This window comes from Spea bombifrons, chromosome 5 (assembly GCF_027358695.1).
Source record: "Spea bombifrons isolate aSpeBom1 chromosome 5, aSpeBom1.2.pri, whole genome shotgun sequence".
Lineage (NCBI taxonomy): Eukaryota > Metazoa > Chordata > Amphibia > Anura > Pelobatidae > Spea > Spea bombifrons.
This window is the reverse complement of record NC_071091.1, coordinates 104219029-104363207: the sequence shown is the minus strand read 5'-3', so window position 1 is coordinate 104363207 and position 144179 is coordinate 104219029. Positions and strand designations below refer to the sequence as shown.

Here is a 144179-nt window from a genome sequence, read left to right as displayed (position 1 = left end):
TCCTGTTACTGCTGATTAATCAGACCTTTCCCAGAAATAATTCTTTAATTATGTAGAATTTGGGGTAATTTATAAATCTTGAATGGAAAAGCTTAATGGTCACGTGATAAAAATATGTAACATATTTCAATCCAAGCATAACGTTCCTTAACAGATTTTTCAAGCATTTGTGAAATCTATATTTATTTTAATGCTGCGCAGGTTGAGGTCGGTAATCGGAATGGGGATCGGAGCTGGAGCCTACATCCTTACAAGATTTGCCGTAAGTATCATTTTTTAACCATTTCAAAAAGTAGTATTGTGTTCTGCCTCTTTCATGCACGTTTAAATTCCTTTACTGTATTGACCTGTACCACTTCAGCTGGGAGGCTGTTCCACTCATCTGCCACCTTTGAAGTACTTCCTTAAATTACATCTAATCCTCTGACCCTCTAATTTTAAACGATGTCTTCTCAACGGAACACAGAAATGTTATTTCAAAAAAGAATTTGTTTTATTTCAGCTAAATCACCCCAGCATGGTAGAGGGCTTGGTGTTGATCAACATTAACCCTTGTGCAGAAGGCTGGATGGATTGGGCAGCCACCAAGGTAAATTCCTATGATGTCATGAGAAAAACAATCTGGGATAATATTTTTTTTTTTTAACCAACACAACCGTTCAAAAGTTTGGGGTCAGTCAGCTTTTTGATGGAAAACGACATTTCTGGCTGTAACATAATCAGAAAAGGGTGCTGTCATGTTGGGGGGGGGTAGTTAATGAATACATAAATAATTTATATAATAACAATAATTATCAAGTTATTAGTTGCCCAACTTTTTAATGGGGATCTTTCAAAAAGTGTGTAGGAATTTGAGGCTAGATTGGATTATCGAGTGAGGACGTTATTGCGCCTCACTATTTCCAGATCCTTAATTCTAATTCATTGTAAGAAACCATTTAATGCTGAATTAGGTTCGTAGATAAGGCTCTGCACCTTTCAAACGTTTATCATTTACCTATTTTATATGTTTTATTTATTTATTTTAATATCTTTTGTAAAGATTTCTGGATGGACGAATGCCTTACCTGATATGATTATTTCCCATCTGTTTGGAAAGGTACGTTTTTATTATTTTTATTTTTATGATATATAGCTTATAACATTTCATATCCCTCTACAATGAGATTCTTACTTATTTAAGAGATCTCTGTAAATTACTCACTCACACCTTGTAGAGAACACAATTCATATTATTAGACGTGCCCCTAATATCAGTGTGTTAACCCTTTTAGTGTCTGGGGGTTATATTACTGTATACAGCGCTGGGGGGGTTATATTACTGTATACAGGGCTGGGGGTTATTACTGTATACATCGCTGAGGGGTTATATTACTGTATACAGTGCTGGGGAGTTATATTACTATATACAGCGATGGGAGGTTATATTACTGTATACAGCGCTGGGGGTTATATTACTGTATACAGCGCTGGGGGTTATATTACTGTATACAGCGCTGGGCGTTATATTACTGTATACAGCGCTGGGGGTTATATTACTATATACAGCCCTGGGGGTTATATTACTGTATACAGCACTGGGGGTTATATTACTGTATACAGCGCTGGGGGTTATATTACTGTATACAGCGCTGGGGGTTATATTACTGTATACAGCGCTGGGGGTTATATTACTGTATACAGCGCTGGGGGTTATATTACTGTATACAGCGCTGGGGGTTATATTACTGTATACAGCGCTGGGGGTTATATTACTGTATACGGCGCTGGGGGTTATATTACTGTATACAGCGCTGGGGGTTATATTACCGTATACATTGCTGGGGGGTATATTACTGTATACAGCGCTGGGGGGTTATATTACTGTATACAGCGCTGGGGGGTTATATTACTGTATACAGCGCTGGGGGTTATATTACTGTATACAGCGCTGGGGGGGTTATTACTGTATACAGCGCTGGGGGTTACTACTGTATACAGCGCTGGGGGGTTATATTACTGTATACAGTGCTGGGGGGGTTATATTACTGTATACAGCGCTGGGGGTTATATTACTGTATACAGTGCTGGGAGTATATTACTGTATACAGTGCTGGAGGTTATTACTGTATACAGCGCTGGGGGTTATATTACTGTATACAGCGCGGGGGTTATATTACTGTATACAGCGCTGGGGGTTATATTACTGTATACAGCGCTGGGGGTTATATTACTGTATACAGCGCTGGGGGTTATATTACTGTATACAGTGCTGGGGGGTTATATTACTGTATACAGCGCTGGGGGTTATTTTACTGTATACAGCGCTGGGGGTTATATTACTGTATACAGTGCTGGGGGGTTATATTACTGTATACAGCGCTGGGGGTTGTACTCAAGACCATTTTTTCCATGGCACTTTTCCTCTTCATGTGATGGGATTAGTTATTATCTATATCAGGGGAAAAGTTCACTTGCAGCTTTCAGATATGGAGTGAAAATGATTTTGATTTCTCCTGTAGTAAAACAGATTGCGTATCGACCTACTTTCTGAAATAACAGCTCTGGACCCGAGATATAATCATATAAACCCCAAACCCTCTCTCATGTATTCTCTAATATAGGAGGAGATCCACAATAACCACGAACTCGTGGAGACCTACAGGCAGCACATTATCAACGACATTAACCAGAACAACCTACAGCTCTTTGTCAAATCCTACACCAGGTAATACTAACCGTATTTTAATCTCTGTTTTTTTTTTTAAAAAAACATCATCTTGTCAAAAAAAATAATTATTTGAACCGCGCCTCCCCTGTTATTGTATAGAAATTATTAGGGGGGCGACCCTCTCAATGTCCCATCGTTTTTCATTTACGGATCTTTTTAGCTATAATTATCCATTATTTAATTATTTTTGGGGGGGTTTTAGTTAAAAAAAATTTTTAAATATCGTGAACGTGCTAAAAACACATAAACTTAGGAATTTGGTTTGCTATTTACAGCCGCAGAGATCTAGAGATCGAACGTCCCGTTCCTGGAACAAATGTGGTCACTCTGAAGTAAGTAAAATATTCGGGAATCGAACGTTAAGTCAGCAGAGACTTATTATTCCAACAACACCGGTGTATATGTGTGTATATATATATATATATATATATATATTTATAGATTGATGCTTATATTAAACATGGGGGGAGTATGGAATAAAGCAGACTTATCACCATAGCAACCAGTGGTATATTGGGTACGTTCCATTGGTTACTATGGTGATAGGACCACTTTTTCAAACATTGCTCAGAAAGTCCAAGGAATTTGACGATTAGACGCTGGCTTTGTATTTTTTCACACAGATAAAGTTTGAATGGCTTCTCATATTGATGTAAAAATAAAAAAAAAAATTCATTAATTAAAATGCTGATTATTTTAAACATAACTATACATAAGTATTTTCGGCTCATTAATGCCGGATATTTATTAGTAATGTTACTGATAAAATGTTAATATGTAACGTGCGTGTTGCAGGTGTCCCGCGCTGCTGGTTGTCGGCGATAGCTCGCCTGCTGTTGATGCCGTGGTATGTTTTATTTTTGGCGGATGTTGACAAACTGATGATTTTGTTTTAGATATAAATAACTTATTGGACGGCGCTTAGTTTTGTGTAAAATCATAAAATAATGTTTAATAAAAGATACAAATAAAAAAAACACAAAACCACTTTACACAATATATATTCTGTGTATAAATATATATATAGTAATACAAAAGTAACACTATATATATATATATATATATATATATATATATTTATGTGTTTCCTTTAGACCTATCTATTTTTTTTTGGGGGGGGGGGCTTTTCTTCCAGGACATGCAGCTCTATATGCTGGTCTTGTAGCCTAATTCTAATTAACCCTTCTTCTGGTTGGCAAATTGCACTGATTGGTGGTTCTATTTTAAATTGAATTTATGTTAGAGACAATGGTTGTAGAAATATTCTATCTATAGATTTATATGTGTTTTATGTATGTTTTATTTCATTTTGTTCTGATGTAATAAAGGATGAGTGCAGGGGCTATTTTATTTTTCTATGCAGAGACAAATGCCCCGCTGGCAGTACAGGAACCAGCCACTAGGGGGAGAAGTGGTCACACACATCATAGGTCCATTCACTAAACCTGTTATGTCAGAAACACCTAAAAAGGCCTGGGGCCTTGTGGTTTCAGTGACTTGACTTGACTATACGGAATGAAGTTCCAACACTAATAAGCTTTTACTGCAGCTAGAGCTTGGTTGGCCCTGGATAATGTATAGTTAAATCAGTGAGACTTCTCAAGTCTCCCCACCTATTGAGCTACACATTATACAGGGCCAGCTTATACCTTCTTGCTAGCAAACTCCTGCCAGCGTTGGCCCTTCTGAATGGTCAACTCTCGTGCAAACCCTTTAGTAAATAAAGCGCCAAATGAAGAAATTTTCTTCTTTTTTCACTAATCTACTAAATAAAAAATGATTTTCGTGCCATTTTAAGAGACCTACTTCATCACTCCCCGACACAGGATCTTTATAATTAAAATACAGTTTTTTCCCCTCAATCTTTTACATCCTTTTTCGCCGATATTGTGTGAAGCCACAACCCTCTAACACTTTAATTACAGAGCGTCCATCTTTGGGTTAACAGCACAAAAATGCCATTAAATTGCGAATAATAAGCTTTCTTTTGCATTTTAGGTGGAATGTAACTCAAAACTGGACCCAACCAAGACTACATTGCTAAAGGTAATTGCTGGCTTTTTGTTTCCACTGGATGACATCACTTTAACTAACCAAATACATCATTTTTCAGACTTCAGGCTGGGGCAGGATTAACTTTCTGGTTGCCCTTACTGCTCTAAAACACAATTTTTTTCATAATATGAAAAAGGCTTTCTCGACAGAGCTTAGGTAGACAATCGAACGAAGACCTTGTTAAAATTTCTGAGATTCCATCTAAATATTTAATATCCGTAAGATATCGTCTTAAGATAATTTGTGTTTATTCATTGTAATAGAACAAAAGCATGTTTTCATAAATGGCCAAAGAAAAACATATTTATAGATTGACCGTAAACAGCTTTGTATTAATTGGATTTAATAGATTTTAAATATAAATGTTAAATTTGCACTGCAGTTCAAAAGTTTGGGGTCCCTTAGAAATGTCCTTGTTTTTGAAAGAAAAGCAGATTTTGTCCATTAAAGTAACATGTAATGGATCAGCAATCCAGCGCAGACGGGGTTAATGCTGTACATGACTATTGTAGCTGGAAACGGCTGATTTCTTCATAGGCGTACAGAGGCCCTTTATCACTCCCATCACTCCTGTGTTCTGATGGCACGTTGTGTTCGCTGATCCAAGTTTAAGGTTAAAAGGCTAATTGATGGTTAGAAAACCCTTTTGTAATTATGTGACAGACAGAAATGTCCTGGTTTTACATGGAAACAGCTGAGTGGCCCCAAACTTTTGAACGTTAGCGTTTATTTCTCTAAATATAAACGCTGTAAATACATCGAGGACGAGCATTCATTTGAAGTCTGGGCAAATAATACGTTTGTGTAACATCAGCAGATATGTGGAACATTGAGTTTTGTAATTTCTTGACAGATGTCAGACTGCGGAGGGTTTCCTCAAGTCGTACAGGTAAGAGAACATTGTGTCTTTCCTTCGCTTGTGTTACCATAGCAACACTAGAGAAACTACAGATCACCCAACAGCTAGGCCTAGATCGTGGCCTCTTGACGTTCCCAAATCCAGTTCTTTGCGGTGGGGAGCTCTTGATGTTCATTGAGTCGCCCCGCAGGAGAGTCGCTGCCGAGTTTCCTTTATTGAATCCCGGTGGAGTTGAGTGGGTTTGGGAGATCCCTTTATTCTCTTAGCAGCTTTACATTTTTAAAATGAGCTTCATTTTGATGGGGAAAAGGGTTTTGGGTGGACTTAATAACTACAACATTTAAATATATGAATTTTTTTATTGCAGCCTGCAAAACTTGCAGAAGCCTTCAAATACTTTGTCCAGGGCATGGGCTACAGTAAGTACAAATACAGTTTCCTTGCTCTAGAGAGTGTAATGATCATTTTAATGATAATTCTAATTATTACTGTTAATATTGTAATTATTATAATTTAATTATACAGTATAAGAAATCTGTTCAGAGTCTGCCCTGCATGCAGGATTTTTTTATATACATAGCTGTAACTTTCAGGTTTTACATGGAGTCTCTGGGTGAAGCACTGCTTCCCTGGACATCCTGGTCACTTCTCTCTTTGTGAGATTTAGCCACACCCACTTCCCACCCACTTCCACTTGATGCTTACACTGGTACTAGCCCTGCCCCTCATGAAGCCACTCCCCAGAGGAGCGAGAGAGCTCTGGGTAGCCTGTCCTGGGAGGTTCCCTATAATGCTGATATAACTTGTCAAAGAGCTGCATTGTGTTGTACATAATTCTGTGTAATTCACCCCGTTTCACATGGAGTTGTTTGTGTTTGTCTTAGTGCCCGCAGCCAGCATGACCAGACTGATGAGGTCCCGCACAGGCTCCGGTGCCAGCGTTTCCTCCCTTGATGGCAACAGAAGCAGATCCCACACAAACGAGGGATCCAGGAGCCGCTCCCACACTGGAGATGGATCCCGAAGCAGGTCTCAGACGGGAGACGGGAATCGCAGCCGTTCCCATACAGACACCAAAATGGACGTAAACAACGCAGACCACAACACTGCAAAATCCATGGAGGTTTCCTGCTAAAGCGGGGTTACGTCAAACGGATGAGAACACGCCTGCCAACTGCACAGATCGGGGTGGAAAAAAGTTTTTTTTAAAATAAAAATAAACTTTAACCCCTTCACTGCCAGGGGCCCTCTGTCAGCAAATGGGTTAAACATGATCTACAACTCTAAGCACTGGTGATATTTGTGGACCAAAGATAGCTAAGAGCAAACTTTAACCCTTTGCCCGCCAACGTGGTTTAACCCTTAACACATGATTAGCTGCTATTTGTGCTTTACACTCCAATGTACCACTAAGATATAAGGCCCAGCTATTAACCTAAGACTAGAAATGATATAGGATATTTGAAGCCCGTTTGTATACTATCATTCCTTAAACCCGCAATATATTTTCTGCAATATCTTCACTGCTTGGGGTATTTTTTTTTTCCTTATTGTAAATATCCAACCATTAAAAAAAAAAAAAAAAAAAAAAAAAAGATAAAAAAAGGGGAAGGAAAAAGCTGGAACAGTGTAAATATATAATTGAGAAAATATTTATAAATGTTTTGTGCATTTAAAAAAAAAATCTATTTTAATAGATTATATCTAGAATAAACCGGCGAGGAGCGGCATTTTTTGTACGTACAATTATATTTCAGATTTTATTAAACTCTTATCGGGAAACTAAAAACATTACTGATGATTCCAAAATAATTTCTTTAATGTTCCTTTTAATACCAATTTATATATGTATGAATTTAATTAAACAGGAAAGCAATCTGAGGCTTTTTTTCTAAAAATAAATAAATAAAAAAAATCAAATCTTAATTCTGAAAATATTAATTGGAAACCGTATACACCATATTCTTGATTTTAATTTTTCCAAAGAAATAAAAGTTTAAAAAAATTGTTTTAGATTCTCGGTGCTCACATTTATTTCATTTTATTTTTTGGCTGTGTATCGCCGCAGATATTAAAAATTATATTTTTAAAATTCAAATTTAAAAAATCATTTAAATCTTTTATGGGATAAACGTATATCCATCCATAGTAATGTCTTGCTTATGACTTTTTGCTGTTTTAACATGTTGTTTTCATTTTAATAAATTCATAATTTCCTTTTTTCACTGTATATGTCTTGATTTCAACAAATCTAAGCCCATTTTGCTTTATTATTATGTATACGTTTTCCAGTATTCTAATTGCATTTTCAAGTATTTTGGGCAGAAAAACTGTGATTTAAGGTGTTGAAGGAGCTCACTGTACATGTCAGAATGGGGTAATTGTATTTATTAAAAAATAAATAAACATTTAACTTTGCACTGTGGGTCTTCAAGTTTTTTTTCGGTGTTCCTTATAGCAAACCTTGGCAGAGAGTGAATTGGAGATGGGATAAGGGCATTCGAAATAAAACACTACCGTTTACTGAAAAATAGTTGTAAAGTGCGCTTTCGCAACATTTTTAAAAACAAACATTCTTCAATCAGTGGACAGAACTTAATTTCGCAATCTATAACTTTACAGCCACATTCCATTTTCACAATTTTTGACCTAAAATGGCCCTTAATAAATTACCCATATTGTTGGAAATAAGCAGATTTCTTAATTAAAAAACATTATAAAGTAGGGTCATGTCACCACAGTTGTTTTAAAAAAATAAACTTTATTATAATTTGAAGATTCTGGAAACGAGTGAAGACGGCTGCTCCCGTTACACACAAATAAAATGAGATTCTTACATCCATATAATCTTCTTTTTTAACCTGAAAGTTCCATAATGTGCTAAACCATGAAACGGAAGAAGTTGGAAATGTGAAATCTGATTTAATACCAACTGGTAAATAACTGCTCTTTAAATTAAGATAAAATAATGTAAAAAATCTGGTTTCATTTATTCTCCAAAGAAAAAATTAAGCGATATCTGGAACAATATACAAACATCATGAATTATCTTCTTTAAAGGATTGGATTCAGGAGCCGTATGTCTATCCCATGCATGTTTAACCTCTACCACTTCTGCTGGGAGGCTGTTCCGCTAATCTACCACCCTAACTTTTCCTTCAAATGGCCTGCTATCTGATATTTTAAGAAATACTATAAAATGTGTACTAAATTTAGCACCTGTTTCAACAACTTCACAATAGAACATAGCACCAAGGAGAACGTCATTTGTAGCCGGTGACGTTCACTGGGTATTTTGCATTATGATATTAAAATATGTTTCTGTTTTTTATCTCCTTCAGTTGACAATCTCAGTATAGTCGTGGTAATTCTCCAGATCTGCAAAAATGTCATTTGGCTTCCTGCAGCTAAGGTTACAAAAACAAGCATTGATCCACATGACGTTCCAAGAGAATCCAGTTCTGTCGGGGCATTCGAACCTGACTTGAATGGTCTTCGATTTGTAGGGTGTACAGCATCGGCCATCAGTGCAGACCCCACAGTACTTGGGTCTGTAAGAATTCTTGCTGACACAACCAGAAATGGTGAAGTTCTTTTGTTCTTCTTCTCTGTAGACCCCCAGACACTTCTTACCAGGCTACAAAAAAAAAAAAAGAAAAGCGACTAACATTTGCAGACTACTTCATAGAATCTATAGTATGAATACATGACTATCCCTGGTCCCGATTTCATTCTCCAGTTTCTGGGACACTTTACCCCCTGATTCACATGGGGAAGAAGTTAGGAGACAGCGGTAGCATCCATGTGCAGGTGGCTGCTCGGAAAGTGGCCATATCTGGGGTTGGCTTTCTGCCTCTCTCTGCCCCTTTGCCACACATCCCAAAACAGATGTACTGACTTGGACACCTGGAGGGGCTACACATTCATAAGTAGGGTACTCAGTAGAACTCCCATTCTACTCAATGGTTCTTGAGATCAATGGGAAAAGTGGTAGCCAATTGCATGTATTCTGTCTAAATGGTCATGTTTTAAAAGCATACTTGTGATTGGCTGTTGATTTGGAACCTCAGCTCTCTTTGACTTCAATTAGTGTGCTACTGAGCATGTGCAGAAGCCCGCTTCCTGCGTACACTTCCTGGTTTTAGTAGAGGCGGCTGGGGGAGGAGCTGAATGAGACAGATGTCACATTTTATAACGCCAAAAACGAAAAAATGAATGCACAAATTTGCATTCAGTAAAGTAAACTGGCATCAATATAAAAGGGACTCCAATGTGTGCTAAAAATTCATTGTGCTACAGATCATTTTATTAATGATTAAACAGATGCATATGTAAGAAAATCAAAGGCCATCTTACCCTTATATGTTTGGTAATGTCCACTTCGCAAGGTCTCATGTTACACAGGCGACGTTCCTTGACCAGCTTGCACTTGTCATTGTCGTTGGAGATCCGGGTAGATATTCCCATTCCGCATGTTTTGGAGCATGTGCTCCATGGGGTGGTTTGGATGATGCAATTGTTGTGCCATGACTCGCTTTCACCACCATAGGCTAAAACAGTAAAAGAATGACATGAGTAATGGCTAAATATCACTTAGGATAATCTTAGGTTGGGGGGAATCCGAATTCTATATTGCAAATATGTTCTTACTTTTTATATTAGGAAACGTTATGTAAATTAAAAAAAACAGAATATGATATTAGTTAAATCAAAATTAAATGATTGTGTAAATTAAGCATGGACATTCATTCGCTCATTCATTCACTCATTAAGCCAATAGCAGGGAAAGAAAGCCAAGGACTGAGGTGCACGAGTGTCATTGTCACATTTGTGGTTAGAATCAATTCCCGCCATTTTGTTTCTGTCAAGGCTTCCTAAGACTTGTTTCTGATTGATACATCCGTAAAAATGGATGATCGTTTAGGACGCCTTTGTGCGCAAACCAGCGCTGGAACTAATGTGCAAGCGAGCTGGCAAGCAAGAGATATGTTCGTCTGAAATCATCTCTTGCAAGCCAAGGACTTGGGGGAGCAGGAAAAGAAAGCAAATGTATGTGGAATAAGAGCATTTTTAAATGAATACAACTGGATTAGTCAGCTGTACATAACAAATGAAGGGTGAACAGCTGTTTGTGTAATTTTGGCATAAAATAATTTTAGTTCTTCCAAAAAAAACTTTCCTGTAAACTCTTAACATTGAAATTAGACACCAAGAGCTGGCGCTAAACAAAAAAAAAAACACTGCAGGGAGGGACCATGAGGCCTACAGCCAGCTAGTCCATGTGGCATTATTGTGTTTTTATAGAAGGTTTATAATGGTTGAATCAAGGACATTCTAAGAACTCGGAATCCCTTGCGTATAGTGAGGTAAAATGGCAAACCTTCAACCAGCTTACCCTGATAATTATTATGACATGGTGACATTATACTGTTCAATGTCAGAAACAACATAGAAAAAATATGTTTTAATGCATGGTTAACATAAAAATGACTTGATACTGAGCTGGAATGTTAATGTATGTTTGTGAAAGAAAGTATATTTATATGTTGGAGCCCTACGGGTTTGGCCCGGAACCTACAGTGTCACTTTACTCTTTCTGTGGTCAGGGGAGCAGCGTTTGGTCATGTCCATTCCCTCTTCTATTGACTGACCACTTAAGGCTGCCTAGTATTATCTCCTCCCCTATGTATTCTAGCCCCACCCCATTCATGAAGCCACTCCCTCAGAAGTAGGACAACTCCAGGGAAGCCTACAATGGGGAAGTTCCCAAGTATGAGTATAACCTACGAACAGATTGACCAACATCTCAACACAAACCTGGAGAAGCCACGTGTCGGGGGGATGGCTTCCTGAATCTTCTTGAATCATCGCATATCCATTGTTCACAGCATTTCCCAGCCATTTTAACACGTTTCGGGTTTTGACACCAAACTAGAGGTGGTCTTGAGTTTAAGCAGAGAGGGACGCATCCAACATCCCCGTTCAGACAAGTGCAGTTAAATTTGCAGTTGGGTTGAAAGCTCTGCCCGTTGACGTATCGAACTCCATTGAGGACACATCCGACCCCGGTCATTTCTGGCAAATTATAAACGGGAGAGAGAGATGAGAAAACAGGCGCAATCATGTTCAGGAATTTGCTTGTTATAACATTAATAATGAGGTTTTTTTTTCTCTTTTAAAACAATCATTAATCAGCCAACAATAGCACAGCCAAAGGTTATCACAACGATCATTCCACAGACGGGAGGCAAAGTAGGAAACACAAATCATGTTTTTGAAGCTGGGTCAAGCCGCCTTCAAAAACATTGGCTGACTTCAAACGTTACTAATCAAACTAATCAATATAACTAGTATAATACAGATAATATATTAAAAAGGCTGACATTACATCCAACAGAAACCCATTTCAGAAAGACATGAGCAGCCATACATTTCAAGAGGACCTCCAGTAAGGAGAACAAAATGCACGCACGCTCTGAATACCAGAGACATGTAACAGAGAACTTGTAATGCACAACTTGTAATGCACAACTGGCAATTAAAGGCCCAGAAGGCCTTACAAATCTTTGTAACTTTTGCCTTCTTGTCTCACTTAGTGTGTCAAATGATATATAAAACAATTTAACTGATATAGAGATGCCGTTATACATATGAACTTCCAGTAATAGAGAAATATTCTTATTACTTTTAATTTAAAGTAATATTCCCACCAGATGTTTTGAAAGTTTCCATAGACTTGCCTATTTTCTCAAAACCAAAGGATTCTGGGTAGGCGCATGCAAATAAGGTCAACAATAATCAGCTTTTGCATCTATATCTACTTTGTACATGGATCCCTTGAAAGTAATTGTATGCGCCTACCCAGAATCCCTTGTGGTTGTGGCAGCACCATGAGATTTTTGAGGGAAATCCATCACAGTTACTCACCATAACTTATGTAATGGTATTTCTCGTGCTACCCCAAGCCTCAACTAATAAGCCCTTATCACAACCTCATGTTGATGAGGACACTATTAAGGAGGAAGTTTAGAGAGGTTGTGTTGTGTTGTGTTGTGTTGTTGTGGCAGTGTGTTGTTGTGGCTGTTTCTTGCTCCTGGATCCTGGAATGTGCTGATTGCTATGTTCAGCTCTTCTGTATACTTTCTGGCTGGGCACCTGTGGTAAATCTGGACAAAGGAACTCTTCAGCCAGGCTGCATCTTTCTGGCTGGGACGATGAAAGGCCAGCAGGTTGAAGAGACCCATTGCACACAGCTTTCTGACTTGGATGAATAGGAAAGAAAGCTGGGGTCCTGAGCCTTCTTGCACCTCTTACCTGGGTTTTGTGTAAAGGCTGTCTTGTACAGCGGGGAATTACTTTTAACCCCTTAACGACAATCCCCGTACATGTACGGGGTTGCCGTGCAACGGGTTAACGACAATGCCCGTACATGTACGGGCTGCCGTTAAATAGCTGCATCGCCGCGATCGAGGCATGTCAGTAACACTACCCCCCTACCCCGATCACCTTGTGATTGCTCCGAAGAGCAACCACAAGTGCCATCCTGTAAATGACGTTGCCGTCATTCACAGGATGGCATCAACAATAGAAATGAGTTCATAGAGGGTCTATCCAGACCCTCTTGTGAACTCTCGAGCTCCTCCTGCAGGTTGAATGCAGGTACTGCATCCAACCATGCAAGGTCAATGGAGCCCAGCTCACTAATGAGTGATTAGTAAAAAAAAAATTTAAAAAAATTTTTAAAAAAAAAATTAAAAAAATGTTTAAAAAAAAATAAAAATAATATGGTAACATATAAAAATCCCCACTGTCACCAAAAAAAAAAAAAATTAATAAGCAAGTCCTAAAATTCTTTATCTTTACAAAAATTCCAGCATGGAAAGAGTTAAAATATTGGCATTATAAATGCCCATAGGGTGTCTCGTATTAAAAAATGCATGAGTGGATGGGATAAATTGAATTGGCCGGGTTCAAAGGTGTCCCAAATATGGGACATGGGGGCAGTAGGATCAGATGTCTAAATGGCCAAAAAATACACACCTCACAAAGGCGGCCTTTTACCTCCCAAATAACCCAACAAACCCATGCATGTGGGGTATCACTGCGCTCAGGAGATGTTACTGAACACATATTGGGGTGTTGTTTGACACGGACATGCATGTGGGGTATCACTGCGCTCAGGAGATGTTACTGAACACATATTGGGGTGTTGTTTGACACGGACATATACCAGGAGCGATAAATTTATACCTGAAGTACAACGTGTGTGAAAAAAATACAAAAAAATGTACTACCATAAAGTTTCACAAAGGCTGGTGGTAAAATTAGTGCATGGAAAGGGTTAAATTACCAGCATGTGAAATACCTTGGGGTGTCTAGTTTTTAAAAATATATGACTTGATGTGGTAAATTGCATTGGCCGGCTTCAAAGATACCCAAAATGGCACATGGGGGGAAGAATTACCAGATTTGGAAAAAAAAGGTTTTGAAATAGCAAAACGCTACCTGTACTTATTGCCCCATAACGTGCAGAAAAAAGCAAAAAAACATAAAAACATTGGGTATTTCTAAACTCAGGACAAATAGTAGAATCTATTTAGCAGGTTTTTTCATTCGTTTTTGCAGATGAGTAAAAGTTTTTTGTTTAAAAAGTGAGAAAAAGTAATTTTTTAACAAAAAATCCCCATATTTTATCATTTTTTTTTTATAGTAAATTAGATGATATGATAAAATTAATGGTATCTAAAGAAAGCCCTGTTTGTCCTGAAAAAAACAATATATAATATGTGTGGGAGCACGAAATGAGAAAGAAGAAAATCACAGCTAAACAGTAACACTGAAAAACGTTAAAATAGCCATTGTCCCACAATATACTACGAGTAAAAACCCCTATTGTCCTTAAGGGGTTAAGGAATCCATGTATAACGTGGATATAGAGGCAAAGGGTGATCATTATTGACCTTATTTGCATGCACCTACCCAGAATCCCTTGTGGTTGTGGCAGCACCATGAGATTTCTGAGGGAAAAACAAGCCTTCTGTCTTGTCTGGTGTCTGTAGATGAATGTTTAACCCCCAAATGACAAAGCCTGTACATGTATGGGCTCAAAATGCATTGTTTTCAATGGGTTTAGGGGCCGCCATTGTCCTTAAGGGGTTAATAATGATTCTTTTAACCTTTAACAAAACACTTTTTTATAAATAGACTCAGCTGTCTTAGTAATAGGCAGTAAAGGGGAGACCCAATCCATGCTGTTCTAAGCTCAAAGAAAACTGTTGACTGTTTTAATACGATTGGTGTATATTTTTTAAACATTTTATCTACGAGTTGCCTTGTTTTCATCATTTGTTTTATTGCTTCATTGCAATTTTTGAATTAAGAAATAAATATGCAGGCCCACATACATTTCTTTGTATAGCATGTTCCCACCAAGCAATAAGGAGTTAAAGGAGAGCAGAGTAGATTTACTCCGGGTACCAACCGACCCTTTGCAAACTCTAGAAATCCTTTTTGCATTACTTGGGGCTGTAGGTTTCACCATAGGGTGAACAATTTACTGAAATGGTAGTGGATCCATGGAATAGCCTTCCAGCAGAAGTGGTAGATGTTAATACAGTGAAGGCGTTTAAGCAAACATGGGATAGGCATAAGGCTAAGCTAGATATGAGATAAGGTCAGGGACTAAGGAAAGCATTCAGAGGTTGGGTAGATTAGATGGTCCGAATTGTTCTTATCGGTCGCCAGTTTCTATGTTTGTAACACTTATCAGAGTTGTATAAACCATGCATTCAAATATTCCATTAAACATTAACCGGTAATTATTTATTCGTTACACAATTATATAAGGAACCCATTAATAATAATAAAGTAGTATATTTATTTTACTTACGTCCACATACACCCACTTCGTACCTAGGACTGTCCCTGCTGTAGTCACAGTACAGTCCTTTGTGAGGATCACACGTGTCAGCTTCAGTGCAATTCTCTCCCAGCTGTTTAGCGCATGCTCTGCAGCAATCGCATCCGTCTGTCACCAGGCTGACTCCTGCTGGACAAACAGGGGCGACCTGGGGACAGTCACACGGCCATTTACAATACTGCACCCGTACGTATTCTTCCGTGGCCGCCGTGGGAGGTGGTATTGTAGTCGTGTTTTGCGAAAGTATCTAAAAAGTGTCAAGAGAAAAAAAAAAAATTAACAGACTTAATAAATAAATAATAAAATACATTAGGGATAGTTCTGGGGTTCTTAGAAGTTTTGCTCCAGAATGAATTCTCACTTCCCACCAAGGGAAGTAGACAGGGACCCCGGAAGCATGCAAAAATTACATCAAAAGAACACAGCTCTTCTTCCTAAAATCCCTACTTGAGCTTAGAATTAATGAAACCAATGGTTAGAGGCATGTGTTATAGTATTGTTTTGGTAAATACTAGAGAAATGTAAAATCCTGAACCCGTCTATCACAATGCATTCTATGCTGGATGTTATGCATATATAAACTCCTGCGCAACAGCGACACCAAGTGGCTGTGGGATACATTGCATCCTTTATTGAGTTTATTTCTTCTGCTAACTTTAACGAACACTTTTTCATAAACAGACTCAGCTGTTTTAATAATAGGTAGTAAAGAGGAAACATTTCACATGGCCAAAACAAAGGATGTAGGGATGTAATTATCAGTGATGTATTCATGGGGCCATTTCCCTAGGCTTGACGCATGGCAGTGCCCCCAGCAGTCCCCTAGACGTACTATGCTATAGATGACCTTCTTGTCTTCTGTCCGTCTACTTTGTGCAGATCGTCAAGATACAATATCGTATCTGCATTCTCAGCAGCTTATTGGGCACTGCAGTCCAGTAGGGAGGCCAATCGCCCAATAGGCAATTACATGGGGACCCCTTATACTGTATATACATATATACATATACAGTATATACACAGTATATATAGTGGCCCTGGTGCAAAAGTCAATTTTTCCCTCATTTTTTATGGGCACTTGATGATTAGTTCCTAGTAAAGTGGCCGAGACCTGGCAGCCTAGGGCCAAAATACCCCACTGGTATTTAGAAGTGTGGCTTTACCTTTTTATGTGACTGTGCCCTATCATTAACTATTTATGTAATTAATGAAATAGGTTAGAAGATTAGTGTTGTCTATGTATACACTTTTGCTCCCACTATATACATTATTAGGGCTGGAGATCATGTGGGCCCGAAAGAGAGACACGTGGGAGTTAAGGTGCAGAAAACCTCCCAGGCTTGGTTTTCCTCACTAACATGTCTGGTAGCTGATAATAATGGGGTATGGACCCCTAAGTATAAAAAAAACTCATTAATATCGTCCCCGTTACTAACTGCTAGGGAGACAAAGCAGGATAAATACCATAGAGAAGAAATCTCACAATATAGAGGTGTCCTGAGTGCAGGCGCCATCTTGAATCTGACTGAAGTCTTGGTAAAGCCTCCCTTCCTAAATAAAAACCTTCCCTCTTGGGCCATTGAGATGTTGGTATAAGTTGAAGACCTCCTTGAGCATAAAACCCCCCTCAAGACCCTGGGATTATCTCCTGGCAGTAAAATAAGTAAGAGGAAATAAAGCCATCAGGGGGCTATATGTATAAAAGCTGAATTGCAGAATTCTAAAATCTGAGCAGTCGCCAAGGAAACCAAGAGAACGATCCTGTTTATAATTATATGTATATTGTGAGGAAGTTTTACTTTATTTGCGGGGTTCTGAGACACCGGCGAATGTACACTGCGCATGTACAGTAGCGCTGCCTCCCAAGCCCCTCCAGCATCCCAATTTGCCGGGGGTTAAAGTTGGGAAGTATGCCTACGCATAACCTTCATTAAGACCCAGGGTTTTCAGGAAGGATCTTAAGATATATATATTTTTGGCACTGAAAAAAATGTTGAAGTTCTGCCAACCTTAAAATGAAGTGTTGAATGCGTGTTAAGTCTGCGGCTTTTTAGTTTTATGCTCGGGGATCCAAACAATATAAAATATTGCGTCTGTTTGGGGGCCGTCAATCACGGAGCACACTGTCAGGTTTCATTCTACAGGAACGTTAAGCCAGAGGGCCTTAAAGGACCAGTACACTAAATTATTCTACGTTTGGCGTTCATCCTAGGGTAATACACATCTTCCCATCCCCCTTCTGTCAACGCCAAGATCTACATGATTTGAAAATGGATCCCTAGCCCTCCGGGGCAGAACCCCCCTGGACCAATCGGGGGGGGGGGTTTAGAGAAAACACGAATTGCACCTTCTAGTAAGTTAAACAAATACCCTGAAAGTTTTATCACTAAACAAAAAAAAACAACTTTTTTTTCAGTTTCTATGGCAACCTATCAGTGGCTTTCTTTGTATCACATGTCAATTTTATGGTTCCCGGGCAAAATTAGAACATTTTTACACAATTATAAAATAAAGAATTGGAAACAACGTTGCAGATCTTGATTAATAGATAGCAGCAGCATAAACAAATAGGGCTCTGTTGAGCCTTTGGAATGGCTTGGCATTATGGGAGTTGAAGCCCTCCAAAAAGAGCCCTCCTATGACCTAAGTAGTGAACTTACAAGGTGAGAAATTCTAAGCGTATCCATATGGAAGGAATGCATGATATAAAATAAATGTCAGCTTCAGGCTGTGAGAAGAGAAGGAGAACAATCTTTTTTTTTTTTTTTTTTTTTTGCTGAAATGTACATTCCGTATATATGACATCATTAGGATTTTTTTTTTTTTTGCATGATACATATTCCTGATGTCTGGGATTTTCAAAACGTTAAAGCCAAGGGTTATCCGTGAGTACAGTGCAGTCCAGAGAGTCCCAGCATCATCACCATGACTGATCCGCCGATCTCCAGACAAACTGCCAAACGGCAAACTAACTGGGATCGTGTCAAACTACGGAGCGGAGCAAAAAATGTCAAGATGTTTGGAGCCGGAACAAAGTAACCCCAGAAAGAACAACCAGAGCTTTGGAGTTACTCGGCTTCAGGAACTCTTTCTTTGCTACAACAAATTCTAACTGCACTTTCATAATTTGCCTTTTTTTCATTCAATAGGGGAATAGATTAGAACAGCGGTAATCAGACTACGGAACGTGGACTCCAGGTAGACATCAGGAGGTGTGAAGAAGAGAAAGTGCTGTTGTATGACATCATATCCAAGCGCTCTGCATTTTGTGGTAGCTTGCGTTTAAAGGGGGTCACTGCCTTAGGTCCGACCCAAGGAAGCCCCCCGCAGCAGCCCTGCGACCTACCATACAGTCTCCTCCACTATGTGTCTGCCTTGTCCAATAGTTTAAATGGGCCTCCTAATGGCATACTTCCCAACATATTGGGGTATGGACATACCTGGGAACTTGTGGGCTCAGGCCACCCGGAGCCTACCCTTGCAGGACGTGGGCAGGACTACCCACTGATGTCTGTGAGCAGTCCCGCTGATGTTGGTGGGCAGTCCCGCTACCATCAGTGTGTGGTCCCACCAGCAGACATTGCAGGAGACACCTCTATTGAAGGAGGAAAGGGTGACTTGGGAGTTGTGTGTTCTCCGGGCCAAACCTGGAGAGTGTGGATGCACTTGGGAGGAGGCAGGACCTCAGACCCACCACACATGAGCCACCTCAGCATTACAGTCCTAAAGGGTAATCGCATGGGAACAGCAACAGAGGTCTCTGCTGCAACAGCACATGCCACCATTCATTATACAGCTTCCTGGGCGCCGATCAGAGGGGATCAGAGGCCGCCACGTGGGACAGTGCCTGAAAACAGGGATTTCCCCCACAAATGTGATCTCACAGTAAATCCATGTCTGTCTTCTGTGAAGCTGAAGCAAGCTGGCTCCATAATTCCATAATAATGTAAGCAAGTTTTACTTTACTGAGAGGGAGGGTGGTAGATAAAAAGAATAGACTCCCAGCAGAAGTGGTAGAGGGTAATACAGCGAGGGTATTAAACATGCATGGGATAGGCATATGGCTCCTGAATCTAAGACGAGACCAATGAGGTTTGAGTCTTTACAGCAGGAAAAACAGGCCACATGGGGCCGATCTGCCATCAGAATCAGTGTTTCTATAACAGTTTCCCCCATAGTTAACTCGGTTGCTCCTGAGCTCGGGGTTTGGGGTACAGAGTGACGACCCTTCTGGATCCTCTCATGTTTCCCGTAGACCTGGTTAAGGGAAACAGTAACTCTGATGTGAATCGAGGATAACTCTGGATCCGGTGAATCCACCCCACTCTGGTTACTTGGCGTTTTCTAATAATACTGTGTGTTCTCTCTCTGATGTGTTTGCCGTCTGTCTCTGCATTCGAGTCTCGCGGCCTCACCAGCTTCTAGCCTCGTGGATTCTCATATAACGATTCGTTTCCCTTGGTTTCTAAATATTGTGCTGGAATTCTTCCATTTTAGAAGTATTGGAGTCAGCTGGCCCGGGTATATGGAACTGTGTGTCATACATGCACCGTATGTAATATGTCACGTGTTGTATGGCCATACCTGTGGACCTTCTAAATGCGCTGACCCTGAGAATCCTGAAATATTAACCCTTTAATAGCCCATCGTGAAGATTCTGTGTAGTCACTCGCCAAATGTGTCACCCAAATGGCTCTAATACCGGTCCTCATGGAAACCTCCACTTGTCATTATTTAATGATACATTTAATCGAGTCACCTGCATTCAAGCAGGGATATCAACCATTAGATACTGGGAGCAAAAGCACCAGTTGAGAGTTTTAGATATCATCACAACACGGGAGAACAGGAATTAGCTCCAGACCCTGAGAATCTGCCCCTTCACCCTGAGATTGGATCAAAAACCCTAAGAGTTGGCAGGTATGCGCATGGGACAGTCCTGATTTTTGGGTAAATCAGTTCCACAGTATGGAAGCCCCCCTTACTTGTCCAGTTTTTTCTGGGATATGATGTCATACACCTAGTCTTTTGGAGTTTTCACATAAGAGTAGCCCAAACAGCAGTAATATTCCTTTATCTCTGGCTGCGCGGTCGTTTGGAATATTTCCCCCTTTACAGCAAACACTGTCTAAATAATCCCCGAATTTCTGCAGCCCGACCGGACAGATTAAGGACGGACCGTCATACCAAGTAAAACAAGTGTAACTCAATTCCGTGGAAACCATCTGTTATTTGTGTTACTATTAGTATTCAGTAGTGGAGTATCATACCTGCCAAATGTCCCGCATTAGGAGAGACCCTCCTTCTTTGGCATGCAAATCTATCTGTCCCTCTTTTCTCCCCTGATGTTCCCCTCTTCTAGGAGCTCAGTATGTTTGCTGGGTATGAGGGTATCACAGGGTTCCTCAATCCCTAAAAGCTGCAGTAATTTGAGTTTCAACAGCAGAAATATGTTTTTAAATGAAATAATAATAAATAAAATATTATTAAATACAATTATTCTATTATTTTTCTTCTAAATGTTTAACTCACTTATATAAATACACAGTAAGTCACAAAGCCATATAAAACGTTCTCATAAAGCCCTGCACCTGGCCACGCCTCTAACCACACCCACAAAATAAGTTTCCTTTTTTGGTTACTTGCAGTGTTGGGAGGTGTGTTCTATTAGGCAAATTTTCCTTCAGTTCCCATGAACCCCCGGTAAAGATTACACTGGCCTCCTTCTGTCGGCCCGAGCAGGAAGATGGAACCCGTTTCATGTATTGTTTTATCAAACTGCATAAGAACCTCTAGTGATAGTGATGCATATCTCCCAACTCTCCTGTTTTCCACAGGACAGTCCTGATTTTTAAGCATGCTCGTCAAGGGTTAATTACAGGTGATAGGATTGCTATTTAATTTTTTTCCTTACAATACAAGCTTCATGGAGCTGGCTTTGCCCCTTGGACTGTGACACTGGCACTTATGACATAGGCATACCTGGAGCCCTCTCTTTTTGGTATGCGGGTAGGCGGTCCCACTGACATCGTGGGCGGTCCCCTCATGTCAGCGGGCGGTGTAAAGATTCAGACCTTCCTCAGTCCTTGTTTTATATTAATCCCATGCATGCTTACATTTCCTTACTGTATTGACCTCTACCATTTCTGCTGGAAGCCTGTTCCACATACCCATCACCCTTTCAATAAAAACATATTTAAAAAAAAAAAAACAACCCGAGCTTCTGAACCTCCAGCCTTAATCTATGGCCTCCTGTCCTAGCGCTTCTCCTTCTATGAAGTATACTTCCCTCCTGTGTCTGGTGCCGTTGAGTGCCAAAAGTGAGGATCTGTGATTCATTCTGCATTTATCAACAGAGCTTTCTCTTGTTAGCTTTTTCTTTTCTCAGCAAAATATCTTGGCTCCAAATTCCAGTTTAGCTGGACATGTTTTTATGTCTTAGTCATTGTCTATCCATCCTCTCATGCAAAGAAAAAAAATATTGTGTTTAGTTGACTGCATTTCTGATCTGACTATGATTTTATTACTTTAGCCAGACGTCCCAATTTGTCTTTTAATTGATAACATAAGCTCTTCCTTCCAGGTTCACATGGAGGAGCTGGTAAAAAGAGCATGGTAGGTAGTTCAGCTTTACTGTAGGACTGCAACTGGCCACTAGGTGGTGCTGCAGAGCTCATCTTTTTGTGACTTTAATATACTGTGAAACACAGAGACCAGGGAGGAAGGAGGGATTTGGGGATGAAAGCGGGACTGCTTTTCCTAAAGAGGGATACTTTGGTGGTATGTCATATTTTTATTGTGTGTTTATTCAAATAGCATATTACACTAGTGAAAGAGGTAAAAATATTATTAGATTCATATCATATAAATTCAATTATATACAGTATAGTCACTGCATAGAATACTACGTAATCTATTAAATGATTCCTAAAATATTTTGACATCAGACATGTAATAATGCAAAAGGCAAACATAGGTGGTGATTGGAAAAGTAACATAAACAAAAAGGGCCTAAAAGGGCAGTAGGGGAAAAATAAAAATGTATACCCTGTTCAGACTACATGTTGCACACAGCTCCAATATGGCCTTCCTCTGATGTAGCGATGCTTTATGATGACATATCCCAGCGGTCAGCTTTTGATAAGCTGTTTGGGGCAAAAGAAGGCAAAGTGAAGTTGTTTGGGACAAAGACGGCACAGACAAGCTGTTTGGGGGCAAAGATTGAACTGATAAGTTGTTTGGGGTCAAAAGTGGAACTCACAAGCTGTTTGGGTGCAAAGCTGGCACTGTGAGACGTGTTGCTTGGTGAAGTTGGGGGTCCAGGGGCAACTTTCGCACTAGACCCTGTGGTTTCTAGTTATGCGCCTGCACTGGAATAAAGTGCTGGTTATTGTTGAGAAGGGCTGTTTTCCCTCATATGGATTGCATGACTATAGTTATTATTAATTACTTATTAAGATACAACCAGGCTCCTTATGTAGGGGGTAATCCAGCCTTTTGTTGCATGGCTCCATTTCAGAACATCCGCAAACTGTTCTAAACTCAGATCTTCTTCGTCCAAAGATGAGCAAAAAAATCTCATTCTGAGCATCAAAAGATTACTGGAAGCCAAACACAAGATGTGTTAAAACTCTAAATACCTGCTTTTAACAGTCAATGAGGCATTGAGGAAAAAAGCGCATGGTGCCAAGGTGTGCCAGCCTGTCCATGTGTGCTTAGTGATGGAAGAAACAGCATCGCAGCCAGAGCGTTCCCTCTGTGAGCTCCAGACCCTGCATTTTTATGCTCCTTAGTCCTGTCACTTTCCTCCAATCCTACTTGTATCAGTTTAGTGCAATAAATAACTTTGTGTAGCGTTACTACCGATATGGGCAGGTGCCGATAGCCAGGTCCGGGTCCGTTCATTACGAGGGCAGGAGCGCAAACCCTGTCCATCTCTGAAGCAGCCAGGCTATGGAAGGAAAGTGCGCTAACTTTAATCAATGGGAGCGCATTCCGTGCATGCACATGGGGGTCTCATTAAACCCTCCCTTGATGTTCGACAAACTGGCGCTTTAAAAGTCACTGGCAAGTTGTATGAAGCTGAAAGTTAATTTGTTTTTTACATTTTGGTACAGATGATTCCTTTACTAGCTAACTGTCGTATAATGGATTGCAAGCTTTTGCGGTACAACTCTATAGCTATTTGTTTTTTTAGGGAAGGTGAGATCTGGATCCCAAGGTGGCACAATTAGCGTTATCTAAGCAATGTTCAGTTCTCTTCCTTGTTCTTATCCAATTCTTGCAAAGCCAAGAATCAAGAATAATTAGCAGCAACTCGATTACTAAATGGGGTTCCTGAGAACAAGAACTTTAGATGACTGCTCCCATGGCACACAAGTAACACTGAGCTGTTTTCATGGAAAACAAGGAAATCAATCAGCCTTTTAAACTTAAACTTGGATCAGCAAACACAACGTGCCATTGGAACACAGGAGTGATGGGAGTGATAAAGGGCCATTGGAACACAGGAGTGATGGGAGTGATAAAGGGCCGTTGGAACACAAGAGTGATGGGAGTGATAAAGGGCCTCTGTACGCCTATGAAGAGATTCCATTTAAAATCAGCCGTTTCCAGCTACAATAGTCATTTATAACGTTAACCCCGTCTGTGCTGGATTTCTGATCCATTTTGTGTTATTTTAATGGACAAAATCTGCTTTTGTTTCAAAAAGAAGAACATTTCTAAAGGACTCCAAACTTTTGAGCAGTAAATAGCTTATCTTACGCTGTACAAAGCCGCAACATGTAGGATGTGGGAAAAGTGACAGCTCCAATAGAACACCAGCATAACATCCATTCACTAAATACGTGCCAAATACCTGCAGACCTTATCTAATAAAATATTTAGTCAATCAAGAGGACGTGTAAAGTTATCAGTGTTTTCCACAGCCCTCGGCGTGATCTGTTTCGAGTCCAGACTAAAGTTGGAGGAATGTGGACTCCAAGCCGTACCCTTAAGGAAACAGCAATATGGAAATGTCAAATATTCACTTTTAACCTCAATATGTGGAAGCAGAATGTGGTGATACTAAACCAGGTCCCTCCAAAACAATGCATTATTCATTGAATATATGACTGCTAGGATCCTCCTTTATGCCAAAATGACTTGATTATATCAGTAAAGGACCTCTCAAGCGTCCCAGTTCTCGTTGGACAGTCCTGATCTTCAGGCACTGTCCTGCGTAAATGTCAAGTCAACGAAGATCTTTTCCCTTAAAGCAAAGACCTCCATGGCAGCCCCAGGTGGCCACCTCTTGACGTTATGAGGCTAAGCACCTCATGGTGTCTCTGTGGGTAAGGTAGGAGGGTGAGCACGTCCCTGGTGCTGCCCTTCCTCTTCTCTAGCCACATCACCAACACGCGATTTGGAAATCTAAAATGTTGGACGCTATCCTTCGGGGGGGTTCTGAGTATATGGGTGCCCATGTATAGCAGTTACAAATACATAACACATAAATCTGCCCCATAGCCCAAAAATAAAAGAAAAGGCTGATTAGTGGCACATTCTTCAAATGGGATTTAGTTTGTGTCATTTGTAAAAATAGGTGTGATTGTCCCTTTAAGCGAAGGGATTAATAATGCTGACGGGGGGGGTGTAGCCCCCCCCCCCCCGTTTAGTTGATGTAAAGGAATTAGTGTGACACGGTATATTGTTTACATATAAATGCCCCGCTCTCGGGTTTCCACTGATGGATGTTTACAAAGCCCCGCGGACACATCATGAAAGACAGTCCGGAAAGTGGCATTAAAGTGCTTCGCCTATGAACTCAGGAGGAATTTTATTTGTCGTTGATACTTGACGTTGGGTTCGAGCACCACCTCTATGCCAATGTTCCAGTTTACATCTTTGTCATCTAACCTCTTGTCCTCTCTTCTAACATGCCACAACTTTGAGCTTCTCAACATCTCTGAGTTTCTGGTTGTTTCCCCCTTATTCACTATCCACCATTCCTGACACCTCAACCACTTTGAAGAACTTCACAATCTACACTTGACTGCACTCTTCCCTTCATCCCTCATATCCAGGTGTCCACCAAGTCCAGCCGTCTTCACCTGCGGAATATGTCTCAAGTTCATCCTCAAAGGATTATTATTAAAATACAAATCCATTCCCTTTTGATATCTCCTCTGAATTTTTGCCGCTCCCTCTCTCCCACATTCTCGGCTCCAATCCATTCTGAGCACCTCTATAATTTTCTTACCCCATTGCTCCTCATCTGCTGCCCTATTACAGTCCATCCATACCCTCCAGAATAAAAATTACAATTCCTCCCCTACGTATCTGCTCTTATCTCCAAATACTCTCCGGTCTCCTCACCACTTCTTCCGACTCATGAATTCCAAGATGCTCTTCCTGTTCTCTGTAGTTTCAACGTTCTCCTACTTTTTCTGACTTTAGGTATTCACTAAAAGCTACTCTATTCAGAGAATCATTCACCCTACCCTCCTAATACCCACAACCTGCATCGTAAAAGAAATAACATAACCCAGAGTGCGAAGTCTAAAAATGGTTAATTTTAATGTCATTGTTAATTTTTTTATTCTCTTAAAGTATTTTCTTTAGATTTTTGCTCAACTCTTGACTTTTAGAATGAAATCTATAGAACCGGACTTCAGTTTAGTATTATTTATGCCCTGTATACTGATAAGCCTTTAGCTAATTACTAGTTTTCTCTTGTCTGCCAGGGAAGGCCTAAGGGCCACTGACTGCGGAAGAAGAGTTTTGCTCTAGAAATTCTAGAGTTGCAGGAACATTCCAGATCTCTGGCTCAAGCAGTTGGAACGACCTTGGTGTTTTCTGCTTTCGTGCTTAAAGTTCTATATTGTTTCTTCATTGATTATTGTGAGAAAACCAAAAAAATCCTTTCCCAAAAGATAAGGACACATCTCGCCCATTTAGCCAAAAGAGCATTTGTGAGGTCAGGCACTGATGTTGGATGAGAAGACCTGGTTCGCAATCTCCGTTCCAGTTCTTCCCAAAGGTGTTCGATGGGGTTGAGGTCAGGGCTCTGGGCGGCCGGTCAAGTTCTTCCACCCCAAATGTATCCAACTGTGTCTTTATGGATCTTGTTTTGTGCTCTGATGCAAAGGCATGCCGGGATAGAAAGGTCTTCCCAAAAAGTTGGAAGTATACAACTATCTAAAGCATCTTGGTATGATGTAACATTGACATAACCCTTCACTGGAACTAAGGGGCCCAGACCCTAAACAACAGCCCAGGATTTTACGTTTTTTAGCCTTTCCGGCTGATTTTTGGTTAATTCACTTTACTCTATAAGAGCTTCCCTGTGTTCCGCGTCTATATGTATACTTTGGGGTTTTCAGTATTATAGGTGTTATCATCGTCAGGCCATGATAGTTAGCTTTACTAAGACGATCGACTGAAGTCTATTCATTGCTTGTTTGACCCAAGTGGTGGGACATCTCCTACCGCTTACTGGGGTCACAGAACTGCGCCTTTATGTGGAAGAGTCCATGGACTCAAATTCCCTTTATAATAATGTATGCATGTCTACAGATAGTAAAAACTGTGTTCTAAAATTAATATACATCAAAAAATTGACTATATAAGATACTGCCCTTATTTATCAGGGTTGGAAAGAGTCATAGTCCTATATCCATTAGTTTATTATTTTTAGACTATTGATATATATATATATATATATTTACTCACAGAGACTTGACTTTGAATAAAATGAAATTGTCAATTTAAAGACCTGGAGTGCTGACCATCTTTTGAAAGTGTTATATATATATATATATATATATATGCACACACACACATATATGTATATAAAAAAATAATACATATATATGTATATATTATATATATATATATATATAAATATATATATATATTATTTTGTATATATATTTTCCAAAAACTACATTCACTATGGATGACACATCACCACCAGGCGGTTCTTTTAATTTTAACGTGAGTTCAAATTCCATTCTCCAGATTCCATACACAAGCAGCTCAGGGGGAGACGGGGATTGCCAGCAGCTATTATTATTTTAGCTCATCTTGACATATTGTTTTTGGCTGTCAATCCTGCGCTTGCCCCTTTTTTCCCTTATGATAGACGATAGCAATCATTTGAGAATAATGACTGTTTAACTACTTAACCTAAAGTACCTTTTTACTGCGGAGCCATGGCAACTGCCATTCCCGTTTTTTTATGTATTTTCCTAGAAAGTATTATTCTGTTTATTAACAGGAATCCAGAGCTCACAGCATCTTACCAGAGTTTGGTATCTTTTCCAGATTTTCTGTCCAAACCTGTTTAAGCATTTTAGTTTCTGAGTCTGTAGCCCAGTGTGTCTAAAAAGTCTAAAACACTTAACAGTATACAATATATATATATATATATATATATATATATATATATATATATATATATATATATATATATATATATATATATATAGTGTGTGTGTGTACTGTTTTGTTTTAAATATACAGTGCCGTGCAAATGTTTTAGGCAGGTGTGAAAGATGCTGTAAAGCAAGAATGCTTTCAAAAATGTATTTTTTTCAATTAACAAAATGCAAAATCAATATTTGGTGACCGCCCTTTGCCTTCAAAACAGCATCAATTCTTCTAGGTTCACTCGTGCACAGATTTTAAAGGAACTTGGCATCTTGGAGAACTAACCACAGCTCGACTATGGATTCAGGAGCCTGAGTTGCTCCTCTCTCCATGTAATACCAGACAGACTTGATGATGTAGACATCAGGGCTCTGTGGGGGCCAAACCATCACTTCCAGGACTCCTTGTTCTTCCTTATGCTGAAGATAGTTCTTAATGGCTTTGGCTGTATGTTTGGGGCAGTTATCATGCTGCAGAACACATTTGGGGCCAATCAGATGCCTTCCTGATGGTATTTTGTGATGGATAAGTATCTACCTGTACTTCCTAGCATTGAGGAGACCATAAATTCTGACTAAATCCCCCAACTCCAGTTGCAGAAATGATCCACCATGCTTCACTGTAGCCTGCAGTCCTTCTTGTTCCTCTCTCCAGCCTTTTGCTACACCCAAATATTTCAAATTGCAACTCGCCAGCCCAGAGCACCTGCTGCCATTTTTCTGCACCCCAGTCCTGGTGTTTTTGTGAATAGTTGAGGCACTTGGACTTGTTTCCACATTGGAGATATGGCTTTTCGGCTGCGAGTCTTCCATGTAGACCACTTCTAACCAGACTTTCGGACAGTAGATGGGTGTACCAGGGTCCCACTGTTTTCTGCCAATACTGAGCTGATGGCACTACTGGACTGATTGTGAAGAGACAAAAGCATGTGTCGGGGCTGGGGGTGCCGGGTCTGGTGCAGGGACAGGTCCAGGATCAGGACCCTGTGTGGGCTAGGCAGGTGTAGATGCACCTGGATGCAGATGGTTGTCTTGCAGCTTTAGGCTTCTTCCTAGGCACCATCAACAGGCAAGGAGCAGGCAACTGGCAGTGGAAAGGAGTGAGGAAACTGGCAGATGGCAGCGGAGTCTGGGGAGATGAGGTCAGGCAAGCCAAGGTCATACACAGTAAGCAACAACAGCACGGTACCAAATTATAACTCAAAGAATAATCACAGTCCAAGCCAAAAATCAAAATCCAGATAACAACAACCAGGCGATCACGAACAGAGTCCAACCAGCCAGGAGTCATAACCAGAAAATGCAGAGCACAATCAAGCAAGATCCTCAACAATGCTCCACAAATGGAGCCTGGGATAAACTGTGGTTATAAAGGCCCATAATTACCTGACTGGCCACAGGTGTGACAGGAACCTGACGCACACACACTCCACAGGGGCATGGGGAGGCCATAGAGCTTGCTGGTGGCAAGACATGATGTGTCTTTCATATGTTGCATTGAGTTTCCTTGGCCGACTTCTGCATCAAAAGAGCTTGGACAGAACATCTGAGAACTCATGTCTGCCTGGGAGAGACCTTGCTGCTGCGGTATAACTACCTCGTGTCTTGTTGCTGTGCTCAGTCTTTGTGAAACATGTCTATTTTTGAAACCATTCTTATTTTACAGCATTTTTTCACACCTGCCTAAAATGTTTGCACGGCATTGTATGTAAAGTATTTGCACAATTTAGGTTGTAGAGTCCTTTAGATACTGCACCGATGCCCGTTGGGCCAGTAGCCAATAGAGCTGGACACTAGACCATACTGTGGATCCAAATCGAGTCTTGCCGCGGTCAGTGGCCGCCTGCCGGCCTGAATTCAGCTATAACAATACCAGACAAATTAACAATGACTCTTGCTTCATCACCGGACACGTCACACATTCTTACGCAAAGCTTCCAAAGGGTTAAAAATGTTCCTTTGCGTTTTTTTATACCCTTTTGACCCCTGTTGCCCCCTGTTGTCTAGTGTTAGACTGTGATCACACACTGAAAGGTCACTGCATAAAACGCCCCTGAGGCAGGTCAGCCTAGTGGCAGATTATACCATGGTGCCTTTACCTTTAATATATTACCCTCAGAGGAATTTACCTTCCTGGATCCTTTCCACGGACCTTTAAGAGGCCAAAGGTGACCTCTTTAATCTGATAAGGAGGACATTTTTTTAACTACCAAGTAAACCTGCTGTGGATCAAACGATCCAATCAAGAAGCGCACATAATAAGCATACCTGAGATCTCTCAGGATTTGCCCCGAGCCTCAGGGATTTTCTCCCAATCTCAGGGTAAAAGGGGCAGATTTTCAGCGTTACACAGTCTGGAGCCGAGTCCTTCCAATATACTTTTGCTACCAGTTTGTTATGGTGGATTATCCCTGCTTGAATGCAGGTGAATCAATTGAATGTATCATTAAATAATGGCAAGCAAAGGTTTCCTTGATGACTGGTATTAAGAGCCATTTGGGTGCCACATTTCTTGAGTCACTACATAGAATCCTCTCGATGGGCCATTAAGGGTTTAATATTTCAAGAGTCTCTGGTGGCTCATTTAGTTTAATACCCCTTTTTTCTCTATCAGAAGAGAGAGAGAGATGACCCCTTCCGACTCCCATCATACACAGCGAGCCTCTTGGTAGACTGGTGTCTGAGGTTGGATCGGCATGATAGGAATGGTAGTTCACAACAGCATTTATGAGGATTCTGACCATCTGTCTTAGTGGGTTTTGCTGGCTGTGAGTGATGAGATCTGGATTTCAGAACGGCTTTGACACCATATTTTCACGATTGAGGGATAGACAACTTTTGTCTAAGAAGTTGGATGCCTGGGTGTGATGAGAGTTGGAATGCACAACACACAACACTCGAGGGGGGGGCAGAGTTTGGCTTGGCCCTGTATATTAGGTACTTTATTGGTGAAATACCAGTAATAGCAACAAAAAAAGCTGTACTTGTGGCGGGAGATAACATCATTTGCCTTAAGGTCACACATTCCTTTTACCTGCATTTTAACCCTTTGCTTACCGACTAGCTAGCAACAGAATAATAGACTACGTAGAAATAACGACACAGCGATCTGGAACAGAGAGCAGGTTTTAAACTAAAAAAAATCTCTTTTCCTCACCCAACCTACGGCGAGCAGATCTATTCACTAAAGTCTGAGTCGCCTTATAGAGGAAACTTGTCTATTAAGTAAAAATTGAGGTGTGGTGAAGTTGGCAGCCGAATTACTCCATGAAAGCCAAATCAGTGGAGTGAGCTGAGTCACAGCTAAAAGTCCCGTTTTGGTGAATAGACCCATGAGAGTGATAGGAGTTGACAACAAAATACCAAACACCGGTATGCTGCCCCTTCAGACCAAATGGTCCTCAGAAGATTAAACCAGCAATGTATTCAGGAATAGGCCTCAGCGTAGGGCGGCAGGTCCAGGCGGGGCGACCCCGCTGCAAAACCACGGGGGCAGAAAAACCTTCAAGGTCCCCTCGTTGTGTTACTCAACGGACTGGTTACAAAAGAGATATCCGAGCTCCACCCGGGAACTTTCTTGCTATGGCTACCTGGAGACTACCCTTGCCCCGTTAACATCAGTGGGCGGTCCCAATGATGGGGGCGTGCCTGCCGACATCAGTGGGCGCTCCTATTGACATCTCGCAAAACACACCCATTTAAAGGGGAAATGGGCGGGGAGTGAGGCGAGTCAAGACCCCGCTCCTGTGACCCAGGGAACCGGAGAGTTCCCAGGTAGGAGGATATGATGTCATATACCAAGTGGTAGGCAGGGGCATTGAAGGGGGCAGTTAGGGGCCTAGGGCAACGGTCAAGGTAAATACACCTCTGGTTTAAACTGTAACTAGCATTAAAATACACATAAAACGTTCCAAGAACACTCTGCCGCCCGGCTTGTAATGTGAGAAAAATATAAAAGCAGCCGGCGGGAAACTCTACAAAAACCTTTCCAAAAACTGCAATAAAACCGCATGATGTCACCGAGCAGAATAAACGACAGACGTGCAGCGGGCAATACTTTCCCCACTTGTTTCCAAGCTGAAAAACTTTTTTTATCACTTTCCAGAAATCACCGGGGGGGAAAAAATGCCAGCACAGCAATACACCGTGATGTCTACAGGGACTCTGCTTGGAAATCCAAGACAAGTGGCGGGTATGGTTCACATAATACTGAAAAGTACATAAAGCCAACTTGTCAAGATCGGTTTCCAATCATTTGTTTTGCTTCCTGGCAGAGCGCTCCCCGACACATGGCTTTTATTACATCATTATACAGTTATAACTCTTACTATGAGGACAAACACTAAGAAATATTTTGATACACAAATAGAATGGTGGCTTGAAGCAGCCAATCAGTGGCCAGAAAGTGCTGCCATTGAACTCATAGGGGGCGCTTTCTGTGCATGCAGGGCTCACTGAGCCAGAACTGGATCTGATTGGCTGTAAGTATATCATGTAGCTGCATCTGATTGGCTGTGAATGTGAATCTCCTGCGCGGAAAATAGCTGGGGAGCGGGCAAAAGGGCAAGTGTATATGGGGAGATTCTGCAGATACCCCCCCATGCATGTCCAAAGGGGGAACCGGGTAAATTTCCAGGGACCTCTCGGCTATCATATGTATTAAAGAACACATAATGGCCGAGGCTTCTTGCTACTATATACAAAAAAACTTCAAAAAACTATTATTCTAGACCATTTTGATGCATAAAGACGAATAAACTTATCTGCAGACCTGGAGGCCGCCATTGCTGTCAGTCATGGGATATTTTGGGTGACTTTCCCGGCTCAAACACCACACTCAGCTGATGCTTTATGGCAATGCTAATGGAGTCTGTTACTCCATAGACTATCATTAGTCAGAGAGAACATCTGTGTGATTAACACTGAGCCATTCTTTTATTCCGCACAGACAGATTGTGGGAGATTCCCTTTAATGTCTCTGGAGAGGAAAAGTCGTTTTAAATATCTAGAAAGATGTTTAAAGAATAGGGAAAGTGTTCCGGAAATAAATTAAAATGCCCTGAAAAAGAGACCTCTGTTTCTGTTATAATATCTGCTGATGAGTCTTAAGTGGTCTTGGAAGCTTGCACTCTAATACAAATGTACTTATCCAACGTAGGTATTACTGTAATATACTTTCATGGATAAACTATGTGCCAGGGATAAAGAGCTTCTGGCAATTCAGATGGTGGAAATGTCAGCTACCCAGCTGGCCTCCAGTGATGGGAGTTGGAGTCCACAGTATCTGTAGTATTCTTTGCCTCTTAATTCAGTTGGTAAGGGAAAGCACACTGTCAGCTGAAGGATACGCGGCGGTTAATAAGGAGGCTGCAAGTTACTGCAAAAGATAAACGCTGCACATTGTGACTGCAGACTAACAATGCCGGCTGTCTGCTCCACGGCTTCCCTGCAGACCGCGCCACGTGTGTACAGGGACAGTGCTTTGTAAATATAAAGCTGACTTCTAGTGTACACTGTCACAATCAGAGCTGGGTACACTGTCAGAATTAGTGCTGGGTACACTGTCACAATCAGTGCTGGATACACTGTCACAATCAGAGCTGGGTACACTGTCACAATCAGCGCTGGATAAGCTGTCACAATCAGTGCTGGGTACACTGTCACAATCAGTGCTGGGTACACTGTCACAATCATTGCTGGGTACACTGTCGCAATCAGAGCTGGGTACACTGTCACAATCAGTGCCAGGTACATTGTCACAATAAGTGCTGGGTACACCGTCACAATCATTGCTGGGTACACTGTCACAATCAGAGCTGGGTACACTGTCACAATCAGTGCCGGGTACATTGTCACAATCAGTGCTGGGTACACCGTCAGAATTAGTGCTGGGTACACTGTCAGCCTCAGAGCTGGGTACATTGTCAGAATCAGATCAGGGTACTTTGAGTAAATCAGAGCTGTATGTACTGCCAGCCTCAGTGCTGGGTACACTGTCACAATTATTCTTTTCCGATGCACAGAAAGTAATGACAGCGAAAAACTAATTTTTATTTCAGGGGGAAAAAACCATTCTTAATTTCCCCTTCAAAATAACTCTTTTTATTAGTCTTTTTTTATTAGTCTTTCCATTGATTACCGTCTTTGGCTCATTTATCACCGGCCGCGCCGTTTAACCCTTTCCCGTCCCGGCGAGCCATTGAACGAAAGGTCCTTGAACTCACCTGGCAAACGCTGCTTGCTGCTAGAATCCAGGGTATGAGCCACCTCATCACTGATCGCCCGCATTAAATGCATTGATTGAAGCCACACGCAGATCACTATTAGTGCAAAAGTCACCCCGGCGCAGGAATCGGAAGGTGTCCCTGAAGCGATACATGCGTGGAGTCAGATAAGAGCTTTTGTCTCACTCCTTAGCTCCTTTTTTCCTTAAAGACAGACCTGACGTCAGCTTTAAGGACAAACCCTACATTTTCCCATTTCAGACGCTCTCCCTGCCTCCTATTCTTTTCTCTCCACCTCCTGCCGTTCCTTCAGAGGCTTCGCCGTCTGAAGCTCCTTAAATACACATCATCGGTGTATAGTTTCCACCCGTCTTAACCCTCTGGGCAACTGAGACGCAAAAAGCGGGAGAATATCACACCCTTCCGTCACTCGAATGGTTAAATTCTATTTTATGATGTAGCTCTCGGCAGGTTAAGGATGGACGGTGACTTTGCAGGCGAAAAGAGTGCAAAAGGTTCTTTTCAATACCCCTTATTTCATAGGAGGAGGGATAAGTTCAGGTTATCACGTTATACTGCGCTGCAGAATATGATGGTGCCATATATAATATTATATATTATATTATATATTATATTATAATTATGTAATATTTTATAATAATATATTATAATAATATATTATATTATATTCTTATATTATTAGTATGTAATATTTTATGATAATATATAATAATAATATATGATATTATATTATTATGTAATATTTTATAATAATATATTATATAATAATAATATAATATTTTATTATTATATATATAATATAATGCTACCACAACAAGAGGACATAGTCTTAAGCTAGAGGGGCAGAGGTTTATAAGTAACATCAGAAAATATTACTTTACTGAAAGGGTAGTGGATGCATGGAATAGCCTTCCAACAGATGTGGTAGATGTTAATACAGTGAAGGAGTTTAAGCAGGCATGGGATAGGCATAAGGCTAAGCTAGATATGGGATAAGCCCAGGGACTAAGGAAAGTAGTCAGAGGTGGGCAGACTAGATGGTTCGAATGGTTCTTATCTGCCGTCACTTTCTATGTTTCTGTATAAAACACTAAAATAATAATAATGATAAAGTGCTGCCCTGCAGTGGATTATTATTATAATGTATTGTTTTATATAGCACCATCATATTCTGCAGTTCTGTACAATGGATGGGATTTGTTACCAAGCAACTGATTCCCTTTGCTTAAAGTTATACATCCCATATCTCTGTCACAGTGCGCCATCCCGTCCCAGTCGTACCGGCTGGTTGTGCAGTGTGGCGGAGGTCGGTTCAGCTGATGGCATGGACAACTACACGATTTATTCCGCTTTTAGGGTTTGTGCGCCCCCCAAATGCCAGGATCTGGGATATGATGTCATGCCCTGGCGCTCCAACATCAAGCTCCACAGCGCTGAAGTATCTAGCAAATGTTGAGGGGGGGTCCAATAGAGTCAAACTTGGGTCTGGGGTAGCCCTTGGTGGGCAAAAAAGACTCCCATCTCTGAAAATGAGTGTAGCTCCTCACGATGCTGCAAAGTTCCTGCGGGAAGAACTTGTGATGTATACGCCAACCAGGAGCTGGTCCAGCTCGGGGAGGTGGGAGTGCAGAGGGGTCGTGTAACCCAATGTTTCATGGCTCTGCAGTAAAAGCGAGGCTGCTCTCACAGTCAGAAAGAAAGCTTTGGGTGATGGAAGGGGGAGAGGAACAAAGGAGTAAGTGAGTGAGAGGGTAAGAGAGGTAGTGTATTTTAGGGTGAGAGTGTATGTGTGAGTGTGTGTGAATGTGCGTTAGCATGAATGTGCATGTGTAAGTGTATGTGAGAGGGAGTGTGTATTAGTATGTGTACGCGTGATTGCGTATGTGTGTTAACTTGTGTGTGTAAGTGTGAGAGTGTGTAAATATATGTGCCAGTGTGTATGTGAATTATGGGGGGACTGATGAGGCCACGTGTCTCCACCTGCCCCCAGGGCAGAAGGTGCCAGCCCTCCCCTGACGTCAATCATAGTGTTGCACAAAGGTTGATGCCTGTGGGCAAAAAACAGCCTGTTTCCACCCACCAAGAGTTTTCGCAGAAGTAGACAAAAAAAGTGTGGGTTACTCCCATGAATGCACTTTTAATAATCACAAACTGTACTTTACACATGCAGGTTGGCAACATCTCCTGGTATCAGCCTAATACCTTTCAAGGTGCTCCAGCTTCTCTCAGGGATGGAGGAAGGAAGTTAGCAGCTGAGACAGCTTTCACACAACAGCTTCAAGATGCTCTTGGAGATCTGGAGGCTTCGTCTCTCAATTTGGTCTCCAAGGCTCTCCTTTCGTAGCCCACTTCTAGATGAACTACCGATTCTTAGCCAGGACCACCAACAAACTCTTCGTCTTGTTGGAATTGTCCAACTTTACCGGTAGAGCCTTCTCAGGATGGATATAAAATGGCCACCAGCCGAGACCCTATTCCATTATCATGGTTGTTCCTTGGTAGTTTTTTTTCCAGGTGGAGACATCAAAGGATTGGAATTTAATTTTTAATTTTTTACATTTTAAAAACTGTTTTAAATGAACGATGTCTTTCAAGTCAACGGACGCAGATGTTTGCTGGAGTAAAACCCCAAGGAGGGCAAATACCTGCTCTTCCATCGACATTTGTGGTCAATATCATTGTGAACATAATGCAAACTAAAGAGGAGAAGTAAAATAAAAAAGGCTGGGAGAAATAAAAAGCACAGAAAGTTTAATTTAATGACAAAACTTAAGACCCTTGAGCATAACAGGAAATTCCACCAGCAATCATTTATTTGCGTTTTTGTATACAGTTAGAGTTCTCTTTAGAAATAAATGACTGTTGTTTGGGTTCAAACATCATAAGAACAACAAGATTTCTTTCCACCATAGCTCATAGAGGTCTGCACGCCATTAGAAGGTCATCTGCTGGAGTTCAGTCACCTCTGATCTCCTTGGGTGTAATGTGTGAGAAACCTTCAGAAGCTGAGCTACTCGAAGATGAGTAGAACAAAGTATTTCAATGACTTAGATATATATGTACTGTATATATATACCCAGGAACTGTCTGAGTTTGACTTAGCGTCTCAGGGTTTTCGGCACATTCTCGGGGGTCTCAGAGTGAAGGGGTAGATTCTCAGGGTCGCACAGTCTGGAGTTGACTCGTTCCTATTCTACACCTCTCTGATCATATAAAAAAGAGTCCCAACTGGTGCTTTTGCTACCGGTATGTTATGGTTGATATCCCTGCTTGAATGCAGGTGACTCGATTAGGGTGACTTTAAATAATAACAAGTCAAGGTTCCCAGGAGGACCTATATGAGAGCCATTGGATTGAAACAGTTACTACAAATAATCAACATGGGCTTTTAAAGGGTTAATTTATCAACAGTCTCTGAGTCAGGTAGAAAGTTCACAGCTACGCTGATGGAAGTAGACCATTAAATAGTTAATAAGTAAATGTATTTGTGGTTTTTTTTTAGTTTGAGGTCAAAGCGAGACACGTGGAGTCTTAGTGAATAGTAAAGTGGGTATTTCTTCAGAATAAGATGCAGATTATCCGGTCCCTGCGCCATGTGACCTATTCACTAAAGACCCGAGCCGGACCTGTAGAATTTATAGACATACTGCTCCTAAATCTATGATGAGACTGATTAAGGTTTGAGTCTTTACAACAGGGAAAACAGGCAACTAGACGGGAGAACGGGTCTGATCTGCTGTCACATTGTTAAAATGTTTCTATGTTTAGGACAGCTAAATTCATTCAATAATGTGTATTTGCGACCTTAAACAAAGTATGTATAAAACATTCACACCGATGAATTACCAACATGTACAGGACAGGCAGTTTTGTTAAATTAGTTCTTTTTAAGGGAACGGTTGCCCTTTAACTCGCTACATTTCAGAAATTTTGGATAAAGACCCCGTCCAAAGAAACGTGAGACGCGGCCAGACACCTGAAAGCCAAAAACATGATTCTGATGAGTTCCACTCCGTTTACTGCCAGAGGTGCCATGAGTCACCGCGTGACTAAACTGTGCCTGTCTCCCTTACATTTCACCCCCGTAAACTCAGGTCCCACAAGCCGATCACACTTTAATACTCGCACACTTCATACATACGAGTGTTATACTAATTGTGTGCTTCCTTTCTTCTGAGCAGAGTTGGCTTCGGAAATAATGTTAGAAAAAGTCACACATTGTCTTTAGGATTCCAGTTGAAGGATGAGGTAATAAATCAGCTCTCACAATGACGCAAAGTATAGGAGAATGACATCATATCCCATACTGACTCCATGAACCAGCCCTCATCATGTGCCATTATCAGTAAGCATAATTAGTCCTCCTAATTATTAAGAGTTCCTTGTGAGCATACCCGGGAACTTCACAGGGTGGACCCATGGAGCTCCCCCTCTTCTGTGTTTGGGTGAATGCAGGACTTATTTCCCGGTGAAGTGGGCAGGGAGGGGGCAGGGAGCGGGCGATGGCGATGGCCAAACAGCATTGCCCTCAGACAGAGCCGGCCTTAGGTGTTCTGGCGCCCTGTGCGGACTACTCGTCTGGCACCCCCCCATCCCAAAAAAGAAAGGAATCAAAACTTGTAACAAAACCCCAATCACTATATACTACGCCAAACATTGATGTGGTGTAGGCCTACCACTTCATTGTCTGGCTTAGTAGTAGGGATGCACCGAAACGAATTCTGGACTGAAACCAAAAGTGCAGCATTTACCTGGCCGAAACCGAATATGACCCCCCCCCCCACACCATAACACATAACAAAACAATTAAATAACAATATTTATATATATATATATATATATATATATGATTAACAGCAATCACATTCTTATCATGCCCGCAGATTCCAGGATGTACTCGTAGACTACTTGGCATGATAGGAGTATGATTGCCCTATGTACCCCGTCTCACTCCATTCTCCCTATCTACCCCCTCCTAACTATCTACCCTCTCCCTCTTTGAAGTTCACTTACCTTTCAGAAGTCCTGCGGTGGGGGTGCAAGTCCTCTGCCTCCCAGCTCTGCCACTGTATGGAACAGTATAGAGTGATGGGAGTTATGATGTACTTTAGAGCATAATTATATAATGAAAAATACATTGGAAATGGTACAGCATAACACCCATCACTCTCACACCCTTACCAATCCACACGTATACCAATCCACACATATACAGCAATCCACACATATATACCAATCCACACACATACACCAATCCACACACATATACACCAATCCACACACATATACCAATCCACACATATACACCAATCCTCACATATATACCAATCCACACACATACACTAATCCACACGTATATACCAATCCACACATATATACCAATCCTCACATATACACCAATCCACACATATACACCAATCCACACATATATACCAATCCACACACATATACCAATCCACACATATATACCAATCCACACATATACACCAATCCACTCCACACATATACACCAATCCACACATATACCAATCCACACATATATACTAATCCACACATATATACCAATCCACACATATACACCAATCCACTCCACACACATACACCAATCCACACATATACCAATCCACACATATATACTAATCCACACATATATACCAATCCACACATATACACCAATCCACTCCACACACATACACCAATCCACACATATACACCAATCCACACATATACACCAATCCACTCCACACATATACACCAATCCACATATATACACCAATCCACACATATACACCAATCCACTCCACATATATACACCAATCCACATATATACACCAATCCACACACACATACCAATCCACACATATATACCAATCCACACATATACACCAATCCACACGCATACCAATCCACACGCATACCAATCCACACACACATACCAATCCACACATATACACCAATCCACACATATACACCAATCCACACACACATACCAATCCACACATATATACCAATCCACACATATACACCAATCCACACGCATACCAATCCACACGCATACCAATCCACACACACATACCAATCCACACATATACACCAATCCACACATATACACCAATCCACACATATACACCAATCCACACATATACACCAATCCACACATATATACCAATCCACACATATACACCAATCCACTCATATATACCAATCCACACATATACACCAATCCACACATATACACCAATCCACACATATACACCAATCCACACATATACACCAATCCACACATATACACCAATCCACACATATACACCAAACCACACATATATACCAAACCACACATATATACCAAACCACACATATATACTAATCCACACATATACACCAATCCACTCTCACTGTCACTCTATGCTTTCCTACCTTTCCTCTTTCAGTTTCTTTGCCTCCTCTTCGCTCTTCTTCTTAGTTCTTCTGTCTTCTCTTCTTCCGGGTCAGAGGGCACGGAGACCGGTGGGCGCGGCTTCAGTGCTGTGCGCCGGGATCTGACAGCAAACCCCGGCGCACAGCAGCTGTTGCCGCGGGGATCACAAGGGAGCGGTATCGGTGGTCTGTTAAAGACCTCCGATACTGCTCCCTTGCGAGCCTGCTCCTCCAGCGGCGGACATTACTGTCCGTCTCTGGAGGGGTGCCGGGTGCCCCCATACTGGCGGCAGCGGACCCCGCGGCGGCAGTGGCGTCGGACCGCGCTGCGTCGGACCCCGCGGCGGCAGTGGCGTCGGATCGTGCTGCGGCGGCGGCGGACCCCGCGGCGGCGCCCCCTGGAGTGTGGCGCCCTGTGCGGTCGCACAGGTCGCACACCCCAAAGGCCGGCCCTGCCCTCAGAAGAAGGAAACTGACCTGAAGACCCAGGGAAGCAGCGGTTCACCCGGAGACTCCAGGTCAAACCCACAGAGGTCAAACATGCTGTTGATTAGATGAAGTGTAAGGACACCAGCCTCGCCCTGGGTCAGGCCTATGACAATGCCCAGGGTAAATACCGTATTTGCTCGATTATAAGACGAGGTTTTTTTCAGAGCAAATGCTCTGAAAAATACCCCTCGTCTTATAATCGGGGTCGTCTTCTAATCAGACCTCAAATAGAGGTCTGATTAGGAGACTAAGATCCAGATCCCCCGCACCGCTGCAGGGGACCTGGATCCTCCTGTCGTCGCCCCCCCCCCCATACACACTTACCGGTGCTTCCGGAGGTGAAGTTGGCAGCGGGGGTTTGTATGCGTCCGTCGCAAATACCTTCCCCGACTGTCAGAGTTCAAGAGTTCCTGATCTCTGACAGCCGGAGAAGGTATTTGCGACGGACGCATACAAACCCCCGCTGCCAACTCCACCTCCTTCCGGCTGCCGCGGAATGAGACGTCAACCCGCTGCCCCGGCAATACAGCAGGAAATTGGAAGCACCGGTAAGTAAGTAAGTGTGTGTGTGTGTGTGTGTGTGTGTGTGTAGGGCATTTCTGGAATGCCTTACACCCCTATATGCCACTCTGGCACTTAGGGGGTTAAAAGGCATATTATGGGGCAGAGTGGCATATAGGGAGGTATAAGGCATTTCAGGAGGCAGAGTGGCGTTAAGGGGGCATTTAATAGTGCACTCTGCCTCCTGAAATGCCTTATACCTCCCTATATGCCACTCTGCCCCATAATATGCCTTTTAACCCCCTAAATGCCAGAGTGGCATATAGGGGTATAAGGCATTTCTGGAGGCAGAGTGCTCTATATAATGCCTTTTAACTCCCTTAATGCCACTCTGCCTCCTGAAATGCCTTATACCTCCCTATATGCCACTCTGCCCCATAATATGCCTTTTAACCCCCTAAATGCCAGAGTGGCATATAGGGGTATAAGGCATTTCTGGAGGCAGAGTGCTCTATATAATGCCTTTTAACTCCCTTAATACCACTCTGCCTCCTGGAATGCCTTATACCTCCCTATATTCCACTCTGCCCCATAATATGCATTTTAACCCCCTAAATGCCAGAATGGGATATAGGGGTATAAGGCATTTCTGGAGGCAGAGTGGCACATAGGGGGTCAAAAGGCATACCATGGGGCACAGTGGCATATAGAGGGTTAAAAGGCATATCATGGGCCACAGTGCCATATTGGTGTGGCAAGCCTGGGGGCAGATGTGCGTAACTGGGGGACAGGTTGGAAAATACAAGAAATAAAAACAAAAAAAAAAATATTTTTCTCAATCATAGCTTTTATTAAAAAAAATAGTTTACATGAATTAACATTTACTGGTAAAACTTTTTTCCTTTAGGGTCGTCTTATATTCAGGCTTTTTCTTTTTTTCCTAAGTTAATATTCAGATTTTGGGGGGTCGTCTTATAATCAGGGTCGTCTTATAATCGAGCAAATACGGTATGCCTCTGGTAATACCATAACCCATGTACCATTTTACAATGCCTACCATGGTAACAGAAACTGGGGGGGGGGATTAATATCCCAACGTAACAAAGAAAGAAAATAAAGACGCAATGACAAATTTGTTTATGACGATAAATGTTATGATGTGACGATGAGCGTTGGCTGACTTCACCTCCTAATACTCTCAGCCGGAATGGTGTGGAGCTGTAATCTCCCAAAGCGGGGGCACCAGAGGTGAAAAAAGGTTAGCATACTTGGAGGCATGTACATTTTCTACCTAGAGTTTCTATTTGGCGCAATTACTAAATTTAACCCTTTCCTATACCTGCTTACCCTGCGCTATATGTGTGTTACTGTGACCTTGGGCCGCCTGCGTAATCTATGTCTGTCCACAACCACAGTAATTGGATACGTTTACAAAGGGGGGGGTTCAGGATTTTTAAGATAATTATTCTGTTTAAGTTACTTTTTACTATTTAGTTTGGAATTTCAAGGGAAATAATGGAGGGAAAATAGATTTTTATTTTGTCGTTGTAATGCTATATCATGTTATGTCTCTGTGACTCTGTGACTAATATGATTGTTACCAAAATTTAACCAAAACTGTTGTCAATGGTTATGTTACACATATATTACTTGTTTTGCCCTGCACTACGGCATATGATGGCGCTATATAAAACGATAAATAATAACTACAGGGAAATGCCAAAATTTACCTGGATCCTGGTGTACCCTGACCCCCCAGTATTCAAAGGGTTAATGCAAAGCTAGTAAGGATAGTTTAGACTTTTTTTTCCCCTTGGTTATTCATAATAAAATATTTCTCCGGTTCTTTCTAAAACTGGATTAAAAACAGGAACATGAAATGAAAGGGGAGGGGGAGGGGCAGAGCTCATGACTTAATTCTTTACATGAAAAGTGTCTCACGTTTAAAGCGAACGGAAAAAAGAATAGGACGAGACGTTATATGCTTGAGATTGAGCCACATCATCATCGCCGAGACATATGAATTCCACTCCTCTCGCATTTCACTTATTGCTTTGGAACAATTAGGTGACTCCTTCCGACCCGTATCTAGTTACATTGGCTCCGTTTCATGGCGTGTTTCCTGCACGTATGGAAGGAGACATACATGATATGTGAGGCTCGACAAAAAAGTGTCAACATAAATAAAGTAGAAAAGAATATTTTGAGTTAACGTGATTTGTAACTCGGTCTGATCCCAGATGTTTCAGTGGTCGGATGATGTAGTCCGAATGATCCACCGTTAAGGAGACGAGGAACATAAAGGGTTATTCAGAAACTTTTTTCGGTTGAAAAATGTAAATATGATCCTCACACTATACGGTATCTGCTGAGCATTCCATAGGTGGTGATCGGATCCCTTTACGGGAAACAGCGTGCAGAGTTACCCAGGTTCCTTCCCCCAGGGCTGGACTGCAGGTGACGAGGTGGCCCTGGCACCTGAAAGTCAGTGGCCCCCGAAGGACATCTGCTTCAAGGTTTTGATGAGTAGTGGAAAGGTAAAAGACGCCGCTTGCCGTTACTTTAAAAAGCACATTGCATCAGCGTTGAGTACGTTTCTCCGGCTTTATTGAAGTAAACAGAGCTGAAACTGAACCCTTGTGAGATCTGGGCAACGTTCTCCTCTCTCCACGCCCTGGCTTCATTGAAGCTGTTTCTTGTTACTAAAAATGGCATTTGGTGCACTGGGATGGAATAGACTCCAGCAAGTGAAGCCAAAACACCTTCACCTAATGGGAAAAATAAACTTATTCCGGGCAGACAGGTTATACGCTTCTAGATGGGACGACTTATGGATTCCCACCTGGTGCATGAAGCCATGATAGCTGCTCTAGGTTTAGGTTCCAGAGCTTAAGCGTTTCTTCCAAAAAAAAAACGCTCTTGAACCTTCTCTGGAATCTTGACTGGGGGTCTCTATCTATCTTAGACCCTGACAATTCCCATCGAGACCCTTCAAATTGTGCAACTAATAGGGGAACCCACAGCAGCTGAGATCCATGGGAGCAGGGCGATGCCCGTTGACTACTGGATTCTCTGCACACTCGTCCACCCTAAACCCCTTGTAGGTTTCCAGAAGTTTCTAGAGTTTATCATCTGCTAAGGCTTCTCCAAAAACTTCCAGAAAAGATGTTACATTATGTGTAATGTATCTTTTTATCATAATTTTCCTTTAATTCTCCTTTGGAAACGTATGTTTAATTTATTATTTAACTACCAGCCGCCTGAGGGAGTTGAACCTATTTTACTAAACTTAAGAAAAGAAGGATCACTGTTATTATTATTTTTTTTCCAGCTTCTGGCTTAGGATTCAGGACATCAAATATATCATCATTGAGTAAATAACTCGGTTAAACTGGACATTCCGTAAAAGAACACAAAAGGGGCTACTTTAGAATGTATGGGGAAAAATGCTTGGGTGGTCCACATGAGGTTCTAAAGCTGTTGGTGGATAAGAATTCCCATCATTTCCATACAGTCGTTGTCACAGTCACAGCCACCGGGTGTCCATGTCTACTATGTCAGACCTGTGTGTCAGTTTTTTTTGTAGACATATTAAATACGGAACTGGTAATGTCTCTAATTATAAGACATGACCTCACAGGACCTGGGTTTCTTGTCCCTATTCTTGTAAACGTTCTCCCTTTCTTTGGGAAAGCTGGAAAAGGGGAGAGGGAGGCTAAAACACAGAACACCAAAGTGCCCTGGTCCACGTGGGACAGTCCTGATTTTTGGGTACTGTCCCGCTGGCCAACATAGCAGCCCCACTGTCTCGCTTATGCAACACAGACCTTCATTCCAGCTCTTTGGTGGCCACCAGAGGTGGGTGAGAGGTGGGTGAGTATGTGGCCCCAACACTGGCCCTGCTCACTCCCATCACTGCCCTTGCCACTCAGAAGCTGCAGTCCTGCTTCAGCAGCTGCCCTCCTACTCCAAGGTCCAACAAATTTATTATCCCCCCCCCCCCCGGCTACTTAACTTCAACTCCTGCCATAGCCATCAATAATAAATAAAACATGTTCTTCCACAATCTACAAATAATGTGACGGTTAAACAAACTGTTTTTAACAAAAACTTCTTTTAATGAGGTTTTATTTTGGTTTAATTCTGCCCAGTGATGAAAAATGGGCTCAAAAACTCAAATTCTCCTTAAAACCAGAACAAAACAGCAATCATTCTTCTGGATATAAACAGCCAATGAAAGCATTAAATCAAATACGACTCGTCTGTCTTGTGCAAAGTAAACTGGATCAGTAATCAACCGCAAAGCTGTTTCCAGCTCTGGGTGATCAAGGCTTGAATGGTGATATCATATAAGTTACTATGATGCATAGCTGTGGTGTGACCTCATATTATTCGTCTGTATTTAAAGGGCCAGAACACTCAATAGGAATCTTTTTTTTCCCATTAAGATTAAAACAGGAAAAAAAAAGATGATTGATCATGGCTGCGAGGGTGAATACGCAGATGAATCCCAGGCTTCTTCTATAAGGTAGAGTCAGTTCTTCCTCCCCACACCCCGAACTATTGAAGGAGGCAGATATTGTTAAAGAAAAATTCCTTTCCAACACTGGGGAAAAAAAAACTGTGCATGATGTAATGTGCTGCGGTAACGGCATGGCACGTGGGTCCTAAGGATATAAAAGAACAGGATTAAAGACAATAAATAATTTATACGGTCGGCTTTAGGATCAAATCCAAACCCCGCTCTGTATGGTATTTTTTTTTTTAGCTGAAGAAGCAGTTCCGCAATATTAAAGATCAGATATTTTGCAGTTGATCAAAAAAACTATTTTTTTGGGGTGGATTATCGGCATGAGATCTGAAATATACAGAGTTTACATTTTACAAGCAAAATATTGCATTGTGGGGTCATTTACAGATCTATAGAGATTTGGGAAACTTTAATTAGATAAAGATCAGTTATAAAGTTCCATAGAATGTTTGTGATGAAATATCTATTTATTCATCCATAAAATGTGATGAAGAAGGAAGATTCAGCGCTTAGTTAACATGCCAACCCGCTGAAAAAGAAAAAAAAAAAGCACCAGTCCCTGCATGCTGGCAGGTTATATGTTGTGGAATTAATTTACAGATCTATAGAGATTTAGGAAACTTTAATTAGATAAAGATAAGTTATAAAGTTTCATAGAATGTTAGAATAAAATATTCATTTATTCATCCAAAAAATGTGATAAAAAAGGGAGAATTAGTGCTTAGTTAACATGCCAACCAGTCCCTGCATGCTGGCGGCTTATATGTTGTTGAATTCGCTCGGCAGCATGCAGGAACAGACCTCTGTACATTTTTTTTTTACTTATATAGCGCCAACAATTTAATCGGTGCTTCTTTCATGATGTAAAGCAGCCCTGCCAACATGCTTACAATGACGTAACGGTGCCCACTCACCAGTGAAAGCCCCCTCCCCCCCAAAAAAAATATATGTAAAGACCCACACACGTTATATTGATGTCAATGTATGTTTTTTTTAATAAAAAAGGAAAGACGAGCATTTGTGGGCTATGACTGCCAGAGTTCTTCTAAGTATCCCTGCTTGAAAACAGGTAGTTTAACTTTCAATCGAGATGCCTGTGCCGGGGCTGAGAGTTCCATATATCGAGCTGTGCAAAAGCGGGACAGTGGGGAAGCTACGCAGGAAGATTGTGACTGTCCTACAGAAACCGGGACACTTGGGAAGTATGCAATCAACTTGTACTACAGTCAAGTAGAACAGATGTAACTGTAATCGGACTGGAACCTGACTGCCCCACGTTGGCCACAGACTCGACTCTTACTTCAGAACCCCCACAACATTGAGGCGTCTCGTGTACTTCCTTAAAGACGAGAATAATTTCGCAATACTCCGCGTCTCATCGCGTTTCCCGCACTAATGGTATAAATACACGTTTTATATTACAATACGCTGACACTTTAAATATACTCAACAGCCCATCATGGAAAAAGTGTTAACCAAATGCCGGTCCTCAAGGAGATCTTGACTTGTCATTATTTAAAGATACACGTAATTGAGCCACCTGTATTCAAGCAGGGATATCAACCATGACATACTGGTAGCAAAGAGACCAATGCCTATGGGGAGGGGGGATTCTGCAGAATCATTTCCAAGCGAGACACCATGAATGATTGATACTCAGGGCCACACAGACTGGAACTGTCCCCTTGCTATTCTCCACTGCTCCCGGTATGTTATGGTTGATATCCCTGCTTGAATGCAGGTGACTCATTTAAGTTCTTCTTTAAGTAACGACAAATGACGACGAATATGATATACGTTTGGGTAACACGTTTGGCGAGTCACTACAGATAATCTTTACAATGGGCTATTAAAGGGTTAATATTTCAGGGGGGGGCTCGGGGGTCCTCTCATTCACAAAGTTCACAGGTATGCTCTCAAAATGACTATAAACATTCCGGGCCTTAAGATGGAACATTCCAGTCCTGAGCATAAAATGAGGAAGGGTCCCATATATCATACTAATCCTTAGCGTGTATCTGGCACGGATCCCGGTATGAAGACAAACGAATGGACTGGATATTTACGACTTGGCCGGGCGACATTCTATATGATGTTGGAGAAGGTGGAACTTGATATACTGGCCGTTCTCCGCCACCCAGATCTCTGCCACCTAACCTCATACCCCTGTACGGTTACTCTCTGTAATCACCAAAAACCACTAAAATCACTTAAATTGGGGTTTATATTTGCATACCTTGATTGCTAGAAACACGTTGTCCATGTGGCCTGAGTTTGCAATTCTTATCTTCTTAGCCCAGGTTTATTTATTTTTGGTAATGTATGGGTGGTTAAGTGCAATAAACACTTTAATTTATATGAATCCACTTAAAATGCTCAGATTTGTTTTTTCTTATTGATATTCAACAGGTCTCTGATGATGTCACAACATCATAAAATGGCATCATTTTCCAGTTTTCATGATCATTTTGCCTGCCGCTTGCACCGATTATTCCGTATTTATATTATAATTGCTGTTTTAGGGTCCAGTTTCTATCTGGTAGGCTGTCTGAAGGCTTTTATCTTTATCTTCCAGATTACGCTACATCTGGAACCAATCGCAAGAGATTCTGGAACAAAAACAACAACTTTTATTACACCAGAATCTGACCCATAAAAGCCTGTCCATGTAGAAGATCTGGCTCTACATAATGCCTTATTAAACTTCCCAGCATATGCTGCCTGGAGGGGTCTCTCTGCATGGGGGCGTGGCTAGCGCCCAAGGTGTGGCCACAAACCCCACCCCCTGGCTGGATAAAGAAGAACTTAACCCGGAGACCCAGGAACACAGGGCTTCACCCGGAGACTCCAGGTCCCACCAGGAATAAATTGTTGCCAGTGGCTGATTTAAGGCGCATGCGGCCACCCGCTGGTTCCACGTGGCCACAAGCTCCATTCCCATCGTGCTTCCTGCACGCCAGAGCATCTGATCAGTTGTACGAGCAGTGAAAATAGTAACTGCGGGGTGCAGTCGGGTCACCGGACCACCGGGCATTTGCAGATTCTGGCGATGACCAGTCCATGGTTATAGAATGAGGGGCAATGCGAGAAAATGCTACTTTACAGAAAAGGTAGTAGATACCCAGAATAGCCTTCCAGTGGAAGAAGCACAGACAAACAGTACATGATTTGAAGAAAGCTTGAGATGTGCTAAAGAATGAATACGTGAAAAAATGGTTTTAAATGCTTCGGTTAGTTGGCTAATGGGTTTTTTTTGGGGTCTTCGTATCTTTTTATCTATGGATCCACTTCCCTGAAGTTGCTTATCAGGGTGCTCGGTCTGCTTTCCGTCTTCGGTTCTATGCCCATCGCCCAGGATTCCGACAGACTTTCAGCACCGCTGGGTTATCAGAAGCTTTCCGTCAGCACCTCGGATATCAAATAAACGCTATCTGCAAAAATATACATTTTGAGACAAAATCCAGTAATTGGAATAAAATGTCTAAGCGATTGTAAGCTTGTTGGATCAGGACCTTCACTTTTTTTGTTTCTGTAAATTCAAGTGCTTGGGTCCTGTTTACCTATTGTACCGCGCCACAGAATATGATGCTGCTATGTAAATCGTTAAATAAAAAAGGAATAATTAGCTAAATGATATTATTTAGACTTCCTTATACAAAACATAATATGTGATACTTTGTATAGAATCTTGAGTTTAAAGATTTATAACATGTGCTGCAAATCAAAATATAAGGGTTTTGTTTCAAAAAAAGAAGAAATAACCCCAGAAACATGGGTGGTCCGGCTAAGAAAACACATTTCTCATAAAATATGTCTGATTGCACTTTACTACAAAAATTATCCAGCGTATATTTAAAGCATATTTTAAACGTCCGAGGGTCGTGAATTCCACGTCTTTTATGGTTCTTTCTCTTAAGAAGCCGAAGGAGACAGAATAATGACTTGGGTTACAAGATGGAACAGAGGAACAGAGGTCTGGGTGTATATCTATAATATATATATATATATATATATATATATAATATATATATATATATATATATATACAGTATAATATATACATACAGTATAATATATATACTGTATGTATATATATATATTATACTACATAAATATAATATTCTCTCTCTCTCTCTCTCTCTCTCTCTCTCTATATATATATATATATATATATATAATATATATATATATATATATATATATATATATAGTGTATATATATATTATATGATTAGGTCTAACTGCCTCTCACGCCTACAGATTAGATTCACCTCGTAGATCTTTAACCATAAACATGTTTCCTTTCCATCAGCACAAAGCATTTAGGGCTTGTTTTAGTAATTCTCTAATTGACTCAATGAACTCTGGCTTAAGCCCACGGCACTTCGCTGGTCACTTTCCGCCGGCATTTCAGTTCAACTCAAACCGCCGATCATTCTCCACACGCTAAGTTACAAAGCTAAACTGACGTGCCTGCCAACAGTCCTGAATTTCCGGGGACAGTCCTGTTTTTTTGTGCGTGGGGGGGGTCGTCTCCCAATCAAATTTGGGTGTATTGCTGCATTACACTGGACACCGGCAGCAAGCCAGGGTTAAAGATCTGGTTATACAGAAAGATAAAAGTCGCATGTTTCTAGGTTTTCGGCAGGTGCATTTATAATTCAGCGTTCGTCTTTCATTTCCCCGCGGCCAGTGTGACCGCATTAACCACTTGTGATTAAAGGGCACGCAATGCTTCCTGATATGGCTAAATATAACGTGTGGTTTGTGTGGGATATGGGTTTGTTATGCTGCTTGGTGGGCAGGGTCCCCATACACATGTGCTGCGAAACGCGCCGTGCCCATGTATTTTTTATTTTTGGTTTATACTAGTGATTTGGCAGCACATGCAAAGGCTTAATGCTAACTAACACCGGGCGATCAGGCTCCCTGTGGGTTCTGGTTTAAAGGAAGATCAGTGATTACCGGCCCGTTGGCACTATGGAGGACTGCCGCAACTTCCACCCGGCACCGCACGTCAATAAATGCCCCCCAACTGTCCCGCTTTTGCCACTCTGTCCCACTGAGCTCCGCGGGATTTGGGACCGGCGTCTGGGAATGCATACTGCGCATGTGCAGAATGGCGCGCATGCTCGGTAGCGCTGCCTCCCAAGCCTCCGTCCCTGCCGTCTGGATTTGCAGGGGGTAGAATTTGGGATTAATGTGGTGGTCCGGAGAGGCAACTGGGAGCACTGGTTTAGGCCAAGTTCAGCACAGAAGATTAAAATGCCACCCTCCCTCCCATACATCTTCTAGTGGACTTTCCACATTCAGAAGACCAAGATGGAGCCATCAGCAGTTTTTATTATCTTCATACCTGGAAACCCACCCAATTTCACCCAGAGCATCCCAAACCTAATTATCGGGTCCCTGGGTCAGTGTGTTTCATCTGCTGGAGGGGGGGGGCAATATTTGCCCCAACCATATGTGCAGCTAGCACTGTCTCCAAATCTCGGGCACAACACAGACCTCCACTGACTTTACAGCTCCCTGGGCCGGTCATTAGAGGTCAGAGGATCTCCTCAACCTGCCCTTCATCCCCAAAAAAACTTTATACCGTTCTGCTCAATCTCAGAGGCAAGGGGCTATTGGCAAGTGGGCAAGACATTCGCCATCTTAATACCTGTTCTAAGATTTGCACTACTTTTAATTGCAACTAGTTTATTCCTTCCCTTCTCAAGTGGGTGAGGGGGTAAGAAAAATGGCCAGAGTACCCTACACTCTTTGCTAAGATTACCAATTTCATGCCCTTGGAGTCCAACAAATTATAATGAACTGGGCTTATTCACCAAACTGGGGGTGCAAGTCTGCAGCCGGGAACGCACACAAGTTCGTCCATGTGTCCACCTCTGGCTAACTCCCGTTTACATTCTCGTTACATGATGCTCCTCACCCATCTATTCAGCTGCAAGGCAGTCTAGTTTGGTCTAAGTCACAACTAGAGGCAGTCTTGGTGGGCAATCCGCCTTTGTGGTGCTCATTCCTTGATAGCAACCTAACTCAACACTGATCGTTCTTAAAACACAGTGTGCCAGGATATGACATCATATTCTGGTGCTCAGCGTAGAGGATGACGGCATAGAGGAAGGAGGTACGTGGTGGTGGAATGGCTGGATGCTGCCCTGTGGGCAATTCACAACCAAAATATTCCACTGGTGATAGAGTTTCCTATTGTCTACAATCTCGCTCCACTATCTACCTCGTTAAGAATATTCCAAGAGCGCCATCTTTAAACACAAAAAGTCAGTAGGCTTGTTGGAGAGATAAAATTATACGGCAATTAGTTAGCTGGCGCCATGCATTGGTATATCCACCTCTGACAGAGCCCTAGACCTAACCCAAGGCAGGACCCTCAGCTGCCCCCTCCATGTTCTCCAACCTCGGAAGGAGTATTTGGGACATGAAGTCATATTCTGGCCCTCCGTGGCCCTGCTGCTGATATAAAAGAGGCAGGTGTGGGAATCCCGATGTATCCTGAGAGCAAACATGGTTTCCTCCATGGTGTGTGGCCGGTAGGGTGACATTTGGCCAGTCTTCCAGGACACCGATACATTTCACCGGTTGCTGATCAGCACATATAAAGCGATCTCCCCTTAGTTTGGGGGATGTATAAGCTCACAAATGGGAACTCGGGTATATATCACACATGCTCCAGGGGGCAGCACTTTACCTGCACCGGTCAACAATACGTGAAACATACGTGTGTTCTGGAAAACATAGCTGATGCGGGCTCCCTATTGGCCGGGTCCCTGGTGTTAACGGTAAAGCATTCTTATAATTATACATTTTATTTTGTTGTATTTTATGCAAAACTGAGGAACATTTCTATATTATTTCTATTTGCAGTTCTGGGGTGTGCGTGAGTAATAGATGGGATTTATTCACTAAGGAGGGAATTTGCAGGAGAGCTGCAGTTTCATCTCCCTGACTTCACTTTACGAAGAGCCAACTCCAGCGAGCTTCTAAAGCATTTTTAAGCCAGTGAGTCACATCGATGATTGATCTATACATCATGCAGGGATTATTTGCTAAGGATGGACCCCTATAATGCATGGTGAATTCAGGGGACCCTCCCCAACTCACCCTTTAGTGAATAAACCCCCAGTGCTTTAAAGCACTACTGCTGGTAGCACCCGCTATACAATAAGTTATTCGCTTAGTTTAGAGTGAGTATTTCCTCCTATATGTTAATATACATATTTTTTTATATTGTTTTTTTTCTGCAAACACTCCCATTCCTCTGAGCCAGACATCCAACAAAAAGGCGTCTCTTCCCGATCTTGGCGTATAGGTGGTGACATCCGCCCAGAGAAGACAGGTCCTTAGGGGGCTTCACGTTGGGTGGGTTCAATAAGCTCTACGCCGATCTAATGGAAGATGCTTGACATACCACCAGGTGAAGCCTGCGCTGCTCCTCACAGCAGGTTCTGCCCCGGGCTCCTCACCTCTGTCACCCTTTCCATCATCCGCACACAAGGTGCAAATTACGTGTCAGTAGAAACGAGCCGTAAAACATTCCGCCGACTAGATCTTACTATATGTGACATTTATCAGCCTGCAACAGAAGGTGAACTACTTAACCGCTGCTATGCTCAGGGTGGATTTACGAGTATGCGGCCCCCATGGCCGGCCCGAGGCTCTGCCATTGGAAATTACCAATTTATTTACAAAACAGTAAATCCAAGCGAGCCGGCTGGTGTGACACAAGAGGATATATGTACAGCGAAGACAGAAACAGCAAAATACCCCACATAGTCCTTGGAGACCCCACTGTTACCCAGAGCCTCTCCAGTGATATCTGATGGCCAGGTCTCCTGAGTACTGTATATTCCGGCGTATAAGACGACTTTTTGCCGTGGGGTTTTTTTGCCTCCTTCTGGGTCAGTTAATGAGTTTGTGGACTGGTTGAACTTGATGGAGTAGAAGTCTTTTCTTGGATCGGGTCGGTTTAGTCCGTCGGTTCTAGTTCTGTCGGACCCTTTGAATGTAGGGACTGTAAGAAGCGCTGCGGGAATTGTTGGCAAGGTATTACTGCACATTTACTGCAGTATTACTGCACATTTACTGCAGTTTTACTGCATTTGTACTTCACTGTACTGCAGTTTTACTGCACATTTACTGCACTTTTTTTTTATATTGCAAACCTACAGTTGTACTTCAAAGTACTGTAGCTTTATTGCATTTGTACTTCCGTACAAAAATAACTGCAGTAAAACTGCAGTACAGTGAAGTACAAATGCAGTAAAACTGCAGTAAATGTGCAGTAATACTGCAGTAAAAACTGCAGTATTACTTCAGAAAAACTGCAGTAATTTTTTGTAAGGGTAATTCCTTCTGCCCAATTCACAGTGTCCTGAACCCCCGACGCTGTGTATGTTAATGATATCCCACGCCCTATCCTGAACTTATCAGTCAGTATCCCAATGAATTCCCATCCAACCGATGGATGGGAATTTTTAAACATAATACCCGACAACCTCTAACTACCCCAACACATTAAATTCACCTGGAATTATCAACATACAGGGGGCAGCCATTTCTTAATGCTGCTTACTGGCCTGTCCTAAGCTCACAAGCCCAGACTACCTAATGGCCCCGTACTCTGCATATTTTACAGACTTCATGGAGCCGATCCTAGCAAGATATTCTTTAATGTCTTCTGCCCTAAACCTATATATATTTATGTTTTTATATGTATAAATATATATATATATCATGCACCATCATGCCGCCCTTACATCGGCTCTTAATTCCAGGGCTGTTCTATTCTGCATGAAATTTAGCAGTACATTTTTATAAAAACAATAAAATAACTTATTTTTCATTCTATTTTAATAAAATCATTCGATAAAAAAGCCCCCCCCAGGGGATTTCTAACTATACGAGCTCTATAAACCGTTATATAGTTATGTAGTTAAATCCCACTGTTTTAATCACCGCGATCTTCCTACATGGGCCAATAATTCAGATTTCGGTATGAGATCAGCGCACAAATTTATTTTGGGTTCATGATGTGAATTTTCCAGACCTGCCGTTTAGTAGAATTCCTGTAGATACTTTACGCAGACGTGGTTATAAAGTGAAAAAAGTAGCGTATAATGTATATAATTGACAGACTACCAAATTTTGGGTGTGCTCGTATTTACTGTGCCGTCTCATGCACTCCGTGTCCTGTCCCGGATCTGCCCACTTCTTCCAAGACCCGCGGCCAGCAAAAACATCATAAAAACCCCTATAAAAGGATGTAAGAACTCGGAAAACTCAATATTCTGTCTTCCTAAAGGGCTGACAATCACAAAATGGGCTTCTTTTGGCATGGCTCACTAGCCAGACGGAAGCCGAGGACAGATATACGCAAAAGCACAAATACCACAAGTGTTCCCAACAAACTAACTAGAAAAAAAAATAATTGTGATGTCACAAAGAGGTATTATTGTAGTCAGGGCTAGTTAGATGGCAGGTCAGAACCACCCTTTGCCAATCACCTATTGGGGGATCGGTCTATCTGGCGCAACCTTTGCTGCAATCTAATTACCCTCGCTCATACTGTCCTCTCCTACTGTTTCATCATACCTGCTAACAGTCTCGAATTTGCCTGGACGGGGGCCATGGAGGGAGGCAGCTGGTGGTGCTGCTCTGGTGCTCCATCATCAAGGCCATACCTGGGAACTTCCCATTGTAGGCTAACGGAAGCTCTCCCTTTCCTGGGAGAGTCGTTTTGTAAAGAGGCATGGCTAGGTATACATAGGGGCTCGGCTGGCCCCAGGCAGCCCTTAGTGGGCCGAAATATCTGCTTGGTTTGGGGCAATTTACCTCTTACCTTTGCCTCGCAAGTTACACCTAGTTCCGAAAAAAGCTCCTAAACTAGAACCCTGCAGCTTGTAGAAATATTTGATGAATATCTATTCAATTTTTATCTAAATTAAGAGACATTTTTGTTCTGTACTCGAAATGTTGTGGTTCCGCATTCCATGGCAAAGGAAGAGACACCACCTCCGGCCATCAATAGCTTTGCACCTAAGGGTACTTCAATAACACAACTCAGACAAAACGGACTTCCTTTCTACATCTCTTAACCCCTTCAGTCCCCTATGGATGTACCGGTACGTCCATAAATTGCATCCCAAGAAACCCCATATGGACGTACTGGTACTCAATCTCTCCTTGAAAGCTCAATCTCTCCTTGAAAAAACAATATATAGTTTACATGGGTACACTATTCACAGGAAAGGAGAATAATTGCTGAACCGACATAGCGCAAAATTTGAGGTACCAAATACCCCTGGGACTGAAGGGGTTAATTTGACTCAAAACTATTTATATGCATTTCTGTCCAAAACGCAAGATAAGAAGCAACTTAAAACTAAATTACACAATTTCAAACAAATAAAAAGGACACGGAACAGTTGTTCAAAAAATGCTCTTCTGGCTGGACAACTAAAATGTGATACTTAGTGTTTGTAACATCTGGCGAGTATCGGCTAAAATTCATTAAATTCGCGTTTAGCCATGATGTCTGAATATTGAAAAGTCCACTTACATACCTCCCACAGTCCCAGTTTTTGCGGGACAGTCCCGATTTTTGGGCACTATCCCGCTGTCCTGGGTAGCTGCCCCCCCATGCCACCTTTTGCAGGCAATGGGGCATATGGTCCTCTCATATGGGACCCTGTTCTCACAAATGTATAATTTTATACCACCATAAAGTAAGGCAAGCGTGACTACGTGGATGGCAGAGATGTTTTTCCACACTCCACCTTTGTTGCGTGGCAGCACTTCAGCATTACAGCCCTCCCAATCTCATGTACAAAGCCCATTTTGCCAAACCCCCAAAAAGTTGACCCCTCGGAATAATGGAGTGGAAACCAGTCACTCCCACTCAAGTCCCCATGCCCACATTGCCAGCCCACCTCTAAAAGCTGTTCTCTATTTGTCTTTGTTAAATATAAATGTTAGAGAATATCGAGGTCCTTTACTTCACATAAAGTAGGATGCAGACAGACATCGCGGAGAGCTTTCAGCTTCATGGTGTCGCGCAGGTGTTGAAGATTTGGGCCATATGTGGTACGCGACCTCCCATTCAGGCTTCCTGCCATTTTTGATGGTAAACCGGTGCCCTGTGCAGTTTGACAAGGCTGTTAGAGATTTTTGAGAGATACGGTGACCCGAAATCGGAGTCTTTCATGAAATAAAGATTCATAAGAATGGCGCATTTGTTAGAGCTTGTTTAAGCTTGTTGAGACTGAAAACGCACATTGACGTTGTAACAGGTAGATTTCCCACTCAGGGTCATTTTACATGAAAGGGACAGACTAAAAATATATAAATTAAACTGATTTATAGTGAAGCCCATAATTCATTTGCCAGTGCATTATATTGCATGAAAATAAGTTAAAAATCAACTGCCCCTATTAAACCAGGAGCTGTAAACAGGAAGCATACTTCAGTATACTTCCTGCACATGCTCAGTTGCACGCACTCTTTTACTTAACTCTAGCATTAAATGTACATAGATAGCTAATAATATGGGGCCCAAAAGGACAAAACCCAATACAATATGATAGCACTGGAAATGGTTTGGGGTATCGGTGAACTTTCCTCCATTCTGAAAACTTTTCCCCATACGCTACAAAATAAAACTTTTCTCCCCAAAGAAAGTTTCTGAAAAAAATGTGTATTTCCATGTCATGATGCTCAAAGTTTTGGGAAGTGAACTGAGACAGTGTGTGTGAGCGGATACTCGCTTCCGCGATACTCTCACAGGCGTCGGGGTTCCCACGGGAGGTGTCACAAGAAGCAGAAGAGCCACAGGGCATTTGAAAAAGGCTCCGACTCTCATGAAGACGTTTACAGTCTTTTGTGTTGCATGGATATAAAGAAATGTAACAGACACGCTCGCAGACATGGCATGCTTTCAATAACTTTATTCTGTAACAGGAAAGACGACTAAGTAACTTTATTATATTACAGGATACAAACACTATCCGCGACCAGGGGATATAGTAACCCCACAACACACAAAACCGACATTCTTATTCTAACAATCACCTAATTGGCCCTTGGTTCTGTTCTGAAAACTGAAAAACATGTGAGTTTGTTGACTGTTCTCCAATGGGCGAATGTCAATTATAAGCCTCCTTCTCTGGCTTGGGTCCAGATGGACTGGTGACAGTTTTAAAAATGCCTCCAATGCTATTTTTCGTTGGCAAGATTTCACTTTGTGACCCTGGAAGACAAAATTGGAAGAAATAAGACGGATATCTAAAGCGTGCCAGGAAAGCGCGAACCAGACAAAGGATGGCCGCGTGAAACCTCATTGTGGTCGGCTTTCCTCACAGGTGTTAATTTGGAGCATAATAAAACAGGCTGCCACTATAACTAGCATGGCGTGCTCTGCACCCATCGTTACTCGGAACAGCATTTTAACAATTGCATTTCTTCAACAAAGACGGAAATTTTATATGAGTTGATGGATTTGACGAGACCTTTAATGGAGACAACTCCATCTTTTAGACACTACGCTTCTTCAACAGAGACGAAAATGCAATTTTTGGTATCTACCTGGGTTTATGGATTTGACGTGAACTTTAATGGAGATAATTGTGAGAAGGCCAAATTTTAAAAACTTATTTTCTAATATACAATTTTTTTTTTTGTTTGTTTTGAAATGCCTCCTTTGGGTAGATTGTACTATAAAATATATAAAAAAAAATTGGGGTGGCTTTCTTTGTTTCCATCTTGAATCAAATTGGTAGATTGTGAAATCGTATTGTTTACATAGATTGTAAAATAGATTGGGATTACAAGGAGAAAAGATATCTAATGCATATAATAGACGTACAATGCCTTTCAATAGGTTAGCATTGTCTAAGAACATGAATATCTTACAGACAGAACCTTCCGAATATCATATTCCTTCTACACAGAGCAGGTTTTAATTCTGCGTATTTAAAAGGTCATCTTCTTAAATACCAGTCAAGTTAGAATGTCCTGATAAAAGATCGATGGACCTGTCCTTTGTTTCCAATTAATTAATCATTTAGCTTGTGAATTGCTGGTTTATTTTGATTCAACGTTGAACTCCCGTGCCTAGAGTTGTTGAAAAGCGCCATTCAGATTACAACCCCTATTAAATTATTAAACTGCTTTCATAAATCGTTGCATTGTCCCAAGACTGGTGTGGTCTAGGATGGTTCCCAGGTGGTTATAATCATTTTCCATGAGCCTTAAAAATATTACCTAAGGAATTCAAAAATATTTCACTCATCCCCAACTTTGCATAAAAAAATCTCTTAAAACCTTTGCGTTCTTTGACTTACATCCACTGATTGGACGCCAAGCCGCAAACTGTTTGAGTTTCTAAAATGAGTTTCTTGGCCTCAACTTGGCCAAGGTCAGAGCTGCTCAGATAATAATAATAATAATAATAAAAATAATAATAAATATAACGCTCTGGTTTCCCCCAAACCCGAGCGGGCAGCCTATGAGTTTAAGACGTACCTCACTCCATTTAATTCCTCACCTGTAGTAGATTTAAGCAGCGGGATATAGTCATTCCAGAATGAACACTCAGCTTTCTTCAGTCCTTGGCTGTTTGACAATGAAACACTAAATTTCTTGTAGTTATCTCCACTGTTGGATCCAAGATACTGAGGCCACACTGGTAAATCTCTCATTAATTTCCTGGTAAAGGGATACTGGAAATTTGGATTTCTGAAGAAAAAAAAGATTCATTTTCTTTACCATTAATTCAATAATTCTAAAATGATTTTAATTTTTTTTCTCAAAGTTTACATCACACCCAAAAAAAATCTAATGCAAGGGTTAGCTGTCAGTTTCCCTGTTGGCTTTGACGTTCCATGGTTAGAAGATATCCTTTGATATTAAGGCTCATGAGGGTAGGAGGGTTGGCTCAAGACCATGAGGGTACAAGTTACCAGATGTTATCGAGACTTTGTTTTTTGTTTTTAATAAAAAGGTATTTCATCATAAAAACTACAATAATGTCTAACTACAATAAGAAACCATGGCTGCACCTCAACTGGATAAAAAAATCGATGTAAAAAAAATGTTCACGATGACCTTAATTCAACACTTTTCTTAAAACATGGCTGTATGATGTAAGAAACAATTTAACAAAAGAGAAGACACACAACGTCAGTTGAGACATGGTGAGCAAGCGGATACTCACCTATGAGGTGTCACAAAAAGCAGAAGAGCCACAAAGAGAAGAGCCATAAAGTATTTGTGAATAATCCAGCGGGAAGAAAAAAAGTCACTCTCAGCCCAACTCTAATTAAGATAATTTTTTTAAAGGTTGTAATCCCGCTGACGTTCTCCTTGAGGATGTCCTACTGAATTCGGGCAGACAAGTTATTGTTGGGCAATATTGTTTTATTGTTCTTATTTCTTATTCTCTGTTTATATTTCTTTATCTCGAATCTGGGATATCATACATGACCTTTCAATTGCATCACCTTTACCAATAACTTTTTAATTGTGATAATCAATTTATTTTTCTTGATCATTGCTGAAGTGCTAACATGTTCAGCTGCCCTCCTCACCTTTTCACCCCCCCCCCCATTGTCTACAAAGCAGAACCAGGGAATTTGTGGGTTTGTGGCATGGTTTGTTTTCATCAGGCAAAAATGTGCCCATAGCATACCTCCCAACAGTCTTGTTTTTTTGGGCACTATCACCCTGTCTCACTTTCGTGGGTTTCATGGGCCAGTTGGGGAGATCTCTGCTCTCCCATAACTGGCCCTGAAAGCTGTAGAACCAGTAAAGGATTGTGTTGTTGCAGCAGAGACCTCCATTATAGCTTCCATGTGACCACCTTGCGCCCACTTGAGAAACCCGAAATGTTGCCCTTTTTGTGTATTGTAATGTGTAATATAAATATTAAATATAAGTGTTGTTTTCTTCATCGTATTCTTTCGTTACTTTGTAAGCCATACACTGACTTTGTCCCCTCTATTATACTTTTCCGGATGTTCAATCCAATATTCTTGTGTTCTTCCTACCTTTTATTCTCTGTAGTGAAAGATTAAATACATACCCTGTTTTCACAAAGTTGGTGACGTATCGCATAATCTTCAAAGAAATGTTTTGCTCCTCAATCGAAAATTGATTTTTATAATTTGAGTGAAAGGGGAGGCCAAACGCATATATAACATCTTCGGGAAGATCCAAGCCAGAGCTGAATTAAAAAAGAAAGTGATTTTTATTTAATTTTTTTTTTTTTTTTTTTTTTAAAGTTACAAACAAGTAGACAAAAAACACATCCCTTTAAGACAATAAATCAATGTTAATGCTGCATAAAAGTATATCAATAGTAGACTTTTTTTAATACTTAATTTTATATAAATATAAAAAATATTGTTTTTTGATAAATCATTTATATAATATATTTTGTGATTCATTTATAAATTTTTGCTTTATTTAAAAAAAAATTTAATTTTTTAATAAGAAAATACCTTTAGGTTCAGTAAAAAAAAACGTAATACTGTTTATAAGATTTTTCGGTGCAGAATAAAGATCTGAAAGCCCGCGGTATATGTTAGATGTGAAGAACATGTGACTTTCCACTTCATGGATAATGGCCAATATTTGATTTAAACATCACAGTAGTTGTTGGATAAGAATCAAGGAAAACAGGCTACTTTTCTCTGTATATACCATTTGGCAGATTTTCATATTTTAAATAAACGTCTAAAATCAATAGCAGGTTCTATAATTATTTCCTTTTTTTAGGTTATTCTTATATTTCCATCATGTCCAATAAATTATTACAATTTCAGCTTTTTACCATAATGTTTATTGATACTTTTTAGACTACTAGGTTTCTTTAACTTAAGCCGTTAATAGAACTCTTTATGAACTTTTGTTCTAGTCATTGTGAGAAAGCTTGTATTAATATTGCTTTGTGTGGTTAGTGGAGAGATTTAAAAAAAAAAGGGCAGCTAATGGTAAACGGCTTGCAGGATAAAAATCATCGAAGGACTAAGGGACCTCAATATATATAGCTTGAGTAGAGAAGAGAGGGGATTGGGATAGAAACGGGGTTTCACAAAGTACAGGAGGGAAGTTTATTCGAAGGTCAGACGCCATAGATGTAATGTAAGGACGTTTTATTTTACAGAGAGGGTATTAGATAAGAGGAACAGCCTCCCAGCAGAAGTGGTAGAGGTTAATACAGTGAGGGAATTTAAACATGCATGGGGTAGGCATATGGCTCCTGAATCTAAGACGAGACTAACGACTGATTAAGCTCACAGCAGGATATTTTCTTAATGTATATAGATAATAATATTCGTATGAGTATACATTAAGATACCACGCACTAGGAAAAAGAAAACACAAAAAATAGGAATCAAAATCGCTTATACACTTAATAATTGCAAAATAATTATAATTAATTTTTATAAGTTGTACTAACTAGTTGATAAACCATTTACTTGAACTTTTTATTTTTTTACATGGGATTTGTTTTTAATTTAATTTAAAAAAAAATGTCTCCTAAATGATACCGTGTGGAAAATGGTTTGTACTATTATAATTCCGGCAGAGATTTCCAAGTGAAATATGGGTTTTTTTCCAGAGTATTTTTCCTTTAACTATCACAGATTCTTTTTATTAAAACCGATTTAGGTTTCATTGTTGAAATACGATGTGCAGCCAGCTCAAACATGTAATATCTGCCGCGTCTCATTTAATCTGTCACTGGAAGGAATTTGGTGATTTGCCAAAGGTAACAGAACTGTGTTCTTCGGTTCTGTCTCTATACATTTACACAAAAGGTTGGATAGCATTGTCCTAAACTCTTTAAAAGAACGGGAAAAAATATTCGATTTCACCAAAAATTCAAACGTTGATATTGATAAACAGCTAAGATTCAGACATTTTACCATTTCAAAGTACTTTATACTGAAAAATCAGCATGAACACTTCTAATTTTCATGGAAATTGCTCCAAAAATAGTACATAAATTAAAAAAAACATTTGCACCAAAAATAGTACATACATTTAAAAAAAAACATATTTTTTAATTTTTTTAAATTTTTTTAAAATCATTTTAATTTTTTTTAATTATTATTATTATTTTTTATTTTTTTTTAAAGAGCAATGCTTCTTCTTAAAACTCGGAGCTTCTTTTTGTGATTTACTGATAAATCAGTTAAATGTATCAGATGACAACAATATAAATAGAGGCTCGAATTATACCAATAATACGGTACTCTGTTATATCATTCAGAACATTAATACAAGGATTTATTAGCATTTTTTTATTTTGTCTTTTAAAAAATAACTTTAAAATAGTATATGGTTTACGGGATGATTAAGAAGACCAATGGATCTTAACCTTTAAAGTTTGGAGGACAGATGGGAGAAGGGACATGATAAATAAAGAGCTAAAATTAAGCAGATGAAAGAAATACATCTCAAAGAAGAAGAAATGCTAGAATAATACCCCACAGGTAAAGATTAGAGGGTGACATTTTACTTTCTTGAGGGGTGGTAGATATATGGAATAAGCGTTCAGCGTTTAGGACGTGTGTGGGGTACACACATTCTGGACAAGGTTGTATCATAATATAAAACCCTCCAAAAAGAAAAGTACTGATTTTTGCTGTTTTTTAGGACTTGCAGATTTGTAACATCGGGATGCCGTAGGTTTACCTGCTTTGTGAAAAAGACTCGGGCACATAGTACATGAAAACTCTACCCTTTGAATGTTCTGACCAGTAATCTGCCATTTTGATTGCTGGGCAGGCAATGAAGTGATCACTGAAAAATAAAGAGAAAAGATAACACCTTTCAACATTATATCAACATTGATATAAGAAGCCATTAGACAAACCTCAATGAGCCATCACAAACACACTAATGCACTCAAGATTACCGTGGAGCCTTTACAGAAACATCCCAATAGCATGATGGATCTCAGGAATCTATTCCAGAGACGTCTCAATGACAAGATGGATCTCAGGAATCCATTACAGAGATGCCCCAGTGGGATGATGGATCTCAGGAATCCATTACAGAGATGCCCCAATGGGATGATGGATCTCATGAATCCATTACAGAGATGCCCCAATGGCATGATGGATCTCAGGAATCCATTACAGAGAGGTCCCAATGACATGATGGATCTCAGGAATTATTTACAGAGTCATCCCAATGGCATGATGGATCTCAGGAAGCCATTACAGAGATATCCAAATGTCGCAGAGACGGACCTTAAAGGCATCTAAGACAGAGGCAGACCCATTGGGAACCATGCTTTATGCAACCATTACAGAAGGCGGCCTCTGGAAGGTGTTACAGTGATTAACTTCAGCACATCATTAACAAGGCAGGAGAAACAGCCATCTTGGAAATATCTGAGCTATAGCTGGTCTATGGTTAATCTTGTTATATGAAGCAGGTCACACTGCTTATCACTGCTTATGGAGCCTATCAACAATACCTGTTTGACATTTGAACTATACAATACAAGATGCATTTGAATGCAGTCCAAGTTGTTGTCTCTGTACATTTTATTTGTGATCCAGTGCAAAATGGAACCCCTGTGTTATTGGTCATATGACCAATAGAATTTCTTAGGGCGACAGTATATGTGCTAATGTTCTTACTATAAAGAAAAGGTAAGATTGTATGAATTATATGCCTTTCATCTTCTTACAAGATCGCTGGTCATTAAACCTGTCTGTTACACGAACGCTCGATTCACTTACCGTGTAGAATTTTCTAATGCTCTTGAGAAACCAGAATAATCATCGGTTGAATGCTGCAAAGAATAAAACCACACGGCAGCATCTTGAACTCGTAGATTCCTTTCTTCCCCTCCTAGTGAATTCTGGAGGGCCTGGTAAAAGGCCATTTTACTGTCACCTCTTCCTTGACTTTCTTCAAATCTCTAAAGGAACAGCGGACATTTGCATTATTATGGGAAGTTAAGATTCATTTTGATGTTATTTCTTCCTCTGGTAATTGAATACCACATTTCCCATATAAGCCTGATTTGAACAGGCCTACCAGCGGAAGTTACGTTAAGGGCGTTAGAGAGGGAGTGAGCATATATGCATGCACGTATGTTACAGTGAATGTGCATGTGTTAGCATGAGTGTGTGTTACCATGATTGTGTATGTGTAAGTGTGTGTGTCTGTTAGCATGTGTGTGTTAGCATGAGTGTGTATGTGTAAGTGTCTCTTAGCATGAGTGTGTGTGTGTCAGCATGAGTGTGTATATGTGTGTGCGTTAGAATAAGTGTGTGTGTTAGCATACGTGTGTAAATGTGTGTTTGAGTGTGTTTTTGTGTAGATATGTTTTTATGGCCCGGGGCAAATGTGTGTATTTTACAGAGGGGGGACAAGGGGCCCCCAGCCTGTTGGATCACAGAGAAGGCTCTGGAGCTGCAGCTTCTCCTATTGATTATGGAATGCATACTAAAGTATTTATTTTAATATATATTCATTGCTCACTGTAGTGTCCCTTTATCTAGGGAGGTTTATGCAAGTATCTCGCCAGGATTTACTAATAATTTATACTGCCGTGCTGGTCCCTAGTGATGGCTTCCCCCTTCCTGATTTCAAGACGCATCAACCACAAAAGTTTCACTGAGCCTCATTTGTCACCGCTTGATCTCCGGGGACCGCGAAGACGTTTCCTAAACTGATCCCTGATAGGAAAACAAGGCTGACCCTTTATAGGTATCCTCTGATCACGGCTTCTGCAAATATAAGTGTATTCGAGAAATCTATTCCGTAGGATGATTATTATGAATACACATCTAGGGAATATGTCAGACGCGCACGCTTATTCTTACTTATTCCTCGAGTGATTATTTTAACATTTCCCCTAACCTAAGATCACCATTGCGATGTGAAAATAAAGATATTTGCAATAAATATCCCAGGCTGCCCCAAGAAAACGCTGAATGCTTAAGATATGTGAGTGCGCCTCCAGTCTGTTCCCCAGTCGCTGTTTCTAGGTCACAGAACAATGTTCCATTTTACTCGGGAATGTCATTGAATTGTAAAAAAGTTCCACGGCAGAATCAGCGCATGTACATAATTCCGGCAAATGTGAAACAGATCGTACTTTTGTCGAACAGGTGGCGGGACTGCAAAGCCCAAGCAAAACATGCACAGATCCACGTCTTAAACCCTACATAAACCTCGGGAATGATGTTTACAGGTTAAAGAGACAGTAATGCCATTTCTTTCCTTCTATTAGGAAATACAGTGTATTTTCCTTACTGATGCCTTTCTTGCTTTGTTGCTTTACTCGGAAATCCCACTTGATTAATGTGTGGGAAAGGGGACACCAGGACTCAATACTTCTAAGGGGGCCACATAGTCCCGGGTTTTAGGCCTCAAGGGTTCAACGAGGGGATCCATGACAGATCAGGGCACCCACCCGGAGTAAAAAGTGGTTCCTAGCTAAACATATATAGACGACAATGCAAAATAATTAGGAAAGGCCATTTGAGATGTTATATGTTTCAGATAAGCGTACAATGTTCTTTATATACCATAACCTTCTTCCAAAGAAAGATAATGACCCAGTTGCAGACCCACTTACTTTAATGGCCTTTGCTCTGACTATGAGGCCATCTTGCTCAGCGCTTCCTATGAACAGGTCAATGTTCCGCTGTATCTCCTTCTCTATTAGTGTAGATGGCTTGTCTCGTATATAGATGCCATCCACAACCGGCCCCCATGTTTGAAATGGACCTCTTTGAGCCAGTAGCTGTTAAAAAGAAAAAAAACTGCATAAAAAGACATTAAAAAGGTTTTTCTTGGCTTTTTGACAACGCTGACAGTATTTTCCAAAAACGCATTGTGTTTATTGACCTGTGGTACTTTTTAGCTGGCTCTGTACAAGATGCACCCCAGTAGAATACCTGAGGTAGGAGGAAGGGTGACAAATCTTCTCTCAAGTCTGCATTAAGGAACCCTTATTTTCTACCCAAATAGGGTAAAATTAAGCCTTAGCCGAGGGAGGGCTGGGACCTTCTGCCCGAGGGCAAGGAAAGCTAAGTAGGCCACTAGCCTGTCTCGTAACGAGTTTGCGTGGCACCTATCTTCAGAGTAGCTTGCATTTGGGGACTTATCATGGAGTCACATAACATCGCACTATGAGACCCACTAAGAATTTCCTCTGTGAACAGACCGGCCCGATATGGAGCGGCCTTGTTAGAAGAATCTGGGCCAGCCTGGAGTTCCCTCATGCCAGTCACTTCTCTTCAGGAACCACACAAGTGTCATTTTCAAGACTTCCATATTTTATATTGGCAAAAGCTGTTTAGTCAGAAAGACTGAGCGTGTCTGAACTAGACTTCCCATATTGCTTCTAAAGAACAAATTATGGAGCTTTGTGGAATCATACAAATTCGTATTGTCAGTTAGAACGTGTCATGGACAACAGCTTTGAAACCTAATCAGAAGAAAAGACTGGACAAACCTTGGTCTGAGCGGCATTAAGTGTATCGGCAGCCATTTTCCGAAGGCAAGAAACAACATCTTCATTGTTAGATGCCAAACATCCAACTTCGTTGGCCAAAAATCGGACCTGATCCTGAGCGCTTCTCTCACTGATGACCAACATCGGGGAAAAGGCAGAACCTCCCTAGAAGAAAAATATCAATCACGACTTAACAATGTATCCACCTGTACAACGTGATGAGTGTCCCCTATACACTACAAGGGAATATAGGGGTTTAAAATGCAATTAAGATGGGATATAGACGTTCTGCATTCCATTAAGTAAAAACCAAAGCAATATTGGGGCAAAATGTTAATTCTGGAGTAATCACTGCGGTAGTTCCTGTAAGAGAGGAAAAAAAGGACAGAGTGTTTAGGTTTAAATTGATTAGGTGCAAAAGTTGCAATTTTGCGTAAAAAAAAATATTCCCCCCCCCAAATATGAACATATGAAATATTAGGGTACATGAAGCACCGTCTCCATGGCTCTTGTATTTTGTGTTATGTCCCTTATTAAAGCCAGTTTTGCGTGAATCCCTAGAGGGTTATAGAAATGAGTCAAATGAAATGTTTTATCTTAACCTCAAATCATGAAACTTAAAGTTTACAAAGCACAAAAAAATTGTCTTTCCTTAAAGAAAAAGCTGGATCTCTGTCGGTGACGTCAGTTGTGTCCATTAAATGCACATCTTTGATGAGAAGAGGAGGAGAGGAGGAGAGGGTTGCTGCAAAAGCTACAGGAGAGGAATGATCACATCTTCAGGGGTCTAAATGGAGGCACCTGTGTTGGGGGGGATGTGGCTCGAGGTGGGAAGGGACCAGATCAGGTACAGATGTATGGTGTTAGAGTGAATGTGTGTATGTGTGCATGAGGGTGTTGGAGCAACTAAACTCATCAATCAGTCGGTAGGGATCTATTTCATAGCCCCTTTGCAGCTGTATGGGACATGGCCTATAGAGACAGGGACGCCGGGCTACCCCTGCAGGCTGCTTATGGTACAAATGGCACCATCCAGAGGGAAGCCACAAGCATGCAGGTAAGTTGAAAGGCAGACCTGACAATTTGTGGAGAGAAGTGCCGGTTATCTTTTAGATTAGTGTAAGGGTATGTAGGGCCTAGGAAATATTTCTCATGCTTCGTTTTAACATGTAATATTTTATATCAGTTATATTAATACCCCAGATCTTTTTGGAACCTTGTAACCCCCCTCTGTTTGCTGGGAAGTCATCTTGAGAAAACACAAGCCTTCCAGCTCTCAGATTTGTCTCTCATGACTTGATGTTGTCATCTGCAACCCACCAATACCCCAAGTTTATCTTAATAAGGTTTGCATCAATAATACACAGGAGGTGAATATCTGCACCTAAAATGGTCCAGTTTCTAGTGAAATAGTCGTAAATGTGTGTTTGTTTAGACTCGATGTGGAAACCAAGAGTTCTGCATTCTGATGATGTGTAACAATGTTTCTTCAACCACATTGATGAAATAGTCTAGGCCACCCCACTAAAGAAGAAAGATTATTCAAGTTCTTTATTCATTCTTCTTCTTCAAAAAAAGCAATTATCTGAGGTAGAAGCTGCAGCACAGAAAATACCCTCCTCCTATGGTTGAGAGATCAAAGGCAGTGCTTTCCATTACTGCCCGCAGCTGTGCCAGAGCTGGAGCCGACTGATGATAACTACAGCTACAGCTCTATGTACACCACCGTACAAATGTTTGGGGTCACTTTTTCATGGAAAACAAGGACATTTCTGGCTGTAACATAATTGCAAAAGGGTTTCTAACCATCAATTAGCCTTTTAAACTTAACCTTGGATCGGTGAACTCAACTTGCCATTGGAACACAGGAGTGATGGGAGTGATAAAGGGCCATTGGCACACAGGAGTGATGGGAGTGATAAAGGGCCATTGGAACACAGGAGTGATGGGAGTAATAAAGGGCCATTAGAACACAGGAGTGATGGGAGTGATAAAGGGCCATTGGCACACAGGAGTGATGGGAGTGATAAAGAGCCATTGGAACACAGGAGTGATAAAGGGCCTCTGTACGCCTGTGATTACATTAAAAATCAGCCATTTCCAGTTACAAGTCATTTCCAACATTAACCCCGTCTGCACTGGATTTCTGATTCATTTCATGTTATTTAAATGAACAAATTCTGCTTTTATTCCTAAAACCAGAACATTTCTAAGAGACCCCAAACTTTTGAAATTCAGCGTACTTTCCCATATTTGTTCTGAAAAGCAGCAGTGTAATTGAGAGTAAACCTATTTTACATATTTAAGACTTAATTAATACATGAATAGATACATGAATACATAGTGATGACAGAAAGAACCAAATGGCCAATTCTGTCTCCCATTTTGAGTCACTTTTCCCGTAATAATATACCTGGGAACCCTCCAGGTTTCTTTCGGAGACTCTGGGTGAATAGCCACTTCTCCATTCTGCAGGTTGTGGCAGTGAATACCCGGGTTACGGGAGAACCGTTTCATCACACTGACTCCCAGCCTTATTACCCTTCCCACCTCTATGCAAGTTTAATGTGTTTGGGGCTGTGCCCGTCCATGTACGTAGCTGCCCCTCCCATATACGTGGCTAGCCCCACCTTCTCACGCAGATAATCCCGCCAATCACAAAATCACTCCCCTTGAATTGTGTGGGCTCCTGGAAGCCAGATCCTGCAGCTTCCCAAGTATGATTAATTCCTTAGAATAGGATTACTGAATTCCATTACTGTCTTTGCCTGTTACTACTTCCAACAGGACAAATCAGTTAAATTGACCAGCCAATCAGAAAAAGGCACGATTTTATCAAAAATAATCCGTGTGACTTCTCTTCCATCATACAATATCAACATTCTGTGATTGACCCGAAGTCTCCAGGTAAAGCTTTGCTTCCCCAGGCCTCCGGGTCACTTTCCTCTATTGGCAGCAGGACCCATACAGAAGCCTGTGTCTAGCCCAGCCCTGTACGCATCTAGCCCCTCCTCTTTGTGTGGTTAGCCCCACCCCTGCGCAAGCTCCTCCTGAGTGCTCCAGTTCCACACAAAAACCTACATATGTTTTAGTTCTTTCCATGTACTCGGAAAGCTATCCTAGCGATAACTTTAAGTTAAAAATAAAAATAAAAAATATATAGTTATTGGTCTCCAGACATTAATTCCCACGACTGGCTTTTTAGAATATTGAAAGAGGATTCAAGTATTACCTAATTTGCATGTTATAATATATTGTACCAATAAGAATAATATAAATGATTCTTAAAGTTGGGGTTATTCATGTTAACAGCATTTTGGTAACAGCTGATATTTTTAGATATATTTTTAGAACTCCTCACCATTTTTTTTTCAACCCCATGTTATATTTTTAGCCTGTAATATGCAAAACTAAAAGCGCGTTGTGGTTGTGGCTGTCCATCCGCGTCTGTGGCAAACAAGCTTCTGTTTAAATGTTGGTGTTCTATGTACTTGTTACGCTTTGTAGTTTCCATATAGCATGCGCAGGTAGCACAGGGATGGATTGTAAGCTCACAAGCAGAGCCCTAAAAGCCAGGAACCTTGTATAAAAGTACCATAAAGCCAGAAGGCCACTCACGGGCCGGGTTCTCAACACCCGATGTGTCTGTATCTGTTAATGTATATTTGTTATGTATGTGTTAACTGCCCCACTTAGTTTGTACAGCGCTGCATAATTTGTTGGCGCTTTATAAATAATAATTATAATAATAATAAAATAATGGATTCAACAACTATTACTGATCCAACACTGGCCATTTTTATCATAATTCAATACATTAATTAAAACCACCTATAGTGTGGGTGGCGGGTTAACAATTACTGTAATTGTGTTGGAGATTTTTAGTTCAAACATTACAGAAGCTGAAATTGGTGGAAACATGGCCGGACTGGAGAAGAAGAGCAGCCCTGGCTCCATACTCCAGTGCTGCAGTGCGGGGTCATCGGCTAGATATGCCCAGCCGTACACTGCGTGAGCATAAGTACGCAACGAGTGATCACGCTTAAGCCGTTTGGCCCCCTCGTCATAACCAGTTTGGCCCTGAAGGCATTTGCCCCCCTGGCCACTAGGCATTTTCACGGTCTGCCAGTTGGCCAGGCTTAGGTGGCAGTCTGTGGCACAGGAATCAACTTCCTGTCCTGAAGTTCTCATCCAAACAAAGGCTCCTCTCAAAGGCTGCCTCAACCAATAAACCACAATCAACAACTTCATACGGGAGAGATAACTTAATGAAGAGTAATAATCATGCAGATCTAGATGTTAACAAGAGGTTAAGACGGCTGCGGTTTGCCTTATGGAAAATCCAAAGAGTTTAAATTCTAAACTTGAAGAACATTTAACAGATGAAATATAGCTTTTTAACTAAAAATAAATAAATACATTTACAAATATATTTCTTTTTCTGCAAACAAAAAAAAGAAAACGGCAATAAATCCCAATGTGACGGTTTGAAAGGCATTCGTTTTTTTGGCTTTGGTTACCTTGTTATTCACTTAATAAATGCCTGTCTGATATTCCAATATTTTCCATTAAAAATGCACAACCACAAAAATCATATTTTCTGACGCTGACAGCCTTTACTTTTAAGTAGAACAGAATCGAAGTCATTTCTTTGGAAAATATCTTAATATATTTAGTTGTTTATTTAAGTTAGCCACTTCCTGCAAGTGCGTTTGCTGATAATGTTTAAATAAGGAACAGTCCCATGTTTTCAATATGGCCAGTTTACCGAACGCTTTTATATCTATTATATATATTATTAACCCCTTAAGGACAATGGGCTGTCCTTAAACCCATTGAAAACAATGCATTTTGAGTCCGTACATGTACGGGCTTTGTCATTAAGGGGTTAACATTGTAAGCTTGCAAGCCAGGCTCTCTCCACCGAATGTATCGGTTTGTCTTAGTCTGTCAATTCTTGTCAGACCCCTTGAATATATGGATTGTATTAAGCGCTGTGTAAAAACAATCACTAATCCCTGAAATGCATGTACATACTTAGCCAGACTTTCATAACCTCAGCCCAGTTTAGGCTGATTCCGCATAGATCAAAGGAAATGTTTTTGTTAATGCAGGTGATTGCCACAGAAGAAGCTCATTGCAGCTAATGTGGTACTGGCAGTTGTGTCCTAATGCTTATTTTGATGCCTGTTTAACCCCTTTGTTAAACCGATGTACGTGTTTTACCTTTGCAGGTAATATTATCTCGCAACCAATGTAATATAAGGCAAATATTGGGGTGAACTGAAAATATATAATTAGATAAGAAGCCATCCCTATAGAGGTCAGTGTAATAAATAATAGTTAGTGTGGGTAATAAATAAGTCTATGTAACTCGTAATTCACTGGCATATAATAGTGCAAGAGTAATATAGCAGTATTTTTTTGTGTTTTCAAATTGATTTCAATACATTATTTATAGGGATCACAATCTGGAAGCCACAACCACAATTTTGGGCCAAGTCAGGGAGATGAATTGCGAACCATGCATTTCCACAGATAATACCAATTAAGGTGTAAATGGCCTTGAATTGAGACCCAAATGAGGAAGTAAGCCTCAAAGGGGTTAAACTGGTTTTCCATCTTCTGTGGTTTGTTTACACAATTTCACAATTGCATATTCCTAGCGATCTGTTGCGAAAAAAAGATGAGGAAAAACCCTATTTACGGCACTGGTGTGTTGTATTTTTTGTTAAATTAACCAGATAATGTATGGAGTGCACTCAAAAATATATATTCTGAAATATTTCTCAGAACACTGCTTTCTAATAGTTCTTCCTACATCTAGGTTCTAGTCCCAGTAATACAAGATGAACAATTCCTTCATTCTTAAAAACCAAATAACTAAAAAATACAGGTTAATAATAATAATAAAAACAGTAAACACACCGGGAAACTACTTCAATGATAACCCTGAGACTCTTGAAGCTGCTTTTCCACTCTAAATTTTTTTCACCCAACTTCCCTAAATATGTAAATGATTATTTTCTACTCTTGTATTTGCATTTAAAAAAACTACTAGCTGTTTTTAAAATAATGTAGTTTTTTTTAGTAGTTCTTTGACTGAAAACCTTTCATCTGGGCCCTTTAATTTGTTCCCTCTGCTCTGCACTGGCTGTCAATTTCTGACATCACAGAAGGTGCATTTGCTTGAAGGTCTATTTGTTTAACCCCTTAATGACAAAGTCCGTATATGTACGGGCTCAAAATGCATTGTTTTCAATGGGTTTAGGGACCGCCCATTGTCCTTAAGGGGTTAAAGGGGGCTGGGGGGGGTCGTAGGTCAGACCGCTGTGATGTAATGCATAGTGGAGCAGCTTTGGAACAATGGCAGAACTCTGTTGCTAAGCGGCTCTAATATCTCAATAAACTTTTTAATTTAGTTATAAGCGACAGGGAGCGTTGAGGAGACAATAAAACGAGAAGTTTCTGTTACTTCGCTTTACATGATGCTGTATCTGGTGATCTTTTATGAGGCACCTTAGATGGAACAGCACCCTTAAAACCCCATCACAAGGTTAGATTGTGCTGCCTTGTTAATGTAGGCAACCAAATGGTTTCAATATCATTCTTTCTGAAAACCATAAAATGTCAGGAGGTAGAGATATACACCTGTATTCAAGCAGGGAATTTAAAATTCCCACAAAATGTGAGAAACGTACCTGTTGTGTCATTAAATCAGAGCAGAATATGAGTTATCTTCCCATAAATGACTACTTACAAGTAACATGTGCTCATACTGGCACAGAAAATACAATTAAAAGAGAAAAATAGAATAAAAATCGCACAAAACCCCCACAAACTGTAATTATATATATATATATATATATATATATATATATATATATATTTATAGCAAATTAAAAAATACTACAGGTGTTGATGACCCGGACTTGTCAAGTTTACAGATTAAAAAAGAAAAAGCCATCTGTGTTAAAAACATGCGCTGGTCAAGTTTTAGGCCAGTTTTGCCCATTAACCCCTTCATGACAAAGCCTGTCACAATACATTGTTTTTAATTGGTTTAAGGACAACCCATTGTCCTCAATGGGTTAACCCCTTCAATCCCCTATAGACGTACCGGGACGTCCAAAAAACGCCCACAAAGAAACCCCTATGGACGTCCCGGTACGTCCAGCCCTTCGTGCAGCGTCAGGGACACATCCCTGCCGCTGCACGGGAGACCAGGCTGTCGTTTGACAGCCTGGACTCCCCACTGACAGCAGAAGCCGGCTTTGCCGGCTTTCTGCTGTCCGATCGCCCGTAACAGCTTCCGGCATGAAAGCCGGTAAGCTGTTACCGGTAAACTGCCCGATCGCGCGATCACGCAGTTGCAAACGCGCGATCGGGCATTCCCTTCCGGGTTACGTCACTGCTGACGTAACCCGGAAGGTCATCGGAGGACAGGATATCCCCTGCGGGGATATCCTGCCCTCCGATGAGGCACAGAGACGCTGCGATCTCTATGCAGGTCTGTGAGGACCTGCATAGAGATCACAGTGTGATCGGTGCAGGGGGATCGCGGGGAGGGGAGTGAGAGACCATCTCTCTCACTCCCCCTCCCGTCCTGTAAGTGAAAAGCAGAAAAAAAAACGGTTAGTCATTTAAAAAATAATATTAAAAAAATCATTAAAATATTAATATAAATAATACAAAAAAAAATTATAATGTGGGCTGTGATGTCATTGTGACATCACTGGCATGTTCAGGAGGTCCCTAGGAGGACCTCTAACCATTTCTGTGTAAAAAGAATATATAAAAAATAAAAAAAAATGTAAAAAAATTAAAATAAAAAAAAATTAAAAAAAATATATAAAAAAAGATAATAAAAAAATTATTAAAAAACCTTACTTCCCATTGCCCTAGCATAACATCTAGCCAGTATAACCCTCCTGCCCCCGTTCACAACCCCCAAATCCGTTAAGCCATAGGCATAAAAATTATACAAAATTGTACACCTAATAGTTTGCTCCCTGGAGCTGGCAAATTCTGGAAAATCTATATAAATTAGGTATTTCTGAAATCAGGACACCTGAATTAATAAACTTGGAGGGGATTTTCCATCACTTTACCTAATTTTGTGAGGATTCAGAGGGAAAATGTAAAAAAAAATTAGTTTATTTTTCTAATCTTCGCTAGTTTTTACTAAATTTCTCATTCTAAATTTTCAGCTAATCATCCAACTATGGTATCAAACGAAAGCTCTATCTCTCCTTGAAAAAACGATATATAGTTTACATGGGTACACTATTCACAGGAACAGAGAATAATCGCAAAACCGACATACCCCAAAAATGGCAAAATTGCTCTGGGCTTTGAGGTACCAAAAACCCCTGGGATTGAAGGGGTTAATGATACCTACTGCCCAGTCACCCCATCGCTAAACAGCACATTCTGCACCATTCAAAGAGTCTTTTTATTTATTATATATTGGTGTCATTTTAGTGGTCATTTTTTTTGCTCTACTTGATTATATTTTGTCCACATTGTGATGTCTGCAGTCTTTTAGGTGAGAATATATTAAATGTGAAAATAAACCCTGAATTTCCCTGTTTCAAAAAACCAAGGGCTGATGAACATCAACAAATACTTCTGTAAAGTGGGCTTAATTAAAGCAGTTCCGCTTAGTTATTGAGTAACACATCAAACGCAAAGAAATTTGGCAAAAAAACTAGAAAATATGTTGCAATTTTGATTAAAAAAAATTGAAACGGTTAAAGGAAAATATGTCAGCAGTGTGTGGCGGGACAAAGAGTCCTACACAAAAATGTATCAACATGCTTTATTTATTAGCGCTTGCCGTGATGAATGTCCTCGCTGGAGACAAAGTCAGATAATATATCTACAATTAATAAATATTCTGAAAATACCAAATAATAATAAATACCATGTTAGAAAAATACAAATAATAATAAATACCATGTTGGAAAAATCACTAGGAATGTATAATTTATCATTTATAATAATCTTCAAAATTCAGAACTAATTAAACAAAAATTCCAGCTTTTTAGCTTGGAAATAAAACTAGATTAAAACATAATTTTATTTAATTGAATAATAAAAAGAAACCTGAGCCAATTGTTTGTTCCGAAATAATTTTTTTAAAGTGTGTTTTATTCCGTAATTCTAATTTTTATCGTTTTAAACCAGGGTACCGCACTCCCATTGCTTGTTGTATATCTTTAGGGTTTTAATGTTACAGATATAATTCCAAGTTCCCCTTATTGAACTTCTACATTACAATAAACCCCCAGTTTCCACCCACTGGAAAAACAGTTCTCCAAGTGGGTGACATTACATGGTTTTATAAGCGGCGGCCTACTTTAGATAATTGTTGCTAAAAAAAAAAACAAAAAACAGAAACAGTATGTTTTAGGTGGGGTAGTTTCCATCTACAAGTCCCGAATCCTGAATCAGATGTAATGTAATGTGCTCTATTTAATAAAATTACTCACAATTATTCATGGTTTTAATGACATTCTCACTGCGGTCATCACAGACATATGTCAGCCCCTAATTTTCCTGTAAGAAGTCACTTTGCATTGCTAAAAAAATTAGCATGCATGTGTAATTGTGTGTAATGGTGTGTGAGCAGGGATGTGTAATTGTGTGTGTGAGAGAGCAGGGATGTATAATTCTGTGTGTGTGTGTGTGTGTGTGAGCATGGATGTGTAAGTGGGGTGAGATAGAGTGTGTGTTAGTGTTTATGAGTTAGTGTGTGTAATTTGTGTGTGTGTGTGTGTGTGTGAGCAGGGATGTGTAATTGTGTGTGAGAGCAGGGATGTGTAATTGTGTGTGTGTGTGTATGTGAGCACGAATGTGTAAGTGGGGTGAGATGTAGTGTGTGTTAGTGAGTATGAGTTAGGGTGTGTAATTTATGTGTGTGTGTGAGCAGGGATGTGTAAATTGGGTGAGATAGAGTGTGTGTTAGTAAGTATGAGTTAGTGTGTGTAATTTATGTGTGTGTGTGAGCAGGGATGTGTAATTGTGTGTGTGTGTGATAGCAGGGATGTGTAATTGTGTGTGTGTGTGTGAGCAGGGATGTGTAATTGTGTGTGTGTGTGATAGCAGGGATGTGTAATTGTGTGTGTGTGTTTGTGTGAGCAGGGATGTGTAAGTGGGGTGAGATGTAGTGTGTGTTAGTGAGTATGAGTTAGGGTGTGTAATTTATGTGTGTGTGTGAGCAGGGATGTGTAAATTGGGTGAGATAGAGTGTGTGTTAGTGAGTATGAGTTAGTGTGTGTAATTTATGTGTGTGTGTGTGAGCAGGGATGTGTAATTCTGTGTGTGTGTGTGTGAGCAGGGATGTGTAAGTGGGGTGAGATAGAGTGTGTGTTAGTGAGTATGAGTTAGTGTGTGTAATTGTGTGTGTGTGTGAGCAGGGATGTGTAATTCTGTGTGTGTGAGCAGGGATGTGTAATTCTGTGTGTGTGAGCAGGGATGTGTAAGTGGGGTGAGATAGAGTGTGTGTTAGTGAGTATGAGTTAGTGTGTGTAATTTATGTGTGTGTGTGTGTGAGCAGGGATGTGTAATTCTGTGTGTGTGTGTGAGCAGGGATGTGTAAGTGGGGTGAGATAGAGTGTGTGTTAGTGAGTATGAGTTAGTGTGTGTAATTGTGTGTGTGTGTGAGCAGGGATGTGTAATTCTGTGTGTGTGAGCAGGGATGTGTAATTCTGTGTGTGTGAGCAGGGATGTGTAATTCTGTGTGTGTGAGCAGGGATGTGTAAGTGGGGTGAGATAGAGTGTGTGTTAGTGAGTATGAGTTAGTGTGTGTAATTTGTGTAAGTGTATTTATTTTTTGGTAGCAATTGCTAATGTGAAACAATAGGATGATAACATTTTAAATCATATCTGATGGAGTAACCTGCGTAGACAGAAATTCCACCTGAAGAACAGACCTCTGAGGCGTCTAAAGCGTATCTTTTTCCTATGATGGCCCAATACAAGGGGTTCTAATGGTGATTTTACTCACCTAGTCCTGTGTTGAAAGCTATAGAGGGGTATAGCCCCCATTTTCAGGAAGAAAAAAATGAAAGATAAAGAAATACATTTTTTTGGATGTTTTTCTGTAAAAAAAAATGTGGAATTTCTAGCGCGGAATAATATTCTGCACCAGAACCACGTTGAGACCATAACCCCGGTGCTTCGGCACAGATTGTGCTGCCAGGAGGCTTTTTTGTGATCGTGGTGTGAAGGCCGCTCGCATGAAACGCGAAAAAATATGTCAAAATAAGGAGTTGAGTAATCATGTGATTAACAAAGAGAAATGAATTGCAGACTTTCTGTCCCGACAAATTGTGAATATTTTTCACATGACGCGCCGACGGGCTGCGTGTTGCCGCACCATAAGGATCAACCCGATGGCTGGACGGAATCATAGAAACGTAGAATTTCTCCGTCAGATCAGACCCGTTCTCCCCGTCTATTCGCCCGTTTTTCCTGCTGTAAAGACTCAGACCGGTTGTTGGTCTCGTCTTAGACTCAGGAGCCGTATGCCGATCCCATGCGTGTTTCCATGCCCTTACCAGATTAGCCTCTACCACTTCTGCTGGGAGGCTGTTCCACTTATCCACCACCCTCTCAGTAAAGTTAAACATCCTTACATTACATCTAAACCTCTGACCCTCTAGTTTTAGATGATGGCGTCTTGTCCTAGCCGTCCCTCCTGTACTTTGTTAAATGTCTCTACCCCAATCCCCACTCTTCCCCCCCCCCAAGTTATATTGAGATCCCTACGTCTTTCCTGATAATGAACGGCCCTCGGATGCTGGGAATGGTCCAATACCAGGGCCACGGTTAGTCTACTAAGCTAAAAAAAAGTTTCTTTTTACTGTATATTTGAAATAACCATTAATAATAATAATAATGAATTAACGTGGGAATAGCGCTATTCTTATCAGCATATCTGGGAAATATTAACCCTCACAAAGCCCATCGTGAATACTCTATGATGCGCCTCGCCAAATGTGTTCACCAATTTGCACCAATACCCTCTTTTCTTCTTAAAGCTGTTTTTAGCCTTGCTTTGGAAACATACATTAATATTCCACTTATATTTCTGATAGACATTATTTTTTTTTGCATACAATCTAAATTCAAATACTATTTGTAGTAGGGAAATACTTAAGGGACCCTCCAGCCATCACATATACTTTAAGGCACATGATGAAAGGTCCCTTTAAGCTTACGTGGCCCCCCATTTGCAAGTGCATGGGGGGGGGATTCGTCACAATCCGCCATATGCCCGCCAGCTGGTTATCGCGCAGGAGATGTGTTCGGCCGACTGCATGTCCTCACACGTGATATACTTACCCCCCAATCAGCTCCAGCGATTGGCTCTTACGAATGTTGCAAGCAGGTTCAGAACCCCCTGCTCATGGCCAATGGGAGATTATCCCTGCCAATGATTGGCTGTTTAAATCCGGCAGTAAGTGGTGCATGGAAGCTGCAGCTTCTCCGCAAATTAAATATCTTTTTTTTGTTGTTTTTTTTGTTAAGAGGGCACTCTGGGACACTGGAGAGACCCTATAAATAATATTATGGTTTCCTGGACAAAATTGCAACAGAGGTGATCATTTTAACGAATAAACAGGAACTCGCTTTCTTTGCAAGAACCGAAAACTTTCCTTACAGAAGCAGAGGAAGTTTGCGGCTCGGTATTTTAACCGTCGTTCTACTTGACTGTGTGACATTCATAACAGTGAGCGCGGCTCGGACGCTGATATGACAGCGCACACCATGATCTACTGACATGGAACATATTCAGGTAAAAATACAATAATACAAAATATCTACATTTATGAAAAGATATATATATATATATATTTATTTATATATTTATGTGAAGCTGTAGCAGTTATATTTATTATTTATTTTACGTGTGGGATGTTTGGTCTTGGAAGAGCTTTTCTTCATTTCTGTACTAATATTGCAAATATTTTCAAAAATATGATGCATAACTAGTGAGATTTTTTTTTTTAATTTTAAGAAATATATATTTTTATCTTTAAAGAAAGGCAGAAAAATAAAATGCACAAAAAAGGGTCCGACGATGTCCAAAATAGAAACACAGAATTCAACGGCAGATTGGAACCCAAATAGTCTGCCCTTTATTCCTGCTGTAAAATTGCAAATATTTATTGGGGTTTTTTTAGACAATATGCAACATCTCTGATTTTACGTAAAAATTTGTTATGAAATAGAGAAATTGCTGTGATATGGAAACGAATGCTAGAAACGTATACTCTTGATCTATACATTTGCTTGAAATTGCAATGGAAGTGCAATATATTGGATCACCTTAAGCTCTATAAGAAAAAAAAAACGTATTCCAAGCAAAGTTTAAAAACCCTTAAAAGGAAAGAATTTATACCCAAATGTGACAGCAGATAACAAAACTATTCGGCCTATCTAGTATCTCTACTTTTCCTCTATAAAAGCCTCAAACTGTACTCGGTTCGTGGTCGTATACTCACAATAGTCTTATGTCTATACCATGCATGTATGTACTTAATTGTTGAAAAATCTTTAAGTGCTCTACAGTTGACATATATAAAGTGGAGATACAATAAGTACAGTCTTAGCACCGTATTACCCTCTACCACTTCTGCTAAGAGGCTGTTCCACTTATCTTCCATCCTCCCAGGAAAGTAAAACTTCTTTACATTCCATCTAAGCCCCTGATGCTCTAGTTCTAGATTACGGTCTCTTGTTCTAACGTTTCTACTCCTTTGAAATAAACTTCCCTCCTGTACTTTGTTAAATCCCTTTAATGTTTCTATTTCATCTCTTCTCTCCCCCAAGCCGGACATATAGAGTTCCCTTAGTCTTCTCCTGCAAACCATTTTAGAAGCCCCTCTCCTTCTGGAGATGGGGGTCTCCAGAGCTGTCCCCAATACTCTAGGTGAGATCTGACCGGAGATCTGTAAAGTGTCAGAACCTCCTCCCTCTTCCTATTGTGGCTATTTATGCCACCAACCATACACCCCAGCACCCTGCTCTGTGACATGTGGGGACAGGAGTGTTTTTCCGATACATCAATCTGGTTAAATATACGACAACAATGAAAAACCAGACCGCTAAAGTACGCAATTCAAGACACAGAGCATTGCTAGCACCAGCCTGTTTTGCAGGCCGATCGTTCCACTGTCCCCTAATATTGTTTGCATGTCTAAAGTGGCTTCTTATTGTGCAAAAAACTTCTGTAAGTAGCTGACCCACTTCCCCATTTTAATCGGGATGTAGAATCATTAAGAACAGAAATTTCAAAATATCAAGAACAGAAACAATCGTAGCCTGTTTCCAAAAGATAACCACGTAGCTGTTTGGGGACAGAGTTACTCAAGGCTATGTGGTTATTCAGACGGAACTATCAGACATGACAAAGAAGAGTTATGTTTCAAAAAGGGATCCTGGGGCCATTTTCTCCATTTTAGTAAATATATCCACAGTTATTGACAGCACGATCTGGGTAGGATTGTTAGGGTTATGTAACCCTGTTGCCCGATTTCCTTTTGGAGTCAAGAAGAAATTTCCCCCCTGATAGCAGAATTCAAAATAACTTAATTAGGTTTTTTGCCTTTTTTTAACTCAAGAATAGGAAGGTTAGGGAGAAGGGTTGAACTTGATGGACTTAGCTCTTTTTTCAACCTTATGTACTATGTAACTATAAGATGCATTAAAAAGCGATTCTGGTGCAAAAGTTTGAAAGCGATTTTATCACCATAGCAACCAGCAGATATAAGACTAGTTTGCAATCACTTTTTAAACTTAAAACCCTGTGAATCCAATCCCTTTTTTTAAACTTAAAACCCTGTGAATCCAATCACTTTTTTTTAAACTTAAAACCCTGTGAATCCATTCCCCTTAAAGAGTTTCCATTAAATCTAGAATTACTGAAGTTTTCCGAAAGGGCCGGTACAAAATAAAAATGGCTCAAATTTGTACCAAAAAAAAGTAAAACACAAAACGTATCGTCAGTTTCCGCCATCCATGGGGATTTCCTACAACAGTCAATCCAGCAGAAAATTAAATGACCGAGAGGTTTTTTTTGGTAATTTTCTAGAGAAAAGTGGAACATTTTAAGGACGTTTGCAAAAAAAAAACTAAACTGATCCCATCCATCGGTAATAATGCAGCATGTATACAGGACTACCAAAAAATAACTAAAAACAGATTAATAAACACAGCATAAAACCTTTAAAGTTTAAATCATATTTTAATACGAATAAAATATTAATGCGACACCTTTATATCTCTATCTATCTGTCTATCTATCCATCTGTCTGTCTGTCTGTCTATCTATCTATATTTCTAACATGCCTCCTCCTATGGAATACCATAATGTGGGTTTCCGAAATACGTATATTTCTTATTTAATGTTTAAACATAGGTTCATACATGTAGGTTTATTTAGTGCTCTGCGGGTAGGATCAGACCGATTTGTTGATGTAATGGCACAAGTGAGCTGAAACTTGAGACACCCCCTTCTCGGTCGAGTTGTTCTCATTCATCAATGTATGTTCTTTAGAATGTTGACGTGTAAAATGTAACACGTTCACATATCCGCGCTATGCTGAAGAATCCAAAGGACAAAAACAAACTTTTCTTTACGCATTCCCCCTGCTTGTTAATTGCAGAGTTAATAGCCAAAAATAGCGGATATGGGAAATATCGTGAAAAACGCATCGACCAAACTGGATGAGATTACTGCATATCAAACAGGTAAGAACTTTACTCGGTTAACAGAGACCACGATGGTGATTAATTCATTCTCACACAAAGCTTACATCGCTTGAGGGCTTGAGGGCCGATAAAATCTCTTTGACCCATCTATGTTGGAGGCGTCTTATTTAGGCTGATACAGTAACTACCTCTGTTGCTGTTACCCAGGGCAGGATCAGTGGCAGAATATAGGTGACTGCCTGATGGCGGCACAACCACATGGTTCTCTGCCTATGTTTATAAGAAAATGCATGCAGTAGGGGGCGCCAGGGAGACAGTCCGCCTAGGGAGATAGAAACCCTAACAACAAACCTGACATCCAGGCTTTTACCCTTAAAGGGCCGCTACACCCCTATGGTCATGTAAAATTAATGCAATCGTTCAGACTCCAACCCAACACATCAGTGCGTACGCTCTTAAGTATGCTCCCCGATCTGTAACACTCAAATTTATGTCAATGGGATAGCAGAAGCCAATCGCAAGTCTTCTAGCTGAATAATATTATTCAACTAGTATACCTGGCTGGTGCTGCTCCCATTGATTTGCTGCTTACACTTCATGGAGGCCGTTGGGGAGGAAGAAGACGAGACAGAAGCCTCATCACCAACTAAAGAATGGCCATTCGCATTATATCTTAGATTTTTACATTCCATGTAAACCAAAGTTGGGAAGAAGGTTTGGTCTGATGCCCTCTGTTTATAAATGTATCACCAACAATGAAACTGTCAAATAATCAGTAGGGTCTTGAGAGTATCCTTTTTTTGGACAATCTTATGTTCGATGCACACGATACAGAAGATGATCACAAAATGGAAATATTCTAACCTAATTTCCAAAATGTGAGTTCCGACTTCTGACCATCATGTAATCTGATTGGACAGGGCTCACTTGAGGTCAGATACATTAAAAAAAATCCCGCCATGTCATCTTTTTTTGCAATCTATAGGAGCAGAAAGTGAATTCTTAGCCGTTCTGTTTAATTACCCTTCCACTGATGTGAGCGAACCGATCTTTCACGTTGGAGAAAAGCTGCGGGTCATTTCAGAGTGAGTCTCTTTTTTTTTGCTGCTGTTTACATTAAATGGTTAAAAATACTCATAGAAAAATACTGTAAGTTTCCATATTGTTAATTTGTCTACTTTTCCTAACAAGCGTAGCAGAATATTCTTAGGTTCTGTGGGGTTTGAGAACTCTTCTCCTAAATAAGTAGTATATGTAACCTCAGGATCTGCACATCAGACTTTCTCTAAGATGCATAACATTTCACTTATTGACGTGCAACACCAGTCACTCGATTATCTGTCTGCTACAGAATTCCTAAAGCTCAAGGCCTCAAGTTTTATAAAACTAAAAAGAATTAAGGTAGGGCTATCGAATTTGAGCAGCATGTTTGTGATCAAATATATTATAACAAATAGTAAACCTTTAACTAAATGCATTGCAATGTAATAAAAAAAAAAATCTGGAATTTAACAAAATAAAGGAAAATGGTGATCTTGAAACGCTATCCCTAACTGCAGAATAAATAAGGGATTTTTTAGTGTATGCTTAACATAAATGCAAGACAACAAGCAAATTGTAAAATAATAATAATAATAATAAAATATAAAAATAATAAAAATAAATAATAATACATTTATGGGAAAAAACAACAAAATCTTCCACCTCAATAGGAGGCACGGTCCAGCAGATGGTAATGCAAATGACCAGTAGTACCTCTAGAATATATAACCCCCCTCCCCAGACATTAGGTCATGTGGGGGGGGCAACTTTTTTTTTATAAAATCTGTAAACTCAAGGTTGGTCCAGATAATTGAACTGAATGAATGAATGAAGGTTCAGTCTCTCTGGAACTATTTTATGCTACACGATAGCAAAAGGCGTTTCATTTCTACAACATGCAACCGGCTCAACTAATGGAAAGTTATCTTCCTGTTATCAATCACACTTAGAAAAACAAAAAACCTCAAAAGGCATAATGCAAATATCAGCGTTCAAAATGTGTTTTGCAGAAAGCGCTGCCTCGATTTACTGTAAACCGGAGCTAACACGCATACACGGATACAGCGTGCGCCCCAAACGGTCTTCAAAGCTTTACATGCCGGGCCAAGCTAAGATATATTCATGGAAATTTTTTGGGTCCAGCACAGATGGTATCTTGACAACATATGTTTAAAAAAAAAATCTAATGTTTTTAAAGAACAGGAAAAACTATATGAACGTCTATGGAGAATAACATTTAACTCTTAAACAGGGCATTGCTTATTATATGTTCGTCCTATGGCGGCGAGGTTGAGATCCCCTCTCTGGTACAGAAGGGGTTAAAGGTTGCCGATTTCATGGAAAGAAGAAGAAGAACCCTGTTATGTTTGAAGTCCATGGAGGCTCAACAGGCCCCAAATTTTAAGTCTCTCAGCCTGACCATCTCAATTAAAAATGAATGAATCTACTGGTTTTCAGGCAATGCTATACAGAATTCCTGGCACGTTGCGCAGCTCTGCATTAAAACTTAAAAAAATACAATTTTGGGGGTTAAGCTCTCCGTTTAACATGATTAAATATAACCGCAGGAAATACTTCTTGTCCCAACGTACGTTTTATTTGTTTGCAGGGAAGGCGGGTGGTGGAGAGCTGTCTCGCTAAAAACAGGCCGAGAAAATTACATCCCGGGGACATGCGTCGCCAAAGTTTACCACGGGTAAGAGAAATGGATACAGTTATGTTGGTTTCAGAGAAGATGGTGGCTTTAGTCAAAGTTGCTAACTTTTATTGGGTCAAAATAGAAAAAAAAATGATATGTAATCGCAGAAGCATCTGAGACCTTCGAGGTCTCTTTCTGGCGCACCCCACTCCTGGCCCACTTCCCTTCCAAAAACGGCGTGTCTCGCGATGTCAGTGGACTTTCCCACCGATGTTTCCGGCGGCTCTGCTGACAGCGTGGGACACACACCATTTTTGCAGGCCGTCAGCGGGACCTCCTACCCGCATCTCTCAAGGGGGGCTCCCAGCTCCCGGGTATGGTTATTCACAATTTAAAATGTGAAACTACAGGTTCACTTCCTGAGTTCCTCAAAATTGAATTGATCTCCGATACATAAATATGTGTAAACAGGCATCCCCTTAACCCCTTAATGTTAATTTTCTATATTGTCCCTCTTTATGTTATTGTTAAGTTATCCCACCTTATTGTTCCATGTGCAGATGGCTGTTTGATGGCGTAGGAAGAGAAAAATCTGAAGAACTTCTACAACTTCCAGACACCAAGATTGGAACATTCATGATCAGGCAAAGTGAGACCAAGAAAGGTAATCCTGAACGAGATATACGGTATATACATATAATATCATTCAAAAGTTTGGGGTCACTGAGCTGTTTTCATGGAAAACGAGGACATTTCTGGCTGTAACATAATTACAAAAGGGGTTTATAACCATCAATTAGCCTTTTAAACTTAAACTTGGATCAGCGAACACAACGTGCCATTAGAACACAGGAGTGATGGGAGTGATAAAGGGCCATTGGAACACAGGAGTGATGGGAGTGATAAAGAGCCATTGGAACACAGGAGTGATGGGAGTGATAAAGAACCATTGGAACACAGGAGTGATGGGAGTGATAAAGGGCCATTGGAACACAGGTGTGATGGGAGTGATAAAGAGCCATTGGAACACAGGAGTGATGGGAGTGATAAAGGGCCATTGGAACACAGGAGTGATGGGAGTGATAAAGGGCCATTGGAGCACAGGTGTGATGGGAGTGATAAAGGGCCATTGGAACACAAGAGTGATGGGAGTGACAAACGGCCATTGGAACGCAGGAGTGATGGGAGTGATATAGGGTTTTTGTATGCCTATGAAGAGATTACATTAAAAATTAGCCGTTCCCAGCTACAATAGTCATTTGCAGCATTAACCCCGTCTGCGCTGGATTTCTGATCCATTTCATGTTATTTTAAAGGACGAAATTTGTGTTTCTTTCCAAAACAAGGAAGTTTCTAAGGGACCCCAAACTATATTTATACACACGTACACATTTTTGTGTCTTGTGCTGTAGGCCCGTCTAGAATGCGTAGGGGCCGACGGTTAACTCCATTTCTGAATTTGTCTCCTTAATGTAACTATAGCAAGGATCTGAAACTTGTTCAGCCTCCTATGAGAAAAAAGGTGCGTTACTAAAAATGGTCAATTTTGGTCGTAACAGAAACTGTATTCTTTTACAATCCTGCTTCCTCTTCGCTATTTGAAGCTGCAAACTTCCTATAACTATAACGGGTGAACAATTTCACTTCAATAAATGGCTAACATTTTCCTTGCGATAAATCCTGTGTAGTTTTGTCGATTCCAGTTTTTTTACTCAAAGCTGCAGTTGTGATGTTTATTTCTGTTTCATGCAGGTTCCTATTCTTTATCCGTGAAATACAGACAGATTAAGCATTACAGGATTTTCCGTCTCCCGAACAGCTGGTATTACATCTCCCCGAGGCTCACCTTCCAGTGTCTGGAGCACCTTGTTAATCACTATTCAGGTACGGCCCAAGCTCAGTTCTACTTTCTCGATCGTCTCAGTGCTTTTTCCGCACTATTTTACTGATGTCATAGTTTACAATGTAAACAGTACTGCCATAATGTTACCAAAACACCACGGCGGCACCATAACACCATGGCATGGCCACAAACTCTAATCTGTAACTTTCATCTCCTGCTTAGATTAGTCAAATTTGGGGATATGGCCAGTAATGTCTTCCCAGGTAGGCATCAGGGTTACCTTAATGATAATGTACCTATACTTAACCATAAAAGTGTTTTAAGGACCGAGACTGGTATATATATATATATATATATATATATATATATAAATGTTTTGGAAAGAAAAGCAAAAAGTGCCCTTTATCACTCCCATCACTCCTGTGTTCCAATGGCCCTTTATCACTCCCATCACTCCTGTGTTCCAATGGCATGTTCGCTAATCCAAGTTTAAGTTTAAAAGGGTAATTGATGGTTAGAAAACCCTTTGGCAATTATGTTACAGCCAGAAATGTCCTTGATTTCCATAAAAATAATTTGGGAGATCTTTCATTCTTGTGATGGATGGATTATCCTGAATGAAGCTAAGGGTTAATAGATGATCATTAGGTAGAAGATTCAGTTTGGATAGAGGTAAAGATATTGTGCTGGAACCACAAAGATACCAAAAGCAATTACTTAGAAAAAGGTCATGGAAACATCAAGTAAACCTTTTGTAATCAATAAAATACTCCGAATGTCCAAACCAACCATCAACTGGTCACGAGCCTAAAAGCGAACGCCTACATTAACAGGCGCCAATGTCCCCAGCGGAGCCAGAAGCATATAAAACATACATTTCCGGTATACAAAAGAAACGTATGACACCCCAATTGTTAAACAGAACATTAGATATGAACTTCCCTGTAACAGCTGTGTATCCAGTGCATGTTTTTAGAACCTCACAGAAGAGCAATTATCAGAGCTGCTGCTTTCAGGTTCCTGAAATGTGTCGCTTGGTTCCTTTCTTAGTGATGGGAATATGTTATAGCAGATAAACATGTTTAATAGTCTCATGTGTTTCCATACAGAGAACTCTGACGGGCTGTGCTGTGTCCTGACTACTCCCTGTCTTACCTATCAGTCCGTGACACACTCAGAATCACTGGAAAGTCACGCGCCACCCGTAGTAAGAAGACGTAGGACCTTTGACTGGAAGAGTATGAAAAGGTGAGTAACACTCAAGAAGCGTTGCGATAAAACGTCTGCACAGAGCATCTGCACAAGCATAATACACAGTGCGTCGGCCACACGGGAAACAACAATCACCAAGCAGCCCTTAATATGAAGCCCGTGTGAAAAGCATCCAAAAAGCCATTCTTCCCCAAAACTTGCACAATATACCAAGTGTGGCGATCCTAACACTGTTGGCCATTTTTGTAACTCCATAAAGACAATGAGTAAAATAAAGTGATGAAGACTCTTTCACAAAAGCCTGGGAACTTTCTGGATTTGACCTGGAGTCTCCGGGAGAAGCTTTGCTTTCCTGAGTCTCCGGGTCACTTTCCTCTTTCTCATTTTTCTTTATTTAGCCATAGCTGCTCATGCCCGGTTTTCATACAAAGGCCTGTTTGCATTATTCAATAGCCTTGGAGTTACCTCTTATTAAGTAAATTGTAAGCTCACAAGGGCAGGGCCCTTCTCGTAGCTGCCTTCCTATAGTAACGGCGCTGTTGGCTCTCCAGAAAAAGATATATAATGACTCATTAAATGTAACAACTTAATAAGGACAATAATATACCTTAACCCCGTCCTTTCAAATAAAAGGTATTTTTTCGTGTTAATCAAGCACTACGTGTAGCCGAATAAAGCTTTAGAATTGTCTAAGGCAGTATGTCATTCTTGACATAATGATGTCATTAGTGAGTTGCAGCTCAACCATACCTGCCTACGCTATGCAAGCAACAAATGTGTTATTGTTGCATAGGCCGTTGTGCTTGCGGAGTCAACAGAAAGCCATTAACAAATAGCGCGAGCTACATAAAGTTAAGACATGTTGGTTTTCTTTCTAGAGTCCCGCTGAGGGTGGAAGATACGAGAAATACTTTGGAAACAGATGATACATTTCTCAGCTTTGGCCTCAGAGAAAGCATCGCTTCGTATATCTCCCTGGCGGGAGATGAAGATTTTTCCATGGTTTATGGAGACAAGAAAAAAACGAAACGCCAAAGCCAAGTCATCGCCGGCGTGAACAACCGACTCAGCTTCAGGGCCTTCACAGACGATTATTCTCCAGTCCACACATGAAGATTTTTTATCTCCACCTGCATCGAGTGCCGAAACCAAACCAAAAACACAGACGGAATGGACTGAGATCATCTCGTTAAACATGAGGATATATCTACTGCTGGTACAAATATCCATTGCACAAAACTCTGGCTCGATTTTAACCCCATATGGACAGCGTTTGCGCTATCCGATGACTTAATCTGACCCGGGTTGACTAGTGCTAGGGTGGCAGGTACAGGGCTGCAGCAGTCCCCCTGCCACAAAACCAGGGGACAGATTGCTGCTTCATGGGGCAGTTACAAGTATATCAGCACTATGAGGTCACATCCTCCATAGGATGTATTACAAGGCGCTGGTTTGCCTTTAAGACAAAGAGCGCCGGGATATGATGTCATATCCCGGAGCTCCGGAGTGGAGCTCTGCCCTGGGGGGGGGGACCTGGAATTATTTAAGATTATTGATCCTTATTCCACCATATGCATTACCAGTTAGTACTGCTTTGTTCTACATGGAAAACTATTATTCAGGTACAATTACAGTCATGTAATATGCTCTAAAATCCCAACCGTTATCGCTACGCATTATTGCTACGCGTAAACATATAGAGTGGCGGAATCCTGTGAATTCTTACACTGAACCTTTACAAGCTGAGAATGACAGATGCTAATATTTAGCATAATAATTGTTGTGAGCGGTTTCTTCTAATATTAATTAATGATCATAAAAATCACAATATTAACTTTTTAGCCTCAAAACAGAAACAGAAAACGGCTTTAATTGGCATTGAGCAGGGCTCTCTCCACCAAATGTATCAGTTTGTCTTAGTCTGTCAATTCTTGTCTTGTCATTTCCATTGAATTTATGTATTGTATTAAGCGCTGCGTAAACTGTTGGCGCTATATAAATAAAAGATAATAATAATAATAATAATTGAAATATCTAAAAGCAACTTCCTGGTTTTGTCTCTCATCCCAAACACCATTCCCCCTTCATCAAATATACGCCGGAAATAATGTTTTATGTTTTATATAGGAATAAATACGACTCTTGTTGTTTAAGGTTCTGTTTATATCTTTTCTAAAAACACTTATTTAAACCCTTTTTCAGATTCTTTTCCTAGCTATCCCAAAGGCAAAGGTGCCAGGGGCTCATATATATATACACATAAATGCCTATGTATATATATATATACGGATATCGCAGATTAGGGGGAAGCTGGGCTATCCTGATCTATTTATAAAATAAAAATGTCCGCTTCCTTCTTGATGTACTGTCTCTGCTCTTCCGCATCGAATGTATCTGTCTCCACGTAGCTATGGTGGGGAATATGGAATTTACGGGGTCTCAAAGAGATTTAACCTGCTAGAATATAATCATATAAAATGGACAAACAAAATCTTCTACTGTAATGGCCGCTTCACAGAACAACTTGAGATAAGGTAAAAATAAACTTTTTTGTGTGCTTGGTGAGTACCACGTCACGTATTGTGTAGTTGTGGTTTTTCTTATAAACGCTTTAGTTCCAGCCAACACAGTTAGACCCGAAACCGAAAGTTCTTCATCGCCTTCTGTCTGTACGTTAACGAAGGGCTTTATGAACTGCTTAACCTCAGCAGGTTTTGGTGTAAAACGGTAATCTCAGCATCACTGTTATACGTTATCAAGACTTTAATCATTTTACTGCGCATTTCTCCATCTGTCGGGATTAAAACCGTAACCATGTTGACATGTATGACACGTCATTGCCCTAGGCCTAAAGTAGGTCAGCACCACCGAGTCCTCAGGAGACTTTCCATGCGCATTGAGTCTCTTTCTTGCACCCTCTGTTGCTTAGTGCAGGGACGTCACATCACATTCTGCCCTCTCGTAAGAGAGGGGATGTCTGATCTCCCCAGCTGGCTAGTTGAGCTGCGCCATGTTGGCATTCCTGGGAACTCTCCAGGCTAAAGTGCCGATTCTCCTGGTCACCATGGAGAAGGGAGCTCCACTCACCACGCACTTCCTGTCCAAAAACGCAGTGGGACCACTCGCCAATGTCAGTGGGACCACCCACCTGCATGTTCCCCGGGGAGTCAGATCACTCATTAGGACGATCTGTCTTTGCTAATGAGCCTCAGTGGCTTCAGATCGGCTCCCCTAGGCCTAGAAACCGATTTGGTATTTCTTCTAGCAGGACGATGTAGATGAATACAGGAAAGGTTCTTACTCACCATAAGCAGGGCTCTTTTGAAAGCTGTGGTGTCGGCCAATAATAAGTGGATGCTGGCAATATCAGCCCCAGCTCGATCAGCAGCTATGGAAACCACCCCAGCGTCTCCTCTAAAATGACCAATGTTTTCGTGAACCCATTTCAAGGCAGCGGCTTGATCAAAAAGACCCCAGTTTCCACTCGGCGTAGTGTTACCTAGAAATGTAACAAAATGGGATTGAAGTCTGAAAGAGTTTACAAGGATCTATTAATAAATACTTTCATTTATATATTTTTTTCAGTGGACAGATTTTATTTCCATTTAGCAATGAATTGTATTCTATTATATAAATATTTGTTTACAAGTAATATATAAAATTACAAAAATACAATTACGCAAAAAAAAATATATAAAAAATATGGATTTTTGTTATATAGACTTTGGAGCATAATTATTTTAATAATAAGCTGTGGGTCCATTTTATCAGCCAACAAGCAAAAGCAGATGACTAACATGGAACTTACCAGTGCTTAAAAAACCAAAAACGCCAACTCTGTAACTCGCAGTCACAACAATAATGTCACCCACGGCCGCCATGTAAGATCCGTCAACAAAGGTTTGCCCGTTTTCGCTGTAGTCACTTGGGCTGTTGTGAAAATAAAGGAGGGTAGCTTTGCCTGTTCCCTACAAATAAAAATACAAAATTAAATTAAATCACAAAATTAAAAAAATTTAAAGATCCCAAAGCAAAATTAAAAAAATATTAAAAAAAAAAAAGTTTGGTTTAATGATCTGGGGGATAAGCTGGCCCTGTATAAAGTTGAATTCAATTATTATTGGACTTTAAAGAAATCTCACAGATTTAATTGAGCATTATGCTTGCATAGCTCCATAGCTCCGCTTCTTTTCTCGCATCTTCTTCCTCTGTCTTCTTTTTTCAGCCGCTCCTCTCAGTATACGCCTGTTGACCAGGCCTCCCGGAGTACTTTAGCAAAAGAATAGATCCACAGCGCATGCCACATAGACAGCCTTGAGGTGCCGCGATTTTGAGGAAGCTCTCTGCGAGGCCTGATCAACGCAGCTGATACTGGGGAGAAGAGGATGAAGAAAAAAGACAGAAGAAAGAAGACAGACGAAGAGGCAAGAGAAGAAATGGAGCTGCAGTAAAAGAGACATGGACACAGAAGCGGTCAGCGAAGAAGGTAGGGAGATATTAAGATAGTGTGAGAGAGAGTAAGTAAGAGTGTGGGTGTTTTTACATTTTAAAGTTTAGGGAGCGGGGGAGCCACCTATAGGATCCGCCCCGGGGTGCCAAATACTATAGTTACTCCCCTGGAATAAACACGTCTGCTGCAATTAGATGTGAATTACTTAATGGGGAGTGACATAATGCAGATCTTGTGATCAGGAAGTTAAGATGGTTGCTCCCATGACACACACATAGTTTTGGAAACAAAATACTTACAGTATTGTAAGGAACAAATACGTTGAGATAGAGGCAGTCTTCACTAACTGAGCCGTACTGGGCCTTTCCATCCCCTGGCTGTAAGCAACTAGACCTACAAAATACCAAACACATGTGAAGTTACCCATAATTTCATAAAGTAATGAGTAACAATTCAATACCTTTTAAATCAGAAAATATGAATGGAAAACCCAGATGACTTAAAATAAAGAAAAGTAACACCAAAGGACCACAGTTCTTCCTCCTCACTCTGTGTTCATTTCTTAGAATCTTTAGTTTCATTTGTATTGTGGCCTCAAAGTGAATGTTAAGCAAAACAGGTCATTGTCAGTAATGGTATAGTGAAAAGCCAATGAACACCAGTATCTGGATGACCAACAACAGACTGGGGACACAAGGACAATGAACACCAGTATCTGGATGACCAGCAACAGACTCGGGAGACAAGGACAATGAACACCAGTATCTGGATGACCAGCAACAGACTCGGGAGACAAGGACAATGAACACCAGTATCTGGATGACCAATGTTCCATTTCAGAATGGTTACCCCCAGTTAAAGACACGACATGTAGGTTACCTTGTTGTGGTGGCATTCCATGTGCCCGTCCAGTTATACGGCTGTGGAGGACGGAACCTGTTATCACCAACCGGAGGAGCAGCGTAAGGGATGCCAAGGAACTGATTTACATATTTTATATCTGATCCGATCTGAATGGCTTGTGATTTGCCAAACAGAGACGCACCGGATGAAATGGTCACTGATGAACGTGTAGAAACTGAAACATCAAGATAGACACGGAGTAGAAATTTTAGGTCTTAGTTTAGATAGATAGATAGATAGCTAATAAAAGGCATTCCATTATATTCTAAATAAACATCAAATATTGATAAAGCCATTGGACTGGATTCAACGCCAGAGATAACCTTAAATGGAATAACAATCCTACTTTACACTTTAATTGGGAAAATGGGACGATTCTCATAATCTCTTAGGTCAGCCTTTTCTGTCTCCGGCATTTTCTGTTTAACAAACCGAGGCCTTCCAGACATTACCTTTCTTCCGAAAGATGTAAGTAGCCGGTTCCTTTACTAAAACGCTGCATTGATGCTTGTTTAGATTATGGTAGCAGCTCTGGGTCTCGGGATAGAAAAGACAACGGACTTTGGTCTGTAGAACTTCAACTGTAGCGGTAACACAAGACTGAGCGCGGGAACAGACTGGGGAGACAAAGACGAGGGTAACGTTAGTTTGGAGTGATCTACAACAACACAAAGGGGTCTATTCATTAAAGACAGAGTTGACAAGAGAATGGTTCAGCTCAATGATGTCCAACTCCAGTGAGCTTCTGCTGCAGGAAGAGCTTGCCTGGCCCCGTATAATGCATAGTCAAACAGGTGACACATCTCCAACATCTTCCAGGGCTCAGCTCTTGACGGAGATACTTGCCAGCATTGGCCCTTTATACCAGATAGTGAAGGGAGTTGAAAATACCAACTATCTTGCAAACTCTCCTAAAAGCTCTCGCTTTTATAGTGAATAAACCCTAAAGGACCAGACATGCTGCGCATTTTCCCACATCTGGCTGGTGCCATGGGAGGCAGACCAAGCCCCCGCCACTTTATGCGAATGCCCTCCGATAAAGCCTTTTTCAGTCACTTCTTTAGATGACATTTAAGTGTAGGGGGGACGAATGGCCTTTGTGTTGAGGTCAGCCTTGGTGATGCATCAAGTTGTGGTAGGGAGTGCAAGACTTGTTAAGTCTAATATAATAATAATAATTACTAATAATTATAATTAATAAGTATAATAATTATATGAAAAAATCACCGAAACATATACATATATACATATATAATATACATATATATAATATATATATACTGTATATATATATATATATATATATATATGTAGATAGATAGATAGTATATTACATAGTATATACAGCATATTGACTGTTAAACTGTTAAAATTCAGAATTAGCTTAAACAATACCTGATAAACAGTAATTTTGAGCTATTTCTATGGTTTTAGGAGAGTCTCCGCTGATCTGGACCGAATCATAGTCTGTCAGCGATGAATCGATGCTCACAGACGACGCATCTAAGAGCTGCCAATCATCCAGTAACCCTGGGAAACGAGGGAAATAAAACATGATGTTAGATTTACCAAGAGTAACTGGCGTTGCCAAATTTGCCATGTTTTAGCATAACTGAATCCATTTATGACAATGACCTATAGCTTGAACTTTGTTCTTTTCATAAAAATTTATCGTTTTGGAGACGTTAAGTTTAAAGGCATTTATCTAAACAGTGTCTTAAAGATCTTAAAGATGAATTCCTCTCCTACCACCAAAAATTCGTTATCAGTGGAATAAAAACTGCCAACATGCAAATAGGTGGAATTAGCAAAAAGTATTCAGTGGATGGGATGAAATCCATCCAAAAAGATATATATATATAATGAATTTTAATTATTAATAATAATTACTAATAAATGTCTATTAATATCTGTTATATGTATAAAAAAGAGATTAAACTAATGTATATTATAATGATAATACAATCAATTTTATAAAGTGCTATTGGTCAATTCTGATTAATTATACAATTGTAAATAAAGAGAATATTAAAAACATTATTCCTAGTTGAATGTCCAATCGTCAATTTTTTTTTTCTGTCATGTGACACAAAAGCAGGCATTGATAGGTTGTTGCCATTGACACTGAAAAACGGCTTATGGCTAAATAACATATGGGGGCAACGAGATGCTGTCCCAGCTCTAGTTCCAGGTAAAGAAGCTCAAATTATACACGGTATTTGGGGGAATGAAAAAGAATATTGAATTAATTATCACACATTTTAGTTTTGAGAGTTGCATTAAATCAAACAAATTGACTGGTGTGGTGTTTATTGGCATAAAAAATGCTGTCCATAGAAAAAAAGGACATCAGGGACTTCTTTAAATTATTATTCTCATTACTCCTTATGAAACTACCAGGATATACCAGTGTGGGGAGGAATAACACAAAATAGATCAAGCTGGAATCTACCAAAAATGTGAAGCTGTGGGTAGGCGATAGATCTGCTTCTAGTAATAAATTTAAGCCTTAGAAGGTCTGGATTTTTTTAATTTAATTTTTAATAGTTAAATGTACGGTTCATTATATTTAAGGAATGCACCCCTCTTATATAACATGGAAATGTTCCCCTTTATTTCCAGGATTTCCATTATTCCACGTTAGGCTATTTTGTTGGTTTAAGGGATCTCAATATGCCCGGCTTGGAGGAGAGAGGAGATGCGATAGAAACATTTAAATACTTAAAGGGATTTAACAAAGTACAGGAGGCCATAATCTAAAACTAGAGGTTCAGAGGCTTATAAGTAATAAGCCTCTCAGTTTTACTTTACTGGGGGTGTGGTAGATAAGTGGAACTGCCTCCCAGCAGAAGTGGTAGACAATAATACAGTGAGGGAATATAAGCATGCACAGGATAGAAATATGGCTCCCGAATCTAAGACGAGACCAAAGACTGATTGTTACACATGTTTTGCCACCAACTGCCATTGACCTTAAGTGTAAAATAGTCCCAAATGCTCATCAAATATCCCCAAAACAAGTACATAGGTGGGGGGGGGACCCAAGTAACAGGGTGTTTTTGCAGGTCTCACAGCTGTGTGCGACACACCACCTACACTTTTGTGTAACATTCCTAGACATATAATTTTTGCTGTGTAATTACACAAAGTTTGGCAGAATGTCTACTCTAAAATTATAGATGCCGGGAAGATCTGACGCTTCTTTGCCTAATATATATATAGTCCATCCATATTTAGATTTTATCATCGTCGGGGACTGGGGGTTGTTTAGTTTTTTAATATATATTTTTCTTTGTCTCGATCAAAGTGCGTTGTATTTCTTGTAAAACCAGGATCTTACTATTTAACCAAATAATATAATATAATATATATATAAAAATATATATACATATAATATTTTACTATTTTGGATTTAACTTTTGAGGATACTGACGATTCGTGAAATTGACGTGTTCTAAATATCTCCCCCCAACCCCCTTACAAGGGCAGGAAGAATCGATTATTTTCCTCCAAGGAGGGGCTGTAACTTATAAATATATAATTATATAATAATATATATATATTATAATATATAAATATGGGGAGAAATAATTGTATACCTTTACATAAGGTTATGTTTGGGTTTAATGTATAACACAATTGTATTTATTAAATGTTGTGCAGCACTTTCTGCCACTGATTGGCTGCTCCAATCAGCCAATCAGTAGCAAGATTTGTCAGACCATGGAGAAAGAGGCAGCTGCAGTACAAAAGCTGTAGCTTCTCGTTTATATCCGTGCTTTGTTTTTTATTTGAAAAATACTTTTATATGCGTTCTTCTTTAAGAAGGTGTCAGGGGCCGTTAAACCGTCCCTTTAACCATAGATCGTGCCTAGAATTTCAGGATCAGAAACCGCTGGCCGAGCCTCCAATATCTCCCCCGCGTCTCAAACCCAGCTTTTGGCTCACTAAACATCTCCGAATATGAAAAAGTAATAATTATTACCGCAGTCGAAAATCCATGGACTAAACAGATGTTTTCCGACAGATTCTAATGAAAAGGTCTGTTAAATGGTTTCCGGTATTGGTTTTTTGACTTTTTGTGCGACTTTGGTTGTGTTGAAGTCAATTTCACAGCCTCGTAAATTAAAATCTAAAATATCTTACTTTATAAAAGTACAAGAGGGTTGGAGGCTGGAACGTAAGTAAGTCCTACTTTACTGAGAGGGTGGTAGATAAGGGGAACAGACTCCCAGCAGACGTGGTATGGCTCGTACTGAAAGACCAGCCAGTCACATGTATGTTAGAAACACGTCTTCTAATGTGATTGGCTGTCGTCTTTCTCTTTCATTTCTCTTTAAAAAACGTCGAAAAAGAAAAATCAACTGTCCCTTTGAAAGAAATTCTGAAGAATTTTATTTAAAAAAAATGATAAAAACTAAAATATTCCCCCTGTCTCCTACCTTCAAAAAAGACCCAGGAGCCCTGTGGAGATGATTTTTAACGTAATCCATGTAAATATTTTACACAGACATTTTTTTTAAAAAAAAAATAAGAAAAAAAGTTGTTTGTTGTGAAATTATTGCCTTTTAAGATTTTTTCTAGAAAGACGTCTCTATCGAGGCATTTGTTTGGTTGATTACTTTTCTTTTTTCTTTCAGAGGTGCCGTCGCCGTCGCATAAAGTATGTCTAGCTATTTCTGAATCGAGTGCCTTTTAACTTGAAAGAGTAAAGGGGTCTTTAGAACTTAAAGTCCGCAATTAACATTCTAAAAGTCAAATTTTGAACACTTAAAAATAACAGAATGCTTTTTTATCTCTCCCTACGTGTTTTCCTCTCACTATCCTTTCTTCTCTCTCTTCCTTACCCCCCTCTTTCTATGTCTCGCCACCCTCTTTCTCTCTGTAGCGTTCTTTTTCATCTTTCCTTTCTCCCTTTTTGTGTTGTCCCTCTCTTTTTTTCTTTGTTTCTTTTACTCGCTCTCTCTCTTTCTTTTTCATCTTTCCTTTCTACCCTTTTGTTTTGTCACACTCTTTCTTTCTTTCTTTCTTTTACTTGCTCTCTCTCTTTCTTTTTCATCTTTCCTTTCTCCTCTTTTGTTTTGTCCCACTCTATGTGATTTTTTAGGCAAGCATCCCAGGAAATATAGTTTTCAGGGGTATTCTTAATTTAATGTATTTTTACATGTATTTGTCTGTAACAGCATATATCTTCATATCTTCACTCCTTCCATTTTTTACCACCACAGATGAGCTGGCAGAGCAGGTGAGACGAGGCCTAGATCAAGATGTTTAATAAAACCATTCCCACTAGCATGCCGACCTGCTCTAGGAGCTCCATGCATCAGAAGGTTTTTAAATCTCACCATGAGACTGAAAATCAGCCCAGACTAATTTTGGTTGAAAACGATGTACCTGCTTCAGCCAATCACAGAACTACATATTATCATTTATACAAAGCATCTCTTTTCCGTATCTTCTCAGAACCACGGAGGAGAAGGCCTGTCTTTTTATACCAAGAGGTAACATCCATAAAGCATGACCATATATCAAAGTTAAACAAATAATGTGACCCACACACATCTGTTTCCTTTGGTACCAAAGATTTTGCTCAACGAAGCCTATGTTCCTTCAGGGTCCACTAGCTTTACGGGACACCACCTCAAGGAAAAGTGGGTACATGAGCATCTAACATCCAGGATCTAGTCCGTGTCCTGCCATTATTTTAATTTTCTTAAGGATACGGAGAACAATAGACATATGTAGCCTTTTTGGCTAAAAGGGACCTGTTTCTGTATATATACATGATCATTATCATATTATTTACCTTCTTTCTCCTTGATAGAAACATCTGTAGCTGGACAGAGAGCAGAAGTAAAGGATTGACGGTCTTCTAAAAGGTCAAAAAAATAAAAGAAAAATAAGTTTATTGCCATGGGATTATTTTTGGAGAGAGATGCGTAAAAGAGTGACAGAAGGGTCAAGATTTATAGATAAGGTTCTGAGTATGTGGATAAAATAATCATTACAAAAAAAAAAGGACCAGCGTGGTACTAAATTATTACATTTAAAACAAAAAGCAACTGCTACCCTAAAACGTCCATTATTAGCGCACAAAAGGAGGAGTTTATATTTTTATGATTTTATTTGGACCTCTAGGTGCTCACCTGGCTTCTGGAACCACCCAAAGGGATGACTCTCCATGCCTTCATTGAGAGTACTGCAGTCGGTAACACGCCAGGAGCTACTGTCTGTACCACTGCAGGACTGGATCCCCAGACTTCCAAGGGTTAAACACAGCAATTCTGATCCTGCAGAAAGAAAACAGACCTGGCAATAATACAAATTGTGGGGGAAAACTCATTCAGCCCTTGCTTCAATCGTCTTGCTCAGCAGTTGTAAGTCTACAGCCACCAGTTAGGTGTAGAGGTTACATCATATGGAGGGAAACATTCTCCTGACCATTGCCATGATCTCAATTAATGCAACCTGACATGTACATTATGGCCATCATTTCACAGGTGATAAAAGCCCGTAACCCATGTAGTTAGTTTGTTCCATTCTAATCCCTAATATTTTTTTTCCTTTTTAACACAGCCTCCTGCATGCTTATGAAAGGACTTCTTCTACTTCTGTAGATATCATCATTCTTCTGAAAGCCTAGTCTGGGCTTGAAGGCTTAAAGACTGTACTTGGTAACTCCTCGGGTTTGCCCTCGAGATACAGGGTATCACAGCTTAAATCCGTTGCTCTGGGGCAGCCTTCTAAATCTGGGTGTTGCAGAGTGTGGTTGACTAAGCCCACCCCCAACCTTGATCCGCCTACAACCCACCCCTCTTCCCTTAGCCCACCCCTGTTCCCTCCCACGAAGAGCAGAATGTGCGGAACATGCCTGGAAAGTTCCCTGGTATGTTCAAGAACAATGCAAATACTAAATAAGCACAAGAGGGCACAAGGCAGAGCTCAGCAGAGGACAATAGTGCTAGAGGACCTTAGTAGGTCAAAGGCCTTCAATAAGAATATACTGAAAAGTAAAAGCACAAAACAGTCACCATGATCAGAGCAGAGTTTTGGTAAAAATGTATAAGCCAAGACAATGACGAACTACCTGTCAGTCTGGATTGCTGCAAATATCCGAACCCTTTACAGCAGGGGTCTGCATCACATTGGAGCTCACACTCGAAAAATCTAGGCGCACAAACAGAAAATATTAAATTCGCCAAATATTAAGCATTCTCCTGCAACCCAAAGACAGACCATGGTGACCTGGAGACTCTGGGCAGAACTCGGAGAGCTACTATACTACCACTGCAAAAGTTTGGGGTCACTGAGCTGTTTTAATAGAAAACAAGGACATTTCTGGCTGTAACATACCGTAATTACAAAAGGGTTTTCTAACCATCAATTAGCCTTTTAAGCTTAAAGTTGCATCAGCGAGCAATACATGCCATTGGAACACAGGAGTGATGGGAGTGATAAAGGGCCATTGGAACACAGGAGTGATGGGAGTGATAAAGGGCCATTGGAACACAGGAGTGATGGGAGTGGTAAAGGGCCATTGGAACACAGGAGTGATGGGAGTGATAAAGGGCCATTGGAACACAGGAGTGATGGGAGTGATAAAGGTTCTCTGTACGCCAATGAAGAGATTCTATTACAAATCAGCTGTTTCCAGCTACATTTACAGCATTAACCCCGTCTGCGCTGGATTTCTGATCCATTTCATGTTATTTTAATGGACAAAATCTGCTTTTCAGAAACAAGGAAATTTCTAAGTGACCCCAAACTTTTTAACAGTAGTGTAGGTATGCATATGATCTAAGCACATGACATTACATTTAAGGGGACTGGCAGCTTCTGCTCACTTTTACACACTACATGAAGCCGCCAAAAACCTGCATTTTAGGGTAACACTGCATAATGTATATATTCCAATATTTTATTCTGATCAACTCCCTATGTTCTTAGACAAAAAAAAACTTTTTTAAGTAAACAAACTATATAAACATAGGGAAGCCAGAACTGCAGAGCATCATAGGGATAACTTTCAACCATTAAATATTTAAGGACTATCAATTTTACCCATAACTATGCATTTCTTATAATTGCTACTTTCTTACCCGTTTGATACACTTTTCCCAGTCATGCTAATCTTGTTCCTCACAGATATTTCAGTTAGTTTGCGGTACGGTAAATTCGTGTAAAAGTGTTTCACCTTGTTACCCAGAATCTCTGCAGAAAGAAACCAACATATATATTAATAGAAATATATATATATATATTAATACAAATATATTAATATGAATATATATTAATATATATATATATATATATATATATATATATAAAATGAATCAATTGCAGCCCGTTGTGTGTGTAACAGGTTAACGCATTGATGAACACAAACCTTTTCTGCTATGTAAGAGCTGGGGATTGCTGTTTAAGGCGATATCGCATCGGTCGGGCACCGGGTCATTTGTATTCCTGCATTTCCGTGTTTCTGGGTAAATGATGCATGTGAAATATTCTTTTGTGGAGTCTTGTAAATCTGCCAGACGACACCAAGACTCTTCTTCCTTGCATCCTAAAATAAAGACACACGATCAGGATCCCTTTTTTCTAGTTTTATTAATGAGAAAAACATTCTGAAGGTTCATAAAGTTCTAAACTTGGAGTTTTTCTTGCTGCGGATAATCGACCTGTTTATTAGATCCATTATTATTATTATAATTGTTATTGTTAATAATTAATAAACTTAACAAAACTGCTTTTTGTTTTCAATTGTTATAATTCCCTTAGAAATATTTTATTATTATAATTATTATTATTTATTATTATAATAATATTATTTATTTATTATTAATTTATTATTATTTTTTTATCTTAAAGATTTCCTTCTTAATTCCTGTGTTGGGAGTGCAAGTTCTGTTTCTTTAGACCTCTGCGTCATGCCGAGCGTCACTGGGCAGTGAAGAAGCGGTATAGAGTAGTTTGCTGCTTTTTTAAAGAAAAAAATTATTTTTAAAGAAAAAATACACATGAGTGGAATGGTAAAACAGTATTTTATCTAATGAACAGGAATACATGTATTGTTACATTTTTGGTATCTATTATGCAGTTAGTGAGCATATGTTATATACAGACAGAAAACCAATAGCCATTTTAAGGTCCCCCCCTTAATTTGTAATGCACCTTACTTATAGATATAAATATGCTCTTTTTTTCTTTATAGATATGCCACTCTGTCCCCCAGATATGCTTTATCCCCCTAGAAATGCCACTTTGCCCCCTAGAAATGCCAATCTGCCCCCCTGAAATGCCACTCTGCTCCCTAGAAGTGTCCCCCCCCCCGCAGACTTACCAATGCACCCTCAGGCTCCCTAGTGTCTAGCTGGGCCGGCCGGTGGACGTCTGCCCAATGCGCGGGGCTTCTATGGTCGAGCACCGGAATGTTATGTCACGCCGGTGCTCCACCATAGAAGCCCCGGCGGAAGTTCCGGCAGAGGAGGTTGTCTACGAGCATCGCGCAGACGTCCACGGCTGCCGGAGAGGAGGATCCAGGTCCCCTGCAGAGCTGCAGGTGATCTGGATCCTAGCACTGCTGCTTGCAGGGCTAAATGAAAAAGAAAAAACTTGTCCCGGGCGTCGGGCGTTATGAATTGCGCATCCCTGCGCTAAACCCCAATTATAGGGAAAAAAGTGCAGCCTATATTCAGGCAAATATGGTATCTCCTTTGCCGAGTGTGATGCGCCATGTGTTCCCCTGCATAATGAATGATTGCCCTGCACCCTACCCTGTACAGCTTCTTCACTGCCCGAATATTGCCATCTATGTAAAAGAATGGGGGGAGCAAGAGAATATTCTTGGCTAGGGTGCTACTTGGGCTAAGACTGGCCAGCCGACCGCCTTGTTGATGGACATCGGGTGAGAAATCTGGTGTAGGGAGGGTTGGTCTGTAATATTGGAAGGATTGACATATCTTACGTGTAAGACACCACTGGGTAGCTTGTTTAGAGGAGTAACGTTGTTTGGAAATCCAGTATTGCTGCTTTGCTAGTGAAGCCTCCTTGTCGACTGTCACCGTATCACTTTCCACAGGAACGAAAAGCTCCATAACAGAATCTGTGGGTATTAGAAAAAAGAACTCCACAATGAGCCCATTTATAAACAGGTTAACCTTTTCCCCAAGAGGAAATTGCACCGTAAATACTAGTTCAATTACAATCACATTCTCCCTCTTTGGAACATGGTTTCTATGTGTGTACTCGAGCTCCGCACCCCTCCAACGTTTCAGGTGTCTCCCATGTGTTGCTTGCTGCAGAACATCATGAGGCCGCCACGTAGGAACTACGATGGAGGTCTGTGTTGTAACAGCACAGGCCTCCTTTGATTTTACAGACAGGAGAGATAAAAAGACTTGCCCAGTCGGACCATGGTCCCTACTGTCCTCTAAAGTGGGACAATTGGGGCAGCTACCTGGGACAGCGCCCAAAAATGGGACTTCTGGGAAGTATGGAGCTCTTTCATGTATAAAATCCACATGGATTTGATAAAGGAAATCTAAGCAGCATTTTGGAATATTTGAATAATGGAAGACTCAGCATAAATATTCTAGTTCCCATGGTGATTGCTCCACACATTGCCCAGAACCGTTCTTCATAATGATTTGACCACCATCTTATCGCAAACAACAGTGACGCAGATTGAAGTAAAATTGCACACTTGTACAAGACTTATAAGAAGACACAATTTCCATGAACATATACACATTGCTTCACCTGACACAATAGGAGAAGCCTGTACTAGTCCGTCAATGGGACGGCATCCAGAGTCACCGGCCAACGTCTTCTTATCAGGATCTGCAAGATAACAATTCTAGTTTACTTCTGACTAACTTATCATCGTCAAAACTCAATTTTATTCACATTAAAGTTTTTCTTCCTTTTAAATATGAACTATAAGGGTAATTATTTTCCCCTAAACAATCAATATATAAAGTATAAAGGTGAATAGTACAACAGAGAGAGAAATTACAGTTGTGTGATGAGATGGTGAAAATGCCAGAATGGTTTTGGCTCTTTGAGTACGAAATGAGAGGGTGGTAGGTGAGTGGAATGGCTTTCCAGCAGAAGTGGAGGGTACGGCTGATAATATCGTGGTGACATTACTGGTGTCTCAGAGCAATGATGATGATGTAGGGCTCTGAAGCTAATGTTCTACAACGCTTGGACAGGCTGGGTAATTCTTTAGAAACTAAAGGAGAGGAGGGAATTACAGTTCTTCAGTCTTTAAATCCCATAAACAGGAGCACAAGTGACACTTTGCCTGCTGTAAAAATAGAATCAATGAATCAAGACTCCAGTATGTATTAAAAAATGGCCCATAAAAGAAAAAGACTCCATACCTCTGAGCAGGAAAACCCTCTGGAAAGTGATGAAGACGCGCTGGATTTCTTCTTTCACTTCAGTGGTTAATTCCGTGCTATATTCCACTTTACCAAGGCTCTTGGACAACAGCGAGTAACCTTCAATATAATATGTGATAATATTATGCTTTATGTCTTTATATCATAGCTATCACAGCGGACAAAATAGGTTCTACCCTAGAAAAAAATAGGGTTTCTGCCCATAGTTGCCAGTTACGTATCCTGGTGTTTACGTCACACGATATGATGTAGGCATTACAACGTATGCGATTTTGCATGGCATTCCATAATGTCAGCAAGAAAACATTTCCGCACTACTTTATGGGTGGTGGTGTTCTGTAGTAGTTAATACATGGAATCGTGTAACCCAATCCTACTTCTAACAATGTGCAGAGCGGTCCCAGGGTGTCCAGAATACAACAGGACACAAATCAAGAAGAAGTTTACATTTCTACAGTCCACGCGACAGCCTTTGAGTCTCCTCCTCAGCAGACGGGTACTCACTGCCTGTGAATTCTTGTCCTCCCAGGTAGAATGAAAAGGTCTTCTTCTCCTTGTTGGATCTAACACCTTTGCACACTCCATCACCTCCCAGCGTTGAGGTTTCACTCCAGTCATTCACATGACACAAAAGAACGTCTGGAGAGCTCAGCAAGCCGCAAAGAATTGTACCTAAAGTACAAGTAGACAATAAGGAGGAAGATATTGCAGCTCGGAAAGTTCATTATTACATACGTCAGGGTGAAGTAGACCGAGCTACCCATCACAACTTATATTATGTTGATTTATAGACCCGGTCTATTATTGAGGATCTGTCATTAGGACACAGGAGTGATGGGAGTGATAAAGGGCCACTGGAACACAGGAGTGATGGGAGTGATAAAGGGCCTCTCTACACCTATGTAGATTTCCCATTAAAAATCAGACATTTCCAGCTACAATAGTCATTTGCAGCATTAACCCGTCTGCTCTGGATTTCTGATCCATTTCATGTTATTTTAATGAACAAAATATGTTTTTCTTTCAAAAACAAGGGAATTTCTAAGAGACCCCAAACTTTCGGTCTTCTTTTTATCATTTATCTAATTTATCTATATAGCGATACACTAATATAAGAACATACTAACTGCAGACACAATACCAGCTACAATGAGCCGCACAATAAAAAAAACTAAAGAATAAAATATTGCAAACGGAATGTTCAAAGATCAATACGCTTCTTACAATCTGGTAACGTTCCATGAGGACTGCAGATGCTACACATTCTTTATATAAAGCTGGCTTGTTTTTAATGAATTCATTGTGATTAATACGACGGCTAAATATATTTATTTTATCTGGAAAAAAAACCAAGATCAGTTTATTAGGATCATTAAAGCTATCTGCAGAATGTAAAGCAGCATCTGCCCTCCGCATGGGATTCCCCGAGACTCGGGACGTGTCTGAAGATTTCTACGGAGAAAAATATTTGGAAGCCTTTGTAGTGCAGGCAATCTAACCTTCTGTTTCCATTGCATCACTTGAAATGGAATCTAATATTATTTTAATTTTTTTTTTACAACATCATACTAATGTCAGATTAACTATAATAGCCCTCGACACCAACTGGATATAGACAGTATGCCTACACCTCTACGTTCTTTACTGCAACATTTTTTGGTGCTCATTTTTGGACAGGAGATATGTACCTCGAACCTCGAGGCGTGGTAGAGGGTAATACAGCGAGGGGATTTAAACATGCATGGGGTAGACATACAGCTCCTGAATCTAAGACGAGACCAGCGACTGATTAAGGTCTGAGTCTTTACAGCAGGAGAAACGGGCAGACTAGATGGTTCTTATCTGCTGTCAACTCCTATGTTTCTAGAACTCTTCCATCTTCTCATGCAACTGGTACAATAGTCCCTATTTTCTAAACTAACACTTGGAGGTTGGGATGTATGAGTCTCTCCCTACTGAGCTCCCTATTAAGGTTTAATTGGATTTAAAGCCTGTCCTCTTCGTGTCTTAGATGTCCCCTTGTCAGTGGAAGCCCAGCTCCTTAATGTATCACAGTTTGGATTTCTCGAGGTCCATAGGGTTCCTTGATGTGCCAGGTCGGTATGTGTGCTTTGGTATTAAAGACTAATGTGTAATTCCATTATATATGTGCAGGTTTTGGTCTGAGCACCGGTAATTTATTCTCCTTTGCTTGTTAAATATATGGCTGAATTTTACGCCAAGTAAATTAGGATTGAGATCCACACAAAGGAACAACAAACAGGTCTTGTCACTAGACCTTCAACTCAGAATCCGAGTTGTAGCAGGAGGTCCTGAATATGATATCCATGAAGTCGCCGAGTTATACCGCGTCACATTCTATCTCTACCAGTACATGAACTGAAGCTTTGACTTTGACTGGTGGCTGGTGGGTTGATATTGGATCGTGGATTCCATTTGGCTCTCCTGGTGTCATAAGCCATTGGCTTCTAAAACCCATCTGCTAAGACTGTAAGCTTTGTGGGGTTTTTTTTATTATTATTTAGATTTTTTAAACAGCTTTGCACAAAGGGCTGGACGAACAGAATATTATTATTATTATTATTATTATCATCTTTTATTTATACAGCGCCAACAGTTTACGCAGTGCTTCATACAATACATATATTCAGAGGGTCTGACAAGACGAGAATGGACAGACTAAGACAAACCGATACATTAGGTCTACCTGTGCAGTTGGCATTACCTCTGTTTAAAATAACCTGGCTGAGTATGAATCCATTACAGCAGGGGTCCCGGCGGCACGTCTGACGGCAAAAGGAAAGCGCGTCGGTTAGACTCGTGTCCTCCGCGGAGAAAACCGACGTATTGTACACTCCTGAAACTGTGTTTCCGAACTCTGTCTTCTCATACATTCCCAGACCAATCTCGGGAGATTCATGTCCTAGGAAAAATTATAATATCGAAGAAATAGGTAAAATGCTCATATTTATATATTTTTTTTTAAAATCTTACTTTTCTATTTGTAAAAAGGGACTTTTAATGAAGTCAACTTTGGTCACAAGGAATTCGATTAATAACCGAGAGGGAGGATACTGTTATTCTGGCCTAGGTGATTAAATCATTTAAAGTTAATGTTGTCTATTTACCCTTTTTGCGATAAACGGTAAGGCTGTTCGTAGAGGTTGGTTTTATTTTAAACCGGCAAGTGAGGCCTTCCATGCTGGCAGAGGCTGCGTTTCCGAGGACTCCCTGCATCTAGATAAAATATAACAAATATTTCTGAATTTACAAATTAAATAAAATTAATTATTTTCCTAACTGATATTTTCTTTTCTTTCTCTCTTGATGGCTGGCAGGAGCCCCGCTGCGTCCAATAAACAGCCATAAAATGATTCCAGACAAAGAAAAACTGCAGTTCCTATTGTTCTTGTCACAATGCAAAAAATCTCAATGTAAATTAAACTAAAATGTAACTTTTATTAAAGTCTTTAAGATAGTAGCCCTACAGAAAAAAAAAAACCTTGCTAATGTACACATAGAATGAACACAGAATCAAATCTCAGTACGGAGCATCAAAAAAAAAAAAAAAAACATCCAATAACAAAATTAACAAATTTTTATTTTTTTTTTAAAAAAAAGACATTATTCTTAACAAATTATTTCTCCCAAACCCAATTTTGTTGTGTTTATTTGATTGATGTGGTTTTCAGCCAATCACATTCTTTGCCCCTCGCCAACGGAACATCCAGAAGGCATTTAAACTCTGGGAAGACAAAGCTGGTCCAGGTGGACATGACGTGGACATGACAGCTCTTTTGTTTTAGCTTATGAGGGGGGTAAATTTATTTTTTTAATTTCTCTCTCCAGAAAAAGACTTTATTAGTGAAATATTATTCTATATTGTATTTTCCTTGTTTACAGAATTACCCAATAACAGGGAAATTACATACCCTACATCTTAATCTTCAACTTCTACCAACGTTAAGGTTTGTCTACGCTCTATGTTGTCCATTAATAGTTGTTTCTGTTGTGGCGGTAATATTTTGATTACCCTTATAAATGTTACGTTTTAGTGTTATTTAGCTTTATTTCACCTATAGACACAAATCTACAGTCTTCACCCACATCTAGTGATGACGTATATATATGGGTTCATTTCAGTTGGGCAAACAAAGCAGCTCAATTGATCCCGTCTGTCGATATTTCTGCTTCTCTATCATAATACATGCAGATTACCGGTAGTAATGATGCTGGTACCTGCTTAGTAGTTGTGCAGACGATATTAGGCTCATCCCCGCTATATTGTTGGCAAACCGTTTGAGATCCGTTAGTGGACACGCTGAGGTAGTCGCACGATTCCTCCATCACACAGTCTAGAACAATGTAGTAGAACGCAGTGTTGGGAAAATAATACAGTTTACTAGAAGGCAAATTATATCTCTAGAGACTATAACTCCCACTGTCACAGGATAGTGGGAGCTGACGTTTCTAAATGGATAGAACGCCCTCTGGCTATCTGACCTAGAACGTTGTTGCTGTGGAAATCTGATCTAGAACAAACATAATACAATGCGGCCGTGGGTTCACATCCATGCCTTCTCGGATCTTTGTGATAAAATACGAGAGAAAAAAAAAAAAAACATCCTTTTTGATGCTTGGTATATACAGCCGGTGTCAGAAGATGATTTATTGGTATGTCCCAGAACTTTATGTCCTCTCGTCAGTTCCAGCAAGTCAACTTACCCATAAAGCAATCCAAATATTTCTCCTTCTGTCCATCTATTCGCTTGGACTTAATCTTTACAGAATCTTCATCCGTCAAGAGGATAATCTTGTCCTCGGAAACTAATTGGAACCTTCTTAACGCTAGAATAGAAAACAGATATTTTATTTTTTCCAGACGAGAACACCAGCCAGACCCAATAAATCCAATTTCTATTCCAGACTGCATCCACGTGCGGATTTTAAGATGCTCAACTGTTGATCTAATGGTTGTCCGGCTGTCTGGTGGACAACAAAGCCTATTGTTAGGGATGAGATTCAGTTACAAAGTATTATGATATTCAACAGAGCTCTACAACAGAAGGTTGAGACAACACAATAGACGGTGAGGAGAGCCCTGTTCTCCGGAGGGGACCTGAGTAAGTGAGAGAGGAGGTGTCATAGATCCAATCAGAAGAATTCTAAAAATGTTCCCCAACTTTTTTGCTTCCTTATAGTGATCTCTGCTACCTTTTAGTTAGTTGATACATTGGCAACCAATCAGATGCTGGGGATTATCGGGTTTTTTTTGGTCCTAATTTGATATAGATTTGGCCAAGTTCCCATTATGAGATTCGGCGAGACCCATCAGACTACGGAGGATGGGCATTTCTTTACAAAGCTTGCAGGGGGGGGCTCTATGTTTCGGCACAGCTACAGGTAAAGGTACGCAGTCTCTTGGGAACTTCACAAATGGTTCATCCTTACATCCATAAATCTGCACAGCCATGCTGAGATCAAATGAGAGAATAGGTATTTACATCATATATTGATAGCCCCAAAAAAATATTAGATGACTCTTTAGAGGCCGGTATCAAATATAAACTTCCATCCCGAGTTTCATTTCAGGGGTGATATCTACTAAATAAGGAGTTCAAGGCTGCTAGGTCCAGGTTGAATTGATGTAGGGTTCATCTGACATTATCCTGAGGAGTTAGTGCTCTAAAGGGGTTTTTTTTGTGTGCTTTTGCTATCTTTTTTAAAGCATAATTGCCCCCTCTCTCAAATAGTTGAACCAAATTATAAATATAAATTATTTTTTTTAAACCACCATTTAGTTCAGAAAAATACACAAATTTTCGCAGGTTTTATCTAAACAGCAACGGTTCAGCCGCTGATCACTGCACGGTACTGAAGGGCTTATATATTGTATCCCTGGCCTGAAACGGCGTGCCAGGCTGCCAATCAATTAAAATTAAACACAAAACATAGATAATGCCATAACATATCTTTTTTGTAGGACGTCCCCATTTTTTCAGACACTGTCCCCAAAAATATGTTCCATTGACCATCCCTACAAGCTGTTTTATGGCCGCATCATGGCTGGTCGGATGAGGTAGGTCTTACACGCTTATATAAGCCTTAGAATGTTTTACTAACTTTATTTTGCAGTTCATTATATTTAAGGGGTCTGTGGATATCAGCGTATATGTATTAGGGCTCGGCACCCCTCCTTAACTTTAGATTTCAGTGAGGTAATTTAATCTAAGACGAGGCCAACGACTGACCAAGGTTTGAGTCTTTATAACAGACTAGATGGGGCTGAATGGGTCGTCTGCCGTCACATTCTATGTAATGCATAATCATTCCTCAACATCTAATAACGCAGTTACTGAGGTGCTTAGAATCGCTATTGTCTCATTTTCACTTCCTTAACCATTTGCTGTTTCAGCACCTTGGGAAATGTTTCATGTCTTTTTAATCAGCAGCAGATTCTGTAAGGTTTTATGCCAGAAAATGTATATTTTGCGACGTGAAATTCTCCATAGCAGGAAAAAGAAGACGTTACGGTAATTGTTGCAGTTAAGTAAAAACTTTAGTCGGGACAAGACCGGACTGGAGCGCGAACTTAGCTTTAAAACAATGTTCTGTATCAATCACCTGCTGAACCAAAATAATACTAAAAAAGCAGCTGCAGGCTGATAACCCCAATATTGTAAGAAAACAACATACAAAACCTTCAAAGGTTTGGGGTCACTCAGCTGTTTTCATGGGAAACAAGGACATTTCTGGCTGTAACATAATTACAAAAGGGTTTTCTAACCATCAATTAGCCTTTTAAACTTAAACTTGGATTAACAAACACAATATGCCGTTGGAACACAGGAGTGATGGGAGTGATAAAGGGCCATTGGAACACAGGAGTGATGGGAGTGATAAAGGGCCATTGGAACACAGGAGTGATGGGAGTGATAAAGGGCCATTGGAACACAGGAGTGATGGGAGTGATAAAGAGACGTTGGAACACAGGAGTGATGGGAGTGATAAAGGGCCATTGGAACAAAGGAGTGATGGCAGTGATAAAGGGCCATTGGAACACAGGAGTGATGGGAGTGATAAAGGGCCATTGGAATACAGGAGTGATGGGAGTGATAAAGGGCCATTGGAACAAAGGAGTGATGGGAGTGATAAAGAGTGATGAACGCCTATGAAGAGATTCCATTAAAATCAGCCGTTTCCAGCTACAACAGTCAATTACAGCTGGATTTCTAATTAATTTCATGTTCAACTAGAATAAAATTCCTAACTAAAAATAGGCACATTAAATATGGATATATGACCTAAAAAAGATCAGCATTCTGTGGTTTAGTTTATAGGCACTGTCTGGAGACAGTTCAGCGAGTAGCCAAGATGCGTGGTATATGAAGATCACTAAACCTTCCCGTTATTTAATAAATCTAGACCTCAATGCCCTGCCACGTCCCAGTACTGGAGAAATATACCATTTCCACTTGTCACGTTAAAGGGAATTATCCATATTGTATGGATTTTGAAATGATCAGGTGAAAAGTGCCCACAGTTCTGTTTTGCCAACACCAAACAATGTGGATGTAAATAAAAAAAAATGTCTATATTTTATTATAAAATGATGAATTAACTGTTAAACTGTTAAACATTGCTTTTTGTGATGATGATGATGATACCTCCTGGCAATATTCAGCATATGGGGGCAAATCCAGGGAAAAGGCTCAGTAATAAAACAGCCCAAAATATATTAATCAATATCAATAAAAGAAAATAAATAAAGTAAAGAGATGTTACTCATTACACACATTTCTCTTTTGACACCTACCTAAACACTGATCATTCGTGAGTTTGGAATCAACTTCTGTCCATGCCAACTTTTCTCCAGAAACATCGACACAATAATATTTCTTCATTGTCTCATCCTTCTGGGACGGTAGGTACCGGCCTTTATCATCACACAACAAGCCAACAGTGTTCATCTGGCAGCTGGTCTCACCTTTCGTAGGAAAGGAAAAGAAAGGATCGTGAATAAACCATTTGCTCCGGTATTTAGTGAATAATATAAAATGAAGGTGCAGTTTGGTATCTGCTCGGGGTGCGAGGTGGTACAAGACGTATGGAGTGGCCTGGGCGAGGTGGGGAGAACATTGGAGGGCTGTATGGAAACAGGACCCCCAGGGCAGGTTTATTATGTCACAATTAAAAAATGGCACATAGCCTGGGAGATCAGGCTGCGCCGGCGCTCGTCGTTATATCTGTCTCCTTCCTCTTTCTAAACTCTGTCACCATCTCATCCATCTCCCCTACTCCATCGGTGGTGCAAATCGTATTAATCATTCCCAAATGGCAAAAATCTATAGATGCCCTTTCATCACCACTCCAACCTTCATACCTCATCCCATATAATCGCCCCCCAACATGTCTTATCTTTCACCCATACCACTGGGGGTCCGCTTGCTACTGGCAGCAGGACCTCATCAGTGTCTCATCTATAATTGAGTTGCCCAAAATTAAATCTTTTACATGGGCATGATGGGAATTTTAGTCTACCACCCCCATGTCAAACAGCATGGTCTCACTTTGACAGGGCTCCTAACCCATCGTAGACTAGGTTGTCCTATTGATAATCCCTATATGTTCACAAGGCTTCAACGGCCTATACAGAGAAGATCCCCTAAAGCTGGAACACATGATAATTATACTACGTAACTACGTCATAATTATACTACGTAATGTTAAAACATGCATACAATATGAACACAAATGATTTACTGATGATTGGAATACAAAGCTTCCCATCAGGATCCATTTAGAACACGTAGCGACTTGTTGAAATTTGGATGTTAAGTGAAAACATACGGCCAGAAATCTCAGTTCAATAAACTCTACCATGGCATTTTTTTTTATCATTTCTGGCCACAAGGACCACGTTGTTATAATGAACTTATTTACTTCAGCATCTGTGTGACAATAAGGTAAACATGGTGTTCATGGAGTTAATATGTAATGGCTGATAGATCTAGTATTTCTTTCCTAAATACTATTATATTAAGGTCTTTTTCAGTTTAAGGCTCGATATACCTCAATAGACTTCAGGGGTGGCCATGACTGGGCGGCCCTGTCACTTTAAGGCCAGTGGCCACCTGATGACGTAAGTGCGGACACTGGCTAGATATGTGTGGCCCCACACTACATTTTTATGCTCCCTCAACGTTCAGTCGGACATGTCAGCCGCTGGCCATACACTGCAGCACCAAATCTGCCGAGGGAGCCGCAGTCACACCTACATTGTGTGGTTCCAATAAAAACCTATTTATTTTAATAGGTTCTGTTTTTTGAACAGGTGAAAACTGTTGAAATCAGTCTTAATAGGTCAACCACACTGATAGATTACAGACACCCGGGCTGATTTGACCACAGGAATACAGCCAAACCATACATGATATACGGAGGTTTTCCCTAATTAGAACTTAACACGCTATATTATAATTAAAAAAAAATCAATTTCTGTGTAAATGATTATTTATTGTGGAAAGAACTCACATTGGCTTTTCTTGTAGGCTCCCGAATAGGCAGTAGTTGTCCCTAGCGGACATTTCATGCAGGCTGGGCTTCCGGCGTTCTCCTGGTAAGAACCTTTGGGACATGGTCTACATGGGCCTTCCTGAGCAGAAGTTCCAGGTGGGCAAATAACTAGGAAGTAGAATGAAACAAAGTTCAATATGGCATCCTTAATAGAAACATAAACTTTGACAACAGCAACAAGAACCATCTAGTCGGCCCATTTCTCCTGCTGTAAAGACTCAGAACTTAATCAGTCGCATTTCTAGTGATAGGTAGAACTTTCACTAATATATGTAAGTTATATCCTTTAACAAATGGCTCCACAAATCTCTTCTGATCTTACGGTAATGTACCAGAGGCAATTATAGATATATATCTATCATTATTGAATTAAAGCCCTTTCAGAACACTTGGGGTATCTACAGAGAAAGGGGAAACAGAATAAACCCTACCTGTATGTACATATCAACAACATTTTTGAAATAATCAAAGTTAAGATTATTTACCGCATCCACCCAGATTCCTAGCCCCTTCATCGGAATTCGATATTTTCTGGAATCCATCTTTGCAGCCCAGGTAGACTTGTGGAGATACGCCGAAATCTTCATCGCGTGGGAAGAACGCTGTCGTATCAGCGATGAAGAGCTTAGAGTCCAAATTCAGAGTATAGTTGCCAGTTTTAATAATGGACAGGAAGCGTCCAATCAGGTTTTCGCCGACAATTGCTTTTTCTAAAGATGGCAGAAAGAAAATTGGAAATGACGAGCAACTATAATTCTACCGTCATTTTAAAGCGTTATCAATCTCCCATAATATTTCATGCTTTTACATCGTTTTGCCCCCCTGTAGGACTAATAAACCAGGTGAAAAAATAGACTCCAAAATGCTTTAAAAATTAGGAAAACGTGACTGTCTCTGTAAAGTTATTTTTGAACATTTCTCATTACGTATTGCCCAATTATGTTAGCTGATCTCTTTTTTCCCCCAAGTAGAATTTTCCCCAGTTCCTCATCCCAAAGTCTTCATTTTTTTAATGTTGTGGTTTAATAATATTATTAAGGGTAAGTACAGATGCATTAGGGTTAAGGTTATTTTTGAACAGTTCTGATTACATATTGCCCAATAAGGTTCGCTGATCTCTTTTTTCCAAGTATAATTTTCCCCAGTTTCTCGTTCCAAAGGCTTATTTTTTAAAATGTACTCTCTGTGGTTTAATAATTATTATCATGAGTAGCCACAGATCCATTTTGAATATGATTAGATTTCCAGTTAAGCTACTATCTTAAAGGAAACAGAAGCACATATCAATTTCTACAAATCTAAAGCACCGCATGATGACTTATTGGGGTACTCAAACCCATCTTTACTAATATCAGATTCAAAATAAGTTTTCAAAAATATTCTGCTGTTTCATTTTAAAAAAAGTTGAAGTTTTTACAAAATATAACGTTTTCAGGCAGCTTCATATTAGCCATTTGTTATCTGAGCCCAATCTACTAGAAAAACACCCCAACTCCTTATGCCGCCTGTAGGAAAAAATAGAATGGCTCAGTCTTAATCACCCAGTCGGACTCTCTGACTAATAAAAGTCTATGGAGGAACGGACTTCAACGGACAATAATGGCGGCCTCCAGGTCCACAGATAAAGGGAGTTTATTGGAAATAAATGAGATGAAACCAGTTACAAAAGGTACACCCTATTATGCTATTAAGAATAGTCTTTTTGATAAAAATCAATATTTTTCATTCCTTAGGCACAGAACATCTTGCATTCATCAGGAATTATTAAGTGAGTTAAACTCCGTAGATTTAGACTGTCAGTGAAGAGAGCTGGAAGATGAGCGCTTGAAAAGCGTGTGGTCTGCATATGGCGATTTGAGATGGAACGTGAAACCACGTCTGCTCATATATCGAACTGGTGGAAACATTTTCAGGAAATGCAAACACTGCTTCGTTCTGACACATGGAAAGATGGTTCACACAGAATTCGTTACGGTGCTATATTTAGCTACTTATATTCAGTTATAGAGAGAGAAAAGCAGGCTTAAAATACGCAACACAAGAAGGGTCTAAAAGTTGGGGTACGCATAGACAGGGCCATCTTTAAGACAGGACCAAGTTGCCCAAGGTCCATGCATTCCTATGGGCCATTCCCTGAAGGGAAGGAGATGGTGCCCCTTTGTGTTGAGTCACTGTCGTTTTGCTATAATCTGATAGGGATAAACCAACCAGTATAAGGGTCATAGAAGGCCAAGGTGAGATGTAAGGAGGGCCAGGACGATGAAAGGAGTAGCACTTGGAGAATCTGTGGGGGTAGGGGGCTACCAGTGAAAGTGGCCACAATATAATAAATAAAAAACTAGGTTAAAGGAGGAAGTCGGGTAGGACAGTGGGGTTAAATAGAAAGAACGCAAGGAGCGGAGCTAAGTGAGATGACGTGGAGTGTAGAAGACAACAAACTTTGTGATTAAAAGTTTTAATTCATGAGCCAGAGGCCTCTACAAGTCACATAGGTGTCCATCCACATAGGGTGTATAAGTAAATATTTGCCATCAGTGCATTGAAATAATGTGAATTTACTGCTAAATATTGCCGTACTCAACAAGCGCCATTCACAAGAAGAATTGTGTTCCAGTACCTACCAATGTCATGTAAACTAGGTAGCGAGGGCACTTGGATATTCTCTAACTGAGCTCTCCACGTGACATTCACCCCTAAGCGATCTGTGGACAAACATTCCACGTGGACCGTGGAATCATCGCAGACTGGAACTGTTCCTAAACCTCTGTTTCCAAAATAGTTCACCTAAAAAAAAGAAATATGTGTTTAGGAAATACGATCTTAGTGCTAATGCTTGGCAGACTGGCCTGTTGGCCATACCATTGGGTTGTAATTAATACTTTGACGTGCTGCTGGTCACCTTGAACACTCCTTGTGTGATTTACCTAGAGACTTTGACCAATAAACTAACCTCCCTTGCACCTTTCAACGTTTAACCTGTAAATGTTACATTACTGACTTCATTCAGGATCCAAAGATGCAGTAGTTGTTATCCCAACTTGGGGTATAAGGAAGATGAGGACCTTAACATAAGCCGCATCACTGAGTGGGTTAACACGTGGTCTGATGTAGGGTCTTCTCTAAAAGACCCTTTTAAAACTCAAAATGCATTTCAGATTCCTGGCTTCTAAAGGCACAGTCCCTTTTTGATCCTCAAAACACCCTTTCCTCATACAAACATATCACAATAATGTATCTTATGATTGTACTTAAGATGGGGTCCTTCTAAACCTTTTCATTTAGGGGCTCCTCAAAAAACCTAGAGCGACCAATGGATCCAGTCTTCTGAAATCATACGCCATCCTGTCAGATTTACCATGGATTGTATTCCCATTTTTTATTCAATGTACTAGGAGTAGGTGAAGCTAGAAAAGATGAGGGTGATGCTCAATAATAAGGCGTTTTCCATTATAAGATGGCATCCACTCTTCAGCTTGAGGACTTTACTGGCCCAAATATTACAGTGGCTTCCGGGTTTCATTGTAGCGTCAACAATGAATTAGCACGGCCCTTTGTTGGACATAATTCTCACCTGAATATGACATAACCCACGAGCCTTGAGATCATCTAGTATGAATGTTCGGAATGCTTGGAGTAATCCAGAATAATCCGCCATGCAGGTTTTACTGCTCGGGAGAAGGAGTTCGAAAGACACCTCTGTTTGGACGGTCTGGAAAGAGCCAACTCCTAAAAACAGTTACTTAGATTCATTTTCATGGTTTAAACGAAATGATGGCCGAGAACGTCAATGTACTTCTTTAGCAATATGTCTGCCGGTGTATTGAACGTACCGACGTATTTCATATTAATACAGAAATAAAAACCACGTACTTTGGCAGGATTGGGGATGCGGAGGTTGGGAAACCCAGACACGGCTGTTCAGATCACACAGAAACGTCTCGCTGGGAATTACGTTGTGATAGCCCTTCCGGCATTTCACCTGACACTTCTGAAACTTTAGCCCTCCTTCCGTTACTTCCTCGCAAAACACTGCTCCGTGTTTTATATTCTTGGAACTGAAGGGGAACGGGCAGACTGGACCTATGATGAGAACACAGAATCAGGTTAGAAAGAGTGGAGCCTGGGGGTTGGAGAGGGGCCACTTGACTTCATCTTGTCAAATGGAAGAATAGTGGTACCTGCTGGGTTTGATTAGGGATCAACCTGAATAAATGAAATCTAATAACTCATTGAAACCAATATGCAGAGAATATTACTCTTTCTTTGGGTACTTAGATGTTTTATCAAACTCTTATTTCCCCTTATCCTTAAAAACAGAATTTATTTAGCCCACATGCAACATGGTCACACGTCAAATGGATTTTCCATGTTTTTACTTAATTATGACCTCTTAACCTCTGTACATGACATAAGAGTGGCTACAACTACAATCTAAGTCTATGTCTATGGCCCAAATGCCTATGGATCCCAGTGACCCTCGAGGCCCAATTTAAAGATGGAGACTACAAACCTATACAGCTGTGACGCAGGCAATCACAATATAGCAATATTATATACAGTATTAAAAACACAGATATGGTTGGGTTGCTGAAACACATCAATGAAGCACATTTCTTGTTTTTTGGCCCCTTTATTGTCCTCCATGAAGAAGAAGTCTAATGCTAACACAATAATACTCAGTTTGCATAATTTATTCTTACAGGAGCGGACTCAAAGAGACGTGTGTTATTAAATATACATATTTGTATGGATTCCTAATCCGCAAAATAATTCTACACCATGTCCAATGTTTTAGGTGCAAGGGTTTAAAACGACAGGGACCGAAAGACAATGCAATACCCGGGTACTCACAATTATTACGCCCATTCATGCCTTGTGCCATTGCATCTTTGTTCATGGGTAACATGCAATCAAAGTCTGTCTCTGAAGTTGGTAATGGGGTATATTGCCCCGTCTAAAAATGAAAGTGTCATTAAATTAATGATTAATAATTTACAAATGTGGAAAAATAATTTGCTGTTTTAAGGCATGACAACAATTACACAAAATTACAATCCAGTAGACCTCCCGCCATTACCTCAGTACAATCTGGGATTAATGATTCAGGAACACTACTTGAATTAGACTGGAAAGACTGTGGTATCCAACTGGCAATCAGAGCATTCAGCTGACTTCTCTGACACGACGTCTGACCTACAAAAGACGGCCATTTTGAATTTATAGTTCACATCACTGCTTAAATGAAGAGCAACTGCACCCAACATTGGTTCAGGGGACATTTAAGCTTGCGAGCAGAGCCCGCTTTCCCTAACGTATCGGTTTGTCTTAGTCTATCTTTTCTAGTCTTGTCATTCCCCTTAAATGATTGTAAGAAGCGCTTCATAAATTGTTGGCACTAAGTAAACAAAATATAATAATAATAATACCGGTAATAATAATGATATGTAGCATTTTTGAGAAGTGTCCAAGTTTGCCTTATGGTTCCAGAAAAAAAAAAGTTTACAATATGGCCTGTTACTCTTCCAAATAACTTTAACAATTTGATTATTACATTTAAACATACCCCTTAAGGACAATGGGCGGTCCCTAAACCCATTGAAAACAATGCATTTTGAGCCTGTATTTGTACAGGCTTTGTCATTAAGGGGTTAAAAAATTCATCATTCGCCCTGTAAGTGAAGTCAAGCAACCGTCATCGACTTACACTGTGGAGGACGTGATGTCCGTGTCACCAGGGAATCGGGAATATAGTTTCCATCCTCATCCACACACCAATAGTGACCTGTGTAAGTGAAAAAGGTTAACTGAATATTGGGGCAATTTCAAGATCTATTTATGAAATCCCGAGTGGTGCAGGTATGCAAACCCTATAATCAATGCAGTCAATGCAGAACTTTGAGCTTTATACATCTGTTCCCAGCTGCTATTTTCAGGCAAATCACTAAGAATTCATCATTAATGAATTTCCTACAAGATTCCATTTAAATTCTATGGGACGTTTGAGTTTAGTGCAGCTAAAACTTGTTTGCCGATTGTTCAAGAAGTGCTTTGCAAAAGAATCGTCAGAGAGCTGACACAAAACGGAGAATTTTCAGGCTGTGGATACTCATGGATCCGGATTATAGGACATTGGGAAGTTACTGAGTTCCACGTCTTTGTCGTTTCAGGTTTCTGAACACTAGGATGGAAATTACTGCCAGGTCAGCTATGCTGGACCCAACATGATCTTATAAATCGATTGCCAACATAAATCCAATGTAAGGCCGTTGGGATTACTCAGATTTATTTGTCAAGTATGTGTGGAAAAGTTTAATTTTGGTCCCGTGCAAGTGATTTTTATTGGATTTTATTGGTAGCCAAGATAGGAGCCAGACACACAAAAGCTTAGTTTCCAAGTGTGTACTCAGGGCTTAGTAGGAATGATGTTCCTCTTGATATAAGAGTAGGACGGAGGCAACTAGAAGATGTGGCCATTGCTTCTAGGGTGTTTACACGATTCACTCTTTTCTTCATCCTATTTTATTTAAAATACGCGGTCATCGTATCAGTGGATGGAACATTATTCAAGTCCAGAGTTACTTGTGCAATGTATGTCTTCGTTGATTCACTTCTTCATCAATAAGTTGCATGTATCGGTTACTGCTGTGTATTCAGCGCCATTTAATAAAAGCTTCACTTACCAGTACTCTCATAAAATTGCACTGGTTCCCATTCTCCCAGTTCATCACATTGGGGTACGTAAGGTACATATGCCGACTGGGTGGTCTCGCCAAAAGAAGCAAACCTTCTTCTCCAGTAAAAATGCAGGGCTATAAAAAAGAGATGAAAGTGAGCATGCATGGGAACCTCAAAACACGTATCAAGCATATCAAGAGGTACGCTACTACAAATAAAAAATTCATATCGTATCATATTACTGTACACAGTGCTGGGGGTTATATTACTGTATACAGCGCTGGGGGTAATATTACTGTATACAGCGCTGGGGGTTATATTACTGTATACAGCGCTGGGGGTTATATTACTGTATACAGCGCTGGGGCTATATTACTGTATACAGCGCTGGGGGTTATATTACTGTATACAGCGCTGGGGGTTATATTACTGTATCCAGTGCTGGGGGGTTATATTACTGTATACAGCGCTGGGGGTTATATTACTGTACACAGTGCTGGGGCTATATTACTGTATACAGCGCTGGGGGTTATATTACTGTATACAGCGCTGGGGGGTTATATTACTGTATACAGCGCTGGGGGTTATATTACTGTATACAGCGCTGGGGTTATATTACTGTATACAGCGCTGGGGGTTATATTACTGTATACAGTGCTGAGGGTAATATTACTGTATACAGCGCTGGGGGTATATTACTGTATACAGCGCTGGGGTTATATTACTGTATACAGCGCTGGGGTTATATTACTGTATACAGCGCTGGGGGTATATTACTGTACACAGCGCTGAGGGGTTATATTACTGTATACAGCGCTGGGGGGTTATATTACTGTATACAGCGCTGGGGGTTATATTACTGTATACAGCGCTGGGGGTTATATTACTGTATACAGCACTGGGGATTATTACTGTATTCAGAGATGGGGGTTATATTACTGTATACAGAGCTAGGGTTATATTACTGTATACCGCAGTGGGGGGTAATTGCTGTATACAGCGCTGGGGGGTTATTACTGTATAGGGTGTTATTACTGTATACAGCAGTAGAGGTTATGCTCAAGGTAACACTTCTTTCTTCTATGCCCCCGTTTATACATACTGGATTGTGCAGCCAGTTGCAGGTGATAATTATCTCTGTTCATGAAGCTCTCTGAGAAGGTTACTCCTGATTTGAAGGAGCCATCAGCATGGAGCAGATCCATTTCTGAAAGTCGTATTCCGTTTGCCAATAAGAAGCTCTGTCCGAAAGGAAAACGAGAAGTGTTCGAAGCCTCAATGAAATCTTCTGCTTCCTCTATGAACTGCAAGCTCTTCAGTTTGGCAATCTCACACCTCCCGGGACCTAAGGAATTAACGATAATAGAATTTGTGGGAAATGTTCTTTATGGTCATTTAGAAAAAACTTTGATGCAGATGCCTCTAGGTTCTAACATTTTAATTATTTTACTTCAATTGCTCTTTACATTTGTTGTGCTTACATTTTGGAATTTTGTTCGGCATCACTTCCGACCCCTGGATTTTCTGTCCATTTGGGTCAACACACCAGCAAGTACGCAGATCGAAGTGACTTAAAGGTACCGAAAAGTCACTGTAAGCGCCGGGGTAATAAGTTAGGTCTCCGCTTAGGATTCTCCAGAATAGATAAGGGTTTAGTAGGACATTATCTGTCTGCACTGTTATGTTTCCACCTAAAACATCTTCTGGGATAGCACTAAACGAGGAATATTTGGAAAAAAAAGGAAACACGTTTTGATGTCCGTTGGTATAAAGTGCTAGAACGAAGTCTGAAAAACTCTGAGAAGAAGTCTTTTTGTAGGTCAGAATGACACGAGGGGTTTCTGAGAAAGAGATGTTTCTGTTCAGTGTTGTCCAGGCTTGGTAGAGCTCAAAGGCTTGCTCGGTCGGTCCGCTACACTGAACGGGTTTCCAGTCTCCGTCCTCGGAGCACTGGGGAATGAAAACTTCCGAAAGCTGAGATACTGTTCTAGAACCAGATAATAGTTCTCCGGAGCTCCGAAGAAACTCCTTGCTTGCGGTCAACTGACAATTACTGGGGCCTGGAAAGTAGAGACATACATTAAGTATGGAGATTTGCAGTGACTCGCCAATAACTCTGCAAATTTAAGTGATTTGGTTACTGCAACTTACTAGTCAGGGTAAAAGAAAAATGGCGGATCCATTGCTTTACCCACTAGGTGCCTCTAGACTGTAAGCTCGTTGGAGCAGGGCCCGCCTCACCTGTCGTCAGATTGTTGTGTTTTATACTACATGTTATGTCTACCCATTGTACACCGCTATGGAATTTGTTGGCGCTATATAAAACAATAATAATAATAACTTGGAATTTCCTTGACATCTGGCCTGTAGTCACAATATTGAACATCCCTATTCTAGAGTATTGCTAACTAGATTTGGGGTAGAAAGACTAATTTTATAGCTTAAAGAGAAAAGATGAGGAAAATAAATATACTGAACATAACAAAATAAATATACTGTATAAATATAAAATATAAAAAATAAAATTAAGATGTTTCTAGAAAGACGATATAAAAAAGACAAAAAGTCACAAGGTGAAATCACAAAAGGTACAATTTTGAACGTCTTAAATTTAAAAAAAAAATTTGAAAAGCTAAAATTAAAAAATTTTGAAATTTTTGAACAACTTGGAGGAGAGGCGTAGAGAAATATGTGAGACATCTGTATGGTTGGAACAGACTTAAAAGACATGTCATATGTGCAAATCAAATAGGGACATTTAGCATTTTGGGCTAAATTAAAACAATACATTTGCAGTGAATTGAAAAGAAAATAGCTTCTAAAATAGAATAAATGAACTGATTAGAAATGTTATTTGATTCACTAGTTTCAGTAAAGCTCTGCGAAGCAACCCATAGTGTATTTAATATATTTATGTACATATTTTCCAATGTATTTATCTAAATAATAAAAATATGCATTGTAACTTACACTGAATATTTTCTCCAGACAATTTCTGGGTTCCGGGAATAATTTGTCCATCGAAATCAACACAGAAGCATTTTTTACCAATGCACTGGACAGTCCAAAAATTTCCATTCCTATCACACGAGGGAATAAACAGCTCTGACCCGGCAGGCCGACTTTTCTTTATTAATTTTTGCATGTCACGTTCTTTTTCACATTTTGTGGGACATCTCGCCTTTTTCCCTCGTGTTCTCGATCCCTCTATTTCTTCGCCCGAATCATCAACGCACCAGCACTCTGATACACTACACTGAATTTCATCGTATCCGCCATCTTGGGTGCACGTCGGTACGAAGACGTTGGTGTCCCTCTTCGGACAGGCTTTCGACTGTAGAACGATCTTCACGGTTTCAGAAACGTCTTCGGAAATCTTTGGTGGGACAGAGACAACTTCTCTGAGAAATTTCGAAAATTCCTCAAGCTCAAGAATCGAAACAAAAAGCGCGACAAGATTTTGATTTTCTTGGAGGTTCACAATTTGCCCAAAACTGGCTTGAATGGGCTGGTTCAGGTTAAAGCTTTGCTTGGAGAAATTGGATGAATCTTTAGTTAAGTACGAATCTTCTTCAGATGAAAATAACTTGGCGAGTTCCTTGAAGTTACCTCCGCTGTACATTCCTGTTAAGCCAATTTGCTGGAAAAATCCACTAAAATTAAATTTGCTCCTGACGCCCACTGCTCCGGTGAAATTAAACGAACCCATGTTTTTTAGGTATTTTCCACCAAACAAATTTTGTTGAAATCTCTTTGGGTTTTTGGTAAATTTTAAAGCCAACTGTATTAGGTCTCTCGAAGGGAACAGTCCAGTGACCATGTCACTAATAAAATTGTCCATTTTAGTTTTTTTGTCTCCAAATTTCTCATCAATTGGATTTAAGAGTCCCGAATTAACAAAAGTTTCCAAGACATAGGATGAACAGTGTTTGGATCCTAGTCGTGGACCAAATTCCTCCTCTTGCGTTTCAAACAGGTTACGTTGGCCAAAAGGTCCACTGGGTCCATAAAACAAACTAGACAAAGCCTGTCTTCTCCTGTTTGAACAATCTTGATAGTTATCTGTATAAAGAAAACATTTAAAATACTTATTTTTTCTTTTCAAGTTAAGAAACAAAATGTTACTGCAGCCGATACTATTTTTGAAGATAATATTAATCTAGACCTCCTGAAAGTTCTATTCATCAACCTTAAAAGTGTCTAAGGAATCATGAACTCGAAATTGTAAAGGGAAACGAACAATTGTGTTTTTATATTGGTTCTATGTGTATCCAATTGGTGTTTTTATCCTATTTGTTCCCCACCAGTTCTGATCGAGTAAATTGAATTAAAGTTGAGAACGTTTTTGCTCCTGGTAAACGGGGTCTCGTAGGTGAACTTTTGTAAAACTCCTGGCTAATCACTGACCAAGGGGAAATATTCACCAAATGAACATGGCTGATTACTATACAATTGGTAGTAAAATCAGGGTAAAAAAGGGACTTCTATTCTGAGAATAAATTAACTACAGTTTCCAGGCTTCACCCCTGTACAAAATGGTCAAAATCATGGTCAAAATACCATCATGTGTTAAAATAACACTACCGCCATCACCTTGTAAATTACAAATATATAGCAGAGCCCTTTTAGTTAGTCTTCTCTTGGTGTGCAGCTCGGTTTGGTGTTGGCATAATACTTTGCAGAGCACAGGGATTCCAAACCACGTTCCATGAGAACTTAGGGCACACAATTTTTCATTTGAAACTGATGTACATTAAGAATCTCATCATACTTTTTAATTACTTACTGCAGTTGGGGAGTTTCCCTTGTAATCGAGATCCATAGATTTCCCGTCCTTTAGAATCCACGCACCAACACTGACCACCGGTTTGACATTGGACAGCTTCAAAATCCCCATTCTCGGTACAAGATGGTATATAAACACCCCCCATTTGAGCGGCAGTAAACCTCTGAACCTCACATGTAGTAGGGCCTATGAAAAAAAATAACGTTTAGCTGCTTGACAATAACTTTGGGAATAATTGGGAATGTCAAAACCCCAAATGGATAGGGAAACATATCATAAGCTCCATCTCTATAGGACAAAGCAATTACATCTCACTCAATACACCTCAAGGTAACAAAACATATTCAGTGCCAATGATGTCACCTCACACTCACTGGTAGCCCAATCTATTTGTCTGGCAGTCACTGTTTGAATGACCCACTCTATACTTGCGTAGATCCTGAAAGCAACATATGTTGCATTAAACATTCTAAATAATGTCACTAATGTCGTATATTTTATTTTTGGAATATGCCTCTTTCAGCATCCTTGGATTCTTTCTACAGACTCAAAAGCAAAAGATTAAACGCTTACATCTGAATTTGCCAGACGTAATTAGCTGAACGCCCAGGAATCGTCTCTGTAGAATGCGATAGATAGTTGTTCCCGTGAAGGAGCGAGAGGGGGATTGTCCTGCGAAGACCGTGTCGTAGACCTCATCCAACAGAAGCTCCAAACCTAAAGGTATAAATAATAGTAAGAAAGAAAAAAAAGGAAATTATGGAATTTGCATCACTTTCCGAAAATGTGCCCTTGTAGTTGGGGAGGGGGCAAGGAAACCCCAACTGGAATTTACTCGTGAATACCAATTAATAGACCTCTTATACCAAGGAAAAGGTTTCTTCTCCCCCTGGTAATAAATCATTTGGGATAAGAGCACAACACATTAAGAAAAGCTTTAACATAGCAAAAGCTTTTAAATATCCACCAACATTAACATTCAAAAGTGTTTTTTTTTAAAGGTGCTGTTCCACCTGCATTGCTGAATTGAACGCCTTTCTATCTTTTTCTTCACTGATAATTTTTGGCAGGGACATTGAATTGGCACGTGACATAAAACCAGGCACTTTGCTGTCAGCCATATGGGTTGAAGGTTTTAAACTAAAGGAGTATATGATGGACTAAGAGAATCTGGTAATGCTTACCAGTGTTGGCAAGTTCCCGTCCAAGCCTATCCGCACAGTAACAGTATCCAGAAATTTCTGGGAATGATTCCCGGAGGGACGTAAATGACTTAAAGGCATCTGGAAATCTACGATTCAAAAAAAGAGATTATGAGAATAATTATTTTGTGCTGTTGTTAAATAATATTAGAATTTCCGGTGTGGAATTTTTTTTTTCACATTTCCAATGGTGATAAATTAGCTTCTTTTAAATTTCTTTGCAACGCCAAAGGACAAAAAAACAAATGCATGAAATACAAAATGTATCAAGAACTACTAACTGGAAACATTAGAAAAGCAGAGTGAGTAATGAGAAACCCATTCAAGATTCAACAATAGATATTTAATTAGCTATGGGGTAGTTACACATTAAAATTTGGTGTCCTTGTTATAAAATATTTTGGCTCTGAACAATGGGATAGAATGGGGATGTATTTGGCTGTGAAAAAGAAAAGGTACTTAATTCAGTTTTTTGGGAGTGACCAATCAGAGTACAGTTTATTGTTCCTCTCCTAAAACCCAATAAACCTTCAACGTTGGCCCCAAATGATGTCATTTTTGGGATCACATCAGCATAGGTAGCCAAAATTATAAATCAAGCTGTTATTTTGGTTCCACTAAGCAGATAACAAAAATCCTTCTGTTGTCTCCTCCAAGGATTTTGTCATTGGGTCTCCAACACCCTTTAATTTCTCCCACCTAAAATGGTCTTTTATAGGAAACCTATAAAGCAAAACTTCAGAAACAAAGAATTGGATAGGCTGACTAATGGGTGGTCCCAACACTTTTCCAGACACTCACACTAACATACCTAAGCATTCACACACATTTATCAGGGCAATATCAATAAGTGGGTAATGTGGGCACATGCCCCAAGGGCCCACCTGCAATAGGGAGCCGACCAGAGCCAGCGGCCACATGGGTCCCGGTGGGTCCATGGGACTCAGGCAGCAATTTGACAGGGCCGGAATCTTTCAAGGTTTGTGGAGAAAGAGAAGTGTTTCTCGTTCTCCACAAATCTATCTGCATTGCTCTGGCTTTTTGTTACACTTCCTCGAGAGGGCGGAGCAACAGGGTCAGCATATCCCCCGTTCCTCTGATTGGGGCAGAGGGTTGCCGGAGGCTCCACTCTTTTGCGGAAGTGCATTGGGAGGAGTGGTGTACTTGGGGGGGCGGCCATCTCGGGTGCCACTCATCAGGAGGGTGCCGCACTGGCATACAGAGACGGCTGCCCCTGGGCCAGTCCAAAACTGTCCACAAAGGGCTGGTCTGACTTGGATGTCATCTATCTACAGAGGAATTTAGAACAAATAGAAGACTTTACAATAAAGTGGTAGATGCAATTTGACATAGAAAAATGTAATATGTATTTGGAGGGAAAAAGCATGCTAACTGTAAAATAAATTGCTGTTTGTTTGGGAAAATCACTGTAGTACTTTAATTTCAGGCAGTTGCTGCAAAATTAGCAAGTTGTTATCCTGTATTAAAAAGGGAATGAGTCCAGAATATTATCTATTTATATGACTTCAACTTGAATATGAAGTACTATTTTGGCATCAGTTCATAGAAAGATATCATGGAACTAAAAAGGGTTCCAGGGAAGGCAACACAATTAATTAAGCCTTCGTGACCAAGGACGTTCTATTACGTTCTCTAAACCATGGTCTACATGACAAAGTACATAATACTATGTCTTATGGTTTCCCAGCAGCATTTACCCACCAGTACATGGGAGATCAGGGTGTCATTAGAAAACCTGAGGACTCCCCTGTGAGCAGGAGCTAGCATCCGGTGTAAAGAGCGCCGCTTACACCGGAATAACGGAGAATGGCCGAACAGAGGTTCAGGCATTCTCTGTCGGCAGTGTCAGTCCTGACACAACTAGAAACCACATTCAAAGTAAAAAGGTTCCCTAAAGGGTTTATTCAGACCCTCCTAAGACATCTGATAAGTTCCCCTGCAGTTTCTGCGATTGGAAATGCAGGGCAAGAGAGCTTACTGATGTGATCAGCAGCAGTGAGGATCAAAAGAGTGTTTTTCTCTTTCAAAAAAATAAATAAAATAAAAAAGGCTTAAAAATAGAAAAGATGATATGTGAGGATATAAATACTATATTGGATGATATAATAGAACTTGTTTGGGGACCTTTTACCAAACAGATCCTTATACATGACACAGGGGCATCCTGTAAGATTAGAGGAAAATATATTTCTTGTTAAGATATATTCTGGGTCAACGGATATGGGTTCTTGGAAAGCTTGAACTTAATAATACATATGAAGTATATTTCCAAGCATGATATAAATCTTCTCATTCTTCTAGATAAATTCAGCTGTATAAAACTTCCTCTATATTCTGGCTTTTAGTTGTTAACAAAATTCATTTAAAAAAAGAAAAAATATTATTTTTTTATAAAAAGTTTTTTTATACAATATTTAGTCATAAATATTTTTTTTTGAGATTTTGATGTAACAAAATAGCTGCCTTGTCTATAATAAATCAAAATAAAATCAGTAAAAAAATCCAGTTTTCAAAAAATAGCGCTGATCGCTGAAGTTCTGATGTGTATCATTTTCACAAAAAAATTATATTTTTATTGCTAATAACTTGGGTTATTTAGATTTAATGCCTGCAATGGAAAATAGTATAAAGCCTAATATTAGACTTCCTAGAAGAATACAATGGTTGGTCTGTGAGCTTCATAAACCCATTTAATGAAAGGCCACCTTATGTATATACCATGCCCCCCAACATTTCAGGTATCCGAATCAGGACACTCGTGTTGTGGGTGTGGCTAGAGGTAGAAGTGGGTGTGGCTATAGGCAAAAGTTTTTGAGACCACCTCCCCATTTATCTGGAAAGCCATCTCAGGTCTAGAGTGTCGCAAGAAGGTCCATTGATGATGAAGCTCCCTGGGATGTTCAGAGAAGATCAAAAGAACTGCACCGTGAAAAATGGGGCACTTGGGAGATATGTGGCCACCGCTGGGTAGTTCTCTGGATTTGCACGATTATTTCCCCTCCATTAAATGATCTCTTGTCTCGTGGTCGAAGTTGCTCTCATTGTTTGGTGGCAGCTGATTCTGTCTGCCTAAGATAATATCAGGAAAGGAAACTGGTACGCTAGTTCTGTCACAGCTTTCACAAAGTTAACTAGTCCCTTACTTTTAAAGTGAACATATCGAAAACAATAATAATAGCTGATGATGAAAAATAACACGTTGAATTATCTGTATAACGCTTAAAGCCGTGTATATCAGAAGGTTTCTGCCGCCTTCAGCAATTAAAAGCGCTATACAATACACAAAATAGACAATAACCTTAACACACCTTAACATATACTGGTATAGAAGGAGAAGAGCGCCCTGCTCTTGTGAGCTTATATATAAGGCTCTGACTATGATCAATGTCATGGGGCATTGTTTAAAGGCCAATTTGCATCTAAAACAGAGCAAAATCATAGTTACCCCGCTATGCAAAAAAATACGGCCATATAAGGTAAATAAAGCAGGCTGCGGACCGTGAATGATACACAAAGAAATTGCTGATCCATCAAAACTATGGAAAGAAACGTAATCAAATACCAAAAACCCACATCATTCCAGGCCTGGAGGATCGTGATCTCATTAGCCGACAGCAAGATGCAGCTGCTGCACGGTGACCTCCACATAAGTTGGATAGGCTTCAAGGCGACTGTATATCATACCTCCCAACAGTCTTGGTTTTTTTCGGTGATTTTCAAGCACTATCCTGCTGCGAGGAGTAGCTTCCCCACCGTACCTCTTTCAATTTAGTATCATACAGTAGATTTGCATGGACTAAGATGAAAAGCATGTTTGTAAGTTTGTATCTGAGGACTTCTAATTGTTTTAGCTTCTGAGTCTTGGAGTGCTAGGGCCCGCTTTACTTAACCAATATCCTGTTCTGAAGTTCTCTCCCTTCTATCCCCAAAAGTAGAAATATAACCATACCTGGAAACTCTCCAGGTTTCAATCGAAGACTCCAGGTCATCACTAAAGAACTCTGGTTTGCGGGAGCAGCATTGCCAAAAGCCCCACTCTCTGCCCACTTCCCCTCCAGCCACGCCAGTTTTTCACCATATGAGGCTAGCCCTGCATCCAACGTCAGCGGGACCGTCTACTGGCATCCCATAAAGGGAGAGTTCGGGGTAGCTGGAACCTGGATATTCCCAGTGTGAACTTAATGGGGAAGAATAATCACACAGATTCTAAAATAGGAAATAAATATTGCTGTCGGGATGCCCAGAATACCTGGCCTGTTTATGGTCTTATAGGACTGGAGTTGCGCAGTCATTCTTTAGAATGAAACATATGGTGCTATCTAAAGGAACCATACGTTCATTCCCCATTAGCATTAAGTCATCTTCCAACCACTGGCCCCTTTATGAACTACGGTATAAAAAAATAATTACCGGCTGAAACTTGTAACTATATCCAAAATCATCTTGTCTGTAGTGTTGACCAGTTTGCATTGAACAGGTGAAAATTCCCCATTGTCAGAACAATGAGGAGGAACCTTCTCCCCGACACCATGAAGGATTCGACGATCTCTGATCTCGCAATTCCGGGGACCTGGAAATTAAAATAGACAATATCAAGATGTGGACTTACTGCTCATCATAAATGTTTTGTGTATTTATTTTTTGAAGCATGGTATAGTATCCAGTGGCCGACTAGGCCTATGGCAGCAGGTCAAGGAGGCAACAGACCCCCTGCTGCCAAACCAAGAAGCAGATTGTCCTCTTGGATGATCAGGACCTCCAGTACCCCGCTGCTCAATGGGCCGGAGATCTTTGATCTCCTCAACAGGCCTATTACAGGCTTATTACACTATGGAGGTCGTGCTGACTCACCACAGCCCCCATAGTTTGGTTTAGAAGGTACCATGCACCTTTAAGACACGGAGTGCAGGGATATGACATCATAGGGCAGTACAGACTCAGACGAGGAGGGGCAGCTGAGGGCAAAAGGTAAATGTACAGCTGATGGTATCGACATTCCATGGTGTTAACTTGCATGTGACAAGAGGGGCAGCTCACAACCTGAGGGTCACTCTTGAATTCTCCAAATACAATACCCCTATGCCTTTGGCGAAAAAGTGACATCAGCACGGGTCATGGCCTCTGACCTGTGTTAGGTGCGTTTCTTGGTGTTCGCCCCAGGCACCAAGATCCGTAGATACGGCTGTGGAATAGTCAGTGATTTTGTCTATTTTTAGTGGAGTCTTAATCTTGTTTTTTTTTTTGTTTTTTGCTTCGTTTTTTTATGGGCCTGCTCAATCATGGAGCCATTTATTTTTGCTTGTAAACAAATGGACCTTCAGGTCATATATTTTTGATGTATTCTTTATTCTTTTTTGTGACTTCACCTAACCTATACACAACTTTGTGCCATGTACATAAAAGTTTTAACCTCTTAAGTACCTGGGCTTTTTTAAAGCCATAGGACCACTAATCTTTTATTTATATAGCGGCAACAATTTACGCAGCGCTTAATACAATACATATATTCAAAGGGTATGACAAGACGAGAATTGACAAACTAAGACAAACCGATATATTAGGTAGAGAGAACCCTGCTCGCAAGCTTACGCAAGATATTATTCTGTTATGAAAAAATAAAAAAAATACCGTAAAACACATTTATTTACAGTTTTACAGTTATATAAATTATCCACAATTAATAAAAGGTGAAAAATACCAAAAAAACATTTGTTAACTTACCCTGAATAATATTAATTTATTTAAAGTTTTCTAAGTTTTCTATTTTATTTTTTTTAACTCCTTCATAACCCTAAAGCTAACCTTAATCCCATCTAACTAATTCCCCACCGCACTGACTACCCAATATGAATTAAAAATGACATCTTGGAGGTGGGAAATCAGCGTTCCATAAGTTCTTTGTATGCTGGAAAAAATTCACATTGCTCAGGTTAAGTAGACTCTAAATATTTAACATTGAGCAGGTTAGGTGCACTGGTTTAATTGATATCATACAGGAAACCTACATTGTTTAGGTTTCCCGATCTGCCGTGTTCCGTAGATCTCCATTCCCTCAGTGTCCACACACCAGCATTGCCCTAGGTTATGGTTGCATTGTACTGATTCAAACGCCCCGGAATCTTTGCACTGCGGGATGTAGGATGTCGAGGTCCGATTTATATAACCGCTCACCAAGATCTGCTGCTTTTTAAGCTGGCAAAACGATAGGCCTGAAGTGCAAATGAAAACAAAATATATCAACATTGTGGTATATGTAGCAAGGTTAGCAGATTGGTTTTGCTTTGAAGTTTTTGTATCATTCATTACAAATGTCAGGTTGGGAACTCTATGAGCTTGGCTCGGAGTCTCTGGGTAACAGATGGGAACTCTATGACCTTGGCTCGGAGTCTCCGGGTAACAGATGGGAACTCTATGAGCTTGGCTCGGAGTCTCCGGGTAACAGATGGGAACTCTATGAGCTTGGCTTAGAGTCTCCGGGTAACAGATGGGAACTCTATAAGCTTGGCTCAGAGTCAATGGGTAACAGATGGGAACTCTATGAGCTTGGCCCGGAGTCCCCGGGTAACAGATGGGAACTCTATGAGCTTGGCTCAGAGTCTCCGGGTAACAGATGGGAACTCTATGAGCTTGGCTCAGAGTCTCCGGGTAACAGTTGGGAACTCTATGAGCTTGGCTCGGAGTCTCCAGGTAACAGATGGGAACTTTATGAACTTGGCTCAGAGTCTCCGGGTAACAGATGGGAACTTTATGAGCTTGGCTCGGAGTCTCCGGGTAAAACCCTGCTTCCTTGGGCCTCCTGGTCAGTTCCTTCTTTCTCTGGGCCCATGTTCTGCCTATTCCCCACCCGTTTTCCAATGATCCCATCCCACATTCCCTCCCACAGAAGACACTCTGGGATAGACTTGCCCCCCCATGAGGTCACTTGCATAGATGAGTGAATGCTCCAGGTAGCTAGCCCTAAGAAGTTCCCAAGTATGGCAGTAACCCATAAGGTTCACTTACACAATGGAGGGGACCCTGTCCGTCGGCTGCCTGGGACCTCATCACCATCAACATCTACACACCAGCAGGACAGGCCATTTCTAGTGCACTGGATGTTCCTGGAAGCAAATGTAAACGCTTACATCACCTGTTTAATGGATGTCAGGTCCATAATTACATAGTGAGGTTTATAAAAACACATATGTCCATCAAGTTTAACCATTCTAGCATATGAATGATTCCATTAATCCAGTTTGAAGGCAAACAAAAACCGCTCTTGAAATCATGTCAATTTTTCCTAGAAAATGAACAAAAAATCTTCCATGGAAATAAAACTAATCCCTACGTCAATCACTATTTACATAAAAATGTTTACAGATGAATAGCCGAAAAGAAATGTGGAGAGATCTGATAGCTTATAAAAAATGCATCATGGGGGGCAACAATGACTTTTCAAAGCAGTATACATTGTCCATGGTTCATGAAAACCTCTGGTTAGTTAGTATACATGGTAAGTCTGCGGTCATCGTCTCCACAGGTAGTGGCTTCCAGTGCTTTCCAGCCCTTACTGTGAACAGTGACCTTTTTCTCTAACAAGCTGGTTGTTTGTTATTTTTGTGAATCTTCTTTTATACATATTATTATTATTTATTGTTTTATATATAGTGCCATCAAATTCCGTAGCGCTGTACAATGGGTAGACAGGACATAAAAAGTAGTATGACTAACAGAGACAACAGGTGAGGAGGGCCCTGCTCAAACGAGCGTACAGTCTATTTGCTGTTCTATCTACTAAAATGCAGACATGGATCAACAGGATCCCTTGGAACCCAGGGACCAGTCAGACACCTAGAATGTCCATGAATACAATAGTGTACTGCCAGCCCTTTCTAGGAGGATAGCCCATCAGTCCCCTTTGTCAGCTGAGCTGACCTACCAAGTAAGAAAGGGCTACATAAACCCTGTGGTCCATCTTCTGGCCCTCAATGATATGACTGTGACCAGCCATTGATAGATAACGTCTACTTTTGTAACACTTCTTTTCTTATTGGTTCCCTCCTTTGGACAAAAAGCTGCACAAAAGAGCTGGATTTTCAGGGTCCTTTAAAAAAAAGAGGGGAACAGCAGATGCCTTCAGGGGTTGATGGCCGCCAGAAGACCAGCCTCCCATCAGAAATGGTAGAGGTTAATACAACGAGAAAATGTAAAGACCCTTGGGCCAGGCATATGGCTCCTGAATCTAAAACAAGACTAAGGTCTTTACATCAAGAAATGCGAGTCGGAAACGTTCCTTAGGTTCACAATTTATAATCCATAGTTGGTGAGGAGACGGGTATCTGCCTTCAATTCATCCAGAATTAATTGATTAAGTAATCAACATCCTTCTTTCTTATTAGTCCGTTGTGCTCCTGTGTTGGACAGCAGTGCGGGTTTCTTTTTTTAAAAAAAAACCTTTTCCAAACAAAACTCTCTGATCCGAAGGATGACTCTCTAAACATATTTAGCGTATTTCATCATAAAAGAGATGACGTTTCCTGTAAACTGTGAAGAACTTGTCTTGGCAAGTTTGCACAACGCATTATTTAGGAAATCAGTGGAATTCTGGAGGTTGTTGAGAGGCTGAATTTCAGAATGTAAACAGATAAGGAGGAAACGGCTTCATTTAATGAATCCATCAAACCCCAAGTATGTTCTGTCTATCAAGCTACATACTGCCCCTCGCTATGTTTGGATAGCAAATGGTGCGGGTAATTCACTGATTTTCTCTAGTTATGCATCAATGGGTGACAAATTAAGGCATTCTATGCATCTGTTTTGGGAAAATTGATGGAAGCAGTAATAAAGAAGCAAGGAGCAATCTATTTGATCCACGCACCACGCTAGCCCATTTGATCTATACATTAGGTGACAGATCATCTGAGTGAAATTTCTTTTGGGATAGACAAGCAGAACTACAATTCGATGGTGGTAATACAAATTGGACCGAACCCCCCAGTGCTGTATACAGTAATAACTCCCCAGCGCTGTATACAGTAATATAACCCCCAGCGCTGTATACAGTAATAACTCCCAGTGCTGTATACAGTAATAACCGCCCAGCACTGTATACAGTATTATAACCCCCCCAGCGCTGTATACAGTAATATATCTAACTACTTTCATTAGTCAGAGTGTCAGGCTGGGTGATTATGACTGAGCCATTCTAGTGTTTCCCACAGGCAGTGTGATAAGGAGTCGGGGTGTTTGTCTAGTAGATTAAGGGTCAGATTACAGATCTGAAAACATTATGAGGCAAAAACTACAACTGTTGAAATAGTGAATTAGTTCATATTTACCTGAATAATCCATCGTCGGAGCACTGGGGGATGTAGTCTGCTCCGTTCCTGCTGGCCTTCTCTCTGGCTAGTTCGCATGGAAGCAGAGTCTGCGAGTCCAGCTGGTATTCTGTAGGAAACATATATTCTTATTAATGTAATCAGAGAAAAAAGCAATCGTCGGGTCCTGGGACCCCGCACAGATCCGTGTTACATAATAGAGGATGTGGCAGACACCCAGCTGATCCCGTCAGTCTGTTAATCCAGTTCAGTTTAGGGATGAATTCAGGGCCGAACTGGGAATGGCTAAGTGGCCCTGGCTCTTTAAGGCCAGCGGCCGCCAAATTGTGCAAGTGCACATTACATTTTAATGCCCACGGAGCAGGTGGCTTTGCCATATCCAGCCGGCCCCCGCATACTGTGGGGCCCAATCAACTGCTCCAGTATGGGGTGCTGTTAGCCAGCGGCCCACAAGGCAGGAGTAACATTTAAACCTAATATCGCTAAACCAATCACATTGAATGAGAAAGGGGAACCCCTATAAATATTCCTGGGAACCCTTCGGGTTTCGCCCAGAAGGTTCCAAGTGAAGCACCACTTCTCGGGGTCTGCGGGTCATCACTGAGAAACCGCCTACTTCTCCTCCCAACATCAGTGGGGCCGACGTCAGTGGGACCGCCCACAATATCAGTGGGACCACCCACAATATCAGTGGGGCCGTCCACAATGTCAGCGGTACCGCCTACCTGCATCGCGAAAAGGGAGGGCTTTGCAACTTTATACATCTTTCCCCCTTCTCGGGTATAGCTCAGAGGGACAGGTAGATTCAGGGCCCTAATCCCACGGTCTCTATTTCTTTTTCTGGTGACATTCTACCTCCCAAGCCCCCCCGCGTCCGGATTCGCCAGGGGTAGAAGTTGGGAGGTATGTCATTTAGTCCAAGTGCATCTAAATATATCCGTGCTGCTTATAATAACCCATATTCGGATGAGTACAGTACATGCATGCGCGGTTACTGTTGCCTCTCTGCCCTTCTTTCACTCTATGTAAAAAAAAAACCATATCTGTGACATGAACTAAAATTAAAACTGTACATTTTTCTTGACGGTGCGGTGAACTGAGATTGGAAATGACAGATGTGGGTTTTCTCCAGGCCTAGAATTTAATGTTCAAGAGGTCAAAGCTAAAGATGGGCTTCCTACCATAATGACAGCGTGCACGCATCTCCGGAAAAAGATGCTTTTGTGCTAATTTTTTTTTCTTTATTTGGCTTTGAAATGTTTCGTGACATCGTTACTCCATTCTGAAATATTTCTGATACATTAGAGGTTAAATCGCTAAACTGCAAACATGAGAGGTGAAGGCCAAGAGCGGATAAGCCATGATAAGAAGAAAAGTCACCTCCCTCGGGGGATACCTGGGAACTCTCTTGTTTTGACCCGGAGTCTCCTCTTTCTTAAGTGGGCGGAGTCAATAATGTTGTAGGCGGGGCTAGCTACAAGCACTTTATATTTATATGGGGGTGGAAGGTCATTGTGTCTAAACACAGCTCCCGCAACTTAGAGATTTTTGCCCGTTACTCAGAGAATTCACTGGAGGACATTTCTGGCTGTAACATAATCGCAAAAAGGTTTTCTAGCCATCTATTAGTCTTTTAAACTTAAACTTGGATCAGCGAACACAAAGTGCCATTGGAACACAGGAGTGATGGGAGTGATAAAGGGCCATTGGAACACAGGAGTGATGGGAGTGATAAAGGGCCATTGGAACACAGGAGTGATGGGAGTGATAAAGGGCCTCTGTACGCCTATGAAGATATTCCATTAAAAATCAGCCGTTTCCAGCTACAATAGTCATTTACAAAATTAACCCCGTCTGCACTGAATTTCTGATCCATTTTGTGTTATTTTATTGGACAGAATTTGCTAAGTGACCCCAAACCTTTGTGTCATTGTGTATTTATATACTGTTGAATATTATATATATATAATATTACAATCACATGTTCTGCACTGAGTAGCATTGTTTAAAGCAATACATTTTCTACCATCTAGTGGCAGACTTGAGATGTAACGTTAGGTAGAAATAAATGTTTTCGTCACAAAGGGAACAAAAACAAAATTTCATTATTGAAAAAAAAGGGAACGGTGAAAATATCAAGAGTATTTACAGATATGCAAACAACAGAAGGCCTTCTGGGCATCCTGTATTATGGGAACTTAGAGCTCCTTTAGAGCGCTATATACATCCATGGACAGATGTACGGCAGGGCAGATTCACCTAATTAGAGATCCACTTTTGGCCGCTGGGGACTTTCTAAATCAGTGGCCCCTGAGACTTATTAACCCTTTAATAGCTCATTGTGAAGATTCTATGCAGTGACTCGCCAAATGTGTTACCCAAATGGCTCTAATACCATGGTTTAAAGATTCACCTGCATTCAAGTAGCGATTGGTGGTCTTATTTATGATCACATCTGCACCTTCACCCTAAGATTGGGACAAACCCTTAGAGTTCCCAAATATACATACATACGTATGAATAAACCCAAATCTGGCATTATTTAAATTATTTTGGGGAAGGGAATACGGTGGGAGGTTTTATGCTTTTAAGGCTGCGTTTAGAGAAGTGGAGAGCATTAGTGTGGAGGAGAGACGACAGAGAGGGTATGCGATAGAAACATTTAAATACATAAAGGGATTTAACAAAGTACGGGAGGGAGGTTTATTTCAAAGGAGGTGAAATGTTAGAACATAATTCTAAAAGTAGAGGGTCGGAGGTTTAGATGGAATGAAAGGAAGGAGTATGTTACTGAGTATTAGATAAGTGGAACAGCCTCCCAGCAGAAGTGGCTACTACAGTGAGGGAATTTAAACACGCATGGGATAGGCATATTTTCCTGAATCTAAGACGAGACCAACGACTGATTAAGGTTTCAGTCTTTACAGCAGGAGAAACGGACGACTAGATGGGTCCCAACGGGGCTGATTCTGTTTCTATGCATTATCGCTGCTATGATGTAAAGTTGTGGGTTGTTTTTGATTGGTTGAGGCAGCCTTTGCGAAATGGGATGAGAACTTCAGGGCAGACGTATTAGATCATGCTGGCTCGGCCACAGGCTGCCACTGTTTTCAGCTTCCATAAGGTGACCAAGAAGCACAAGCTATGAGTGATTCAATATATTCATTTAGTTTTACATTATTACATATGCTGTGAGGTCATCAGTTCCCCTTTGGTAAATAGACCTCTTGCCTGATTTATTCGTATTCAACGTTTTCATTATTCAGTTCCAAATACTCACCAGATGTCACAGCGGAAGCCGTTCCCATGATGAAGAGCACGCCGTACACCGACAGCATCGTCTCGGGTCTGACGACAATCCCCATCCTTTAACGCGGGGCGATGACCGTCTAGGTCCACCGGTCCAGATCCTCGCCTTTTATACCTGAAACAGGCTGCACACAAAACTGCAAACTCATTTTGTGACGTGGGTGTTCACGGGGCGATGCCTTGAGCCGAGTAATCAAGCGAAATGAACTTTGAAGTGCCTGTGAAAATGTCACGAGCCCAATCGAAGCTGTAACAACTAATGAACGGACCGTCACAGATCCGTCGAAGGGAGCTGGCTTCGGGGCGTTAAAGCCAGAGACTGCTGTACTTCTGCCGCAAAGCATTGTAGGATCGCTCCATTGGGTGGTTGGGCTCCCGGGTCCCCCGCGGGCTGAGGAAATCTCCCTCGCAACCGGCCTACAGAGGTGTTTGCTTACCTGCCGTAGCCTCCATTTGGTCCTATACTCGGCACTGAGCACCCTCCTGAGATGGAGCAGCACGTTATGCTACTCCACAGGATAGACGGGATTAGAAAATGAGTGTTCCAATCCACTGCCTGCGCATGCGCTGAAATCCTAGTAAAGTAAATGGGATTAGTGGCAGCCAAAATTTGGAATGTTCTTTTAAGACATCATCCTACGGCCTTGGGTTAAATAATGTAATTGTCTCAATCTTGTATCTGACCAGAGGGGACCCTCTTACTAATGGAAGCCTAGGACTTCATCAGCAATGCCATAAAGCAATCAGCTCAGTGTGGTGTATGAGAAGTTACCCAAAATACCACAAGACTGACAACAATGGCGGCCTTCAGATAGATGTATTATTGGAGCCAAATGAAATAAAGCCCATGGTGCAATACTGTATGAGTTTTTAATACCTAAAGTAGGACACATACACACAAACACACACACACTACTCTGACCCGCCGAGAGTGGACAACAGAGCAATGCTCTCTCACTGCTCCCGCCAGGACTGCTCGTTTTGGCTCACAATCAGTAAAAATCTGTAATTCCTGATAACAACTAATCACTTAGGCTAGGTTTCCACTTGGTTTTTTTTTTTGCTAAAAACGCCCATAAAAACGCCAATTCAGCCACACGGCGTTTTTTTTGTGAAAAAACGCTGCAGCCAGATGTTAGCTGTTCTTCAATAGGAAATCGCACAATGCCATATCCACTTGGCGTTTTTTTGTTTGGCGTTTTTTCAGTCCTCTTTGGCGTTTTTCTGCTTTTTTGGGCTCTGTGGCAGTTTTTCAAAATCGCAGCATGTTGACACTGGCGTTTTTTGCAAGGAAATCTTGGCGTTTTTCTCCAATAGAAGTCTATGGGAGAGAAAAAACGCCATGAAAAAGCCATGTGGGTTTTTTGCCTTGGCGGTTTTTATGGCGTTTTTTTCCACAGTTACAATGCTGGATGGACCCAGTATCTGTGTGTCCTACGAGAAATAGGCTGGAAACAAACAGTTTCACACAAAACAAAGTCCTGGACTGGTTCATATTGAATTTTACACCATTGGGAACAAACATGCCATTACAAACAAACATACCCGACGCATCAACTGGATCCTGCGTGCCAAAAGCAACAGCAAACAATTTGCACCATCATTTGGGGCCAATCTTCCTAGAGGAGCAGACATTCGGAATAAAGCATGCCTTACAAATCACAGAAAAGAGACAAAAGGGTCCGCTGGGGCGTTTAAGTAGAACTCTACCAAGGAAATGACATCAGGAGGGGGCAGATACTTGCCATTTATCCTAATCCCTTTTAGCTGGGTGAAACTTCTAACTTGTAAAGGCTAGAAAAACTGCCTAAGGTCAAAAAAGCAATTTCCACAGAAAGGCTAAAACGCCAGAAAAAACTCCAGAAAAAAACGCCAAAACGCAGGTAAATGCAGTGGCAGTTTTCTTGGCGTTTTTCATCAAGAAAAAAACGCAGGACAAAAACCCAAGTGGAAACCTAGCCTTACAGAGACTGGGGCAACAGTGAGTAACCAATGTCTTCTAAAGAAGCCAATTTTTCTTTTTTTGTTTTTTTCCCCCCACTTTAGCAGCACGAGATCTGGTAACATCAAAGCAACTGCTCCAATAAAAAAATAAAATAAAAACAAAATGCTGAATCTGCTAAAATAATTTGAAAGAATAAATGTGATATGTCGGGGTTGAAGACAATAATGCAGAAGAAGGCTGTAGCAATAATAGTTTTAATAAAACCATTTTACATACAGTATCATACATATACAACAGTGTAAGATCAAATTTACACACACTTGAATGTACAAGGGCCCTGCACTTAATGCGAAATTTACATTCCTGGCTATCGTCTAAATAAAGCGGCCGAGGTCATGAAACAAACACTTTTTTTTTTTTTATGGATGCGGGGTTTAGGAACACAGAAAACCTGAACACAAGATGAATAGATTTGAGAGTTGTATTTTTTTTTTTTTTTTTTAGGTTTTAGAAAAAAACATCCTGTGGAAAAAAAAATATATATATTTTTATTAATATTATTAAAGCATTGAAGTCTGGTAGCCAAGGAAAAAAAAAAAAAAAAATTATATATAATTTTCATGAAACATTTTCAGATATTCAGTTCTGGCTGGGATTAAGATGTTTTAATAAAGACTAGATTTTCAATACTTTATTTCAAATATTCATAGGCACGCATTTTATATACAAAGTAGCCAACTTTGCAAATACTTTTATTATTTGGGTCTGGAAATAAAACCTCCTTCCTAAAATGTGGAAGTTTAAATGAAGCCAACAAAAATGTTATTTAAGCAGATAAGTAAAAGCGTGATCCAAAACAAAAACCTGAATGTTAATAATTCTTTGAATTTTACCAAATGTCTGAAAAAACAGCACTTTAAAAATTATTGGCACTTCATTTCTGACCGTAGGTTGCAGAATAGTCGAAACAAAGAATAAATCATCGTGTTTTATACACGTACTGGTGTTAATTATTTTGTTAGATCGTAAAACTCCAAAGAATAAAACTAAGTTTTTGCTGCAAGGCATCCATAAATAAAATTGTGGAAATCTCACCCCCCCAAAAAAAAACCTAAAAAAAAATAAGTGAAGTAACAAATACTGTATATATGTAAAAATAAAAAAAATAAAAAAATTACGTAACAAAGAGGCACACAAGGTTAACCCCTTAAGGACAATGGGCGGTTCCTAAACCCATTGAAAACAATGGGGCTTTTTCATTAAGGGGTTAAAACAAAAAAGCTTTTGTTTTCCAATATATGTAACTGTATGTTATAGGTTACTTTATTCAAAATACAAATTTCAGTATTTTTTTTTTTAAAACATGCCTAGCCCCCCAAATTTCTAATTATTTTACAATTAGAGTGTACGTGTTAAACCAGCACCATTTCTTTTTTTGCATTTCAATGCCGTGCCTTTGGTTATGGACAGTTTATTTGAGATAAT

The 144179-nt window shown here is 40.4% G+C and overlaps 4 protein-coding genes across 4 annotated transcripts in view; 2 read left to right on the top strand and 2 right to left on the bottom strand.

Moving 5' to 3' along the window:
- NDRG1 (N-myc downstream regulated 1) overlaps nt 1–7549 on the top strand; it is a 28252-nt gene extending 20703 nt beyond the window's left edge. The window contains exons 7-16 of the mRNA XM_053466546.1: nt 202–262; nt 503–589; nt 1043–1099; nt 2604–2707; nt 2986–3042; nt 3506–3557; nt 4709–4756; nt 5619–5654; nt 5992–6043; nt 6509–7549. Of these exons, the coding sequence (XP_053322521.1) occupies nt 202–262; nt 503–589; nt 1043–1099; nt 2604–2707; nt 2986–3042; nt 3506–3557; nt 4709–4756; nt 5619–5654; nt 5992–6043; nt 6509–6759 (805 nt within the window). The 3' untranslated portion in view covers nt 6760–7549. The remainder of the gene's footprint in view (nt 1–201; nt 263–502; nt 590–1042; nt 1100–2603; nt 2708–2985; nt 3043–3505; nt 3558–4708; nt 4757–5618; nt 5655–5991; nt 6044–6508) is intronic.
- Nucleotides 7550–8365: 816 nt separating this feature from the next.
- Nucleotides 8366–34444, bottom strand: CCN4 (cellular communication network factor 4). Its single transcript, XM_053467190.1, has 5 exons — nt 34181–34444; nt 15514–15790; nt 11442–11699; nt 9981–10174; nt 8366–9261 (listed from the first exon to the last, which is right to left on the bottom strand). Exons 1-5 carry the CDS (start codon nt 34226–34228, stop codon nt 8962–8964), a joined length of 1077 nt encoding a protein of 358 aa, XP_053323165.1. The 5' UTR covers nt 34229–34444; the 3' UTR covers nt 8366–8961.
- Nucleotides 34445–58087: 23643 nt separating this feature from the next.
- Nucleotides 58088–140805, bottom strand: TG (thyroglobulin). Its single transcript, XM_053467920.1, has 47 exons — nt 140721–140805; nt 137441–137549; nt 135126–135223; nt 134129–134332; nt 132534–132693; nt 128085–128191; nt 127474–127617; nt 126901–127086; nt 125085–126176; nt 123596–124174; nt 123217–123459; nt 122120–122248; nt 121144–121221; nt 120517–120632; nt 120291–120393; nt 119310–119519; nt 119011–119165; nt 118061–118223; nt 115925–116149; nt 115398–115547; nt 113680–113850; nt 110589–110711; nt 110103–110218; nt 108992–109100; nt 108589–108786; nt 106368–106535; nt 105843–105962; nt 105217–105297; nt 104423–104560; nt 102845–103021; nt 102558–102669; nt 101546–101625; nt 100605–100748; nt 100265–100330; nt 95854–95988; nt 94911–95075; nt 94435–94633; nt 93855–93948; nt 92914–93073; nt 92411–92604; nt 67648–67812; nt 66766–66933; nt 64916–65097; nt 63858–63965; nt 61237–61377; nt 59701–59891; nt 58088–58404 (listed from the first exon to the last, which is right to left on the bottom strand). The coding sequence occupies exons 1-47, from the start codon at nt 140803–140805 to the stop codon at nt 58301–58303; spliced, it is 8145 nt and encodes a 2714-aa protein (XP_053323895.1). The 3' UTR covers nt 58088–58300.
- Nucleotides 80363–90707, top strand: SLA (Src like adaptor). The gene is made up of 8 exons (XM_053467463.1): nt 80363–80452; nt 83325–83409; nt 84356–84455; nt 86021–86107; nt 86611–86714; nt 87803–87934; nt 89003–89141; nt 89984–90707. Exons 2-8 carry the CDS (start codon nt 83349–83351, stop codon nt 90216–90218), a joined length of 858 nt encoding a protein of 285 aa, XP_053323438.1. The 5' UTR covers nt 80363–80452; nt 83325–83348; the 3' UTR covers nt 90219–90707.
- Nucleotides 140806–144179: the final 3374 nt, after the last annotated feature.

Bases quoted from the DNA above. Each gene is read 5' to 3' on its own strand.
- TG (XM_053467920.1), bottom strand. From the start codon at position 140,805: ATGGGGATTGTCGTCAGACCCGAGACGATGCTGTCGGTGTACGGCGTG. The intron at 123,460-123,595 runs GTAAGCACAACA...TTAATTCCTTAG, and splicing joins GCCGAACAAAATTCCAAAAT to GTCCCGGGAGGTGTGAGATT. The intron at 101,626-102,557 runs GTAAGAAAGTAG...TTGTGCGCCTAG, and splicing joins GGGAAAAGTGTATCAAACGG to ATTTTTCGAGTGTGAGCTCC.
- SLA (XM_053467463.1), top strand. From the start codon at position 83,349: ATGGGAAATATCGTGAAAAACGCATCGACCAAACTGGATGAGATTACT. The intron at 84,456-86,020 runs GTGAGTCTCTTT...ATTTGTTTGCAG, and splicing joins AAGCTGCGGGTCATTTCAGA to GGAAGGCGGGTGGTGGAGAG. The intron at 89,142-89,983 runs GTGAGTAACACT...TTTTCTTTCTAG, and splicing joins GACTGGAAGAGTATGAAAAG to AGTCCCGCTGAGGGTGGAAG.
- CCN4 (XM_053467190.1), bottom strand. From the start codon at position 34,228: ATGAGGTGGCTCATACCCTGGATTCTAGCAGCAAGCAGCGTTTGCCAG. The intron at 15,791-34,180 runs GTGAGTTCAAGG...GACACTTTTTAG, and splicing joins CAGCAAGCAGCGTTTGCCAG to ATACTTTCGCAAAACACGAC. The intron at 9,262-9,980 runs GTAAGATGGCCT...TTTTTTTTGTAG, and splicing joins ACATTACCAAACATATAAGG to CCTGGTAAGAAGTGTCTGGG.